This window comes from Leiobunum rupestre, chromosome 3, assembly GCF_980474605.1.
Source record: "Leiobunum rupestre chromosome 3, qqLeiRupe1.1.hap1, whole genome shotgun sequence".
Classification (NCBI taxonomy): Eukaryota; Metazoa; Arthropoda; class Arachnida; order Opiliones; family Sclerosomatidae; genus Leiobunum; species Leiobunum rupestre.
The window spans coordinates 47,807,174-47,951,352 of record NC_143386.1 but is presented as its reverse complement, the minus strand read 5'-3'; the positions used below and the strand labels follow the sequence as shown (position 1 = coordinate 47,951,352).

General features: G+C 35.7%; 4 protein-coding genes across 18 annotated transcripts; 1 reads left to right on the top strand and 3 right to left on the bottom strand.

Moving 5' to 3' along the window:
- Positions 1-7,745: 7,745 nt before the first annotated feature.
- On the bottom strand, positions 7,746-14,506 carry LeuRS-m (Leucyl-tRNA synthetase, mitochondrial). 2 transcript variants are annotated; one of them, XM_090168523.1, is made up of 15 exons: positions 14,368-14,506; positions 14,151-14,240; positions 13,868-14,088; positions 13,752-13,812; positions 13,602-13,691; positions 12,856-13,533; positions 12,668-12,789; positions 12,430-12,593; positions 12,100-12,365; positions 11,950-12,040; positions 11,363-11,523; positions 11,224-11,301; positions 11,006-11,158; positions 10,874-10,942; positions 7,746-8,245 (listed from the first exon to the last, which is right to left on the bottom strand). In XM_090168523.1, exons 1-15 carry the CDS (start codon positions 14,449-14,451, stop codon positions 8,045-8,047), a joined length of 2,529 nt encoding a protein of 842 aa, XP_090024649.1. In that variant the 5' UTR covers positions 14,452-14,506; the 3' UTR covers positions 7,746-8,044. The 2 variants fall into 2 exon arrangements, with proteins under 2 accessions (XP_090024649.1, XP_090024650.1); XM_090168524.1 differs by lacking the exons at positions 14,151-14,240; positions 14,368-14,506 and having other exon boundaries at positions 13,602-13,634; positions 13,705-13,812; positions 13,868-13,956.
- A 5,550-nt stretch (positions 14,507-20,056) lies between these two features.
- Positions 20,057-31,295, bottom strand: LOC149952425 (uncharacterized). 12 transcript variants are annotated; one of them, XM_090168519.1, is made up of 8 exons: positions 25,398-26,235; positions 25,060-25,325; positions 24,815-24,974; positions 24,593-24,714; positions 24,346-24,529; positions 23,508-24,281; positions 20,469-20,605; positions 20,057-20,399 (listed from the first exon to the last, which is right to left on the bottom strand). In XM_090168519.1, exons 3-6 carry the CDS (start codon positions 24,864-24,866, stop codon positions 24,067-24,069), a joined length of 573 nt encoding a protein of 190 aa, XP_090024645.1. In that variant the 5' UTR covers positions 24,867-24,974; positions 25,060-25,325; positions 25,398-26,235; the 3' UTR covers positions 20,057-20,399; positions 20,469-20,605; positions 23,508-24,066. The 12 variants fall into 12 exon arrangements, with proteins under 12 accessions (XP_090024645.1, XP_090024643.1, XP_090024647.1 ...); XM_090168517.1 differs by having other exon boundaries at positions 20,057-20,605; positions 23,508-23,579; positions 23,638-24,281; XM_090168521.1 differs by having other exon boundaries at positions 20,057-20,605; positions 23,508-23,579; positions 24,078-24,281.
- Positions 31,296-37,143: 5,848 nt separating this feature from the next.
- On the top strand, positions 37,144-39,712 carry LOC149952424 (1-acylglycerol-3-phosphate O-acyltransferase ABHD5-like). Of its 3 annotated transcripts, none has more exons than XM_090168508.1 (8): positions 37,144-37,323; positions 37,453-37,651; positions 37,777-37,940; positions 38,013-38,303; positions 38,364-38,624; positions 38,725-38,839; positions 38,910-39,096; positions 39,185-39,712. In XM_090168508.1, the coding sequence occupies exons 2-8, from the start codon at positions 37,602-37,604 to the stop codon at positions 39,428-39,430; spliced, it is 1,314 nt and encodes a 437-aa protein (XP_090024634.1). In that variant the 5' UTR covers positions 37,144-37,323; positions 37,453-37,601; the 3' UTR covers positions 39,431-39,712. The 3 variants fall into 3 exon arrangements, with proteins under 3 accessions (XP_090024634.1, XP_090024635.1, XP_090024636.1); XM_090168509.1 differs by having other exon boundaries at positions 37,144-37,385; XM_090168510.1 differs by having other exon boundaries at positions 37,145-37,323; positions 37,864-37,940.
- A 12,236-nt stretch (positions 39,713-51,948) lies between these two features.
- Positions 51,949-137,602, bottom strand: LOC149952423 (sodium/hydrogen exchanger 1-like). Its single transcript, XM_090168507.1, has 13 exons — positions 136,914-137,602; positions 70,772-71,004; positions 70,314-70,541; positions 65,145-65,407; positions 64,856-65,073; positions 64,586-64,788; positions 64,418-64,507; positions 64,282-64,355; positions 64,003-64,221; positions 62,355-62,529; positions 55,716-55,902; positions 55,395-55,646; positions 51,949-53,995 (listed from the first exon to the last, which is right to left on the bottom strand). Exons 1-13 carry the CDS (start codon positions 137,239-137,241, stop codon positions 53,385-53,387), a joined length of 3,081 nt encoding a protein of 1,026 aa, XP_090024633.1. The 5' UTR covers positions 137,242-137,602; the 3' UTR covers positions 51,949-53,384.
- Between the last annotated feature and the right edge of the window lie 6,577 nt (positions 137,603-144,179).

Genomic DNA, 144,179 nt, shown 5'->3' with positions numbered 1-144,179 from the left:
AATAAATTAGGGGGAGATGATTTTGGCCCCGCCAACTAAATTGTTAATAGCTCCGAATTAATTATGGAGCAAATTTAAATTTTAGCGTATTATTACAGCAAAACGAGGCCAACGTAGTAGGGATTTTAGTTTTCATCGCGATGTAGTTTGTGGGGGCTAATCGTGATTCGAGCCCGGCCAGTTAATTGATGAGTTTTAGAATAATATCTTAGAATTAAGTATGGAGCAATTTGATATCTTATCGGAATATTGCGGAGCAAAATGAGACTAACATAATGGGTATTTTAGTTTCTCTTCGCGATGTAGTTTGTGGGGGCTGACCGTGATTCTGGCCCCTCCAATTAATGAGTTTTTTTCCTAATATCTTAGAATTTAATATGGAGCAATTTGATATCTTATCGGAATATTGCGGAGCAAAATGAGATTAACATAATGGGTATTTTAGTTTTTCTTCGCGATCTAGTTTGTGGGGGCTGACCGTGTTTCTGGCCCCGCCAGGTAATTGATAAGTTTTAGAATAATATCTTCGAATTAAGTATGGAGCAATTTGATATCTTATCGGAATATTGCGGAGCAAAATGAGATTAACATAATGGGTATTTTAGTTTTTCTTCGCGATCTAGTTTGTGGGGGCTGACCGTGTTTCTGGCCCCGCCAGGTAATTGATAAGTTTTAGAATAATATCTTAGAATTAAGTATGGAGCAATTTGATATCTTATCGGAATATTGCGGAGCAAAATGAGATTAACATAATGGGTATTTTAGTTTCTCTTCGCGATGTAGTTTGTGGGGGCTGACCGTGATTCTGGCCCCTCCAATTAATGAGTTTTTTTCCTAATATCTTAGAATTAAGTATGGAGCAATTTGATATCTTCTCGGAATATTGCGGAGCAAAATGAGATTAACATAATGGGTATTTTAGTTTCTCTTCGCGATGTAGTTTGTGGGGGCTGACCGTGATTCTGGCCCCTCCAATTAATGAGTTTTTTTCCTAATATCTTAGAATTTAATATGGAGCAATTTGATATCTTATCGGAATATTGCGGAGCAAAATGAGATTAACATAATGGGTATTTTAGTTTCTCTTCGCGATGTAGTTTGTGGGGGCTGACCGTGATTCTGGCCCCTCCAATTAATGAGTTTTTTTCCTAATATCTTAGAATTTAATATGGAGCAATTTGATATCTTATCGGAATATTGCGGAGCAAAATGAGATTAACATAATGGGTATTTTAGTTTCTCTTCGCGATGTAGTTTGTGGGGGCTGACCGTGATTCTGGCCCCTCCAGTTAATGAGTTTTTGCCTAATATCTTAGAATATCTCGTCGGAATATTTCGTAGCAAATTAATGTGCAGTTGAGTTTTTCATCACGAAGTGGCTTATGGGTTAGGCAGAACGTGATTCGGATCCCACCAATTAAAAATTAAATTACACAGAATTAAGAAAGGATTTTATAATAAACGCTTTAAATTTACCTAGAATTGTAAAAAAACTAATCTTTTATGCACTTCTTTTAACACGTTCGTATCATTTTTATAGATAAACTGTTGAACATTGTAGAATGTAATTAATATTAAATTAATCAGAATTAAGAATGGAGTTTAAAATTAAACGCTTTCAATTTCATTAGAATTTTAAGTTATTTGTCAGTGAAAAAAGTCTTGTTTTAACCTTTTTTTATAACGTTTGTATAGATGAACTGTTATTACATTGTAAAATGAAGCAATTCGTTTAAAACGTTTTTGATAAAATTATTAGGGAACATATTTACAATTAAAGGTTCGAAAATAATAAGTAATATCCAATAATTTACTCTGAAAACATTAAGTGACTTTACCAAAAATAACTATCACATTAGGTGATTTTATAGGTTCGAAAATATTAAGTAATATCGATTAATTTACTCTGAAAAAATTACCTGACTTTACCAAAAATAACTATCAAATTAAGTAATTTTATAGAAAAATTAATTTATCGTTATCGTATATATAAATTAAGAGATTATTCTTTAACACTTTATTATTTTTATTGGTTGGTTCAAATTAACCGTTAGCCTCTACAGAGACCCCACCCATAATAAACACTTTCCAGATGAATTCAATCTAATTTAAATTTTCGGCGAAATATTACGAAGCAAAGTAAATTTTTTAATTAATAATTACCAATAAATTTGGGTCGAACGTAATTTTTGAAAAATTAAATGGTTTATATCTCCGGATTAATTGTGGAGCAAATGAAATTTTTTATAAAATACTGTGGAGCAAAATAATGCCGAAATAATGGCTATTTGCGTTTCGAATTGCGAAGATATTTGGGGGGGGGGGCGACCGTGACTTTGGCCCCGCCAATTAAAATTTGAATAACTTCAGTTTTAAAATGGAGCAAATGTTTTGGAATTAAGCGGTCATCGGAGCAAGATGAGAAGTTAAAGAATTCACATTTTGATATTAATCGGAACAGGTGGGGGGGCCAAATGTTAACTTGGCCCCCGAATTAAAATGCAATTAACTCCCTATTGCATATGGAGCAAAAGTTCTAACTAAGTGCAATCGTTAGAGCATTAGAGCGAAAAATTATATTCTAAGTTTAAAAGAGATCGGTGAACTGGGGGGGGAAGCGTTAACTTAGCCCCCCCAATTAGAAATTAGTTATCTCGATTAGCAATGTGGAGCAAAATTTGATTTTTGTGGAGCATAATGGAGCAAAACAAAGCCAATTTAATTATCTATTTAATCGTTGTTTTATCATAAGTGAGGGGGCCTATTGTAAACTTAGCCCCCCCAATTAAAATGTTAATAAGTAATTAATGGAGACGGAGCAAAATGGTTACGACACGGAGCGTAATAGAGCAAAATGAGAGCAAAATGATGGATTAAGTAAATTTTGATTATGGGGTTTGGAGGGGCCAAGTTTACGGAGCCATCAAAAACTCGCTATAGTACGTCTGACAACGCTGCCCTATGTAGCGATTTCGCGCAAACCCATTGAGAAACCAAAGGAGATCGGAGGAGAACTAGCAGAGACTAGAAGGAGTTCCAAACAAAAGATAAACAATAGTCGAAAACTACTCAACAGTCCGAAACAGTTTCTATTCTCTGAAAAAAAATTATCGAACCGTTCTAACGCCAACTATTCGCCAGCTGGAGCCCAAGGCTGAGCTCTCTTAAATTCGTCAGTAATAGCAGGGTTTGTGGAGAGATGGTTGATAGACTCCGATTTTTTCCCATAGTATAGCTTTTTTTTTTCAAAAATAATAAACTTTATTTTGGTGCACATGACAACTAGGTCTTCGCACCATACACACCCTGATACAGACACTCAAAAACAAAAACAAAAGAAAAAGAAAAAATATATATACAGAAAGATAAAAGTTGGCAGTCCTTTCTACTGTTTTCTCTTCTGTGTTTTTAACAAAACAAAAAAAATGACTATTTATGTCTGCTTTGTGTTCTACTTGCGCTTTAAAAAATACTGGCCGCGCAAAAGATAGCACAGATATCAGAAATGATTGCCATGTCTCCGTTTTGGACCGCGGTTTTCACCCCTTGTAGATTTGTATCATATCTGCCTGTGTTTAGGGCATGAAAAAGTCTTGGCCTAACTGGTTGACCACGAACACAGGAGAACAGAATATGCTCCACTGTCTGGACCTCCTGAGTGTTACAACTAGTACAAGCATTCGACTGTTTTAAGTTGATAAGGAATAGTCTTTCATTGGTAGGTAAGCGATCACAGTTCAGTCTGGCCAGGAGAGAGTCCTTCCAACGGGGAAAATATAGCCATTGGAAAATATAGATGGCGCTGTCATCGCTATGTAGCCCCTTTGAAATGTCGACCACTTCTCTGCAGCACATAGAAGTATAGCGGTGAAGCTCATTCGCTATCTTATTTCCAAAACCACGTATCTTTGCACAATTTTTTTAAAAGATACGTTCTTTTGGAAATAAAGTAGCGCGCTGATGTTTTGTAGCTATAATTGCGAGTTTACAGATTAGATTTTTAAAGTGAAATTAGAATATTGATTTGAATTTATGGAAAAAAGTTATGTAAGAAAACTTTAAAAAAAAACTTATTTGAAATTTCCGATGTCATTTTACCACTATCTAAAGACAACTAAATTAAAAAACGAAAGCACAGCACCGATAAAAATCATTGTTCATAAATCTATATTTACCGCCCGCAAATTCGTAAAATTTATAAAAAGTATCGCCTACTGATAAAATGGAGTAGAGTCGAAGACGCAAAAAATCTTTCTTGATATGACGAAAGCAGAGAGTTGATGACGAGCCCCTAAACTCTGGCGCAGACTAAGAATATTAAAGAGTACAAAAATCGGAGTCTATCAACCATCTCTCCACCAACCATGGTAGTAGTTCTTTAAACTAGTCAATACGTGTTTTTAAGATGGAATTTCAGACACTAAATATCTCTGTAACCGTGAGCGTTAGCTTTCCATCACGGGCGCAGAGTGGCCAGGGATCAAAACCAGCAAGCTGACTCCAGTTTAAAATATATATATATTTACTCGTTGCTAGCACCATCTCTAATGCGGTCTCGGCATTAGATTACTAATACTATAAATATTACTAATACAACAACTACTACTACTACTACTACATTTTGGTCATAGTATCACTCGATATGTAGTAGTAGTTGTTGTTTTAGTGGAACTATAAATATATGATATCCATTACCTTAGAATAAAAACATCGTATTTTATAAAGAATTTAGTCCACAAAATTTATTTTTGGGTAAAAAACTTCATAATAAAAGTAATAAAACGAGATTTTAAAATTAAAAATTTCTCAAAACTTGATTTTCAAAATTACTTAAGATGCTTTTATTTTCAAACAAAATCACTAAAACTACCTGCATATTTGGTACAATCATATGTAACATAATTATGTTACATATGGTACAATCTATAACCTTCGAGGAGGGAAGCATTCTGGAGTGGAAAATCCCATAGCGGTAATAAGAACGTCCTTTCCCGCCTATTGCTGTTAGAATTACCCAGACTACCCCGGTTTTTGGTCGGACGTCAGCTTTATCTGCCATCATTCTGGCTTGATGACGTCCGACCAAAAAGAGCATGATGGGAATTTTACAAAGCCGCATGTGTCGCCCGACTTTTCCACTCCAGAATACTTTTCTCCTCCAAGCTATAACTATAAGCATAAGCCTATCATAAGGTCCCCATAAGCCAAGGTCTACCACAGGGGCCCATGTTAACGGCGTTGTCCTGGAGATAAGAAAATGAACGTACGACCAGCCTTGGAAATAAGGTATTTTATTTAACTGGTCCTTATGACCAGTGACCCCTTAGATTATGATTTATTAAACTGGTCATTATGACTAGTGTCCCCCTAGCTTATGAATTATTAAACTGGTCTCATATAAAATGTTCTAATGACATTTAATAAGCCTAAAAAAACCTATACATGTTTAGAAGTTAGATTATGTCGGTAACATTAATTTTAAACGTATTCAAAATAGTTAGGCCTAGAAGACCCTCGGGTAAGCGAGACTTGAGGATTGCAAGTTTGAGGCTTTGAGGCCAGAGGGGGCTTCGACAGTTTGACTCATTCAAGGGATGCGAGCGAAGTACTCTGCAATGCCTCGACGTGCGACGGTAGTACGCGGTACATAGAAATCCGGTGAATAGGGAAATCAAAATTGATAGAAACTTTGAATTAATAAACTGGTCATCTCCTATTATTTGATATTATTTCGAATGAATAAACTGGACACGGTGACCAGTGACCCCCAAATTTTTAATAAATAAACTGGTCTTTGACCAGCTGACCACCGTTATTTCCAAGGCTGCGTACGACTATAGGGCAGTAGCGCCATCTTCGTTTTCAAAATTTCTACATCTAAAATATTATCTTACTTGGTAGAGCAGCCACGCTCGGGTTGATAAATGCCACACAAAACGCGCCTAAATCTCTGATTTTAAAACTAAATACTTTCAGAAACACAATTCTTATTTCTAATAGCCAGATTTAGGTTCTGATGAATCATTTTGCAACGATAAGTGTTAATTTTAAGTTTGAAAGTGATAAAACTGTGAATAAGCCTTGGCTACGGTGCTAAGGGCTAGCGGCAGAGATTTTCAGATTTCTCAAACGACCCACGTGGTTCTAAGTTTATAAATGTTCGCGCACGTCTTCTGCGCATTCATCATGCAATTCGCGAAATTCATTTGGGGAAATGCCTAGTTGAGAACATAACCACTATGAGGTGCAGATTTTGAATACCTACCTCTTAATAACGGGTATGTGATCGTCAAAAATCTGACCTAGACCTTTGCTTATGGGGATAAGGTCCCCATAAGCAAAGGTCTAGGCGTATGCTATAAGTCTTAAAGTTTGTTATTTTATTTATTTGTATGTCATGTTTCTAAAAACTCAAGAACGGTTAGCTCTCGAGCTTTGAAATTTTAACTCAATGTTCAGGACCTGATTTCCAACTAAACGTGCCTAATTTCAAATACGTGACATGGTTAATAATCTAATTCAATTTTACTCATCATTAAATTTTATTTTACTCGACTTTGGACTTTCGCCCTTTGCTTCCCTTATCTATTATTCCGGCTGGTCTCGGCTTTCAATTAGCTGGGCCAGTTTAAAAATGAAATGCTTGGGGTGTTAGTGGCCCTGGTGATCACTTAATTAATTCAAAGTTTTTTCCTTTCAAGATTTTAGTTTATTAAAAAAATACTATATTAATCCCTAAAATTGTTTGGTCTTTGCTTCTATGCTGTGTGCTTGGCCTTGTGTCAATTGTGTGTATGGGCTATGGGTGGGTGACTGGGTGTCGTGAGTCTGTCACTCAACACACAGTATAGAAGAAGCGAATTTAGCAGTTAGCAAAAAGAAATATAAACAGTCTCTCTCTCAGTAGGCTTGTTCGGGTCGGGTCTATAGCACATATTGTCAAGAATACATTATTTGACCATAAAGTATGAAAGCCTGAAGGTTAAAAATGGTAAGTGACCAGTGGCCAGTTTTTTAATTAAACCACCTAGGCTCTACTGGCCACAGGTCCAGTTTAAAAAAAAATCCTTGAACGCTTTTTTAGTTTTTACGATTGTTGTAATTTTTATAAAATATCGTCTGTTGTGTCGTCCTCAGCTAGCCTTCCCACGTGCTGTGACGTCGCGATTCCGTTTAACAACGAAGAAACCGGCTGGAAGAGCCGGTTCAAATGTTTCAGCAACGCTACATCACACCGGAAATGGAAAAAAGCGTACAGTAGAAAACCGGTTCCGAAATCCTGCAACGTTTAACTTGTTGCAAGCTACTGAACGTAGCCAGTGTGAAAGAAGGGACTTCGTAGCAGTTCGTAGAAGGGGAGGTTTAGTTCAGGACTTTTTGCTACGCGTGTTACGTTTTTGCTACAGCGTACAAATCAGATCTAATTCATTAAAACTAAGACTCTGGGCGAAGCCGGGTATTAAAGCTAGTTTCTAACTAGGACGTCTCAAAACCCAGAGCCGGCATTCTCGACAAAGACTAGAGTGGAGCGTGGGCGCTACGATAATCGTGAATTACGGAGTTGTCCAAGAGTTGTATAACTTTAGTAATGTCGTATTTATGTTAATTGAACATTAATACCAAAAGAAAACTAAACGAATTTTATTAAGCTACAAACAGTTTATTAGTACAAATAGTCCACTCTTTATTTTTCGCTTAAATTATATCCTGAATGGCAGTGCCTTGTCCCCCCCCCCCTCTCCCGCGGCGAAGGTCTCCCTCTCTTCCGGACATTACCGCGAATTTCCCTCTCTCTTCTCCGTCTCGTTCAGAGTCCCTTTCTCTTCTCCCCCAAGTGTGACACACACACATACCCACATACACACGCACAGCCAACTTTCCCATTGAAGTCAAAACAGTGAGAGCTACACTCACTCGCTTCGCTTCGCTCAATACATTTCCCTGAATTTGAAAACATGATCAAGGTAATCTAAAATAGTTTATGGTTATTCACAAATCATTTTTACATAATTTATGATAAAAGTAAACAATTTTCTAAACAATGCTACGTAATTTTCGTAACTGAAAATTTTAGTTGATACTCAAGACCAGGATAATGTTGATGGTCGATGCTTTTAATTTTTTTAGTTTTTAATACTTCCTTAATTACTTCTTGACTATACGCTAAACTGATTGCCTCATCTTGGGTTAAAATATCAAATTGATGTCTAGGAATTTTAATCGTGGCTTTATCGTCATCGTTAACCTAATAAAAAAAATTTATCAAATTTATTATTCCTAAGGTTGGAAATGAGAGAGATTGAGCACGAAATTTTACAAGAGGAGCAATTAGGCTTTTCAGATTTTGTAGAGGCCTGTGCAGCCAACTAAAGCGGTTTGTTAGTTGCTGGATTTACCCTTTTTGAAACAACTGTTGGCTCAATCATTGCCACCTGTATTATGATAAGGCCCTTATTATTAGAGATGGCAATAAATATATCCTTTTCTTTGAAAAAACAACTTTTCAGGAGAGCGTGGTGCCATCTATTAATGGCACAGGAAGCTAAAATTCCAATTTCCAAATAGCGAAACCATAACGAAACGTCGTCAGAGAACCAATTATAATTAGAAAACTTATATTCTATTTACGACGTTAGTGGACTTTAACGATTATTATACAGGGTGTCACTTAAAAACGATCCAGGGCGAATGTATCAGAAACCGTTTTCTCTAAGAATTTAATTTTTTTTATGTTACGTAGCTCGTGCAGGGGGTCAAAGATGAATGATAACCTCGATGACCTTGAACCATGTCTTCAAGGCCATCCAAAAACTATCTCGAGAAACTTAAGTGTTAGAAAGTTGATTCCAATTAGAAAAGTGTTCCCCGTCACATTTTATGCCTACATCGCGTGAACATGATCGGATTCGAACAACAGTAAGTTGAGAAAAAAGTTACTAAATTCACAAAGGTCGTAAAAGGAAAAATTGCAAGACAGCGCTAAAAACGCCAAAATACGTCGTGCTACATTACCGAAATTTGCTAGACAATCGCATCATGGTAGGAGATTTTAATATTCAGAAAATTTTATGACCTTGAACCATGTCTTCAAGGTCATACTAAAATTATCTCGAGAACCATTAGGTTTAGAGCAAAAATTCCAATTAGTAATTATAATTTCAAAACTTATTTCAAGTTATCAGGGCCCCCAGAGGTCCTATAATTCCTATAAAATCCTATATTTTCAAAAATGTCCTATAACATCCTATATTTTTAGTAAAATCCCCCAAAAGTCCTATAAAATCCTATAATTTTCATATTTTGCCCATTTCAAATCCAACCACTCAGAAGTTAAATTGCTATTTTAGCTATAGGATAAATTCCTATACCAAGTCATTCTAGTCTATACTTTCGTTATTGTTAGCATGGTTAGCTACTAGTATATATTTTTAATAAAATCGTTAAATAGTTCCTATTTTTTAAGTGAAAATCGGAGATTTATTTCACTAAATATAGATTTAGTTTTTAAATGCATAAAGTTAGTAAATTAAATAGCATATATAGTCCTATATAAAATCCTATAATTTTGTAAAAATAGTCCTATAAAGTCCTATATTTTTAGAAATCTAATCCTATTTTTCCTATAAAAAAATTGAAGATTTGAGTGGGGGCCCTGAGTTATTAATACATAAAAAATGTGAAGAACAACAACTTTCTTCTTGGAAATTTTGTTAAGGAGTTATTAGTGCTTTCCCTTTTACGACCTTTGTGATTTTGGTAAATTTTTCTCGACTTTCTATTGGTCACATCTGATTGGGTCTTCGCTATTGAGACCTAAAATGTGATGAGGAACACTTTTCTAATTGGAACCAACTTTCTAACACTTACGGTTCTCGAGATAGTTTTTGGATGACCTTGAAGACATGATTCAAGGTGATCGAGGTTATCATTCTTCTTTGGCCATCTGCACGAGCTATGTAACATAAAAATTTTATATTCCTAGAGAAAACGGTTTCATATATATTCGCCCTGGATCGTTTTATAGTGGACACCCTGTATATCCCATATCAAATATATTGTAAAAATTTACTATAAGTTATTGTCCAATTTAAAAACGAGTCAATCAATGGGAGGGGTACTTTTATGTCCCGCCTTTTACGTCGAAATGTAGCTTGATGATTTCGACGCTAGCGACATCTGTTGAAAAAAGAGCTAGTACACGTCGAGCCGACACTTGCTTTGAAACAAAGAGTCTGCTACAGTAGCATAGCTAGAAAAATTGGGTCCCAAGGCAAAATAGGAAAATGCCCTACAGGCAGTAAACTTGTGGACTCGTGGCAGACGGATTAGCTCGTGGGCTCTATTAAGTAATGCAGGCTCCATTGGCTTAGTTACACCAAGAGACATATAAGAAAAGGAGTCTGCCTCGACGCGGCCTTCATGTGCCATGAAAATTTCCAACTTCTCCGTCATGTTTTGCCCCTCGCGAATGATTACATTTGACGATCGTAGCACTTCGAAAATGCGTTATTCCTGAATTCGCCGGAATTACTACTAGGGTCGCTAGTGTCGCTGGTACTACTAAAAAAAACACTATTTGAATTTGAACAATATGATTGGCTCGCTAGTATAGGGAGTAAGAGGGAGGTTGGAAGTTTTCAGGAAACCTGTGGTGGAAGCTAGGGGAGGGCTCTCTAGGCAGACTCATTTTCTTCTATGTCTAATGGTTACACCACTGTTCTGTTTGGAAGATGAAAATCAAGTAACGATGAGTTTCTCGCGTTGGCCACTATTTGGTCTATTTTCTCTAAATTCAGAAACTGCGTTACTGTAACCTGGACTAAAATATCTTTAAAAATTACTTGTCCATCAAACTTAAAGAATTTAATCATACCTTAATTTTCAAATCAAGATTGTAGTTCAGGTCCACCTCTGGCCAATTTTGTTCGGTTAAGGGTTTACTCTAAAATATTTAAATATAATATGAATATTTTTTTTTACACAAATACTCCGAACATTAACCTACAATATCATAAGAATCACTCGAAGCCGCAACACTTCTAAATCCCTCCCACAATTCTGCTGAGAAATGGGGCATGATAGGTAAGAGCATTATGATTAGAGCCGATAAAGTCTTTTCAAATTCGACATTTCCACACCATAGTATCTTTGGCACACTCTTAAAAAATATTTTACATTAATACCTAAGCAAAAAAAAATTACAAAAGAAAAGATTTCATTTACCAGTAACCTTGAGCTTAGTGCTTGTATTTTGGAAATGGCAACACTTATTTGATTACGGAATATGTACTGACTAGTTGCCTGTAAAAAAATCCTAAATCAAATCTTATTGATGGAAATTAAAAAAAGATTCAAATATTACCCCTTTGAGATAGTAATTCCTATTATCAAAAAGAAATTCTTCATGTTTCATGATTTCTTCGAGAGGAATTTCTTTGGGCTTGTATTGACCCATTTTATGATCACGATAATCCGACACTGTCACCCATAGTTTCCTCATAAATTTTACAAGACTGTCAAATCCTAGATTATAACAGTATTAAATCAAGAGCCAGTTTAGCAGAATCTAATTGCACTTTCCATGTGATTGCTCAAGATTCAGTCCGAATCTATCCCCGAAGTCATTGCTCTCACATTGATTGAGAAAGATATAGACAGTGCTCGAAATGGACTTATTCTTGAACCAGAACGTGTTTCCTTTCAAAGCTTCCGATTATTCTGAAAAACCGGAGCTGCGCAATTAAAAATAATCTTTACAAACTTGAACGATATGAGGAAAAACTTTTACAAAAGGGAACAGCGTTCCAGTCCATTTCGAGCACTGGATATGGAACATATTTCCAACATTCTAGCGCTTCACTGCCAAGCACACAAATTAAATATGAAATGTTGATCGGATGATCCTTAGTGCTTGAGAAGTCAAATGGAAATTGCTATAAATTAATTTACTATCAGAATTCCATTTTCTCGGGGAGTTTGGCGCTACATCAGCTAAAATAAATAATCTAAGCGCATCTACACCATATTCATCAATAATTTTCTGAAATGTATTGGAAAATTAATGCACTTTCAACAACACCATTTGAAGATGTTTATTACTTGGGGATCGATGCCATTGTGTTTTGATTTACTCATTTTTTCCCACTCAATAACAACTGGAAGACCCGTAGATTTCTCAATAGTCTCTTTTCCCTTGGCATCAACTTCTTCGGGTTTTAAATATTTGCCCGATGATTTTGATTTGTAAGTTTGGCCAAGAACCATTCCTTGTACTAAAAGCGAGGAAAAAGGTTCGGGATTGTTCAATATACCAATGGAAAAACAAAATTGGCTTATGAAACGGGCGTAATAAAGATGCATTATTGCTAAAACAGTAAAAAAACAAAAAATAAGTTACAAATCACTTTTTCGGTTAAAAATAATAAATACCATGTTCTTTGCCACCAATATAAACATCAACAGGTAATAAATTATTTTTTTCTCCAGACATGATTTCATTTGAGTTTCCAGTATCCAAATATCTCATATAATACCAAGAACTATCGACAAATGTGTCCATCGTGTCAGTTTCTCTTTGAGATTTTTCCCCACATCTACAATATTAAATAGAGAAAATTTTTGTATTTTTAAAAAAACGTTTATACTAAAAATAATAAGAATAAAATACTTTGGACAATCAACACTTATCCACTCCGTTGCTTTTGCAAGTGGTGAAATACCTGTTGTTACGCTGAGATCATCCAATTTTGGTAAAACTAGGGGTAAATCACTGCATTTTACTGGTACAATCTATTTAAAGTTGAAAAATTAACTTAAACACCAGGAATATATTGTAAGATGGAAAATGGAACATACTCCGCAAGTATCGCAATGAACAATAGGTATCGGAGTCCCCCAATAACGTTGCCGCGAAATTAACCAGTCCCTGAGCTTTTGACTTGATGGGTAAACCATCACACTAAGTTCACGCAATTTATCATAAATTTTTTGATTTTTTTCATTACAGACTTGATCTTCCACTTCGGTGGCTAAGGTTTCAAAGCACAATTTAGAGTCCGTACATTCAGGCTGCGCCTCTTGGCTAACAACTATTGGCAATTTCTCATTTGACAGTGGATTTATTGCATTAAGCGTAATTAGATTGCCTACACTACTCCGATATTTTTCGCTGTTTAGATAATGTTCAGTGGATATTGAAACAAATTTGGCATTATGCAGATTATAAAGCTGATCAGTCCAAACTGGTAATTTATGGGCAATTTTTTGATCTCCATCTAGAAGTTCAATGTCTAATGTGTGACCATTGCAGTCTCCGATCCAATGACGCTGAAGTTTGACTATGTCTCTCCACTGCTTCATTTCAGGTAGATTTAAGCGATCGTAAAGGGCTTTGGAGTAACTTGTAGATCGAATGAACCACTGCTTCAGTTTTTTCTTTTCAGCTTTAGCACCTGATCGCCACGAATAACCATTTTCGTCTACTTGCTCATCAGCCAATACTGTATTATCAACTGGATCCCAGTTTACCACTGCCTTTAAAAATATTACTTTAGCAGAATTCAAAAAATTTTAAAACTGAAAAACATTAAAAAGTCTTGTACCTCTTTACGATAGGCAAGCCCCTTTTCATAAAGCTTAAGAAATATATATTGAGTCCATTTATAATAGCTAGGATCGCATGTTGCTAATTCCTATAAATTTTACTTTGTCATTGAAATTTATGGAACCAAAAGGGAACATCAATCACGTACTCGCTCCCAATCAAAACTGATACCAAGCTCAACCAATTGCTTTTTCATTGTTTCTATATTGCTGTTGTTGAATATTAATCAGACAGTGTTAATAAAAACTTGGTGCATTAATATACTTTCTTGTCCATATCTCTGGTTTTTCTCTTCTTTCAATTGCAGCATTTTCAGCGGGAAGACCAAAGGCATCCCAGCCCATGGGATGAATCACAGTTTTGCCATTTAACCTCTGGAACCACGCTATGGCATCACTAATGGCGTAAACTCTGACGTGACCCATGTGCAGTTTTCCCGAAGGATAGGGAAACATTGAGAGAACATAAAACTTTTCCTTATTTTTCTGAAAATCCAAAAACGAACAATGTTACTTGCAGTAGTTGTTAGATTGAAGTTGTTTCATACTGTGATAACTTTTCCTTTATTTTTGATAATATTTTGAAGCATCCAATACTTTTCAGTTTCTTTTCTTATGTCACAATTGGCTTCTTTAGGCTACAATATAACAGGAAAAATGTAAGAAATTGGTAAGAGCTTGTTCAAAAAAAGCGATTATTCTTAAGACTTGGTATTTCAACCCTTAAATAGTTTAATTTATCGTAAAAAAAACCTAATAACATACCCATACTCCATCCTGACTAAATATGCATCTAATCTGAATTTTATATTTGATGAAATTACTTAAATTTCGACAATATTTCGTCATTTTTGTCAAAAATATTTCTGGAAACCTGAGACGGCGAAATATTACACAATGCGAAATGGCTTTAGCAAAATTAGCAGACTACAAATTACGCAATCGAGCCGTAGTTTTTGTCCAGGCAGTGTCTATTCTCACGTCCCCCGTGAAAATAGTCATCAGGCTATTCTCACGGGGGGCGTGAAAATAGTCATCAGGCTATTCTCACGGGGGGCGTGAAAATAGTCATCAGGCTATTCTCACGGGGGACGTGAGAATAGTTAACAGACTATTCTCACGCCCCCACGTGATCAGCGTTAAACTCGTATAACCCCGTAGCGGCATTCTGGTCAATAAAGAGGTGAGTAACCACATTTTTCTTCCTATTCTTTAGGCCAAATTTGGTTATATTTCGTATTCTTTAGGCCAATTTAAATAAACATATATGTATTTTTTAAATAAAGCTTGATAATTTAAATGATTTTCTATAGGGGCGCCTGCTCTACAATATATTCTTAGTGGTTTTTCTTCACTAAGCCTAGGTCTTCGTAGTTATACTTCACTAAGCCTAAGCTTAGGTCATGGTAGCATGGAGTAGACTGACTTGCCTCTGACCTATATCAGATAAGTAATAGCTATGTGTAAAGTGTTTTCACTTGATTATTGAAATTATTTTCTTTGGTTTTTAGATCATGGCATAAATCAGGTAAGTAGTTGCCATGAGTCCAGCTATTTATGAGTTTTTAAGTTTCCTTATTTCCTTTATAGATTTCCTTGGTCTGATCCGGAGATTTGGTTCGTTTTAGTACTGTGAATTCGGTGAGTTTTGTAGTTTGAGTAATTTTTGGGCAATATTTTAGTAAGATGTCTAAATCTCGTCCAATCTTCGGCCCCCGTGTTGCACCTCAATGCTTGGCTCCTGGAAGAAATCCTCTAAAGGTTCCTTCTGGCGGTAGCCCTTTTTGTATATTGGGAGCCCGAAGCATTGGAACAAGATGAGGCATCGGGGTTCTTTAGCTCTTTGTCTAAAGAGTTTCGGAGGGATTTTTCTTTGACCCCTTGCTGTTCCCCGTTGAGTAGCGTATGGGGGTTCTTACTCCTATTCCTACGGGAGAGTGGTGCATGAAGCTGACTCGTGCTGGCCACCGGTTCTTCTCTCACTGAAGAAATTTGCTGAGGGTAAAACTGGTGTTGCGTTCAATGCAGCGGTTGTGAATCTCTACCGTAATGGTGAAGATTCTGTGGCATGGCATTCTGACAGTGAGAAATGTGTTCATAGCACCATTGCTTCGCTCTCTTTTGGGACAAGCCGAAATTTCCAACTTCGCTCCATTGGCTCGCAGGGCATCGGGGATTGTATTGATGTTTCCCTTACCAATGGCTCCCTACTTGTAATGGAAGGGTCATGCCAGCGGTATTGGCAACATTAAGTGACGATAGCGAAATTTGTCCGACACCCACGGATAAATATCACTTTTCGGTAAATGGGTCCAGCAGTTTCTGGACCAATTCTTTGAAATCCCACCCTGCGTTGCTTGCCAGGCCCCCAGGCTCCTTCTGGGCCATTTGCGTTTGCGGCACCTTTTGTTCCATCTTCCCCCTCTCCTTGGGCTTTGGTGGCTCCTCCTCCGGGCTTTAGTGCTAGGGGATTTTTTTCCCAGCTGAGAAGGCTTCCTCTGGGGAGTCTTCAAAGCTATCCTCTTCTCCTGCTTTTGGGAATTCCTTTCTGGCCAAGAAACATTCCTCCGGGAAGGTTTTGGAGCCATCCCTTGGTTTTTCTTTTCTTGAGAGTGATTTTCCTCTTCTTTTGTCCAGGTCATCACTGGCTATTCTTGCTTTGCTAGCGCCTGCCCCTGGTCTCGTCCCTGTGGCTTCTCGCAAGCCTGCATCTGGTCTCGTCCCCGTGGCTTCCAACTTATAACTAATTTTAACTGGTAAAGAATATTTATTGTCTAACATAATATACTAATTTATTTTAGCATGAAAATTCCCTGTTTTAAGAGGAACTTTTTACCGCCAAAAGTTTTTATAAATATAAATTTCAGTTAACTGTTTATTTAGGGACATTATTCGAGGTTATAAAATGATTTAATATGCAAAAATATAAGTTTATTATTTATAATTTTTGGTTATGGATAAAAACAAATAACTGATTTCTTCCCCAAACACCAAGCTGTTCATACTTATCTAATTTTAATATTAAAAAAGTCCGTCCCCTTAAGATATTAATTTATTTAGGCTTACTAAAAAATCCCTACTGTACTAATTTTAGTATAGTAGGGATTTTTATCCTAATTAATTAAATTATCAATTTAATGTGGGTTTTTTCTTTTTGCTCTCCTTAAATGCAGCCTCCACGTGGCGAGAGTGGTAACACTTACTTCTTTAGTTAGGTTGGCACAGTTACAATGAAAGTGGTTTTGATTTGGCAGGACTTAGTAAAATAAAAACACTTTAATAATCTGTGAAATCAAACCTAGTTTTTGAATAAGTGGCTAATGGCATTTAAAATTTTCGAAAACATTACTTGTAAATATTAATTTGATTATTTCTAATTCAAAAATAAAGTTGCAAGAAAAGAAAATATCCACTAGCACTGAAATCTCAAAGAGCCTTTCTAGCAGTACTTATTAAAGCATAGTTATACTTCAAATCATCTTTGAAATGAGAGGTTTTTAATGTTGGTAACACTTATTTTTGTACATATGTAATAAATGTTTGCCTTTACAAATTTTGTTTCCTTTTTTTGGTCAATTTAAACAAAGAAGACGCGTTATTAATATTTTATTAAAATACGAGTACATTTGAACAAGATAAAAAACGATTAATGGAATTCCAGTTAAAAGGTTAAATAGATATTTGAATAAATTACAAATATTAGTGTAGGTTTCGTAATTATAGATAATTTTTTGTGTTCCAAAAACAGCTTGGTTACTGTGTGGGATTGTTCTTCAAAATTAAAAAGAAATTTTCTATGAGACTTTTGTATTATTTGAATGTCTTCACTCCCTATGCAAGCAGCTATTCAATGTGATGACACACAAAGCCAAAAGCAACACGGCTCTTTTAGTGGACTAATGATTATTTATTTTAAAGAAGTTACTTCAATTAAATAGTTTTTGACATCAGTATTTTATGGGGTAAATTTATAATTTATCAAGCATATTTTACTTTTTTATAGGGAAAGTGTCAGTAAATGCAATCAAATAAACAATATAGGGTCCAGTAATTAAATACATAGGGCCGTTTAATTATATGCCATTTACGATGATTCTGGCTACATACCCCTATCATTTTCTTACTTCTTTAAAAATCATGTGTCGCTTATTTTCATCCACAAATCTTGAACAATTCTAAGTCCACCAACTCCTTATTTGCTATAACTACCAAAGGATTAAAGTACCATCGTAATTGGTTGCATTTAGCTTCAGGTAACAAATTTGGTATAATAATCTAAACTTTTAAATTTTCCTAATATAATCACATTATTTAGTTAAAAAATAAGCAACGAATAAGATTAAATACATAAAAATAATTCAAAAGTTAAAACTTTTTTAAAATCAATAATATTGAATGTAAAACTAAATAAATCACATTGTTTAATTGTTTGAAATGAAACTATTACTGAAATTTTAAAAATCTGGTTAAAAGCCTAAAACGGAAAAAAAAATATTTTTGGAGGATCCAACAGATTTATTTGTAAAACGTTTATAAAACTTCTGTCGTTTTTAGAAGTTCAAAATACGAGTTCGGGTTTAGTCTAATTTTTAACAACACAGACTACTTTCCTCTGAATGCTGGAAACTGGATAAGCGGCAAATCGATTGACAATTTAATGTTTCTTCAAATTTTTCAAAATATTGCAGTTTTTTTCGATTTTAACTTAGGTTTGAGTGTAATTTAGATAAATAGCTAAAAATTAGCCAATTTCACTCGTTAATCCTAGTTTTAAAACAAATTAAACTTCCCGCCAACAATTCAAATTATAGGATCGCGCTCAAACTTAATTTGACGATTAAATGCTTTTATTTGTATATAAATTGAACTACTTCAACAATGCCCTTTACAATTTCGTTTATGAAGGCTAAGCTAAGAGAATTTAGGGCTTATTTCACATTTAGGAAAATCTACAATATTGAACGATTTGGCGGGAATTTGAAATACCTTATTTGTTGACAAGCTAGCAGTAATTTTTATTTTCAAATTTGGATCTGTTGAGTCACTTTTAGAAACCAAAATAAATTATTATAACATTATTATATCTTTATGCTTAAAGTTTAACTATTTCATGAGGAAATAATTTTTATTAAAATTTTAAAAAATATTGGGAAAAATAAAAGAACTAAGACTTTGGAATAGAAAAATTCCAACACCAACGAAAGAAATAAGGAATGGGTGGCTTTCACTATTGTGTCAAAGGACTTGGTCAAAAGCTCAGGAACCTCTGAAGAAAAATGAATTTTCCAAAACCAATTTCTCAAACTAATTATATTATTTGGGTAAATTCGAATAACAGTCGGTTAAAATAAGTAATATTAGATAAATTTAACTATTTGGGTAAACTGGTATAATTTTGGCTATAGATGGGTTTGACTGGACGAAATCAAATTATTTGCATAAACTACAATTATTTTGGGGGCAAAACCAATCATCATAACTCGATATTTAAGCCAGAAAATCCAATAGTTGACCGGTTGCGACCTTTAGGAGCTCAAGTTCAAACTCAAATATTTTATTGTGAAGTCAATATTGATTTAAGGTATTCGAGGGCCAAGTCTTCATGCGACTTATACTCATTAGTACTGTGTAGGATTTCTGGCTTCAACTTCAAGAATTTAACCAACTCCATGAAAAAAACTGTAAACGTTTAGTCATTGAAATTTGCTATCATCCTCCAAATGGGAGCTATGCAAGTTGTCACCTAGATTTTAAATTTCAACTTCAAATATTGGTAGATGAACTGGGAAGTAATGAAATTATATATCTTGGACATTTCAACTCAAACCTACTTGGAACCATAGACTCACAACTCTCGCATACACGTAGCTTGAAGTCAGCTACATATGAGTTTCACCAGTTGATATCAGATGCAACCAGAATCAAGAAGAAAACTAGTTCTCTAATTGATCATATTTATACTAACATACACTCAAGAATAAAGAAATTAATTAACGTTCCATTGGGGATTTCAGAACACAACCTAAATGTATGTACTTCTAAAAGGAATATCCCGAAAATTGGGAAAAAGCTTGTGAAAGTCTGAGATTACAGGAAAGCAGTGGCAGTCTTTTGTTAAAGACATGCAAGTCAATCTTAACCAGACATCAAAGACGCTGACAACAGAGTCATTACACTTAACTCCATAATAAAAAATACCTTGAATATACATGCACCTTTTGTGAGTAGAAAAATAAATGCATCTAACCCACCATGGCTAAGTAGAGAAGTCCAACATTTAATGCACTTACGAGATGTCTATCGCAGGAAAAGTAGAATTCCAGGTCAAAGATAATTTGAGGCTCAATTCAAAGCCTATAGGAATCAAGTGACGGAGAAAATCCGAAGAGATAAGTGAAAATACTTTCAAATTAATATCCATGTTGGAAATAATGGAACAAGTGATGTCTGGAAAACTCTAAAGCCTTTTTTAAAGGCTAAAAAGACAAATTAGAGATGCACCGATATATTGGCCTATTTTTCTAATATCGGAATCTGTGAATATTGGCCGATACCGGTATTAGAAAAATATATTTAGAAAATTCTCTATTAACTAATGATCATATTTTATTGGATTAGCCGCACCACTTCAGAAGCTAGATCATACCTTTTTTTAGACAGCTTTGAGATAGAAAATATGTATCACGTAAAATCAGAAGTAAATGAACCGAAGTTATCAGACTGCTATACTCCCCATGTTGGAGGTGTTTTCCTTATGAAGTTACATTTTGACCTCGAATTTAAAGTTTTGCACGCTCCTACGCCAAAAAAAAAAAGGTTTTTGTTTTATGAAACCATTTTTTATACATAGAAATAGCTATACCCACAATTCTCAAGTGCAATTTATCGCTTTAAAAGACGGAGATGGAAATTAGCTTTTTTTGACTCGATTTTCTCATCATTTTCATAAGGAAAACGCCTTCCGATTCTTGGTGATATTTTGATAACTTTGGTTCATTTACTTCTGGTAAAATTAAAAGAAACATTCGGATAAAATGGTATGAAAGTGTATTGAACTGTCGTTTACAAAGATTTTATCACATACACTAAAGTTATGATGGATAACTTTGTTAATATTGGACAATATATCGTCCGATAGTACCACCGATATAGCTGATATATCAGCTATACCCTTATCAGTGTACCCCTAGTATAATTACAATAGAATCACGAGGAAATATCTTAACCACTCCCAAAGAAATTGCCAAGGAATTCAGCAAATTCTTTGCAATGACAGAAACAAAAATAGAATCAGAAGAGTTCCAGCACAGTATAAACCAAGGCGAATCTAGAAAAATATTTGACTTTCAACCTGTTACCTAGTATTCTGAAAATTTCCTACTGAATCAAACAAGCATGGGAATATTTATACAAGTTTCGGTGTTACCTTGCCTTTCCAAGTTTTTGGAACCAAGGGTGAAATTGTTTGGATCACGGATGGCTCCAAGACTCACTCAGGGGTGGGTGCTGGAATTTATTGTCAGACTAAGAAGTTTGGCTTCTCTGAGAGCCTTGGCGTTGTTAGACTGAGATTTCGGCCATCTGCTTCTGTGTTGACTTCTGTCTTAAGAAGAAGTATCGGGGCAAAACAGTCAGGCTGCCCTTAAGGCTCTTAATCAGTTTAGTAATACTTCTAAGCTCATTCTTAGCTGTCTGGATCTCCTTTCAGAACTGGGCACCCATAATAGGGTTCATCTATATAGGGTGCCTGGTCATAAGGGGCATCATGGCAATGAGATAGCCTTCTAAGAAAAGAGCATTTGAGTTGCTCTCGCTCCCTAAGAGTAGTATCAGGGTGGTTTTACGTTACTGCCAGCTTAATAGACATCTGCATCTGATTGATATCAGTGAGAGTCCTATGTGCAGGGCATGCCTTGCAGAGGAGGAAACTTCGTCTCATTGATTCTTATGCGGCTCAAAGGTTTGAGCATCTTGGTATGCATAGGCTGGAAACGAGCGATCTTTCCCGCCGAAGCAAATCGTGCGCTTAGTTTCAGAGACTCTGCTTTCCCATCTTTAAAAGGCTGGGCCTGCACAATGGTCGAAGTGCTAGATTGGGTCTAACCCAACTCTTACTTACTACCTTGTCTCTAATCCAATAGAGCATTTCTTGTTTGCAGCTTGTACAAACACATTTTTTTCCAGACAAATAACCACCTATATAGACTGCAGTCAGGCTTCAAACCAGGCTATTCTACCTTCTGGAAACCAAAATAAGTCGACTTACAAGGGCTGCGTTCATCAACAAAAAGCTCAGCGCTGATCTCAACGGTCAGCGGTTTTTTTACTTCCGGTTTTGACGTCACGTTGATCATCGGAGACTCAGCAGAAACATCGGCTGAGCAAGATGGTTTTGCCGTTGCTCATCGGTGTCATGACGTCATTTGACAAAGTTAAAGGAGGGGCAGCAGACGATATTTTGTTCGTTAAGTCAGCGAACCATAAAATTGTACAACAACTTTTAGATTTTTGTGATTAAAAGAACTCAACGATAACTCAACGGTTTTTCTCTGTTGATAGTTGTTGAACGCAGCCAAGGAGACGACCCAAGGTGTAACCCACCGATTTTGTTTAACGTAACTTCAAAATTCCCAAAGGGAAAAGTTCCGCTGGGCTTTCGTTTTGCCATGGCAACCGAAAAGGTTTTTGACAACACCAAATCCAAATTTCTCTATTTGATTTAACATGGGAAAATCACATATTTCACAAAAAAAATTCAAAAAATATGTAAATTGGGAAAATTTTTGTATTTTTGGGTAAGAGAGACTATTTTTGGGTGTACCAATTCACCCAGAGGTGGGCAAACATTGTGAGCGTTCATTTTTGAAAATCCTCTCAAAACGAGTGAGCACTTCAAATACGAAGGTCGGTTGCTCTTCTTAAGCGAGAAAGAGAAATTGAGCCAGCTCAGGGTGATCGCCGATTAGTTCGCTCAGTCAGTGATTTTTCACGGCGCAGTGAGCGAGATTGGCCGATTGAGGCGCTGGCCTGCTCAATTTTAAGCACCGCTTCCCCTAGCGGCGAGATAATTCGTTCACTAGAAAGCGCTGACGGCGGGCTGAGTGAGATCGCGCCGACAGAAGCACTAGTTTTTTAACATTGGAATTTCTCATCCCACTGAACGACGGGGTAGACTGTTTCCCGGAATTCGCTCAAAGTGCTGTGAGAAAAAAGTTTTATTTCTTATAAATTATTTCATAAAAAAGTACATTGAATAAAAAAAATCGTCAATTATTTGTATAATATTTTCTCACCGCGCTGTGAGCGAATTCCAGAAGAAAGACTATACCGTCGCTCAGTGGGTTGAGAAATTCCGATGTTAAAAAACTGCCGCTTCTCTCGGCACGATCTCACTCAGCCCGCCGTCAATGCTTTCTAGTGAACGAATTATCCCACCGCTGGAGGACGTGGCGCTTCAAATTGAGCAGGCTAGCGTTTCGATTTCGCTCAACGCACCGTGAACGATCAGTGACTGAGAGAATCTCACGGCTTTCGGCCTGAGCTGGTTCAGTTTAAGAGAGAGAAAATAGCATCGCCAGTATTGAGCACTAGCTTACTTGATCACTCAAATTAAAAAGGTCTGAGCGTTCATTTCAGAATTCGCTCACAATTTTCGCCCACCTCTAATTCACCCAAAAATACAAAAAGTTTCCCAATTTAAATATTTTTTGAAATATTAATTTTTTGAAATTTCTTTGTTTTTTTCCCATGGTAAATCACATAGAGAAATTTGGATTTGGTGTTGTCAAAAACGTTTTCGGTTGCCATGGCAAAACAAAAGCCCAACGTAACTTTTCACTTTGGGAATTTTTAAGTTACGTTAAGGTCTACTAATTCACCAAGTTTAAGCAAAATGGGTGATTTACCCCTCGGATCGTTTCCTTGTCTTCATTGTACGCCTTCAAAGGCATTTGTTGAGCTTGAGAAAACATTTTATCCTGTGAAAGAAAATTAATTAAATTATTAGATATTTAAAAAATTATAAGAATAATTTACTTCATTCAATCTTTCCAATGCATGCAAAGTTGAATTCCATCTAGTAACGCAAACCACTTTTAAATCTATACTAGGCATGTGTAAGTCCGGATTTTTGGTTTTCGAGTCAAGTTAGAGTTTAAAAATTTTTAATTTAGAGTTTCGAGTCGAGTTTCAATTTTATTGCTAGTTTTCGAGTAATTAGGCTTAACTTAAAAGGAGGTTTAGAGTACTCAATGATTTAGGTTTAGGTTTCGAGTGCTCGAAAATTTAGTCTTACTTTGAAGTACTCGATTCTCTACACTATCAAAATTCTTTCATTGAGACTTATTTACTCAAAGTAAACAAAATAAAATAATTTTTCGATAACACTGGTTCCAAAATTTCCTCGTGAAAAGAATACTCGAAACTCGAACGAGTACTCGACCAAAATCGAGTGCTCGCACATGCCTAATCTTTACCTGTTTTAGCAACCAATTGGCCCGTATAATAGTTTTTTCTGAAAAAAATTATGATTGTGGTGGAATATTCAATCAGCTTAGTATCGTTTCCATCTTGGTTCAAACCGTCCTTGACTGTTAACTGTAAAGTATGAGCTAGGCATCGTACTTGATCCCAATTCATAGCAATCATTGCCAATTCCTCTTCGGGAAGACCTAACTCACCTAGTAAGAAAAATCCAGATATTGAATGAGTTTACATTCAAATTGATCAATAAAATTCGCTTACTGTAAGAATCTTTCAATCCATCTCCATATAGTATTTCCTCATCCGAATCATCTTTAGACATTTCAAGGTCATCTGTTGGTTCATTTTTTCTTTGTTTAACTGCAGTCCAATCAAAGCCTATTTCTTCCACAATGTTAAAAGCTGAAGTAATATTAGAAGCGTTATCCGCTATGACTTTGCCAACCTGAAAAAAGAAAAAGAAAAATGGTAATTTCCATTGATAAAATTAAGTATAAATATATTTTACCTTTAGGGGATCAATATTCCATTCTTTTAGCACTTGAACAACTTTATCTCCTATATTTTCCCCGGTATGTCTTTCTCCAAAAGATTTAAATCCTAAAGTTAACGATTTCAGCTCCCAAGAGTCTAAGTTCGTAACATAAATAATAGTTAATAGTTCCAGTTCTTATTTAAAAAATGGATAATTGCATACCAGAATGAAAGTGGCATTTAACACCAATAATACCTTTTCTTGTACGTGAGGTCCAAATACCATGAAAGGTGTACGGTTCCTTCATCTAAGGTTATTGCAGGAACAACTTCATTTTCCACTGCGTTCTTGAGATCTCTAGAAATTGTTCTCCTAGACCAAGTATTAATAGCAGGATTCAATTCGTGCATGAATTCTTGAAATGCAGGGGATTAACAAAATTTTTAAAATATAAAAATAAAATAAAATAAAAAAATTTCTATTAAAATTGGTATAGTTACTTTCTGTTAAGACTAGAGGCATTCCTGATGTGGTTGGTTATATAATTCAAAACTGCTCTCCAGTATTTTTTTGGAATCCAAGCATCATTATTTGTTGAAATTTTTTATGATGGTCTTTTCACAGCCTTGTTTTCCAAACCAAGGTCTAAAAGTGTATTAGGGAAATGCTGAGTGCAAATTAAAGAACTTGGAGGGCTGTCAATGTCATTAGATACATTTGAAGGCTTTGCAGGTGTCTCGTTTGATATTTTAAATGCACGGAGTCTCTGTAATTTAATAAGAAGTAGAGGAAGTTATTTTTAAGTTGAAAATTTTAACCAGAAAAATTTAAAACTTACTTCAAGATGTCTTGTGAATTTAAAAGTTGCGTTACCGACATTTCCATATATAGTTTTATCACAATACACACATTTCAAGACTAAATTTGAATAGGTATTTGTTTTTTCGCTGAATGAATGTCCTTCATATGTGAAATATTTTTTGAAAGTTGTCTCCCAGCACTTGTAAGTTCAAAGACCAACCCATTTTTTCTTTTGATTAAACGAGTAGCCGTCTCATTCCCTTCACTTTCATATTCAAATTCCGATAAAGAAGTTACAATTTCATTTTCCAATGAATCGTACAAATTAGCGGTTTCTTCTGTGACACTATCTTTCTCTAAGTCTTCAACGTGAGTAATCAAACTTAATGGGGTACTTTAGCTAAGTAAGCTGGTACTGTTGCTTACACCTACACTAGAATCTGTAACTGGAACTAACACTTCTTTTTTTGCTTACTTTGCTTTTGATCTTAGAGTTACTTCCACGCAGATGTAACATCAAGTACTGTAAAGATTTTTACGTCCATGTTAGTTACTGAAGATTTCTTGACATGTGGGCATTTTGGTATGTTCTCTTTTCAATGCTTGATTCAAATTTCTAGGATCCAAACCGAGTCGGATGGACCCATCAGGTTTAGGAACAATTACTATGGGATGAACCCAATCCGTTGGTTCTGTGATGGGTTTAATTATATTTAACTTAACCATCTTTTCCAGTTTGTGTTTTAATGGTTGTCTAAAGGCCTGAGGAATGATCTTGGTGCCGCTATTTCCTGGATTGCATTAGCTTTCAATTTTAATTCATGATAACCTGGAAGGCATCCAACCGCTCCAAAGCAATCTTTGAATTCTTCTATTTAAGTATTTGGTGTGACAGTTGAATTGTAAAATCCCTTCAAATTACAGGTATTTAGTCTAGGTATTTCTTCCAAGATATCAAGGCCTTTGACAAGGTTTAGTCGAACTGAATCTTTCTCACCAATAATAGCAACTGTCTTGAGCGTTGTCACGTAGAATTGTAAAACCATCGACACTTTTGTAGACTTACATAAGATGTTGGCAATGCCCAACATTGGAACTTGAATCTGGTTATAAGCCATCACTTGACGTTGTGGTCGTATTAATTTAGGTGGGTTTTTCAGTTGTTGATACGTGGATGCTGGGATGACATTGACCTGTGACCCTGTGTAGATTTTCAAAGTGGTACGCAGTTATTGTAGATGCAATGGGGTCAGCCATACATCATGTGTTGTACCTTTATTGGCTCTAAGTGTTAATAGATTTTTGTAAAATGGGTCTATATCATAATGGTTGTCAGCACCGTGTTCATCATATTGTTCCTCTTGCAAGTTATACAATAGCTGATCTTCATCACTGGTATTATCATCTTGATGCATTAATTCATCCTCTTCGTACATCATATAAGCTGATTGGCAACGCTGTGAAAAATGATTACGTCCTTTGCATCTTGGACTGGTAGTACTGTAAGCTGGACAAGTGCGATAAGGATGTGTGGTACCACATCCATTACATACTGGAGTGTAGTCGTTATTCCGTTGTCCGTATCTTGAAGCTGATGCTGATCGTGTATGTTGTTGATGATGTTGATATTGTCTATTATTGTTATGTATTGGTGATGAGTCCTCCATTGGCTGCCTCTTCCAGTAGTATTTGTTTGTTGTGCTCTCCTGGATTTTTTACGTAATACATCCACTGAAATAGGTTCTTGCCTTTCAGGTATATTAGTAGCATTAGTAGTCGTATGTGGCATCATTACTGTGGAGATCACCAAGAGTAGTATGACAATGTAAATAGACTATCAATGGAAATGGATAATCATTTCGTAGTTATTAAAGGTTTTTATTATGATAGTACGACTTATAAATAAACATACAACATGGTGTCAGAAGTGGAGTGAATGTAAGGAAAAGGAAACTTCATTCAAAGGGAACTAACAGTCATTAAGCCACTTTTAAGCCTCGTGTCCCGTTAGCCTTGGCGTATCTCTCTTTCAACACAAAGTCGCCAGCAAGATGGATGAAGGCAGACAGCCTAGCGTTATTGCAGTAATGCTACCTAAAGCAATGCTAGTGACAGGAAACTTAGCAGATCATTTCGTTTCGTTTAGAGAAAGCTTTGATGATTATGCTTTAGTGACAGAGTTGGCTGCAAAACCATCTGCAGTACAAGTTGCTTACTTGCATTTGCTCATGGGAAATGAGTGTAAGAAAGTTATGAAAAGCCTAACGCTAAAGGTGGAAGGAGTAGCCACAACGGAAGGGATATTGGATGCCTTATCTAAGCATTTTAAACCAAAAGTGAATGTATTATATGAAAGGTCAGTGTGTCAGATGGAAAATGAATCAGTAGATGAGTTCTATGTACGAGTCAGGGCGTTGATCAAAGAGTGCAACTACGGGCGGTTGGCAGAAGAAATGATACGGGATAAATTGGTCATGGGCTGTCGAGATAAGGAAATTTGAAATCTGTTCCAGTTGCCAAAGCACTTACTGCGTTACGAACTTGCGAACATGCCAAGTCTCAATTATCGCAACTAGATGCTAAACATAAGGAGTATAAAGTTGAAGAGACAGATACAGTTCATGCATTCCAGAACAGAGGCCTTAGGGGTAATCAACAAGGTGGCAGAGTACACAGGCAGGGCCAATTTCGAAATATACAGGGGCAAGGTAGAGTAGAGGATGTCAGACCAGAGACTCGACTTAGACCTTGCTATTACTGTGGAGGGGCACACGATCATAGTCAAAACCAAGAGCAGTGTCCAGCTTATGACAAAAAACGCAATTTTTGCAAGGCGTTCGTATCATATTAAAAGAGCGTGTCAAAAATGGAAAAGAAGTCAACCCGGGCAGTCATCTCAGCAACGACCAGGTCAGTCATCACAGCAACGATTCTTGCAGACACAGGATATTCAACATGCTGAGCTAGTGGCAGAAGAGGAAGAATTAGAAGATATAATTATAATGGAGGACATAACTGTGGTGAAGAGTTCAAGAAATAGACCTACAAAATATTTTGGGAAAGTACAATTTCAAGATGACAATTGGCGAGTAATATTCTTGGACTGTCAAATAGATATAGGGGCAGCGTGCAATATCATTCCTATTACAGATCTGACTAGGATCAAAAGAATAGATGCACCAGTGTTACCACCCAAGTCGGTGTTGAGGTTATATGATGGATCAGAAATACATCCATTAGGAGAATTCAAACTGATATTTAAGGTGGTCAGTGGAAACCAACATCCATTGCCCTCAGCGTTAGCATCTATTGATCTGGGGTTGGTCACAATTCATGTGCAAGAGAAATTCAACATACACCATTCAGAAGGTGTTAAAGACTCGAGTTGTCAGGAAATAATGCAAATGTCAGCGACTCATCGACGTCGGCATTGGACATAATAAAAGCACTTCCTCAAGCGTTCATTGGCCTAGGTGGTTTACCTGGCGAGTACAAGATAGAGATAGATCCAGCTGCAGTTTCAGTACAAGAAGAGTGTCAGTGGCTTTGCTGGAACTATTGAAGAAGCTAATTATAGCGCCAGTTACGGAGCATACTCCATTGGTTAATAGCATTGTAATAGTGCACCGAAATGGAAAGTTGAGGTTATGCTTAGATCCCAAACCTCTCGTTTTATACACATGCATGTTAAGAGAGGGCGCTGATAGTACAAGGAGAAAGAGGGATAGGGAGGGGAGCGGAAAATGGAGGAGATGGAAAAACCATGTATGTCCGAAGTCAGAACAATCTTGTCTCACTCTTTTAGAAATATGATTAAGGCTCCCCTACATTAATTAAATACAAACACAACAAATGGAGACGAAGATGGGATTGGATTAAAATAGATTCTAGAAGAGCTTTAAATAATTCAACAAGGATCCTCAAGAAAAAAAAACGAGACAAGAGGAGGTACACACCAGGAGGTGAACTAAGCCTAAGAGAGTCAACTTTAAGCTATCAATCCTCCACACAAAGGTGGCAAGCTACGCCTAACTTATTTTTTTTTCAACTCGGAATTTTACCAGATATTAGAATATGCCTTCCATTAGCAAATTAACTCCTTTCAACGCAACAGAATCTTGGTCTCAATACTCTGTACGATTAAAAGCATATTTCCACATCCATGATATAACGGATGATCTAAAGAAAGCATCTTTCCTGATGAATTGGCTCTTCTAACTAATCTTGTACTACCAGCGGAGATAGAAACTGTGCCCTATGAAACTCTCATTGCAAAATTATATGAACACTTCAACCCCACACCATCCAAATATGTGGAGATTCAAATTTTCAATCAGAATAAGGAAACCAGAAGAATTCTGAGCTTCGTTGACTAAAAAGATATTGTGAATTAATACGAACTCAAATGGGGGAGAGGCTATTGGAACAATTAATCAAAGGTATAGCCAATGATGAAATGCAGCAGAAACTCTTTTCTGAATGTAACGAAGATAAAAACATCACTTTAGACCAAGCAATAAAATCTATTCAAGCTATAGAAAGTGAAAGTAGTTAAAACTTAACTTGGTCAAACAAGAGACCAGAGTCCTAAAGTGAATGCCATATCGAACGCTCACAATAAAGGTAAAAATAAACCAAGAAACAGTTTTATAGAAAAGGCCAAACAATCTTCAGTTCAAAGTCGGAAAATTTATACCTAAGAAAAATCACTGCATTAGATGCACAAAATCTGGGCATAAAAATGCCGACTGTCATCACATCAACTCAACCTCCATAAGTCATTCATTGCACCGTCAACAATATCAAAATTCCATTTGACTTAGAAAATGGATCAGGTCATGCCATGATCACAAAACATTGGTTTAACAAGCTGAAGTACAGCTATACTGGCCTTTCTTTAGACGTAATTGGATTTAATATGGTTAGTAACATATAAAACAACAACAGCACACGTTACCTGTACTCATAGTCAAGGTGTAGTGTACATTTATCAGAAGAGAAAGTTTGCCAAATAAAAGATCTACAGGTTCCAGCACCTGCAAAGTAAATGGATTTCATATGAATTTTGAAATTGGCACAGGCTCCGGACACACCTTGATAACAAAGGACTCCTATCAGCGTATCCCCTACGAAAACTCAATAGAACCTGCAGGAGTCAACTTACGATCTTACTCAGGAAACAAGCTGGGCATACTGGGAAAATTGACAGTACGAGTGGAACATGAAGGAAGAACAACATAGCTCTCAGTCTTAATCGTTGATGGAACTGGCCTTAATTTATGTGGCCGAAAATTGATTTATTCAGACCTCAACATTCTTCCTCGGCCGAACCACGTGACTGATCAACGCTATTCAACAATGGCTGCAACAACAGAACCAGCACATCCGAGGCAACGTGACTCTTGAAACAATACTTGAGAAAAATAAAGACGTTTTTGCTCCAGGAGTGGGAAAACTAAAAGGGATTCAGGTTCGCCTACACATAAAAGAAGATGCGATTCCAGTTTTCTGCAAGGCAAGGAGCATTCCCTATTCAAGAGCTGAAGCAGTGGAAGAGGAAATTAGACGAATGCAAAGAGAGGGAATTATCGAAGAGATACAATACTCGGAATGGGCATCACCTATTGTTCCGGTAAGGAAACCAGATGGCAGCATTGGCCTATGGGGAAATTTCAAGAGCACACTCAACAAGCAACTTAATGTGGACAAATATCCAACTCGCGGGTTGCCGCTTTTTCTCCAAATTGGATTTACGAGAGGCATATAATCAAATTGAATTGGACGAAAACTCACGTGAATATGTGGTCGTCAACACACCATGTGGGTTGCTCCGATTCACCCGCCTCACACAGGGGGTAGCCTCATCATCTGCCATTTTCCAACGTACTATGGAATCTCTTTTACGACCACTCAAGAACGTCCTGCCTTTTCAGGATGACATTCTCATAGGCGGAAAAACAACAAGAGAACAATTGCTACAGCTGGACAGAACACTGACGACTTTAAGAGACAACAATTTGAAATTAAAAAAGGAAAAATGTAAATTCTTTGAGACAAGAGTCGACTTTCTCGGACATACTCTGGACGCAGAAGGGTTGCATCCGCAGAATGTCAAGATGGAAGCAATCACCAAAGCACCAGCTCCAAAAGACTTGGAAACACTTCGATCTTTTTTTGGCCTTCTAAATTATTATGGAAAATTTGCTTGAACACCACACAAGGGTATAGGACCAAACCTATGTGGAAGAAAGTCGTTATTTTCTACTTTAAACATTTAAATTCAAGGGTAAATCAGACCAGGATGGAAGCCCCACCAGCAAAAACACTTGCTCAAGTACTGGACAACAACAAGGAACTTTTCTCTCCCAGATAAGGAACTCTAAGGAGTAAAAGTACACCTCTACCTTAAGCCGAATGCTATTCCTAAATATTGCAATGCTAGGACAATACCTTAAGCAATGAAAGACCAAGTAGAGGAGGCAATCCAAGGTATGGTAGATGTGGGTATACTGGAACCAGTATCATTCTCTGACTTTGCATCACCAATAGTACCAGTGCAAATCAGGCAAAGGCTCCATGACAGTAAATGCCAATCTGGACATTGAAATGTACCCATTACCACAACAAGAGTGCATTTTCGCAAAGCTTGCAGGAAGTAAATATTTTTCAAGACTAGACCTCAAAGACGCATACAATCAGATAAAACTAGATTACGAATTAAAAAGTTTCATTGTAATTAACACATCAAAAGGATTATTAAGATAAAAAAGATTACCCCATGGTATATTGCTCCTTCCATGGGTTGCTAAATTATTACACACACTTTTTGCCCAACAATGCCACAACACTTGCCCCATTGAACGACCTACTTCGTAAGGACAACAAATGGAACTGGTCAACGAAGAAAAATGCTTTTCAAATAGCAAAAGCTAAAATGAAATCTTCAAAACTGCTTGTGCATTATGATGTCACGAAAGAGCAAAATTTAGCCACCGATGCCTCACCAGTTGCATTGGGTGTGCCAATTTATCATGTCATAAACGGAATCGAACGACCAATAGCATAGCCTCACTACTGCAGAGCGCAACTATTCGCAATTGGAAAAAGAAGGTTTGGTACTCATCTTTGAAGTGACTAAATTTCGAGATTATACTTATGGAAATAAATTTATTTTGTATACCAATCACCAACCATTAGTCACTCTATTAGCTCATAACAAGCCGGTACCTCCTATGGTAGCTGCTAGAATTCCAAGATGGTCTCTTTTACTGTCAGCATTCACGTATGAACTCAAATTCCGAAAAGGGAAATCCAACTGCAATGTAGATGCACTTAGCAGACTGCCGATATCAGGTGCAGCAGATGTAACGCCAGTGCCTATGGAATACGTGTTACTATTGACAGCTATTGATGAAGGCTCAATCACCGTGCACAAAATGATAAATTTTACGACAGCAGACGAAACACTAAAAACACTTGCTTGTTACATGCGCGAAGGATGGCTGCATAAAGTCTCTTCGGAACTCAAACCTTATCATACGAGTTCAAAATTGTCTATCAAACATTGATAATATTCTACGTAGCAACAGTCATAGTTCCACAAGTTTGCAAGATCACGGATTTGGTGGCCAAACATTGATTTAGATATTGAGAACAAAGTGAAGCAATGCACGATTTGTCAACAAGCTTCAACGATGCCTCGCACTAAATATGTTCCATGGCCCATACCTGCATCACCTGGAGAGACAGTTCATGCTGATTTTGCAGGCCAGTCAAAAACATATACATTTTGATAATTGTGGATGCACATACCAAATAGATTGAATTAGAAGTAACACAAACCACATACACTGACGCTGTAATTCACTCACTTCGCCAATATATCGAACGTTTTGGTATAATGACAACGCTGGTTACAGACAATGGAATTTGTTTTACAAGGAAATCATTCCAAGATTTTACATCCCAAAATGGAATTACACATCTCCGGACAGCACCCTATCACCGAGAAAGCAACGGTCAAGCGGAAAGAACTGTCCGTACTGTCAAAACTACCCGTAAGAAATTGGTAATGGAACCACTGAAAGCATCGATTTTTTAAATCATGGGTTAAACATTTTCAAAACAGGAGATATCGACACACGTCTAACATGAGTTTTACTAAATCATCACTGAACACAAAACCATACAGGAAAATCCCCGGCTGAAATAATGCTTGGTAGGAAAATCAAAATTCGACTTGATTTATGTATTCCACAATGGTTACAGGAAACTACAAAGCCACCACATTCAGATAAACTGACAGCGATCCCGAATTCCCCCAATACAAATGATCAACCCACCTCCAAACAGCAATACCAAATATCTGACCCAGTATATGCCAGAAATTTTGGCATTGGAAATAAATGGTATGAAGGCTACATAATAAGGAAATTGGGGACAACTATGTTCGAAATAGCAAGACCACAGGGAAATATCCAACGTCATTTTAACCAAGTCAGAAGACGCAAGATGGAATCTGAATCTAATCACAAACAAGACTGTGATCAGGCCCGGACTGGCCCGGGCGGCTAACCGGCGATTGCCGGTCAGATCGGGGCCAACTCAAATTGGGGGCCAAAGAGGAAAAATTTGGCATTAATGGGAAATGGGGCCCAGACGATTGCATAGCCGGTGGGGCCAACTACTAGCCAGTCCGGTCCTGACTGTGATAAACCAAAACCTGAATTTACAAGCAACACATCACACGGTTCAATTAAACCCTTCACAAAGCCAACTGCAACTACCTGTAGTTCCACAAACGCCAATACAGCAGAGTACAATCCAGTCTCGTCTCAATTTCATGCCATCAACAGTATCTAGAGCTTACAAAAAGACCCAAACAGAACCAAAGTACATGCCGCAAGTACCTCAACCACTTTTCAACCAGTACGAATCCAACCAGCCGAACAGAAAAGAAACCATCACGTTATATACACATGCATGTTAAGAGAGGAGAAAGAGGAATAGGGAGGGGAATGGACAATAGAGGAGATGGAATGCAGAACAATCTTGTCTCACTCTTTTAGAAATACGAATACATGTTGTTTAATATGATTAGGGCTCCTCTACATTAAAAACAAACACAACACCTGTAAATAAAAGGATCTGGAAGAGTAACTTACAGATGCCAACGTTTGATACGATCTCCGATAAATTACGAGGAGCAATGATTTTTCAATTTTGGACGCGAAGGATGGTTTTCACCAAGTCAAATTAGCAAAAGAAAGTCAACACTTAACCACGTTTGGTAATCCTTTTGGCAGGTATTTTTATAAGTGAGTGCCCTTCGGAATTTCTTTGACTCCAGAGGAGTTTCAACGTCGAATTTGGGGGGTGTTGTAAGGTCTTCCCGGGGTTGCAGATGATTAAGTAGTCATTGGTCATGGCGCGACACCAGAAGAATATCACAATGCGAACTTGAAGAAACTGCTAGAGAAGGCAGAACACGCACATTTGGTTCTGAATGAACGTAAAATACGGCTGGCAGTATCAGAAGTAACTTATTTGGGCCAAATTATAAAAGCAACAGGGATCAAATCAGATCCAGCGAAAGTACAAGCCATAACAGAGATGTGTCGACCGAAGGATAAAAAAGAGTTCCAGTTTCCTGGGATGCGTAAATTATTTGGCACAGATTTTGCCTGCAATGTCCACAGTTAGCGAACTGTTACGGAAATTATTAGAAAAGAAGTCAGTTTGGGAAGACGGTCAAGACAAAGCTTTTACAACGCTAAAGGAATTGTTGACTAAAGCTCCGGTCTTGGCATATTACGACGTAAACAAAGAGGTCTCAATATAGTGTGATATCCCGGAAAATGGACTGGAATTTCCCCCCATAGCTTGGTAGGTTCTTTCGGTTCAAGCTACAAAGTGAAAAATAATATAAACACAGTAACCATACGAGTAATAGCAAAATTCATACTTTGTAGGTCATCAATATGAGTTCAGGTTTGATGGCAACATTAGAGGAAACATGATAACAATCGGCAGCCCTGGAAAAAAAAAGATAAATTAACATTTGAGCAGCTTTGTCAAAGCTTTTACAACGCTAAAGAATTGTTGACTAAAGCTCCGGTCTTGGCATATTACGACGTAAACAAAGAGGTCTCAATATAGTGTGATATCCCGGAAAATGGACTGGGATTTCCCCCCATAGCTTGGTAGGTCCTTTTGGTTCAAGCTGCAAAGTGAAAAATAATATAAACACAGTAACCATAGGAGTAATTGCAAAAATCATACTTTGTAGGTCAATATGAGTTCAGGTTTGATGGCAACATTTGAGAACACATGATAACAATCGGCAGCCCTGGAAAAAAAAAGATAAATTAACATTTGAGCAACTTCGTCAAGCGAGCGTGCACTAGAAGTACTTTGGCAGTTTGACTTTCTAGCAAACGGGATTGCTTTCACAAGCCAGGCGCTAAATTTGAATACTACACCATCAAAATCCAAATTTGCACCACTATAATAATAATAATAATAATAAAAGCATGCCTGAATTACATAAGTACTCAAAATAATATTAAGGTTTGATAATGGTAGGGATGGTTTTACCCAATTTCGGAATCTATCGTTAAACTTTAATGGGGATGTTGAATGGAACACCCAACTTTAAATGGTCCTTCTAGGGGTCCAGTTTTTAATGAAAGTAACACTAAATTAGAACGAAAAAATATTTTTAAGCTGTAGAATTGCATATTTATATATTTATATTGAAATGATAGGGGTGTGAAAATAACAACAACGGAATAAGCATCAGAAATCTAGTCCTAGCTGCTTGGCAGCTCATTTGATACACATTCTTTACAATATTCTAACAATTTAACTAGCCAAAACGTATTTTTTAATGAAAGTAGAAACATTAAATTATAAGAATAAAATATTTTCAAGCTGTAGAATTGTATATTTATATTGAAATGATAGGGGTGTGAAAATAACAACACGGGAATAAGCATCAGAAATCTAGTCCTAGCTGCTTGGCAGCTCATTTGATACTCATTCTTTACAATATTCTAACAGTTTTAACTAGCCAAAACGTATTTTTTAATGAAAGTAGAAACATTAAATTATAAGAATAAAATATTTTCAAGCTGTAGAATTGTATATTTATATTGAAATGATAGGGGTGTGAAAATAACAACACGGGAATAAGCATCAGAAATCTAGTCCTAGCTGCTTGGCAGCTCATTTGATACTCATTCTTTACAATATTCTAACAGTTTTAACTAGCCAAAACGTATTTTTTAATGAAAGTAGAAACATTAAATTATAAGAATAAAATATTTTCAAGCTGTAGAATTCTATATTTATATTGAAATGATAGGGGTGTGAAAATAACAACCATGGAATAAACATCTGAAAACTACTACAACAGATTGGCATTATCTTCTGCAATATTCTAGTGAATTTTAAACTGCGCAATTATATTTTTATATGATAGTATGAGCATTCACGTAACATAATTTAATAATATTTGTTTGTATGGGGTACTTTAATCTATGTTATAATACATAATTACTTACCCCTTAATTCGAACATGACCGTTTGAAATTGAACGATATTTTAAAAAGTATACTTCTAATACTTTGTTCTGATTGGTTGGCTCTGCTTGTCACGTGGGGACGTGAAAATAGCCTAATGACTATTTTCACGCCCCCCGTGAGAATAGTCATTTTGCTATTTCCACGGGGGGCGTGAGAATAGCCACGGCCTTTTGTCCATTCGCAAATCGCGATTGGTCCTCCAATCATTATTCTGCAATTACGCAATACATTGCATAGCTAGCTGCAGGTATTTTATAGAGGTATTTTCCTGAAGTATTTTACAAAAGATGAACGTGTATTTATTGGAAAACTGTCGAAATTATACATAATACAATTATTATTAAAGTAAAAAGTATCGATTTCAGGAGAAATTTTTTTGTAAATAAATTTTTTTTATGATATCCAATTCATGTATATTATCTATTTCACATGAAATCAAGGTTATCCTGTTATCTTATGTAATGTACTTAACTTTTTCATGGTCCTTTACTATTGTCTCCAAAACAGGTTTATAAAGTCATCATTATAAAGTTATTACGGCGAACGCACGTGTAATTATCAGGAGAGGGTCCCACGGGCTATATCCTAGACTGAGTGTTGTGCATCATCGCCAAAGACCCATTATTCGAAACTACCCAACTCTTGCTACACGAACCATGTCAGCAACCGACTCAGCAGTTTGCCAGACACAGACTTCGTTTAGAAGGTAAAAAAAATTGAATCTCACTTGTGGAATTTTTCATCTTTAACACCTTGATATGTTTGTTTGGGGAGTGCCCCTAGATTAAAATGCATGCTTGTTTCCTATCGTTATTTTGTGAATTTTTGTAGGCTATTAGGTTTGATTTTGTTAACCACATATACGGGCCAGTGTTTGTTCAACCTATTCAAATGGCTAGCGGGCTTTCTACTTCCTAGTTGGCTAATCTCATGGTTCCGATGGATCCCTACTTCAACAACTGATTTGGAGATCGCTGAAGAGAAGGTTTTATCCTGTTAGTATCACTTCATATTAAATACATAAGCTAGGATCTATACTATCATTAAATGTATTTATGCAATTTCAGTCCTTAAAATACCATATCAAACTCAAATGGTGAATGTTGGAAAAGGAACAAATTGGGATGAAGATAATTACATGCAAACGTTAACAATGAACACTAAAACCAACAACGAAGGGAGAATGCCTTTGGTGTTAATTCATGGATTTTGTTCAGGAATTGGACTATGGGCTTTGAATTTAGACGCCTTCGCTAGTAAACGAGCTGTATACGCTTTTGATCTACTTGGTTTTGGAAGAAGCTCACGTCCCTCATTTAGTAGCGTTGCTCTGGAAACGGAACATCAATTTGTGCAAAGTATAAAATGCTATATTAATTAATTTGTAAGTTTTTTAAATTTCTTATTCTTTATTGTAGGTATTGAAGCTTGGCGTGAAAAAATGGGACTGGAACGTTTTATTCTGTTAGGTCATAGTATGGGTGGATTCTTAGCAGCATCTTACGCCTTGCAACATCCACAAAGAGTTGCCCATCTAATTCTAGCAGACCCCTGGGGTTTTCCTGAAAAACCACTTTCTTTAACACATAATTACGAAATGCCAATATGGGTTAAAGTAGTGTCTACCCTTTTGCAACCATTCAATCCATTAGCGGGCCTCAGGGCAGCTGGTCCTTTAGGTAAGAGATAAAAAATTGTACAAATAAGAAAGTGTTTCTTTTTTTCCACTTATGACTGAGTCACAATTTTGATATTTATTTTAATCTGTTATTTACACAGGTCCAAGCTTGGTAGATCGTATCAGACCTGACCTTAGGAAAAAGTTTGAGCCCCTTATTTTAGATAATGTTGCCATTCCTCATTACATTTATCATTGCAACGCGCAAAACCCAAGGTTAGTATAGATAAGCTAAACAAATGTAAGTGTTATCAACTTTAATCAATAATATTGCCTTATCTTACAGCGGTGAAGTTGCTTTCAAAACTATGACAGCCCAGTTTGGTTGGGCTAAACATCCATTAGTAAATCGTATGCCTGATTTGAGAGATGACGTACCAATCACGTTCATTTACGGATCAAGATCTTGGATCGATAGAGAACCCGGAATTACAATTAAATATATGAGACCCAATTCTTTCGTAGATGTGCAGGTGAATGCCTTTTATCTTTGTATTAAAGTTGCGATTTTTACTATATTTGAATGTATGACTTTTATATGGTCATTATTACTATTTATAGGTTATTCAGGGTGCTGGACATCATGTATATGCGGACCGAGGCGATCAGTTCAATAATATAGTTAAATCAGTTTGCCATCGTGCAGATATTGTAGAGTTGCAAAAATCTAACCAAATAATGCCAAAAAATGGAAGAAATTCACCTGTATCCCCAAGTTCTATTCATATTTCTAATGAATCTACAGATGACGAAGAAGAATCAAGCCCAAAATTAGATATGCCCGAACCTCCGAAACAACAACTATAAACTTAACTTTGTATAGTTATTTTAGAATTTGTAGTTAAATGTAAAAAAATACCAAAACTTATTTATGATATTGCGAAATTAAATTTTGCAAAAATGTTTATAGCCAAAATTTTAAAACTTAACTCTCTACAAGCAATAGAAAGTTAATGTTTTTTATAATATTTAATATAATCTAATCTTTGTATTTTATATTACGTTGTTAAGTTTAAAATATTGTTAATCTTTGCCAAATGAAAATATATTTGTCGCATATTTTTAATTAAAATTTATTTTAATTTATAATTTATTCAAATTATTGTAGTTATATTGGTAGCCTGTAAATTTAAAATAGCAGACAGTGGCGACATGCGTTTGTTATCAATCTTATAGAGTAATTTCACCTCGTAGCTTTGGCTATGGCTGCCATTTTGTGCGGGTTTTTTTATCTATATGAAAAAGCATGGATGACGTCGCGTCACTTGAGACTGAAATCACTGGATAGGACCAGGGAAAGGCTTTGAATATGTTATAGGAAAAATAGCAATTTTAGAAGCGAATAATAGGAAAATAAAGGAAATAAAATAGGCGAATCATAGAAAGATATAGGAAAAAATAATAACGTAATTATTGCATATCGGCATACTTTGACTCAAATCACGGAAAATATTGAGAATTATTTGTACACTGCTTTCTTGCATCATTGGAACACTGAGTGGATTGACAAAGCCCATAAATTTCAAGATTTTGTTCGAAAGTGGCAGTGTTTTCACTAGATATGTTCTATGACACGTACAAAAAAGTTCTTTCATTTTCAAAAGACCGTCAAACTATAGGAAAATAAAGGAATTCGTAGGAAAATAGGTGATAATAAAGGAATTCGTAGGAAAATAGGCGAAAATAAAGGAATTTATAGGAAAATAGGCGAAAATAAAGGAATTTATAGGAACATAGGCGAAAATAAAGGAATTTATATTAAAATAAGTGAAAATAAAGGAATTCATAGGAAAATAGGTGAAAATTAAGGAATTTATAGAAAAATAGGTGAAAATAAAGGAATTTATATGAAAATAGGTGAAAATAAAGGAATTTATAGGATAATAGGTGAAAATAAAGGAATTTATAGGAAGACATTATGGTCTTATCTTCCTGAAGTTCCTGTACACCCCAAAAACGTAGTTAGGCTTAAGAATTATTATAATTTGGACGCTGCAGATGGCAAAATTAGTTTAAGATTTACCATTTTCAATGACTTCTTTATACCAGAAATTTACCTTAAGCACTTTAAAACTGTAATTAACTTTGAATATCCATTAAATTTAGAAAATATTAAAAGCTGGTACAGCTCCATGCAAGTAGCATTTTTTAAATATTGTACAAATAATTTCTAGCCAGTGTTGCCAGTCTGATTAAATAATCTTATCACATTTTAGTCAAATTCGTCGAACGATGATTGAAAAACACACGACACAAGTATAATTAGAAAATTTATAGATATGCAATTTATTAGCAAATTAAGTAATTTTCACTTTCCCCTTGTACATACTCATTTCTCGCTCATTTGCTCTTTGTGAACTCCCACTACCCTGGAAAGAGGCCCACATAACCCCCATCCATAAAAAAGGTTCTAGATCTGACCCCACAACTTACCGCCCAATTAGCAATCTCAATCAGGTTCCAAAATTTTCCGAACACCTAGTCCATGACCAAGTTACTTCTTTTCTGTACAGTACAAATTTTTTATCCCCCTCCCAGCACGGTTTTCTTTCCAAGCGGTCTTGCCTGACGAACCTGCTACTTGCCACTAATACCTGGTCTCGTTGGCTTGATGAGGGCTATGGTGTAGACGTTATTTTCCTTGATTTTTCCAAGGCCTTCGATTCGATTTCACACAACATTCTACTCGAGGCGCTTCAGGTGGCAGGTATTGAGGGTGCCGCCTTTTGTTGGTTAGAGAATTACCTCGTGGACCGTAAGCAAAGGGTTGTCCTGCAAGGTCAGGCTTCAGCTTGGAGTACTGTGAACCAGGGTGTCCCTCAAGGGTCGGTCTTGGGTCCCCTGCTCTTTAACATTTTAATTAATTCCCTGCCTGCTGTTGTGTGTGTTGCCTTGGTTTTACTATTCGCTGATGACACAAAACTGTCTCACAAAGTTAAACTACACTCCGACAATTTGGCACTCCAGGCTGACCTCGACGCGGTAGTTACCTGGGCTAACTCTCATGGCTGGTCATTCAACACAGTGAAGTGTTCGGTGCTACATCTCGGTCGTAAAAACCCAAACTATGTTTACACTATCATGGGCTCCGCTATTTCATCGACTCTTTCAGAACGTGACCTCGGTATCACTTTGGATCCCAGTCTTAAATTTTCGACTCATACCCACAAAATTACTAAGCGCATATGCTCCATTGCTGGTCTTATTCGACGCAACTTAAATTTTCGATCTCCACCCCTTATTAAACAATTATATAACTCCCTGGCTTTACCACTTATAGATTATTGTTCCCCGATTTGGACTCCACACCTAGTTACTGATCTCTCTTCTTTGCAGAAAGCTCAAAATAAATTCTCAAAGTTAGTCACTTGTTTGGAAAAAAACCCTGCCCCTTCCAGGTTGAAAACCCTAGGGTTTCAACCCATCTCTACTAGGCACAAATTCAATAATTTGTGCCTACTCCATAAGTTTTTCTATAACGGTCTCGATCTACATTTCTCCGACTTTTTCACCCTCAATTCTAAATCCACTACTCGAGGTCATACCCTAAAGCTGTCCAAACCTAGGGCCAATGTAACAACCCGGCAAAACCATTTTTCCCACAGCGTCATTAATGACTGGAATAGCCTGCCAGATGATATGGTCACGCAAAAATCTTACCCTGTTTTTAAAAATATGTTACGGACCTACCTAGCTAAGTAAACCTAGTGTCTCCCTGTCTGTATTAGTGTATTTCGTTGTATTTTAATTTTTTCTTCGTATTCTAGTTATTTTTGTATCTCTCTTTTGTAGTGTCATTATATTATTGTTGGTTTTGTTCCTACTCCCTGTATTCCGAAGCTTGGGCATAAGCCCCTGAGGCTTTCCAAGTAAATAAATAAATAATGCTGCCGTTCGATTTCTGATTGTCTCGTTTATAATTACAATAAAAATTTTATAGGCTTAGCCTGGTTAGGTGACATTTATTTTCGAATATAAAATGGAGAAATAAAGAGAGATTAAAGAACATATAAATTTAAACGAGGGGGGGTCGAAAAAAGGGGGAGAGTCCTGGACTCGTCGAAAAAATGGATCGGCGGAGGGGTCCGGGTCCAGTGGACTCTCTTAAAAATATACACTATTTACAAGTCTGTAATAACACACGTCCACTGGTCCAAAACCGGTTTATTAATTTCTTTGACCAGTTTTTTAATTAAAATACTGAGGTCACTGGTCCGTAGGACCAGTTTAATAATTCACTGGTTTTAAATTTTTAATATGGGAATTGAGGCGGCACCGGTTTAAAAATTCAAGCTTACTTCCAATTTCTACTCCGACTTTTTTCTTTTAAATACAATAAACGTCACTCTAGAGAGTCTAGACTAACTTGTAAGAAGTTACCAGCAACCTTTAGTAGTGGTATTAAGTTACAATTAATAATGAAGTAAAACACCATGCAGCGCGATAGACTCTGTGTAACTTGCCGCATTTAGCGGTCTTTTGGCTTGAGTCACCAGGCATTGCTTATTTTTAACGTTTCCAACAAAACGGTCTAGGGCTTCGGCGTAGAATTGTAAGAGATTCAGAGAAGATAATTTATAATATATATATTTTTTCTAAGCCTAACTTTTATAAATTGATAAATATGAACGAATTTTAAAAAGAGCGCGAGAAAAATTAATGCGACTGCAGCGCGTGATCTATGGCCAACTTTGATCTCTCGGCCATCTCATTCGTTGACGTTTCTGTGTTAACCTATGAGCAAAAGATGTGTATAACGTGAGCGCCCCTAGCGGATTATTATTTTTAGAATAGTTTTTACATTGAAGCCAATATAAAAACCGAGCGTGGCGCTGAACTCCTACACGTTATAGTACAGTTTATAAGGGGAAAATCCTTGCTCGCGGAATTTCGACGAATGTGTTGGCTGCTGTAGCGCGAAGAGCGCATGATCAAAGTTGGCCGTGCTAATCCTAAGGACTAGTTTTAAAAAATTCCTTATTTCCAAGACTGGTCACTAGAGAATTATAGACGCTTCAATAAAACATCTTCAAAGAAATTGCCAAGAAGTAATATTTCCGAGAGCCAAGAGCTGCAAGTTACTGTCTATATAGTGCTTGTTGAAATAATGGAAACTTTTCATTTGAATAGTATGCAACAAGTGTTTCCTTTTAACCAGACAGAGGTTTTTTTTTACGTATTAAGGCTTAGAAAAAACACGACGTTCTATTTTCAGGTGAAAAGTTTCCATTGTTTTAACAAGCACCAAATAAACAGTGACACTTCATATTTTTGACATGCAAAAATTTTACTGAGAGCTATTTTACGGGCTTTGACAGCGCCTCTCTAGGGGAAGATTTTCAATATTATAGACTTATGGTAAAATGTATCATTATTTTCTACTACACGACGTTTTGCGTTTCCTGACGTCATAATGCCCATCAGAAAACGCATGTGACGTCACACCATAAAAACCATCTTCTAGCAGCAGCTCCTATATTTCTTAAATAAACTTATCAAAATATAAGCAAACGATGCAAACATTATATTAAAATGCAAGTATCATTATTTATAGTCAAATTTACGAATAACGACGAGGAAAAACTAATAGCGTCTGCTTTAGCGGCTACCTATCTAGATTTCAATAGAGAATCAAAGGGGGCGTAGCGATAGTTTTCGGTCACAAATAGCGTTTTCCATTTGACCAGAAGTAAATGAACCTAATTTTACTCCTCGAGATTTTCTCGGAATCCGTCACTGACGCAATTAATCTCACTCTGATCAAAGATAATATAAAGCTTGTACCCTAGATTTGAATTCTTATATCTGAGGGCTTTCCGATTGACGGTTTTGTAACGAAGCATTTACCCACTTCCGGCACCAGACCTCAGAAATATCGGCATCCACCGGTCGCAGCCATTGAGTTGGGAATATAATATTTCTAGAGCCACAATTTTAATCTGCTGTGGCTGGAGTCTGGAGGAACACTTTCTTGAAATCATGAACCGACGCTCAGATGTATCATAAGTCGGTGGCGTCACTTATCTTTTAAAGAAAATGTGTATTTTTAAATATCCTCCTCCTTGGAAGCCAGTAAACGCCTCGTTTAACTTTGACTGACTTACTGGTCTCAAACGAGACCTAACAGAACAGTCAGATGAAGAACTTTTCCAGACTATTAATTCGAAGTGGCGAATATGATTATTTACGATGTTCATATACAAGTCCTCAAGGCTTCATATGAACAGCTTATTGTGGAATACATAAATAAAAATACTGAGGTCACACGATTATAAATACGGATGGTTCCGTAAGGGATGATATCCGTTGTGCCGGAGCCGGATTCTGCATTCCTCAACATGGGGCCCCCTCTTGCCCACCAATTTTTAGTATATTTACTTCAACCATAAGTAACATAATACACCTAAGTATGACAATACCTATTTACCTAATGCATTTTTTTAATAATGGTCTGTTTCGGCATTGACAACGTAAATTATGAAATTTTTCAGCAATTTCTCTATTAATTCGGCTACGAAAAATCTACCAATATGAAAAAATAGGGCCCCCTTTTTTAATAAAATTGGGGCCCCCCTAGTTTTCCACATAGGCACGTGCCTACTCGTGCCTATTGCTGGCGGCGCCACTGGGTAGAGTGACCACTTATCGTGGACCCCGGTCACCCGATTAGAACCGTGGAGATGTTCGCTATCTATTCGCGACCGAAAACTAGATCGCTACGCCCCCTAGATAGGTGGCGGACTAAGGACTAGTCCTATGGGCCCCCACCACTGATAAAATCAATGGATTATTCACTGATTCGGTTTAAGAGAAAAACATATCAGGCTTGTTGCTTGATTATTTGAAAAATAATTATTATTGTGACATAAACTCAGCTTCGGGACACGCGAGTTTTGCGTTTTATGCTTGCCTTACATAGGCCCCCACCAAAATCTGTCTAGGGCCCCACTTCAGTAAATCCAGTAGTGGATAGCGGTTAAATAAGACACTATTAGTTTTTCCTCATCGTTATTCGTAAATGCAGGGCTCTCCTACGCATTGTAACCCGGCCACCTGAATTAAGGGCTTCAAAAGTCGCATGATGACTTAGGCCTAAGGTGGTGCCTTGGGTATTAGCCTAGCTGATTTATTTAATTTGACTTAATAAATAATGATACTTGCATTTTAATATAATTTTTGCATCGTTTGCTTATATTTTGATAATTTTATTAAATATAACTTTTGAATTTGTCGGTAGCAGACATTACACTAGATGGCGCCATGATACGGGTGTACGACCTCCGGAAAAACTTGCGTATCTCCCTTAGCGCCAGCTCTATAAGATCTCTGTTTATTGATCGGATCACATATGAACACACAATGAGAGCAGTTGGATGGAAAACGTTATAAGAAAATAAATCGATGAGCTCCGTGCCGGATGAAGTTACTAAACGATTTGTTTCTTACCGTAGGGTCATTTGTTGTATTTTCAGATATAGAAGATTGCGGAAAATGTTAACTTTAACTAATTTATGAACTTGCTAACGATGATTTCATGGAATTAAACGGTAATAATAAAGTCAGCTAGCGACGTTTAATGGGTTTAATTCAAGTGGCTGTGTTAAATTGTGTAGGAGGGCGGCGGCCATAGAAATCTTATAAGTAGGAGTATAAGATTTCTATGGCGGCGGCAAGCCCGTCATGCCACGCGAGCCAGCAGCTCCCTACACTTACTAATAGCATAAGTGGATAATAACCATAAGTATGACACTTCCTATTCACCCAATGCAAATTTTTTAATGATAGTCTGTTTCGCCAATGACAACGTAAACCATTACGTACCGACGGACTGACAACTCTCCGCGGACTGCTCCTAGTATTTGGAGGAAGCCCTGAAAATCGCTGATGGTCCGCCGGTAGCCTTTTCGATGGACCAGCCAAAGCCTATTGAAAATTGAAATGCTTTCAAAAGTGTAAATAACGCTTACTTTTCGATAATAATGATGAACTATTGAATCGGAAAATAAAAATAACTATTATAGACAGTGGCTCAATTTCAGAAGTTAGTTTTTTTCGAATTTCAAACCTAAACGCGTGTACGGCTGTACGCTCGTATTTCTCATCATCGAACTAACCAACTATTTTGCCAACGAAAAGAGTAGGAAGGGACCAGTTTCCTGTTCGGAATCTTCCTACTTCGCAATCACTCCACGACAGACTATCATTACCCGAATTCGTTCCGTGCCATACTTATGTTTATTATCAACTTATGCTTATAGCGTTAACCTCGACAAAAACGGAAAGGTACATTAAACAAGTTCGCCAAGAGCGATAATATTATTTCGTTGCCGTTGTTTAAAAAACGTAATAAGTGAATCCATACCTCTCAATAACAATGCTCAGAGATAATTCTTAAAGTTAATGCCGAAATAAAATACCCTAAAGGTTAAAAATTATCCAGGCTTTACTAAAGCCATACGCCACTGAAAGTGGGATGACCCACCAAAAGCGCGAGGAGATATTCTCTTTGATATAAACTCATAGCTTATTTTCAAATATACAAATAGATTTATGATATGATAAATATGATTATCTGTAGTCAGCACTATAATGTGGACCAAAAGCCAAATCTATTTGAGTACCATGATCACTAAAAAACATCCCTTTTAAATTCGACAAAATTTCTATACCATATCGCAAAAAAACAGAATTGTAATATTTTCGTCAAACAGCGGATTCAAATCTGCAAAAACAACTGACAGGCTGGAAACCGGTGACTTGTAAACTGAAACTTTATTTACCTGATCACCGTCGAATGTACACTCAAACCAGATTCTTTCAAACCGCGACCTACGGTTAACACTCCCATAATGGTGGAGGACATGCCTAGAGAATTTAAATAGGCGAAATTATAAAGTAAATTTGGTCTTAACCAACATGTTAAAATGAGAAAAGCACGTGACTACCATATCACAGCCAACTTCGATTCGGTAACTCATGTTCATAGTTGGCCGTGCGACGATAAATTAAAAATATTCCTTCCAGATACTGCAGACAGCTAATTAACTTCTACCTTTCTATTACAAGATGTTTTAAATAATAATAAGTAGATAATTCAGATGAATCGATCAATATTTAAGCCGCCATTAGCAAAATAAAATGAATAATTGTTCGTATTTCTTAGGATAGATGGCGCTGCAGTCACGTGTCCCTAGCTGAAGAAGCAGAATCTTGATTTCTGGCAGCCTAGCTTTCCCTGTATTTAATTATTTTCTTTTCTCTACGGTCAATTTTACCTAAATCGGCCATTTTTAAACTTACCCAAAACCTTTCGCAACCAATCAAAATGCAACAATCCATCGTAAATGAAATGTATCCAAAGCATGCAATTCAATACTTAACCTAATTAAATAAAAAACTTGAACAACCTGAGGCTCCAAAGTAGGGAGTGGTACTTTAGAGGATAAATTCTTAAACCAAAAGGAATATTGCTGGGCATCATGAGAAACACATAAAAATTATACTTTTTTGTTAGGCTATTACCCTAGGCACTTTTATGAAGCACTTCTCAATAAATTGAATTGACTGGACGTTAATGTAATGAAACAATCCGATTTATCAATGTCGTTTTTTAAAAGCAAATTGAATAAAACGGAACACTGTAATGTTTATTTTCAAACCTTTTAGCCACGTAAAACACATTTGAAACGGCAAAAGAAATCTAAACTTTCACTCTCGAAATCTCGAATCAACAGATAAAAGAGCGAAGTAGTTTAGAATGAAGTGACCATCCCCTACAATCCCCCCTTCGGTTCTACCCACGAAGAGAGAGAGAGATATATATATATATATATATATATATATAAATGTATGCGTGATAGCAGCTAGGAGCAACAAACACAGCACCCCACACAAGGCGAACGCAACCCGTCAAAAGTCGTGCATTTTCTCGCGTACATTTTTCATTGGTTAGACCATGGGCCAAATAATGATAAATCCAGGACATGACTCTGGTACCTTCACGCGTACTAAATCGGCCGTCCATTAAAAGACACAGGCGGCCATTTTAGTAGGGGGGAAAAGGAGGAAAAATAAAAAAAAATTGGGGGCAAAATCAAGCAAGTTTCCGGTTTCCCGAATGCCATCTAGTGATGACTGAGTCGGAATTCGAAAATAAGTGGCGGTTGTAATTCGAAAATCCTGCCATATTTGGCCCCTCATTTTTTGATAAATTTTAACGATTCTAGGAAAGTATATGTTTAATATTAAATAATTATATACATGTATATTATACTAATTATGGACTTAGTACGTATAAAAATAAGTACTTACTTTAATAACCACACTATATATGATAACTGTGAATAAATATTCCAGGATATTTACTACGACGACCACGTGTATTATTTTTGAAAACTGTCCCTAAAACATTTGCCCCCAAAATGACGTAGGTCCGCGATCGCGCGTTGTTCCCAATAGGGGGCAATAGTGATCGGGTGTTAGCGCTGTTGGACGGGTTTTTCGCATAGAGTCATGTCCTGGATTTATCATTATTTGGCCCATGGTTAGACGCATTATCGCCTGCTACCGTTGGAAGGGGAAAATTCGGAAATTGTCTTCCCCCTTCCATAAAACGTTCAGCGTAAAGGTTCGTCCAATGAAATTGGTACACAATGGCTGTTTAAAGGCTAGCTGCGTTCTCCTTGTGTTTGTTGCTCTAAGGATCCTATATGTTAGAAGGATATGAGGCGAGGGACGAAAAATGGCAGCGCCGTCGGTGGGTCATGCGCGATAGAGAATCCGTCTTTAGATTCCGTCAAAAACAAAACACGGAGGAAGCACCGCCAAAATTTGTCCTTGAGGGAATAGAAACAAGACGTCCCACGTTTAGAGGCTCTCCTAATATCGACGGCGCTGCCGGCGTTTTGAAAACACGGGCTGGCCGGAGGGCAACCCATCCTTCTAACATATAGGATCCTTGGTTGCGCCTAGATAGCAGAGTTGCCAGGTCACTTTTAAGAATGTCGCCCAAAGTAAATTTCAAAGTAGCCCAATTTATCGCCCAAAATAAATTCCGACGTTCTCAAGTAGCCTAACTTATCGCCCAAAATAAAGCAATAAAAATTGAGTTTAAAATACTTCTCTTAAAGAGCCACACTGATGATTCATCAATTAGTAAAACAAAATTAGTATTTATATTTAAAGAGCGTTTTAACCAAAATACTATATGATTTTGTTTTTACAATTTGTAACTTTTACAAATATAAAGTATAATATTTACCTTTTAACCACGACTCTTTTTATCTAATTTTTATATGTCGCCCATTTACCCGTAGCAAATCACGACAAACAATTTAGAAGAAGCCCAAATTTCGCTCAATAGGCCTTTCTATAAAATAAGTTATGCTTGCTGAACTTGTTTGAATGTAACTCATTCGTCACGAAATACGTAGAAGTTCAGTTTAGGCTTAAAACAGGGTGCCTCGTAGAAATTGCGCTTATGTCCCTGGCTTTTCGTAGTAAATCGTCATCGATACGTCACCCGTGACGCAGCAACATCAAAACAAGAAGGCCAATGTTACTTTAGAGAAAGACATATACACTCTTTTTCGCGCCTTTATTTGACCCCTCTTAACATGCCTTCCGCTCGTCGGCCATTGCCTTTGCCCTCAGCGGGGAGTCTAGCATCCACTCTTTGGGTATCCGTAATGGAGAATGGGGCTGAAAGGGGGAAAACCAAACATGGACGCGCCCAGGAAAATACCGCGAAAAAAAGTGTATTTTCAACCCTTTTCCACAACTACGAGGTGATGCCCGAAACCCTCAATAGTCCTTTCAATAAACGTTCTTCATGGAAATCGCCAAAGAAGTAATATATCCGGGAACCAGGACCTGCAAGTTACTGTTTATTTGGTGCTTGTTGAAATAATGGTAACTTTTCACCTAAGTTACTAAACCTTAATATGTCAAAAAAACCCTATCTGGTTAAAGGAAAATTGTTGCATATCGTACAGGTGAATAGTTTCCATTATTTCAACAAACACTATATAAATTGTAACTTGCAGGTCCTTGTTCTCGGAAACATTAATTCTTGGCGATTTCCTTGAAGATGTTTTATTGAAGGGCCTATTCCTTTCCCCAATTCTCCTCGTAAACCGTCCGTAGAGGTAACCCTACAGCGCTCTGAGCCAATTTTCAGCCTGGAGTACTCCTTTGCGACTACTACGAAGTGATTCCCGCCATATGTAGTTCTCCACGTTACCAAAGGTTACCCCACAGCCGTTTTGCTGACTCCCGAAACGAAACTACGCCTTTGCGGCCACTATGAGATAACTTACTCGGTTTTCCTCCTCGCCGTTTCATTCCGACCGGTTACCATACAGCGCCCTGTCCAACCCACGGTTCGCTTCAGCACCTTAGCGAGCACTACGAGGTAACCCTATTCTTAACACTCCTTTAGGGTCCTATTATAATTTCATTTACCCCCCTAAGGGAAGGCAACGAAATAAAAAAAAACTACGGATACCGCAATTACCACTATATTGTAAAATAACACTAGGCCAAGTTCAGTATTTACCCCTTTTTGTCAGCCCCGGAATCTAGGGTAAAATGCATCTTAGTTGACTTGGGTATGGATTGTAGTTGGCTTCTTGGGCTATATAGATGAATATGGTAACCAACCAAACGGAAATATTTCATTCAGTGTTCCCCTTTTCGACACGCAGGGGGTGGGGCTTCTATTGAAATTATTCGTCTACTTCCACGGCGTACATTATAATATGCTATTTTCGATAATTCGGGCTGAGCGTAGGGTAGTCGGACTTGATAGAAAACAGGTGGAAACTACAACGTTTTAACATGATATTTTTGTTTTCGAAATTCATTTAATACAAAATTTAAATTTTTGAAGTTTAATGTGAATATTCCCACAAAATTCAAATTTATATTTTCAGTCGTTCGATAATTTTTTTTAATCGAAATTCAGTTTTCTGGACCTGGCAACGCTGTTCATTTGGATTATATTCAACTGATAACTAAGAAATGGTTAATTTTCTCGAATTTTCTTTATTTATGAACGATGTTGCGTTTTTCTTGATATCTGGTTACAATATTTTACAGTTTATGTGCACACCTTATTTTTTTCTGTTTTAATATATGTATATTTTTCACCTTGTCTACGAAATATTATTTTATAAAAAGTGCAGGAAAGGCACCTAAAATGTTTATATTTGTCATTTTTTTTCTTCTCGGAGGCATTGTACAAATATTTACAGCTGATAAAGTACCATTTCTCAGAAACCTATTCGTTTTAGTTATTTTTTCTCTATGTACAAATTTATCTACACTTTTTGTAAGCGTGATAGACATTATTTGGCAGAAGCTTAATCTAGGCTTTATATATTTTTAACTCGTGCGGTAAATTTTTAAACCACTAAAAGCCTTGTTTTATAAACATTTTTAATAAAATTTATAGAACTTAACCTTCTCTCTTTAAAAAGAATACAGTTATTCCTCTATCAATTCTGTACAAGTACACATTTTATTTTAGAAAAATATCGCTCTTTGAACCATCACAATAGTATCCGATCCATTCTTCTCGTTATACGTAACAAAAAAATCATTCTTTCGTAGAAAGCTGAAAACGTGAAGGAACTAAATAACGCCTAAATTTAGGCCTTTGTCTAAAAAATAGCGTCTTTCTCGCAGAAACGACAAAAATAATCTAACAAATAACCCTTACAAAAGTTAACTCTTTTGCAACTACTCAAAATTTGTGCAGAATTTATCATTGAAAATTATAAAGGCACTTTTTTTAACAGTATTTCACCTTTTTTTTTCAGTGTGAAGCCTAAAATTTTCCAATTATAGTGTAGAAACGTGCGTGCATGGCCGAATGCGTTTCAAATTTAGCGCGCTTCTCTGAGCCGAGGCTTAACTAATAATAGCCTTTGCACCAGATTTATTTTATATTTTCTCTTGGAAGAAATTTACGAAAATGAAGGTGTTAAATTGCAATAGTTTAAGTAGGCCTAATCTATATATATAACTGGAAAATTATTCGATGGTTATATTTATAGTTATTATAATAAATATACTATAAATTAACGATATTAATGAAAATCTGAATTCTATTAAAACGAAAACGTTATAGAGTATTTCGCTGAGTATTTAAATAACTATAGCGGCTAATTTAAAAAGACAAAACTAATTAAAATATAAACTAATAAGAACCTAATTAACTAATAAAAAAGTGCGATAAAAATAAATTAAAAGGATAGAAAATTATTGAGATGTAGAAAAAATGCTGGTCCCAACTATTATTGCTGCCATTTGGTTTTCTTTAGGGATAATACGGTGCTCTGCATAAATAAAAACTAACCCAAATGGATCATTACTTTAAATATCTTTGATCATACCTTCTATCGCATTATCTGAAATTATAATTCTAGAGATAAAACTGAAGTCGACGGAAAAAGAAAATAATTATAAATAAATCGAACTATAAGAAACAAAAAATTGGAATTCTTCAACATGTTAAAATTCGAAAGTGAGAAATTGATTTTAAAAACAAATTTAAACTCGAAATATACGAATATTTGTCTCGAAATATTCCATCCTCTAAATATGATTGGGTTCAATCTTCGAAATTTTATCCAGTATGTTTCTCACTGATTTTTTTTACGAGTCCGCGATACCCGCAAAAAAAGTTTGTTTTAATATCTGGCACATAGGAAAGAAAAGTCTTTTTCGTGAAACGTTCGCGTATATAAACCTTGAACGTCTATAATTTGGTGCCTTGACTGGTATTGCTACCTCGCCGTCTCCTCTCGTTCAAGTCAATCACAGTGTCGTGTTCGCAAGCGCGATTTTCTATTCCGCTTAAATTAGCGCTAGCCGCGCTGTGGTCATCGTCCGAAGCGATGGTCACTACGGTGGAGTCCGAAGGGGGAGAGCTACTGGTCTTGGATAACCTTCTGGCCACCGCGGCCACTAGGGAGGGGTACAGCCCCCCTTGAGAACCCCCGAACCTCTCTTCGTTCTTGGCTTCGACGAGGTGCTGTCTTTTGCCGTCGGTGCCGCTGCTGCTGCTGTCATCCTCGTCAGTTTCGCCGAAAATGACCTCTTCGTCCTCCCGCTGGACTTCCGGGATTTTGCAAGCTTCGAAAATTTCGAAAACGGGGGTCAGATTTCGCGTTGGGCCTCCCAATTTGCCCAAAAACGTGTTGGTGGGAGAAATATAGGCCAAATAGTCTTTATTTTCGATCCAAGAAGGGAATTCGTTCTGTTGCCGGACGTTGCGTCCGTCCGTCGTGTCTTCGTCCCGTTTCCAGGGCAACGTTGTCTCCGTCACCGTTCTCGTGGCGGGCGGTGACGTCGGGGGTGATCCAGATGCTGCGATAGATGAGAGGGAGGGGAAAAAAGAGGGATTTTGTTATCAAAAAACGGAGTCACGTGATATTAGCCTTCTCTCTATTTCCCCCCGTTTTTAATCAAAACTCAATAACGGTTACACAGAGGCTTGTATTCTTTTCTCTTTTGCTTCTTCCGACGATATTTTCCGTTATTTTCTTTGCGCGTTGTTCGTTCGTTATCCCCAATTTTGTATCTTTATTAAGTTTACGCGACCTCGGGTAAAGGAAAATCGAGCGCAGTTACTTTATGGTTTCGAGAAATATTGAGTTTTGGTCTATTTTTGATCTACTAGCGCCTGTAGAAGTGTTCTATCCGCAATGCATCGATGTTCTTTGTTAAACTAGCTACCAGGGTCTGGTCTATTACCGCCATCTCTACGGAACGCCTGTAGAAGTGTTCTATCCGCAAGGCTGCTATGTTCAGGGTTAAGCGAGCTACCAGGGTCTGGTCTATTACCGCCATCTCTACGGAACGCCTGTAGAAGTGTTCTACGCGCAATACATCAAAAGCGACTAAGTGTTAATTTGATAAGCTAATTTCTACTAAAGAGTACTACGCAATAATTTTTGTACATTTTTACATCATTAGGGGGAGTATTAAGCGTGGTAAATTTTGTATAAATCTGCGGTTTGCCGGTAAAATGGCTCCTAGAGAACGCAAAGTTGCATGTTTCAATTTATTGGCCTAGCTGGATACTTCTACATCATAATAATCAGCTAGGCTAATACCCAAGGCACCACCCTACGCCCAAGTGGCCGGGTTACAATGCGTAGGAGGGTGGTGGCGAGCCCTTCATGCCACGCGAGCAAACAGCTCCCTACACTTACCGTTAACCTCTAAAGTTTTAGTGGAAAGGGGAAACTGAAGAGCTTGGGGTATAAACCCTCTTACCAGTGGGGAGAGAACTTGCAGGCTCAACGCGGAAGGAGGGGTTCAGAGTTTTTAACCAGTGCCATCTAGGAGCAACAAACACAGCACCCCACACAAGGAGAACGCAACCCGTCAAAGGTCGTGCATTTTATTGCATACAGTTTTCATTGGCTAGACGCTTTAGCGCCTGCTGCCGTCGGAAGGGGAAATTTCGGAAATTGTCTTCCCCCCGCCCGTAAAACGTTTATCGTAAAGGCTCGTCCAATGAAATTTGTACACAACACTGCGTTAGCGTGTTTAAAGGCTAGCCGCGTTCTCCTTGTGTTTGTTGCTCCTAGGTGCCACAAACTGGGATCGAACCTCGCTCTTCTTTGCGGCGAGTCGAAAGTGCTAACCTTTCCGCCACCCAACTTCTTCGAACATTATACGAGGCTGAAGATTTGATTTCTCTCGATGGTAGGCTTTACAATCCGACGCGAAGTAAATCAACGTTGGTGGATGTACTTACTGGTATCGTAGCTCTCCATATCGGTGTTCGTGTTGGTGTTGTCATCTGACCTGGCGACGAAAATGATACCTTCGTCCTCGTGGCTGTCGGTGGAGGGCACCTTGTAGAGAGAACCGGACGGCGAGAGCATGTTGTTCGGGGACAAGGGCTTCAGCTCCTTCGACGGACTGTTGTTGGTGCTGGTGCCGTTGGACGACGAACTGGTCGGTGTCCGGTCTGGAAGGTCGAAGCGAAGGGTGGGATTCTGCTGACCTGCGACCATTTCAAGGATTGGAAGGTTATTATCGCTTCCGATTCGAGGTAAAATAATTGAGAGTTTACCTTGGGGAGTCTTGTGTTTGCAACCGGTCTTGTGGCCATTGGGTCCATAACCGTTCTGGACGCGACTCTTTTTTCGATGTCTGACGTTGTTGTCTCCGGCCATTTGGCGAATCTGCATCCTCATTTGATGATGGAACGGAGGATGAGTCTTATTCTCGAAGATAAAGTTGCGACTATAGCGCCGGAACTACGTGTGGCGGAGGAAATCGCAATTAAAACGGGTCCAAGGAGCAAAATCGTATGACAACAAAGAGTTTAGTTGGCGTGAATAATGTATTAAGGCTAACAGATAATATGCTATAACCACTATTTTCACGATTCAAGTACCGAACCCATTCGGGAATTGGGATCGTCCTTATACCGTGGGAAAAGTCGTATGTTTTGAGAATATTTATTACCGTCGATTTCCGTTCTAACCCGCGTTATTCTGGTTAGATACGAAATATTTAAGTAGTACGCATTGTAACCCGGCCACCTGAATTAAGGGCTTCAAAAGTCGCATGATGACTTAGGCCTAAGGTGGTGCCTTGGGTATTAGCCTAGCTGATTATTATTTTTATTTATTATTATTTGTCATTTCGACGAGCCGATACATATTACACTATTTAGAAGTTTGCCGAGTTAAATATTCAGATTATTAACTTGGCCTGCTGAGCACGTTCGCACCTTCTAAATGGAGATATGTCGATACACTAGTTTTAACAGCAAGAGTAATCCCAACTACGTCTACATGGAGAGAAATAAGAGAGCCTGCCATGGTAAAAGAGGAAAGCGCGTGGTTTGCAGAAAGGGAAATCTTACGAGAGAAAACGGGCGTGGTTTGCAGAAAGGGAAATCTTACAAGAGAAAACGGGCGTGGTTTGCAGAAAGGGAAATCTTACAAGAGAAAACGGGCGTGGTTTGCAGAAAGGGAAACTTTACAAGAGGAAACGGGCGTGATTTGCAGAAAGGGAAACTTTACTAGAGGAAACGGGCGTGGTTTGCAGAAAGGGAAACTTTACAAGAGGAAACGGGCGTGGTTTGCAGAAAGGGAAATCTTACAAGAGGAAACGGGCGTGGTTTGCAGAAAGGGAAACTTTACAAGAGGAAACGGGCGTGGTTTGCAGAAAGGGAAACTTTACAAGAGGAAACGGGCGTGGTTTGCAGAAAGGGAAATCTTACAAGAGGAAACGGGCGTGGTTTGCAGAAAGGGAAATCTTACAAGAGAAAACGCGCGTGGTTTGCAGAAAGGGAAATCTTACAAGAGGAAACGGGCGTGGTTTACAGAAAGGGAAACTTTACAAGAGGAAACGTGCGTGATTTGCAGAAAGGGAAACTTTACTAGAGGAAACGGGCGTGGTTTGCAGAAAGGGAAATCTTACAAGAGGAAACGGGCGTGGTTTGCAGAAAGGGAAATCTTACAAGAGAAAACGGGCGTGGTTTGCAGAAAGGGAAATCTTACAAGAGGAAACGGGTGTGGTTTGCAGAAAGGGAAACTTTACAAGAGGAAACGGGCGTGATTTTCAGAAAGGGAAACTTTACTAGAGGAAACGGGCGTGGTTTGCAGAAAGGGAAACTTTACAAGAGGAAACGTGCGTGGTTTGCAGAAAGAGAAACTTTACAAGAGGAAACGGGCGTGGTTTGCAGAAAGGGAAATCTTACAAGAGGAAACGGGCGTGGTTTGCAGAAAGGGAAATCTTACAAGAGAAAACGGGCGTGGTTTGCAGAAAGGGAAATCTTACAAGAGGAAACGGGCGTGATTTTCAGAAAGGGAAACTTTACTAGAGGAAACGGGCGTGGTTTGCAGAAAGGGAAACTTTACAAGAGGAAACGTGCGTGGTTTGCAGAAAGGGAAACTTTACTAGAGGAAACGGGCGTGGTTTGCAGAAAGGGAAATCTTACAAGAGGAAACGGGCGTGGTTTGCAGAAAGGGAAATCTTACAAGAGAAAACGGGCGTGGTTTGCAGAAAGGGAAATCTTACAAGAGGAAACGGGTGTGGTTTGCAGAAAGGGAAACTTTACAAGAGGAAACGGGCGTGATTTTCAGAAAGGGAAACTTTACTAGAGGAAACGGGCGTGGTTTGCAGAAAGGGAAACTTTACAAGAGGAAACGTGCGTGGTTTGCAGAAAGAGAAACTTTACAAGAGGAAACGGGCGTGGTTTGCAGAAAGGGAAATCTTACAAGAGGAAACGGGCGTGGTTTGCAGAAAGGGAAATCTTACAAGAGAAAACGGGCGTGGTTTGCAGAAAGGGAAATCTTACAAGAGGAAACGGGCGTGGTTTGCAGAAAGGGAAATCTTACAAGAGAAAACGGGCGTGGTTTGCAGAAAGGGAAATCTTACAAGAGGAAACGGGCGTGGTTTGCAGAAAGGGAAACTTTACAAGAGGAAACGGGCGTGATTTGCAGAAAGGGAAACTTTACTAGAGGAAACGGGCGTGGTTTGCAGAAAGGGAAACTTTACTAGAGGAAACGGGCGTGGTTTGCAGAAAGGGAAACTTTACAAGAGGAAACGGGCGTGATTTGCAGAAAGGGAAACTTTACAAGAGGAAACGGGCGTGATTTGCAGAAAGGGAAACTTTACTAGAGGAAACGGGCGTGGTTTGCAGAAAGAGAAACTTTACAAGAGGAAACGGGCGTGGTTTGCAGAAAGGGAAATCTTACAAGAGGAAACGGGCGTGGTTTGCAGAAAGGGAAACTTTACAAGAGGAAACGGGCGTGATTTGCAGAAAGGGAAACTTTACAAGAGGAAACGGGCGTGATTTGCAGAAAGAGAAACTTTACAAGAGGAAACGGGCGTGGTTTGCAGAAAGAGAAACTTTACAAGAGGAAACGGGCGTGGTTTGCAGAAAGGGAAATCTTACAAGAGGAAACGGGCGTGGTTTGCAGAAAGAGAAACTTTACAAGAGGAAACGGGCGTGGTTTGCAGAAAGGGAAATCTTACAAGAGGAAACGGGCGTGGTTTGCAGAAAGGGAAATCTTACAAGAGGAAACGGGCGTGGTTTGCAGAAAGGGAAACTTTACAAGAGGAAACGGGCGTGATTTGCAGAAAGGGAAACTTTACAAGAGGAAACGGGCGTGGTTTGCAGAAAGAGAAACTTTACAAGAGGAAACGGGCGTGGTTTGCAGAAAGAGAAACTTTACAAGAGGAAACGGGCGTGGTTTGCAGAAAGAGAAACTTTACAAGAGGAAACGGGCGTGGTTTGCAGAAAGAGAAACTTTACAAGAGGAAACGGGCGTGGTTTGCAGAAAGGGAAATCTTACAAGAGGAAACGGGCGTGGTTTGCAGAAAGAGAAACTTTACAAGAGGAAACGGGCGTGGTTTGCAGAAAGGGAAATCTTACAAGAGGAAACGGGCGTGGTTTGCAGAAAGGGAAATCTTACAAGAGGAAACGGGCGTGGTTTGCAGAAAGGGAAACTTTACTAGAGGAAACGGGCGTGGTTTGCAGAAAGAGAAACTTTACAAGAGGAAACGGGCGTGGTTTGCAGAAAGAGAAACTTTACAAGAGGAAACGGGCGTGGTTTGCAGAAAGGGAAATCTTACAAGAGGAAACGGGCGTGGTTTGCAGAAAGGGAAATCTTACAAGAGAAAACGGGCGTGGTTTGCAGAAAGGGAAATCTTACAAGAGGAAACGGGCGTGGTTTGCAGAAAGGGAAATCTTACAAGAGAAAACGGGCGTGGTTTGCAGAAAGGGAAATCTTACAAGAGGAAACGGGCGTGGTTTGCAGAAAGGGAAACTTTACAAGAGGAAACGGGCGTGATTTGCAGAAAGGGAAACTTTACTAGAGGAAACGGGCGTGGTTTGCAGAAAGGGAAACTTTACAAGAGGAAACGGGCGTGATTTGCAGAAAGGGAAACTTTACTAGAGGAAACGGGCGTGGTTTGCAGAAAGGGAAACTTTACTAGAGGAAACGGGCGTGGTTTGCAGAAAGAGAAACTTTACAAGAGGAAACGGGCGTGGTTTGCAGAAAGAGAAACTTTACAAGAGGAAACGGGCGTGGTTTGCAGAAAGAGAAACTTTACAAGAGGAAACGGGCGTGGTTTGCAGAAAGAGAAACTTTACAAGAGGAAACGGGCGTGGTTTGCAGAAAGGGAAACTTTACAAGAGGAAACGGGCGTGGTTTGCAGAAAGGGAAATCTTACAAGAGAAAACGGGCGTGGTTTGCAGAAAGGGAAATCTTACAAGAGGAAACGGGCGTGGTTTGCAGAAAGGGAAATCTTACAAGAGAAAACGGGCGTGGTTTGCAGAAAGGGAAATCTTACAAGAGGAAACGGGCGTGGTTTGCAGAAAGGGAAACTTTACTAGAGGAAACGGGCGTGGTTTGCAGAAAGAGAAACTTTACAAGAGGAAACGGGCGTGGTTTGCAGAAAGAGAAACTTTACAAGAGGAAACGGGCGTGGTTTGCAGAAAGGGAAACTTTACAAGAGGAAACGGGCGTGGTTTGCAGAAAGGGAAATCTTACAAGAGGAAACGGGCGTGGTTTGCAGAAAGGGAAATCTTACAAGAGAAAACGGGCGTGGTTTGCAGAAAGGGAAATCTTACAAGAGAAAACGGGCGTGGTTTGCAGAAAGGGAAACTTTACTAGAGGAAACGGGCGTGGTTTGCAGAAAGAGAAACTTTACAAGAGGAAACGGGCGTGGTTTGCAGAAAGAGAAACTTTACAAGAGGAAACGGGCGTGGTTTGCAGAAAGGGAAATCTTACAAGAGGAAACGGGCGTGGTTTGCAGAAAGGGAAATCTTACAAGAGGAAACGGGCGTGGTTTGCAGAAAGGGAAATCTTACAAGAGAAAACGGGCGTGGTTTGCAGAAAGGGAAATCTTACAAGAGAAAACGGGCGTGGTTTGCAGAAAGGGAAATCTTACAAGAGAAAACGGGCGTGGCTTGCAGAAAGGGAAATCTTACAAGAGAAAACGGGCGTGGTTTGCAGAAAGGGAAATCTTACAAGAGGAAACGGGCGTGGTTTGCAGAAAGGGAAATCTTACAAGAGAAAACGGGCGTGGTTTGCAGAAAGGGAAATCTTACAAAAGGAAACGGGCGTGATTTGCAGAAAGGGAAACTTTACAAGAGGAAACGGGCGTGGTTTGCAGAAAGGGAAATCTTACAAGAGAAAACGGGCGTTGTTTGCAGAAAGGGAAATCTTACAAGAGGAAACGGGCGTGGTTTGCAGAAAGGGAAATCTTACAAGAGAAAACGGGCGTGGTTTGCAGAAAGGGAAATCTTACAAGAGGAAACGGGCGTGGTTTGCAGAAAGGGAAATCTTACAAGAGGAAACGGGCGTGGTTTGCAGAAAGGGAAATCTTACAAGAGGAAACGGGCGTGGTTTGCAGAAAGGGAAATCTTACAAGAGAAAACGGGCGTGGTTTGCAGAAAGGGAAATCTTACAAGAGAAAACGGGCGTGGTTTGCAGAAAGGGAAATCTTACAAGAGAAAACGGGCGTGGCTTGCAGAAAGGGAAATCTTACAAGAGAAAACGGGCGTGGTTTGCAGAAAGGGAAATCTTACAAGAGGAAACGGGCGTGGTTTGCAGAAAGGGAAATCTTACAAGAGAAAACGGGCGTGGTTTGCAGAAAGGGAAATCTTACAAAAGGAAACGGGCGTGATTTGCAGAAAGGGAAACTTTACAAGAGGAAACGGGCGTGGTTTGCAGAAAGGGAAATCTTACAAGAGGAAACGGGCGTGGTTTGCAGAAAGGGAAATCTTACAAGAGAAAACGGGCGTGGTTTGCAGAAAGGGAAATCTTACAAAAGGAAACGGGCGTGATTTGCAGAAAGGGAAACTTTACAAGAGGAAACGGGCGTGGTTTGCAGAAAGGGAAATCTTACAAGAGAAAACGGGCGTTGTTTGCAGAAAGGGAAATCTTACAAGAGGAAACGGGCGTGGTTTGCAGAAAGGGAAATCTTACAAGAGAAAACGGGCGTGGTTTGCAGAAAGGGAAATCTTACAAGAGGAAACGGGCGTGGTTTGCAGAAAGGGAAATCTTACAAGAGAAAACGGGCGTGGTTTTCGTAAAGGGAAATCTTACAAGAGGAAACGGGCGTGGTTTGCAGAAAGGGAAATCTTACAAGAGAAAACGGGCGTGGTTTGCAGAAAGGGAAATCTTACAAGAGAAGACGGGCGTGGTTTTCGTAAAGGGAAACAATAATAATAATAATAATAATAATAATAATCAGCTAGGCTAATACCCAATGCACCACCTTAGGCCTAAGTCATCAAGTGACTTTTAAAGCCTTTAATTCAGGGTTACAATGCGTAGGAGGGTGGTGACAAGAGGAAAGGGCGTGGTTTTTTATTTGTTAACTTGAATACATACTTGTTGATGTATATAGAATACCATCCTAAATAAATTATATAAAAATGTAACCGAGTACTTAACGCAAATCATTACTAAAAGTAGACTGAACTGGCCAGAAGTCAATAATCTTAATAAAGAGTCCTCCATTCATCTTGAGAAAAAATACGTTTAACCTCAACTAATAATGACATATGACGACCCGGCAGTAAACGAGGACATATTTAGTCATTAGGCACACGTGTCCAACGTATGAACTCTCAAGCTCCTTAAGACCTCATCATTACCACCCTTTTTGCAACATCCGCGCTAATGTAGTAACCCTCCCTAATGAGCGAGACCCTAATAAGAGATAATAAAGACCATCTTACCTTTCTCGGCGGTTTGAACATTGCGTCCGAGAGAATATGGTGAATTTCGGCGTCAGCCAAATCCTTGCTACTGGGGCAATACTCCAGCTCGCCCATGTCAAAGTTCAACAGTCCGGAGCTGTTGTGAGGGATGGTCAGCTCGTTGACCGTCTCTCCGCTTCCGCCGTTGGGGAAACTAACAAACCGGAAGTGGAACAACATCATCAGCCGCTGATTAAATCAACCATTCCCGTCGGCCCACACGCAATCATCTAATTCTCATTTAGCAACGGGCAAGCCAGGCGACAACCTAAAGCGACGCGTTTACACACATTTCCCCCCAGTTCGTGCAGCTACTCGGAAGACTATACTACAAACGAGTCGAGAAAACGTCCCAGTTGGAGCTTGGGATAAGGTAAAGTCTACCTTCCTTTCGACCCGAGTGAGGGACTGGTTTTCGAGACTCATCTAAGTTGCGCGGCAGACTCATTAGGATCTACGAGGAGGGTAACTAATGGGGTTTCCAAGATTCGAGGTTGAGACATTCTTACGCTCATTTCATTCAACGATTTTAAATTAAAAGCGGAATTGCATTATCGTTCAATTACACCCGTTACGTCATCAGGGTTCAGCGAACTTCCAAAATTAATTCGCGCAAGTTCTGTTTTCTACGCAGGCCAAAAAGCTCTTAGTTTTCAGACGTTTCATTTTCTTTCCAAAAACAAAGATATTTTACTCACAGAAGTAACTCGTGGCGAGGCGGCCAGTTTTTTAAAAAAATTGTTGATAATCAAAATTACTTTCCCATTATAACTTATATATAAATTAGTGTATTTTAAATCGATATTATTTATTTCAAATTAAATGTTTAGAGGTTTGTAGATCAAAGTTGGTGGAGATTAAAGGTCCACGGAATAATTTGAATTTCAGGTAGATCCTCCCGCTTTTCGAAACACCTGACTTTGTAGCCCCACCCTCAAAATTCAAACGATTCCGTGGTTCTTTACTAAAGTTCAATAATTTATTCCTTATATCGGAAGTAACATAAAAACGATAAGTATGACAATTAGCAAAAATCATGACGCACTGATTTTTAGAGTTATTGCGCAATCAAGGCACAGAGCCCCCTAGTGTATAAAATATGCCCGAGTCAAAATATACTATTACTAAGGACGAGAAAGGTTCAGTAAAAAAATTAGAGTAACATCCACAGTGTCATACTTGTGGCTATTATGTTACTTATGTTTATATCACCGTTTATATACGGTTTATCTTTCAAGACCACCGACAACTTTGATTTAGACGACATTAATCTTAAAAGGTAACTGCCTTTAAAATAAAAAAGGGCTCATTAAAGGGAATATAACCTCAGGTAGTTGGTATGGAACACCAACGTTTGCAGCTCTGGCCGCTCTTGCCATTGGCTTTAAAAATGTTTGGAAAAATACAATGGATCTTCCATAAAGATTGCTTTGCATGGTATATTCCCTTTAAGAATACCTTTAACAATAACTAAAAATTAGATTTTGGTTTATAGTAAATATGTGAATTAAACCTTAATATTTTTGAAAATTTCAACCATCGATTTAAGCACACAAATTATAACCGCGCCAGATTAATTAATTAATTAATAAATTTTTAATAAGTGTTAAAATAATGGTAAACTTACGATTTATGAAAGTTGGCTTGAGTGTAGGACCTGAATAAGGTACTTAGAGAGATACTGTTGTCGGGACCCATGACGGGAACCAAATTGCCGTTGGACTTGACTAAATTCATGGCGTCTGCCAAATTTAATCTAGAGTAAGTTTCGAAGATTTTGGGCTCTCTGACGGCGTGATCTCGCGTCAGAAAGGGTCGCAAGTACTTGTTATTGTAATACTTGAACCTAAGTAATTAAGTAATTAGATAGGGTTAATAATAGAGCGGGTAAGGTCTGAAGGCTTACTTGTCACGTAGGTGGTAATTGCCCATCATTTGACCGGCGATGTCTTCGATTCCAGCCATTAGATGATCCATTAACTAAGAATAGAAGATTAATTAATGACACCATTTAATTTGAAGGAATTTTAATAAGGGCTTACTCTGACGTGAATCCTTTCGTTCATAGAGGGCTTAATTTTGTTGGCAGTAGGTACATTTAGGAGCCTGACTAACGGGCCTATCGTCATACCCTAATAAGGAACACGGAAAATTGATTACACTTTGTGGTTTCAAGGTATGAAAGGACTGTCTATAATCGGCCAACGTACCTGGACGAAAACAGTGAAGTAAACGACGGCGATGACCGTGGTGACCATCATGTTTTTGGTCGGAATGACCTTCTCTTCGATGACCAATACTAAGGCAAAGGCCACAGCCCCGCGCAAACCTCCGTACGCTATGATAAACTGGTCTACTTTGTTGAAGCGATGCAGCCTGAAACGGTTCGCTAATGCCGATAACATTATCACACCTGCGAAAGGAACTAAATTATTGATTGAGCCGTAAGAATACGAAGACAGGAGACGAGAGGTAATTACCGAGTGCCCTGTAGATGGTACAGAAGAAGATGGTCAGCATGACGAACCAGGTATTCCAGTTGTGCTGGTCATTGACGGTGGACACGCCCAGGAACATAAATATAATGGTTTCGGAAGAACTGGCCAACATCTTCATCGTGTATTTGACCGTCACGTGAGATTTGTAAGAGATGTTCTCTTCGACGTAATTTTTCATCGTCAGTCCGGCGAAGGTTAAACTGGGGTGAAGACAAGGTCAAAGGTTAAGACGGCTCTCCCAGTTAGATAGCGAAGCTTGTCCGAGACTCACGCTAGGATACCGGAGAGATGGAAGAGTTCGGCGGTGAGGTAGGCCAGGTAGGCCATGATGAACACGAAAAGAGGCTCGATGACCCGGACGTGGTGGGTGAACCGCGAGATAAAAGCGGCCACCAGACCCCAAATGATCCCGACGATGGTGCCACCCAGGGCTACCACGAAGAAAGAAGCCACCCCGGCCACGTAGTCCGCCGGTATCATGGGGATGTGGTCGTGTTGCATGTTCGTGTAACCCTCGAACATGTGGTAGAGCACCTGAAAGTCGCAACCATCAATTAATACCATTCGACTCCCAAGTCTTTAGGACACGAGGAATATATCTAAAACAGTTTTACTTGTTCTATCCTTACGCTAACAGATTATAAGATTATTAAATAGATATAACAACGAATTATTGGCGTAAGTTAAAAAAAAACATTATTGCATAATTAAAATATTCGTACAAAAAAGCAGTTGACTAGTTTCGGAAATGTTAGTGCCATTGTAAAGACTGAACATTTTTTTTCAGTTTTTTTCCGGCACTAACACTGCTTTTATTGTATTAATATTTTAATTATATAATAAAAAGTTTTTTTTCAACTTACGCATAATTCATATCTCTATTTAATAATCTTATAATATATTGTGAAATTTAAGAAGAGTTGCTCAGGGAGAACCAAGTTACAAAATTATGTTTTACTTAGAACATAAAAGTGTTTCTAGAATATTTTTATGGAGAGGTCAGAGAACTGTCGGTTTTTGCGAAACCGAGAACAAATCTCAATGTTCTGTTTTGCGCCATCTGTACTGGTACCCCACACTATTTATATAAGATAATATCTGAAAAATATTCTAGTACGAATATAATTATTTTAACTTAATCATTTGTAGTAATATCATAATATTTAAATAAAAATTACATATAATTTAATGTATAATTCAATAGTTGGCGCGTCTACCTTAATTTACGTGCTTAAAACCATTAGTTCTACCAGCGGTCGTTAGATGGCACGACAAGACACAGGGATATTTCCCCCTCTATGTACTTCCTTTCCCCGACCAGGAGCAGACCCAGCTTCTGAACGGATTGCACGGCAAATATAGATGGACCTTGCCATAAAAAGATTTTGATAGCAGCATTTGAAAACAAAACATTTTAATGACTCTGGCTTTGAAATTATAAATTCTAAACTTTCACATTTAATTATAGTGTTTATAGATCATAAAAATGTGGGCTTAATTTTTCCATTACTAAAACAAGATTGAATATATTTGACCTTGAAATCTCCATAAAGGCTATATTTTCCACAAAATGAGATCAATATCTATCCAAGAAAATTTCCCTTTTAGGTAAAATCATTAGAGTAATAAATAATAAATCATTCGAGGAAATTGGAGTAAAGTCTTAAAGCGTTCACCGGAATAAATTCCAGGGGAAAACGTACTCAAGTTGACAAGCGGAATTTGGTCCTTCTCGATTAAGCTCCCATTAAAATATTGCGCCATAATATACAACGCAGATTTCACTCCGAGCCAGAACTTGGTAGGCGCTACGTACTAAGTCTGACATCGACTATAAGTAATTACTTCTGGGTAAAGTCTCCTACATTTTACGCCGAAGAAGGGTTAAAGTCAAGTCTAATTAGAGGTTCCAGAAATGATTTAAGAGAGACGAAGAACAATTACTGATCACTAGGAAAAGATTGTCGCAATAATACGCAATTAAAGAATTATTTTAATTTTTGAGAAAGGGGCAGGTGAACTACCGAATAATGTGGCAAACTTGACGTTTAGTCGTCTCTTTGGCGGTTATCTAAAAATTACTAAGAATCCACTAAAGCCAGTTTCTTCCACTTTTCAGCTAATTTGAAATTCAATAATTCGTCAGAGTTTTTACGACATATTTCGGTGACATAAAGAATTTAAAGGGTGCTAATGGTTTTTAAGTTACTGTAACAAAGGATTCCTAAAAACGTTTCATTTTAAGAATATGTTGAAATTTCCAAGTAATTTTTGTAAACCACTATCTGGTTACCCTATTTTTGCGGGCTCAGCCTATCCTAGCAAGTACTAATATACTAATACAGAGTTGCCTGAAATCCAGGTATTCCGGTGATTTTCCCACTTAAAATTGCCAAATATTGGCATAAAATAAGTTATATTTTAGTTAAGGTTTTTTTTATTTGCAACCCAAAACTAAATGGCTTGACATTTTACCTGACATATTCTAATTTTTAAAATTCAGACATTTCCTCGACTTTTAGACCCATATCCAAAATCCCGAAATTTTCCACGAATTTCAGGTATGTCATTTGGTGGGACAAGGGGGGGGGTCACATACCCCCATCCCTACCTAAGTTTATATGATCTAAAAAGGTTCATGAATAGAACAAAACATATATAATATCTTGAGAAAATGTTTTGTTCGGTCTATTATCCTGAATTAACTATTTTGATTTAAAATCCGAAAAATATTAAATTTGACGCGTTTCTGCCCTTCAAAAAAATTTCCCCTTCCTGAATTTTTTTGAAATGACGCCCCTGGTGGCAACACTGTAATAAATTGTGAAATGTGCTCTCAAACCCTGTATTTTCCATTTATCCATTATTAAGTAGAACGACGATTTCATTAAGAACAATATCAAATTTGTAATAAAATAATTAAAAACAAACAAAAAATTGGGCAGTATTTAGTAGTATTTTTAAAGGAGTATCCATCCAAATTGAACTACCCTATATTTTTGCTGGTCCATGTTACCCTAGCATTTACTTATAAATTGTCGAAGATTTATCAATTTATATTATGTAGAACGAAAATTTAATTAAGAACAATATTAAATTTGGATTGAAAATAATGGTAGTGGAACGTAAGAATTAAAATGGAAGTATCTTAATATTAAACACCTTAATCGTCCCTGATTTATCGTTCTACATACGTGTCAGCATTATCCAAAAATAATAAAAAACCGCCCATTAAATTTGATATAGAAGTATAATATTAATAAACTAATGCCCGGCAGGATTTCGACAGGTTTGCGTGGAATATTTTGGCGGGAATGTTTCCCCGTGGCTCAAACCGGAAAACAACCGAAAGAGATGGAGTTATTTTCTTTCTTCTCAAAAGACACCTCGTAATCATTAAAGGAACCTGATGAAATAGCTACTATCCGTAGTCGTAGACCTGAAGATGATCAATCAGATCGGGTTTATCCTTGATATTTCACTCACAAAGGAATCTAATCTTTAATTGTATCAGATTCATTAACTTAAATAACAAATCTGAACTGATCTGAAATAATTAATCTCACCACATTCAGTCATCTGAACAGTTATTTAAATTAAACATTTAGTGAAAAGCAAATAAATTTTAATTACGGATAATTTTGAAGGGATATCGGGGGATATGTCAATTCAGATAATTTTGACACGCGGTATCCGATTGCCATTCTGACACGCGGTATCCGATTGCCATTCTAACACGCGGTATCCGATTGCCATTCTGACACGCGGTATCCGATTGCCATTCTGACACGCGGTATCCGATTGGCATTCTGACACGCGGTATCCGATTGGCATTCTGACACGCGGTACCCGATTGCATTCTGACACCCGGTACCCGATTGCCATTCTGACGCATATCAACTGATCTGAGACAATATCAGAACGTAATTGTGGATAATCTGATACTTTATCTATGGCAATAGGCTATCTGAGAATCGGTTGGAAGCGCGAACCGGTACAGTCCACTATTCAATATGGTGAAACCCATATTACCTGTCGCGGCCATCTTGTTTTTCGTTATCAAGAGGGTATTCCCTGTAAAAACCGGCCCAACTAGACAGACACAATTAGGTTCGCCCCCTTCGAAATAGAGGTTAAATTGAACCGTTAAAATTCCTTTGTTTAAAATACATCCTTTTTCGTATAAGCTTAGATTGTAGAAACGTGGGAATGACCAATTTCATTTCATTTTTGTATTCAAGGTGTCTCCATTTAGTTTTCTGTTCGATTGTGAGCTCGCGTTTTAACACGTTCAGATTAGCTATCTCACGAAATCCCGCTTTAGAAAAGTATGAATGTATATTACAATGGTATCGTTTATCTTAAAAGGGTTTAATAATTTTAACCTTAAGATTGGGGACGATGGGGACCGGATACACCGTAAAGCTATAAATTAAAAAAAAGTTATCCTTGATCAAATCGCGATTCGAGGCTAATTACGATCTAATTAAGTGAATAGATGATTTGAAGTTTTATACTGATTATTCTTCAAGCAGACACACCTATTTTTTAAAGGTAATAATACAGGATCTAAATTTTCGTGATTTCTTGATTTCATTATTTTACTAAGCAAGGAATCGATTTCTAGATAGTGCAATGCTGCCATACGGCTAATCAAAGGTATGCGCATGCAGTGTTACCAGTAGAAAATGAACCGAAGTTATCAGATTGCTATACTCAACATGTTGGAGGCGTTTTCCTTATGAAGTTACATTTTCACCTCGAATTTGAAATTTTGCGTTTGTTTTTATGAAACCATTTTTTTATACATAGAAATAGCTATACCCACAATTCCCAAGTGCAATTTATCACGTCGAAATACAGGGATGGAAATTAGCTTTTAATTGACTCGATTTTCTCATTTTCATCAGGAAAACGCCCTCCGATTCTGAGCGCTATTTCGATAACTTCGGTTCATTTACTTCTGGTGTTACCCGATGATCTATATTTCCTCACAAAAATAAATGTTAATTTTATGTTTTTTTTTTCAGATTTAAATAACTTATTTTACAAAAACAGTTTATGTAGCATTACCAATTAATACCGCACTAAATTAGAAGTATATAGTAACTAAAATTAATTCAGATTAATTTAAATTTTAGCTAACATTACCGCTATACGCAAATTAATAATCGAATATTCGAAAACAATTCCATGTATCGTAGGCATTTAAGACATAGCTAAGAGTTCCAAGCCTTTAATAATCAGCTAGGCTAATACCCAAGGCACCACCTTAGGCCTAAGTCATCAAGCGACTTTTGAAGCCTTTAATTCAGGTGGCCGGGTTACAATGCGTAGGAGGGTGGTGGCAAGCCCTGCATGAGACACGATCGAGCAAACAACTCCCTACACTAACTATTACCGTTAACCTCATGTGGGTTCTGAAATATTTTCTACTCACCACTGTGACAGCATCGTTTAGGAGCGACTCTCCAAAGACTAGTATATAAAGAACTTCATTGACTTGAATCTCTTCGAAGACGGCCAGCACGGCCACCGGGTCGACGGCGGACACGATGGAGCTGAACAGGAGCGTGTCGAGCAATGGCAGGTCAACTCCGTAAAGGCCCGTCAGACCAATACCCCACAGGGTCACGCCGATCATCATGGCGTTCCAGACAGTACCGATCTGCAAAGAACGAAATGTTTATTATAGACTTTTACCAAGTGCCTTAAAAGCCTAGGTTTGCTTCTGACGGTCCCCCTTAAATTAACTTGCCTGAGAAGCAAATACCCTGGTGGTAGGCCACCCGCTGAAAATGTTGGCCCACTACCAGGGTTTTTGCTTCGCAGGCAAGTGAATTTAAAGGGGAACAGGCAGAAGCAGACCTAGGCCTTTAAGCGTCGAGAGATACTGACCACAGCGAACATGAGGATTGAGACGAGGTTGTTGAAGAACTGCCTGTTGGGCATGAAGTAGCCAGCGTCCAGGACGATGGGAGGAAGCATGTACAGGAAGAAGATATTGGGCGTCAAGGGTCCCACGTGAGTGATCCCCGTGTAGAAGAGCAGCAGCCCTATGGCCACCCCCACCACTATCAAGAGGCAACTCTCCGGACATATTAATGACAATTTTGGCATCACATGAAAACCTGATAATTTAAAAAAAGAGTACTTTAATGACGATTTCTCAATTTCTTCCATTACTTATTTTAACTAAGCTAATTTCAATAATGACTGGCAAATGCGCAGTTGGGCGAAAAAGCAAACGGATGACGTTTCTTTGACGTCATACATAAGTGATCGATTATGACGTACCCTTTTTATGAAAGATAAGATCTTAAAGTAATTTTGGAAGACCACAGATGGCGGTGCGATTACCAACACTTGACAGTAGGATAAAAAATAAAATTTTAACCCAATAAACTTTGCCCGAAAAACTAGTATTGATTTAATATAACTTTATAAAAATTACCTTTTCAACTCAAAAACTAAAAAGAAAATTATTATAGTTTTATCGTAAGTTTATGAATATATTAACGTAAGTGTGAAGGTTAATATTTAGTGGGGAGCTATTTCTATAATGACAAAGGCCAACTTAAAATTTAGTCATTAGGTTTAATTCGTGATATGTTTTTAACTTGACCATTTTCCTCCCTAGAGGCGCTGATCTTTTTAGGTATGACGTAAATTCTCCAGAATATCTCTATCCGTTAGACTTATGGAATAAAATCTATAATTTTGATTTAAGCTATGGGACACTGAAATTGTAATATCCTTAATAATTGTAGGTTAAAATAAAAACTTCGTTATATTTGCATATATTTAAAAAACTTTTATTAAGGCTTAATATATGCAAATATAACGAAGTTTTTATTTTAACCTACAATTTAACAACGCATATAGCACCATTGAGTTGGGAATAAATAGAGGTACAACTAAATCTGACTGGCGCGGGACCAATTTCGTTCAATAAGGAGAGTCTAGGAGACTTATTCAACTTTATCGTTCTACCGTGGCGGCATCTGTCTCTAGTGGTGGCAACTACATTGCAATTGAATTTTTTCGCGAATCTGATGCGAAATTGAAATGTATGATTTATCGTAAGAAACAAACCTTTGAAGTTGTTTAAAAATAATTTTATTCTGTCAACACGATCCTTTTTAACTCAAGTAACGGTGAGTTAGCTAATAATTATTTATTTTTAGCCATGTTTAACTTTACAAAATATAGATGGCGCTACCGCCTAATTATAAAGATGAATTTCGTACAGTCTTATCAGAACAGGTCCCGCGTAACCATGGCAACCGAAATCGTAATTGTAATTCTAGCAGTATTATTCCCAATTCAATGTATAGCACTACTAACCTAACTATTAATTAATGTTATCCTTAATAATATTTTTCCTTTTTTTTTATAAATCGCGGATGAAAAGTGTTTCTATGTTATAAATCAGGGCATTGAAGTTTTTCAATCCTGTTTTTTTCCCCCACTAGTGATAAATAGATGATAAAGAGAGTCAAGGTATGGGTTGGTTTATTACACTATTCGCTGTATTGAATAGCATCCGGAGCGAGTATCAAAGAAATAGAGTGTGGTTTCCGATACGTATTAGATCGACGTTTTTCAAACGATGGGTGTGGTTCCCGCAAACTATATCGCCTAATTCCAAAATTTCCAAAGTTCTCCAAAAAGAAAATCAACTAAGCCTCACTTCTAAAAAAACTAACAATTTACAACGGTGAAAGCTATAATGACGGTGACGTCATTGTCATATTTAAAATATATTCCAAGGATGGATTAGTTACGGTGACGTTCAGAGCCAAGTACCTCTGAGATTTCTCAGAAATTGGCCAGGTATAATGTGGGTACCAAGTGCCATAAGTCGATATTATTGTTCAATTATTAAATGCTTTAAGACATTACGTATCTTAGTAAAGTGCTTGCATGCGAAATATACTGAAGGTCATACTATTTAATAATATTATAGACTTATGCAAGTAATTCGTTATTTGTGCAAGTAATTCGTTATTTGTGCAAGTAATTCGTTATTTGTGCAAGTAATTCGTTATTTGTGCAAGTAATTCGTTATTTGTGCAAGTAATTCGTTATTTGTGCAAGTAATTCGTTATTTGTGCAAGTAATTCGTTATTTGTGCAAGTAATTCGTTATTTGTGCAAGTAATTCGTTATTTGTGCAAGTAATTCGTTATTTGTGCAAGTAATTCGTTATTTGTGCAAGTAATTCGTTATTTGTGCAAGTAATTCGTTATTTGTGCAAGTAATTCGTTATTTGTGCAAGTAATTCGTTATTTGTGCAAGTAATTCGTTATTTGTGCAAGTAATTCGTTATTTGTGCAAGTAATTCGTTATTTGTGCAAGTAATTCGTTATTTGTGCAAGTAATTCGTTATTTGTACAAGTAATTCGTTATTTGTACAAGTAATTCGTTATTTGTACAAGTAATTCGTTATTTGTACAAGTAATTCGTTATTTGTGCAAGTAATTCGTTATTTGTGCAAGTAATTCGTTATTTGTGCAAGTAATTCGTTATTTGTGCAAGTAATTCGTTATTTGTGCAAGTAATTCGTTATTTGTGCAAGTAATTCGTTATTTGTGCAAGTAATTCGTTATTTGTGCAAGTAATTCGTTATTTGTGCAAGTAATTCGTTATTTGTGCAAGTAATTCGTTATTTGTGCAAGTAATTCGTTATTTGTGCAAGTAATTCGTTATTTGTGCAAGTAATTCGTTATTTATGCTACTAATTCGTTATGTATGCTACTAATTCGTTATGTATGCTACTAATTCGTTATGTATGCTAGTAATTCGTTATGTATGCTAGTAATTCGTTATGTATGCTAGTAATTCGTTATTTATGCTAGTAATTCGTTATTTATGCTAGTAATTCGTTATTTATGCTAGTAATTCGTTATTTATGCTAGTAATTCGTTATTTATGCTAGTAATTCGTTATTTATGCTAGTAATTCGTTATTTATGCTAGTAATTCGTTATTTATGCTAGTAATTCGTTATTTGCGCGAGTAATGTGTTATTTAATGAAATAAAGTATTGAAAAAGTATTAAGGTAGCAAATAATTTGAACTTAAAAGGATGAGCTAAAATCAGCACTATTCTTATGAATAAAAAATTTAAACACAACCCGTAAAACCTCTAATAGAAAATGTGTGGGAGGTCATAAATACATTTATCCCCATTACAACGATAAACACGTGTTCCTTCTTAAAAGATCGAATAGAAATAGGCGTTTCCATAAAAATAAACAAATAAACGTATAAAATGTTTTTCTCCGCCTCACGAGCTTAAGCTTTTTAGAACTTTATTGGCACGGGCGTTTTCGCGAGTGGAATTCAAATTCCAAAACCTTTATCGACTCTTCAATAACTATAGTTAGTGACGCAAAAAAAACATTAACACGTGACCTCCCGTATTTTATACAAACACCTATTGTCAATTTACACGGAGAACAGAGTGCTATTAGGTAACGAATCATCAATTACAATAGAAGACCAAACAGGGCTAAATTCGCCATCAATTTAATGTCAAATTATCCACGGTTTCATCACAGTCATATGACGCAAAAACATAATCTTTTCACGTCCATTATCATCTTAGCCCATCATGAATCGAGAATCCATGAATGCAAATCAGGTCAAGATTTAACCGGCAGTTCAAAGTCAACGGCTAAATTAAGGTCACGGTGAAAGCGTACGCTAACTCGGTCATCCCACGCTTCGTCTACCATCATCGAGGAACAGACTGAACCCTTGCTCAACCGCTTCCGACTAACTGTCCAGTAAGTAGCGTAATCTCTCAATTTCGTTATCAAGTTCCAATCGAAAGTCTTTTGTTCCTAAACCCCTACGCGAATAATTTGAGTAAAACGCGCGAAAGAGTCTAGTTTTTGGTACGCGTGACTACCCGTTTGTGAGCGCAGCAGTGAAGAAGATGAATTTTGAACTTGGTCGCCATAATGCCATTAAGTCGTTTTCAACCCCTCGTTGGAGTTTTAGGTCAAGTTTTGCTTTCAAGACAAGAGGATGTAACCATAGAGACCAGGCTTTTGTTTCTGGGCTGTTGCGAAGTTGCCCGAAGTTGCCCAAAATGAAAACTGGAGAATCTTCGTGAGAAAGGGAAAATGCGCGGTTGACCCATTTTAGACAGTTTCTTTTGTATATATGAGGATCGTGTGTCAATTCTTTCGCGTTTTCGAGACTATTAAACTTGAGACTTGGTCATATTTATTCCTAGGACTCCCAGAATTAATTTAACTGTTAAGGTGGGGTGGCGGTAGTGGTTAGCGCTTTCGCCTCGCAGCAAGAGGAGCCGGGTTCGATCCCAACGTGTGGCACTGGGTGAAAACTCGGAACTACTCCTGCGTTGAGTTCGCTGCTTAAAGGAGTTTTCCCCCGAACTCTGAACTAAAAAACGGTTCACGATTTTCATCGTTCAAAAATCTCACAAACCGATGAGAAATAAATAAAAGAATAATTTATATTATAGTTACCTAATTCAACCAAACCTGGCCCATAAATTAATATTTGGAAGTACAGATGACGTTTGCTAACTGAAAGCACATATCTAATGATGAAGCTTCTCCTAAAATGTTACTTTCACAGCATGAGTTTCATCATTGGTCAATTTTTGACATTTTATAATAAATTATTTTAAGTATTTTTATTTTATAACATTATTATTATTATTAATTTAATTAAAATAAATAAATAAATATTTTAAATATTATAATTATTTCTTACTTTATAATATTAAATTTTATTTTTTTATTATTTCAACTAGAATATTTAAAATATATATATTAAATATTTTTATTTTATAACATTTTTAATATTACTATTTTAGTTAAAAAAATATTAATTAAATATTCTAATTATTTCTTACTTTATAATATGAAATTAATAAAATTTCAATTAGTATTTTATCTTTTATTATTTCAATTAGTATTTTATTTTTATTATTTCAACTAGAATATTTAAAATACTATTTATATGAAATATTCTTACTTTATAATATTAAAATTTAAGGTTCATTAAAATATTAAGAATGACTTTTTATTAAGCAAAATAAATTATTAACTTATAATAGCCAATATTTTGTTTTATTGTGATATTTCTTTCAATAATAAGTTATCGGCTTAGTTGAGAACGTGATAGATGGAATTTTATTCTTACACGCTTTTACTTCAAGTAATTAGCGTATCGCCTCATCGACCATACCTATAACCAGCCAGCTCATAGAAATCATCAACAAGCCTATACCAGAAGTCAAATATTATCTTAAAGAATGTCACTTTTAAATCACGTGCTATTTAAGTAAGGGATACACTATATAATTCAAAAACCTTGCCAGTCAAAGACACCGACAACGCCCGGTAACGTACAAGGTTTTTCCTATACGCTGCACCAACCGCATAGCAACCTTAAGAGTTCGAAGTCAAGTACCAGTGCCCCCAAAACTACAGATCTTTCAAAGCCAGCCGCCAAATGAAAATCCTCAACGCGTATCGAATCGGTTAAGGAAATGCAATAACCGCCAAAGCCCAAAGCTAAAAATAGCTTATCTCATTAAGTAGACAATATTGTTATTAAAAATAAACGAACTGCGTGACAAATCAATTTGCCAAACCGGAAGCTACAGCGTCAGAAATGAAAATCTTTCTCTATAGGTACGAGTGAAACCAATTTTAATTCAATATATTAAAGTAAATGGTAATCAAGCCCCGAATAGACCAATTTACAAAATGTCCATGATCCGCTTAAATCCCCGCTCTCTACTAATGATTAGAAGACTAATTAGTGGTTTCGGGAGAGGGTAAAGTCAGGAGGCTTGGTGTCCTTGCTGACGCAACCGGCCATGGTAATAGGGTTTCTCAGCTGGATTAAGATATCGCGAAATTTCCGATAAAATACTTGATTTCCCTATTTGCAGGCGGAATAAAGTAATTATATTGTCGACCTTCGTTGCCTGTTTTAATGGATCGAAAACGGAGTCTGGCTATTATTTTATCATCGTATTTCTTTCGGAGACGTTTAAATATTTAAACGATAATGTTTGTTAGTTTAATTGATCAGGAAATATTAAACGATTTCGATACCTTTGTGGCAAAAATATATTTTTAATAACGTGCCCTCGAGTTTATTTGTACAGAAGGTACAAATTAAATTTAGTTCTGAAACCGAATTATATTTAATTATCAACGACCTTTTCATTCAAGCTCTAAATAAAATAATCTACACGTTAATTTACGGGAACAAATGAACTTAAGAGACGTTACATATTACCATAAGTAACATAACATTAAGTATGACATTCTTACCAAGCTATAATTTTTACTCGCATTCGAACAAAGTCGCGTCTTATGTTATTAGTATATTTCGCTCAGGGGGCTCTTAAACCTTGAATGCCCAATAGCTCTGAAAATCAGTTAACTGATAATTTATCCTAATTGCCATACTTATCGTTACGTTACTTATGATATTACTAACGGAAAAGATTTTCAATATATAGTCCTCAGTGCTTCAAATAACTATTCTAAAATAAGTTTGCAAATCGATGATTTTTGAATGTAAATTAATACGAAATTTTTATTTAACGAGCTTGAATGAAAAGTACGTAAATTGGGGTGTTATTTCTTAAAATAATTTAAAAAACATTTGGAGTAAATTCTTGGGCGTAGAATGATATTTAGTAACCACCAATTTTATTTTATCATTAGAATCTACATTCATTTAAAATTTAATACAAGTTTAACTGTAAAAATAATTTTTAGAACTTATAGATTTTTAGGTTCTATTTTGCTTGAACTAGTGTTGTAAGTCAGAAAAATTTTCCGCAAAAAATTGACGAAAACCTTTTTTTCGTAAAATTTTCCGCATTTTCCCGAAAATAAAAGTTTTCATTCCATGATTAGTCTAATATTATTTGGAAATTTAAATAAAGCGGCATTTTTGCCAATTTTTTTCATATCAAAAAGTAAAACTAAACCTCTAGACTATCTTTAAAGTTTAAACTGATTAACAATGTAACACTTAAAGTTTTGTAGTATGTTTACTGATATTAGACATTCTATATCGATAAAAAGTTAAAAATTAAAAGCCCTTAAAAAGTAATTTAAGTTTCAATTTTTTATTTTTCCGATTTGCGGAAAATTTTCCGCATTTTATTTTTCCGGAAAATTAACAACACTAGCTTGAACGGTCCTTAACTGTGTTTTCCCATTATTTTGGAAAATACGCGATGAAAACTGAAAGAATCTGTTCTATAAGCCGTAAAGCTCCGTTCTACGCAAAAATGTAAAAGAAATGACGAAACAATAGCGGCGTTGACAAGGGCTCAAAAGTTCTATTTCAAACGTTCTCGGAATTATGGAAATCCTTACATTTTGACTATGGATCTTTATTCTATTATTGCAATTTATGAAAAGAAGGATAGGTGTTCGTTTCAATTGGCCGCGAAGTTAATTGAGCGCGGCTAAAAAGCCAAAGTCTTTTGTAGTAGAGTGTACGATTCTTAAAGAGATGCGTTCCATTGTTATTTGGATGTTGGGTGGAATTCCAATGTCAGGAAACTACCCACCGTGAAAAAAATGTAGAAACACGATAGCTTTATTTATTCTTAGCTACTACAGCGAGTGGGATTCAGTTTCTTATTGAAGTTTTATTAAAATTGTTTATCAAATATTTGTGAAAAATACCAAATATATTTCGGAATTTCTCAATATTTATTTATTTTCCATATATGTATTATCTAATCGAACACAAACGGGCGTGTATTATCTAATCGAACACAAACGGGCGTGTATTTTCTAATCGAACACAAAACGGGCGTGTATTTTCTAATCGAACACAAAACGTGCCTGTATTTTCTAATCGAACACAAAACGGGCGTGTATTTTCTAATCGAACACAAAACGAGCGTGTATTTTCTAATCGAACACAAAACGGGCGTGTATTTTCTAATCGAACACAAAACGGGCGTGTATTTTCTAATCGAACACAAAACGGGCGTGTATTTTCTAATCGAACACAAAACGGGCGTGTATTTTCTAATCGAACACAAAACGTGCCTGTATTTTCTAATCGAACACAAAACGGGCGTGTATTTTCTAATCGAACACAAAACGGGCGTGTATTTTCTAATCGAACACAAAACGGGCGTGTATTTTCTAATCGAACACAAAACGTGCGTGTATTTTCTAATCGAACACAAAACGTGCGTGTATTTTCTAATCGAACACAAAACGGGCGTGTATTTTCTAATCGAACACAAAACGGGCGTGTATTTTCTAATCGAACACAAAACGTGCGTGTATTTTCTAATTGAACACAAAACGTGCGTGTATTTTCTAATCGAACACAAAACGTGCGTGTATTTTCTAAACGAACACAAAACGTGCGTGTATTTTCTAATCGAACACAAAACGTGCGTGTATTTTCTAATCGAACACAAAACGTGCGTGTATTTTCTAATCGAACACAAAACGGGCGTGTATTTTCTAATCGAACACAAAACGGGCGTGTATTTTCTAATCGAACACAAAACGGGCGTGTATTTTCTAATCGAACACAAAACGAGCGTGTATTTTCTAATCGAACACAAAACGAGCGTGTATTTTCTAATCGAACACAAAACGAGCGTGTATTTTCTAATCGAACACAAAACGAGCGTGTATTTTCTAATCGAACACAAAACGAGCGTGTATTTTCTAATCGAACACAAAACGGGCATGTATTTTGTAATCGAACACAAAACGAGCGTGTATTTTCTAATCGAACTCAAAACGAGCGTATATTTTCTAATCGAACTCAAAACAAGCGTATATTTTCTAATCGAACTCAAAACGAGCGTGTATTTTCTAATCGAACACAAAACGTGCGTGTATTTTCTAATTGAACACAAAACGTGCGTGTATTTTCTAATCGAACACAAAACGTGCGTGTATTTTCTAAACGAACACAAAACGTGCGTGTATTTTCTAATCGAACACAAAACGTGCGTGTATTTTCTAATCGAACACAAAACGTGCGTGTATTTTCTAATCGAACACAAAACGGGCGTGTATTTTCTAATCGAACACAAAACGGGCGTGTATTTTCTAATCGAACACAAAACGGGCGTGTATTTTCTAATCGAACACAAAACGAGCGTGTATTTTCTAATCGAACACAAAACGAGCGTGTATTTTCTAATCGAACACAAAACGAGCGTGTATTTTCTAATCGAACACAAAACGAGCGTGTATTTTCTAATCGAACACAAAACGAGCGTGTATTTTCTAATCGAACACAAAACGGGCATGTATTTTGTAATCGAACACAAAACGGGCATGTATTTTGTAATCGAACACAAAACGGGCGTGTATTTTCTAATCGAACACAAAACGAGCGTGTATTTTCTAATCGAACTCAAAACGAGCGTATATTTTCTAATCGAACTCAAAACAAGCGTATATTTTCTAATCGAACTCAAAACGAGCGTGTATTTTCTAATCGAACTCAAAACGAGCGTGTATATTCTAATCGAACACAAAACGAGCGTGTATTTTCTAATCAAACACAAAACGGGCGTGTAGTTTCCAATCTAAATAAATACAATTTGTAATATTACTACATAAATGAAATGCAAATTCTTCTATAAATCTTAAGCTTATTTACCATTAGGGAGAACGTTCATAATGGTTGAATTTCCCCCGGCACGAGATGGTTCGGAAGTACAAAGGTCAATTTTAAAAGTTACCCAACTGATTTGATGGTTTAAGTGGAAATAGCTTACTGTTAGACAGGAATCCATACCTCTACTTGGAATGCTTATCCCGACGTATCGCGTATGGTAAGATCACTGACGTCTTTGGCCCCGCCTACGAGATAAAAAATTCCCTCTGCGCGCGCTCCCCTCTCACGTTGTTGTTTGTTAAGTTAACATAGTGACGTCAAAAAAACCGTCAGCCACATCCAGACGAAAATCTGCCGCGATAAGCATTCCAAGTAGAAGTATGGATTCCTGTGTTAGAGGATTAGGGGGGTTGAGGGCTACGCTAAAACTCGTCCCGAACATAGTATAAATAAATACTTTCTACATTTAAATAATAATAAAAATTGTACAATTCACCGTACAAATATACGTTACATCTTCACGAACTGTGATTATTTACGCTAATTTATATTTATAACCGCCAAAATCTTTGGCAAAAACTAGTCTAGCATCTCGGCGCACGCGGGAAATTTAGATTGAAAATAGCTCGGGCCCAATGATAATAACGGGGTCTGAACCAGTTTCTCAAAATAAACCGCGAAACAAACGAAATTTCGTGTTTACAAACTCCCCGCGAGCTTCAAGGAAAACGAAAGTTTCGAGATTGAAAGAAAATTACGCTTAAATTCCGTTCAAAATAACCGAAGCATCGAAGGCTGCGCGCACCCGCGTTGCAAAATATAAACAACAGATTTTCACTTCTATCTTTTATCGGACAACTGTTTAAGGGAAAAACTGCAGTCAACCAGATATCGAAAAAAAATCAGTAATATTTCAAGGATTTGCATAATGAGGGCCCTGAAATATGGTCGAAAATCACGACCATTATGTTTCAAAATATTAACCGGACCGGTCATATCTCAGAATACAATTTATTTTACGAGAACTTTAACAGATATTTGAAAAAATGTAATTGCAATAACTGTTATTTATAAAATATTATAATTATCCAGTGTCAAATGTGTGGTAATATTACGTTAAATTAATAGATTATATCCCAAATAAAAATTAGTTCAAAATTAAAATGTATTAAATTAAAATATAAAATTTTAATAAATAGGCAATATTCGAATCTAAATTAAATTAATACGTACAAACTTAAATCTAATATTAAATTAATACGTACAAACTTAAAATCTAATATTAAATTATTACGTACTATTAAAATCTCGTATTAAATTAATACGTACTATTAAAATCTCGTATTAAATTAATACGTACTATTAAAATCTCGTATTAAATTAATACGTACTATTAAAATTAAATTTATTTTATTAAATTAATAGGTATAAAAATTAAATCATTTTTATTAAATTAATAGGTATAAAAATTAAATCATTTTTATTAAATTATTACGTACAAAATTAAATCATTTTTATTAAATTAATAGGTACAAAATTAAAAATCTTTTTTATTAAATTAATAGGTACAAAATTAAAAATCTTTTTTATTAAATTAATAGGTACCAAATTAAAAATATTTTTTATTAAATTATTACGTACAAAATTAAAAATCTTTTTTATTAAATTATTACGTACAAAATTAAAAATCTTTTTTATTAAATTAATAGGTATAAAATTAAAAATAATTTTATTAAAATAATAGGTATAAAATTAAAAATCTTTTTATTAAATAGGTATAATATTCAAAATCATTAATAAATTAATACGTACAAAATTCATATCTTTTTATTAAATTATTACGTACAAAATTAAAAATCTTTTTATTAAATTAAAAGGTATAAAATTCAAATATATGCAATTAATACACAATACATTTTAATAAACACTTTGGGTACCATATAGCGGCTTCAAATAAGTATTAATTTTTGGGGCATAGAAATACACGTCTTCACCCAGCAGATCAGATGTTTTACCAGACATTTTAATACCCCACTTATGTAAGATTGCGAAAAAATCGCGATATTTCGAACGTTTCCTGCTTCTTGGCATGATGAAAAGATAACCGAATAAAAAAAAAGCGCTGTGGCGACGGCAGAAGATGAACGAGATATATGCCCGTTAATTATTACACTACTTGTATCAGACTATATAACTTTTAAGTCGGACGCGAGACGTTGAGAAAAGGGGAAATATTTTCCTCATTTCAAAAAAAACTGTTCCGCGAGTTGGTTTATTGCGTCGGTAAGAAAAAGGAACACTTTCGTAATAGTTTTTTGCTCTCCCTCCCTTCAAAATAAGGTGTTTTTTGATTCTCGGAATTCAAGAATGTAATCTGTTAAATTACATTCGATCGGTGATTACAAGATGAGTGACTAGGCTTAAAATAAATTTATAGATTGTTGCAGGGTTGCCACAAAATTTTCAGGTTCAAATTCCCTGACTATTCCGTTTTCCCTGACCATTTCAAGAGATTTTCCCTGACTTATTAAGGCCAAAGTTTTTCCTTTATATTTTACTTTTATCAGAAGTTAATAAGTTTAGATGGACTTATAATTCAGTAAAAAGGTTATTGAAATGTTGAAAAAATTAGCACATTCAAGGAAATATATATATATATATATATATATATATATTTGTCATAGATCTAGAGTTAAATTACCTTCAAAAAGTGCCAAGATAAAAGTGAATTCCCTGACTTTTCCCTGAATTTTCACCAATTCTTAAAATTCCCTGACATTTCCCTGACTTTTTAGGCCCATTTTTAAATTCCGACTTTTCCCTGATTTCCCTGACGTGTGGCAACCTTGTTAAAGGATATATTTTTTATCACCTGAAAGCAGAAGTAAATGAACTGAAGTAATCGAAATAGCGCTAAGAATCGGAAGGCGTTTTTTCCTTATGAAAATGATAATGAGATCTCGCGGTCTGTAATCTCCGACTGCAGCGGAGGTTTATTTCTGTTGTAGCCTGACCACTAAAGTATACATCCCAAAAAATATCTAATATTTATATCGTATTTGATACGTATAGTAATGAATTTCTAATACACACACGTTACTAATCTAATATGTAAATATTGAACAATATTTGCAAAACATTTTCTCTAGATAAAGATTTAATATTAAAATTCTGACTTCTGTTCATTTCAGTTAATATAATCAGAAGTAAATGAACCGAAGTTATTGAAATAGCGCTAAGAATCGGAAGGCATTTTCCTTATGAAAATGATAAGAAAATCGAGTCAAATAAAAGCTAATTTCCATCTCCGTCTTTTGACGCGATAAATTGCACTTGGGATTTGTTGGTACAACTATTTATATGTATAAAATACGGTTTCATAAAAAAGGAATTTTTTTTGGCCTACGAACGCGCAAAATTTTGAATTCGAGGTCAAAATGTAACTTCATAAGGAAAACGCCTCCAACATGGTGAGTATAGCAGTCTAATAACTTCGGTTAATTTACTTCTGATTAAAGGCAAAAGCGCTTTTAGTATTTCATCGGTTCCAATAACGTATGGCTTTTGACATTTTCAATTGTTTGTTGTGGAAATCGTTAAGAGATTACCGTAAATTACATGTTGGAAATTTCCCTTTAAATAAACCAAGATTTCGAAATATTAAAATATTGGAGATTTAAATTTTAAAGGAAATTTAATCTCAAAGATTTCGAAATATTAAAATATTAGATAATTTAAATTTTAAAGGAAATTTAATCTCAAAGATTTCGAAATATTAAAATATTAGATAATTTAAATTTTAAAAGAAATTTAATCTCCCAAGGGAATTAAGCGTTTTTGCCCCCTCCCTATTCCAAAAATTAAATTCCGCCGATGGACGGTGCTTGGTACGTCCTTGAATGAACCCCAACAATATTAAATAAGCATATCATTAAATATGCAAAGTAATAGCCAGTGGGTGTGTAAGAACCAGCCAAGCTACCTACCAAAAAAATTTGAGATAAACTCGAAAGAGAGTCTAAATAATTCCGCTTAATTTGGCATTATAAACGTGGGTGGAACTCGATTAAATCTCCAATTAGAATTTGAAAAAAGTCACGATTTGATAAATATTTTATTTCGAGTTTATCCAGACCCTTTCACGCTAAACACTATAAAAGCGACAATGACCTGGTTTGTACATTCACGGTGCAGTCCTTTTTTAAGGGATATATTAAAGGATTGGTGAAGCTAACATTTAAAATGAAAATCCCTTCCGGTAGTCAAGAATTAAAAAAAAACCAGCTGGCCATGACAAAATAAGGGTTTTCGATGATTATGTATACTCTTGATTTCAACGCGGTTCTGGTCTGGAAGTGTCATTGTTGCTAATGTCCACGCGTGCCCTTTTGTTCATCATTCCGTCGTTACGACACCGTTAATTCACATTTAAATGGCCAATCTGCGCCTTGTTCAAGTACAGGCCTTTCGTAGAATTGCAGCCTTGGATTGCAAGAGTATTCTTTCTGGGGCGATTATTAAAGCGCCCGCTTTTTAGTATTTATCGCGGTCAAATCAAGGTGGAAATTCAAAGCCTTGAATTATAATCATTAATGAAAAACGGGCATTCCCTTATACTACCGTTTCAAAACTATATTATTATCATTATTATTATTATTAATTATAATAAAAATACCTAATTTCACTATAAATTTGTTTAAAAAATACGGATTAATAGCATTAATATTAATATTTTTAATATTGATGTTAAGATTATTTAATTAATATTACTGTTATTGTGATGAAGATTAATTAATATTACTGTTATTGTGATGAAGATTAATTAATATTACTATTATTGAGACGAAGATTAATTAATATTACTATTATTGAGACGAAGATTAATTAATATTACTATTATTGTGACGAAGATTAATTAATATTACTATTATTGTGATGAAGATTAATTAATATTACTATTATTGAGATGAAGATTAATTAAGGTTAATATTAATATTAATTAAGATTAATATTGCTATGAATATTAATTAATTAAGATTAATATTACTATGAAGATGATTCAATTAAGATTAATATTATTAATATTACTATGAAGATGATTCAATTAAGATTAATATTATCAATATTGATGTGAAGATGATTCAATTAAGATTAATATTATCAATATTGATGTGAAGATTAAATAAAATTAATATTGCTATGAAGATTAATTCAGGTTAATATAATTGATATGAAGATTATTTAATTCAGATTATTATTAATATTGAGATGAAGATTAAGACAATATTATTTGAATTTAAATAGAGTTTTAATGTGCATCACAGCACAATACATACGTATCAGCAAAATGAATAAAAAATTTAAAAGTTACCAAATACAAACATTTACGTGATATTTAATTTACTACTTGGAATTTTCTTTTAACTACTAGTAAAGTACAGTATAATTAAATCCTTTTCAAATAGCCTGATTAATCTTAAAAATATTAACCATAAAGGACTTATAGGTAAAATGTTATTTTTTTGGAATTAAAATGAAATATTAATATTTTGGTAAAATTAATATTGATTATAAATTTAATTATAATAATAATAATAATAATAATAAAAACGGTACTACTAATCCGTATATTTTGAACCAATACATAGTTCAAATAATAGTGACAATTTATAAAATTTAACTTTGAAATTTAATCGTAAAAATAGGTTTCTGAAATCCCCTTCACAGACTAGGTCACTTTTTCTATTATTATATCGATCGAGTCTGCATGTTAAAAACGCAATACCACCAACCTATTCGAATTTATACAATTTAACTTTTATTTACATAAATGGAGGAAAACTTGAGAAACGCGTTGCCAATGTCAAGCCATACAAAAATAAACTCCATCTAAATGTAATATGGTCCACACTCTTCAATTTTTTCTCCGCGACTGGAGCCGATAAGTCGCCGAAATTTTGGACAGTTTTGGGGAAAATATTGGACTCTCAGTTTTATAAATTGAAATATGATGGCGCAAAAGGCGGCACAAACGCAAAAGAAAAGTATTTTTGGCTTGGGATCAAAATTCCCCACCTATATAGAGAGGATTTTTAGCCGATGACCTTGACAATATTGATTCTTTTCAATAGAAAGAAAAAGTAGACTTTTTCTGACCTTTTCCGGCTTAGTAACTTCTTATTTCGTTAAGGGTGAAAATACACGGAGACAATTTAGGAGAAAAGAGTATTTATTTGGAAAATCGATATTAACGATATTTGGGAGAGCCGCGATCCCCGGGAAACTACGATAACGTCACTAACTGCGTCATTGTAACGACAAATGTTTTTAATGGATATACGCTGGCTAATAAGCCTTGGTTGGTAAAAATATACCTAAGATTTAATCTACTGTTAATTCCTGTTGTAGGAAACGACATTTGGTAATTACACTACCGCCTACTCAAGATTCTTTGCAGACGGTTTATAGAATTCGAAGGTTTTTGCTAATTAATATAGTTTAGCAATGAATCGATGGATAGCGCCACCTTTGCTGCGGTCAAGCGTTAGTCGCCATGACAGAGTGGTATCGGCTTGTTCGGCTAAAGCAATACAAAATTGCTTAAATAAATATATTTCTTTTGAATATATTGAAATTTAAATTGATCAAAAAGTATTATTTATCATAGACAATGAAGTTCTATATAGTGTTATTAAATTTATTCAACAAATATTCTTTAAAAATATTAAATAGGTAGTTTATCATAGAAATGTTTTTATTATATTCAATTATATTTTTTATATCATAATCTTTCCCAAAACTTAAAATTATAACACGAAAACTTTATGTAATTTTTTTTACTGTTGATCTTTATTATACTCTGAATTAAAATGAAGAAATTATTATTAAGAAATAATTAACGTAACTAACGAACTTTATTCTCTCACCTCGAGAACTCCCTCAAAGTCTTCAATCACGCAAAAATTAAATTTTTCCATAAAATAACCACTTAAGGGGTAAGAATACAGTAAAAGCCTCTTTTTCGTTCAAGCTGAACGTTTCTATTTTAACAATTACATAATTGAATTATATTTTTCTTATTAGGCTGAACCTTCCTCTAGTGCTTAAAATGATTTTGATAATTCTAATATTAATAGTTAAGGAGATATAAGGTCCTAACTAAAGGGTAGTTTGGGCGCTTGCCCAACTTGTTTAACTCCGGGGGTTCGAATTAAAACGTAATAACTTAATTAATTTTAAATTTTAAATTGTCAAAATTTATATTAAGCACTAAACAAGAGGCTGTTCCACGCTTAAATATTAATCTTATAAGTTAAAACACAAAAACCAAAGAGTTCAGCTTGAAATAGCGCGAAAGTAGACAATGGCCACTGTAGTCTTCCCCCTTAACCGATAACACCAAAACACTTCGCCGCAATAGTATCGCGTACCCAACGACATACATATTTCAACCCCCCCAATACACGCCTCGTAGACAGTCAAACGGGGCTAATCGGAAAAATAAGACCCCCCACTCTAACCCTTGAAAACATATCGTGAGAAGTTGATTTTTTTAATATACCATTAATTAAGAGCGTCGAAGTTACGCAACTTAAGGTGGTCTTTCCTACAGACATTGACCTTATTTTAGATAATAAATCCGAGCCTCAAAATCGTGTCGAAGACGAGATGGCTCGGGGCTAGCATAAAACGTCCCCTTCAATATCACTCGTCAACCATTCATAATAAATAATATCTCCCATATTTTACGTAATAATGAAACGTTACACTTTTAACGTTCGCTAGTTTTGTTTCAATGGAAAGTTTATTTTCCCGCGCGCTATGACTGGGATAGCCGTTATGATTGGTATAATTAAACCGCTCTTTGAAGTGTGAAAACGTCAGGAGGGAAAATCCGGAAGTCAAAATTCAACGAGATTTTCTCCTACATCACCCCACTCCGTTGAGTTTTAGGAATTTGCTTTCCCTGACAAAGTGACAGACCGAGGGAACTAATATCCCAACTGGGGAATTTCTTCAATTGGAAATTTGGTGGCCGGTGTTTGAATTGGGCCGTCTACGTCACCTCGCCAGAAATGGAACTCCACCCATCGCGGTGAGAGTGTGAAAATGACCTACTTTTGACCCTTATAATGCCACTCGTTTCGCCGAATCGCCTGCCTTTTCCTAACTGAATTAACAATTTACGTTGCTTTTCAGGCAGATAGAGATAGAGGGAAATAGGGGGAAATAGGGGGAAATAGGGGGAAGTGTTGAACGGAATTTTACGAATAACTTCGCGCGTTCTTTTGAAGGGTAAAGAAAGCGGGCTTCTCCGTAGGGACTTTCGGGAGGCGCGTGTTAGGCCCCCAAGTTTCCGGCTGCTTTTGACTAAGAATCGATACTGAATAGAAGCGCTCGAGACACAAGGCAAAGCGGCTTAAAGCCGTCGTGTTCCGTCTACTCGCTAGCACGCCCTCTGGCGAATAGGAAACGGACTAACAAAAGAGGATGGAGAGGAAACGCGTCTCTCTCTCTACTAAATATCAAAGGTTAAGGAGGAATTTTCTAGTCGCTCTAATCTCCTCAAAACAAAACTTGACAAAAGTCCCGAAAAGGACGGAGCGGGTTTACATGAGTACGTTATTCGGTACGCAAAGTTCCCTATTAAAATCTCGAGGATCAATTTGCATAAATTCCAATCTGACGCTCGTATGTTGGACAAAGTTTAGATAAAAGGCAATGGTTTTAAGTGATCCACGAACTACACATTTCGGCCACCAGGGTTAACAGAGGCTAGTTCACAAGTTGTAGCGCGTGTTAACGGCAGAGGTTAGCACTTTCGCCTCGCCGCAATAGGAGCCGGGTTCGACCACAGCGTGTGGCACTGGGTGAAAACTCGGAACCACTCCCGCGTTGAGTTTGCAAGTTCTCTCCCCACTTGTTAAAGGGGTTTTTTCCCCGAGTTCTTCGGTTTTCCCTTCTATAAAAACTTACTGAGGTTAACGGTAATAGTAGGTGTAGGGATCTGTTGGCTCGCGTGGCACGAAAGGCTTGCCACCACCCTCCTACGCGTTGTAACTCGGCCCCCTTAATTATAGCAGGGTTGCCACAGTTTTTTCACATTCAAAATTCTGACTTTTCCAGGTTTTCCCTGATCATCTCCGGACAGTTTCCCTTATTTTGTGCGAAAATTTGGTATTTTTTACCCGGAATTTTAGTAAAGGTTTTCTATTTGCCACCTAAATTAAGTTCCGACATTTCCCTGATTTTCAGACTAATTTTTAAAATTCCCCGTTTTTTCCCTGATTTTCAGACAATTTTTAAAATTCCCCGTTTTTTCCCTGATTTTCAGACTAATTTTTAAAATTCCCCGTTTTTTCCCTGATTTTCAGACAATTTTTAAAATTCCCCGTTTTTTCCCTGATTTTCAGACTAATTTTTAAAATTCCCCGTTTCTTCCCTGATTTTCAGACTAATTTTTAAAATTCCCCGTTTTTTCCCTGATTTTCAGACTAATTTTTAAAATTCCCCGTTTATTCCCTGATTTTCAGACTAATTTTTAAAATTCCCCGTTTTTTCCCTGATTTTCAGACTAATTTTTAAAATTCCGTTTTTTCCCTGATTTTCAGACTAATTTTTAAAATTCCGTTTTTTCCCTGATTTTCAGACTAATTTTTAAAATTCCGTTTTTTCCCTGATTTTCAGACTAATTTTTAAAATTCCCCGTTTTTTCCCTGATTTTCAGACTAATTTTTAAAATTCCCCGTTTTTTCCCTGATTTTCAGACTAATTTTTAAAATTCCCCGTTTTTTCCCTGATTTTCAGACTAATTTTTAAAATTCCCCGTTTTTTCCCTGATTTTTAGACCTATATTCAAATTTCCTGACTTTTCCAATTTATCTTACTCGTAATTGTAGTGCTCGCTCGTTTCGAGATGATTTTCATAAAAGAGCGCTCTCAATTTTGCCCACCTCTGGATATCGGACGATTTATCTACTTCCCTTTAAAGGGAGTAAATAGTAGGACTTTCGATCAAACAGTTTCTAGTTTTTGCCGCTAGAAGCGCTGTTGATTGGCTTATGGGGTTTAAAAGTCCTACCTTACGCGAAATTAGTAAGAAACCGCCTTTCCCACGGGCGTTCCTACTAGCTTAGTAAAGGACGATTCGGCTAAGCCAATCACCGGATAAACTTGGAAGGAAAACTATCATACTATACCCCCAATTTTCAAAAAACTTAATTATGGATTCAGATAAAAATGACGGTTTTAAAAATTGTTGATCAAAGGAACAGCGGGGGTTTAACCGTGTCTATTTGTGTACATGATTCATGAGTTTCGCCATGATAGATTTAAACTAGGCACGAAATGTCGATAAAAGGGAGATAGAACGCTGTCACAAACTAATCGTTCAAAGCACGCCATTTTTGTAAAAAATAATCGATGAAGTATTGGGTGAAAAATGGAATTAAGGCTTCCCACCTACATCGCGTTTCATTCCCATTGTATAATTACATTAAAAACACTAGTAGGTCAATAAAAAAATATACGGGACAATTCATACAATAAAAACAATTTTGCCAAGGGTGGAAAAAACTAGATTTTTCCGCAGTTTTTTCCACCTATTGTTTTCCTGTTCAAAACCGTGTGGAAAATCGTACTTCCATGGTTTTTTCCACCTCTAGTGGCAAAAGTCAATAAAAAATAAATAATAAAAGCAGTATATTCCTCTATTCACTCTTCTTCTGGCCTTTTTTCATCTCTCCTATTTGCAATGACCAAATTAGTCACTTAATAGATATATCAATGATTAATTTAGCACGAAAAGAGTTTTTTCCACTTTTTCCGGTTTTTACCAGTTTTTCCCACATGCCAACCCTGTGTAAAAGGAATAAGCAATCCAGGGTAATTTCAAAAATGATTTTCATTGACTTTTAAAATAATCTACATTGTCAATCAGTTAACTTTCCATATTTTCTTTAAAAAAAACCGCTAATACCGACCTAATTGCATTGACCCAATACTTTTCAAAACACCCAAAAACAGAAATTTTATACTAAGAGTAAAAATGTTTCAGAAAAATATATGTGAGGAAAATAAAATTGAACGTGTCAATTTCTCAATTTTGCGTGTAATTCTTTTTCATCTCCTACACATAAATCTTTTGAAGAAAAACCGTTGAATAGAAAGTTAATTTCACCGACTGACAATCAAATTCAAGGTGCAGCTTATAAGAGAACGTTATAATTGCCATTTCGTAATCTGTACGTAAATTCAGAAATGGACCACTAATACCGTTTGTGGAAAAATATATGAAAATTTATTATTTTTAAAAGGGAGAGTCTATCGGTGTGATGTGAAAGAGCTTTTCTTCCTCTCGTTCAAAGGCTAAGCCCCTGTTTGAAATTACGTAACTTTGGATGTTTGTTTTGAGAAGTAACATTGATAGGACGTTGGAGTCTCAAGGGTGACCCGCTTTTGCAGAAACGTTTCATGATGAACGACTTTCCTTCGAATCAATCATTCCATCAAAAAGGAGCCAACAAACGCTTCCTCCTCTTCCCTCAAAGTTACGCGAATTTTCACAAAATATACAAAGCGCATTTTTCTGCCAAATATGCGCGTGTTATTGTAATGTTATGTGGAATTCGTGGGATATTCTTATGGAAATTAAGACAAGCAGAATCTTTAAAGGATCGTAAATCAAATGTGACTACAATGCCATTAAACCAGCCACCAGCTTAATAATAAAACACGTGTATAAATGGTTTATAATAAAATATTTAAATTAAAATTTGCCAAAAACCTGTTGAATTAATTTGGTACCCTACAAGGGGGTAGTCACTCGTAAAATCTTTGTACATCTGATTACTGGTTTTCGAAAACCATTGGTTGATTTTCCACTGATTTATCGGTGATTTGCAGTTATTTTCGCTTTCTTAATTCCGAGCATTTTCATGTTATCCAATATCTTAAATGCCTTAGACTTTCGAAAATTTAATATTTTTTTCAAGAATGGCTCATTCAATTACAATATACGAGTACTGAATTTAATAAAAGGTTAAATTCCAATTTAAGGGTATAAAGTTCTTTACTCCACAAAACCATAGTTTATCTATCCCTCAAAACCAAACCCCATCATTTTTCCGAGCAGAAACCAACAACAATGATATATACCGTTACCTTTTTTTCTATGGCTCAAAAAAAACTCCAAAAAAAGGCAACGAAAATGAGTTTCCTAGCGAAAATAAAAGGAACAAAGACAACAACGGTCCATCCATTCCGGAAGTAGATCTATACGTACACCCTCTAGTAAAAATCGAACGCGCAAAAACATCCACCAATTTTTCTCTTTCGCCAATACAGGGCCGATAAAACGCGGTCTCCTTGTATCCAAACAAAAGTATCACAAAAGGATTCCTCCTAAAAAACCAGTCTATCGAAATAATTGAGAATTAGAAGCTCCAACCATTTCCAATCCCCCGAAAGCGATATAAAAGCGAACGGGTCATCGTCCCTCCGTACCGAGTCACCTTTCACCGAGTAAAAGCCACAATTAAACGGGCTGCTGTCAAAAGGACCGCGGACAAGTTATCATGTTGGGATTCAACAAAAAATAGTAACGGAAAATGCCGAGGTAACGAACAAGAACGGAAGTGTGAACTGTATTCAAAAAATTGGATTTTACAAACGAAAAATTTCATGTTGAACTATAGACATTAGTAAAATATTTAACGACCCAAGTACGACCATACTACGATATTGGGTAGATGGGAAATTGCGTAATGAAACTGTTCAGTTCCTACTGATAAATTTAGCTTACTTTACGCAACGTAGTGAGTTAGTAGGTGCCGATTAATACGAGCTAAAATTTAAAAATTAACTGAGCGTTTCTAATAACCAATTTTACGTTCCGAATCAGTAATTTAATATTATTTTACCACAATAAGCGTTATTTTTGGAATCATTTAAAATGATGCTTTTAACCGATCTGTAAAAAAGCGATTTCTAAGATCTTAGACGTATTTTATTTTTAATATTACGTTTTGAAATGAGACTACGAAGAATAAAAAATATACATTACTAAGGATAATACTAACTTTAAAATTGCAAGCGATAGTTAACAATCTAATTTCAGTAGCCTCGAATTTCTGCAAGAATTCGGTAGCCATATAATTTTTGGGTACAGTCTCAAATTTCATTTCTCAGTTATTTAATATTTCGTTTGGAGCCCGAAAACGGACGATACGCTTATAAAAAACACTTCAGTTTTTGACATTGAAGACTGGATTAGATTATTTAATTGACGATGACGGCTCTTGACAAGTTGTTGAGTTTCCAAAGATTGGCGCGGAAAATCGCATTTTATCCGCATAAGACCGTCACCGTAGAATTATCAACAAAATTGAGCTGTTAACTGTCGCTCTAATGCAAACGAAATTTCGTGAGGTATTAGAACGATATCAGTCGAAGTTTGTTTATATTTAATAAATTATTTGATAAATTGTCTCCCAGCAAGAACCAAGTGTCTCTCGGAATATTAAATTCAAATAAAATTTTTCCCATAGAATATTGGCGTTCCACATTTTATAATAGTAAACACGTTATAAAAATTGTCGAACAAATATAAAATTTGCAATATTGTAATGCGTCTTAATTTCACAAATATTAAAATTTTTTCGAAAATATTCCTGTATCATCAGATTAATTTCAGTTCTAATTTTAAAAGACCTATACTAGGTGGTTTCTTTTCAGATTAAACAGATTAATTCTGGCTAGCAGACTATAAAAATTCGATTTACTCTTTTCCGAAGGAGTAAAAAGAGTAGCCCTAATACTCCGGAACAAGCGAATAGTGTTACTCACCGATTTTGTTCAAACTCGGGGCATTCGTAGACCTTCATGTAACTTGGAAAATCCTAAAGGGATTTTATTCAATGGGCAACGGGTTTGCCATGGCAACGAAAAATGTATATGACAACAACAAATGGAAATTTTCCCATTGAAAATAACATGGGATTTTGACCGATTCCTAGGGGGGAACAAATTTCAAAATTTCTAATAGGCCAAAAAAATAAAAAATAAATAAAAATTGACAATAAAAACATCAAAATTTATCAACTTTTGATCAATTTGAAACATTTTACAAAATTGAAAAAAAATTAAAATACCAAAATAAAAAAAAATTGATAAAAATTGACGAAAAAATCAGAATTGGTCACATTTTGATAAATTTTTTTTCACAGGGAAATCGGTCAAAATCTCATGTTATTTTATGTTGTCAAAAACATTTTTCGTTGCCCATTGAATAAATTCTCTTTAGTATTTTCAAGTTACATGAAGGTTTCCCAATCCCCCGAGTTTGAACAAAATCGGTGCGTAACACCTTGGGTCATCTCCTTGTTAGTTCGAGAACAGGCGAAAAGAAACCACCTACAGTAAAGCAAGACTGCATGCATGTTAACAGAAAACACGTTCGTCTCATGATTTCGGGAAGAAAAACCAAGCCTCTTCGATTAACGTTCCCCATTTCACGTGGTTAGTGGGGAAACAAAGTCTATACATTATTGACTTAGCTATGCTAAAAGTGTTACGAATTAGAAGAAGTATTCTCATTAACTCTAGCAAAAACTACTTGCTACCCTGAATATTTAATCACCCCAAAACAAGAGACAGAAACGTAGCTACAACCGCCCCTGGACGCCAATAAAAAACCCCGCAACCAAAAACCTATTAATCAATGTAATTGAGGGAATCCTTTCATTAGTAGCCGAATTAATTGCGGACAAAATGGGAGAAGGAAAAATGGAAAACGAAAACAGTCCGTTCTCCGGCTCACGTAAGGAGGTAAAACCCTCCTCTTCATTTGGCTTTAAGGCGAACCGAATAACACCATTCGTACGATGTCTAAGCCCGGGAAAAACCTCCAAGATATACGCCAGCTACTTCGTGTCCGATATAAACGAGAGAATGTTAATAACGAAGAACTGTAAAAATAACTGCCAGGAGACTAAATTTATTCGGAATTAGGATCGGACGCTTTGCGCGCCCTGGAAACATCGATCGAAGCGATTTCCTTCTCCTGGAAAACCGGGATCCAGATCATTTTATTGTTTAAAGAAGCCTTCTCGAGTTAGCGCAAGCTCCAATGACTTCGATTACTTTTGACCTAGACCATTCTTAATTTCTTGGCATTCTCGACTACACTAACTACGCCTAATTACATTCTCGACTACACTAACTACGCCTAATTACATTCTCGACCTGCTGGACTACGCCTAATTACATTCTCGACCTTCTGGACTACGCCTAATTACATTCTCGACCTTCTGGACTACGCCTAATTATATTCTCGCTAAATATTTTAAAAATGTAATTTCGTTTGGAAATTGTGATATTTTTAAGTGATTTTTGGTATCTAATTTTTAAAATAAACATTTTCCAAATAAATATTAATATTTCATATTTTTTTTTCTTTTTCCATCGTCCCCAAGTAAAATAATAATTTTGTTAATAATAATAATCTGATCTAGTGGCCTTCTGAATGTGATTTTTGCCAACTTTTAAATTGACTGGTTTTGGCTGGAAAATGTTTTCGTTTTGTTGTTATGTCTTTAATTATTCATATTCAATGTACGTAGCCAAATATCCAACTGCAAAAACGATAACATAGCTCAGGTTCTGTAGAATTTATCTGGATATAATGGTGTTTACAGGCGTTGTAATTACGTGACTAACATTTTAATTTATAAGATATACATAAGCCAAATAAGCATGACAATTAGTAAAAAAATATGTTTAATTCGGAACAAATTCATTATTTTAAATGTTTAAATATCGAAGGGTTCCTCATTCGCAAGGCCACCCCCCACTCAAATATTCAATTTTGTTATAGGAAAAATAGGATAATTTTTCTAAAAATATAGGACTTTATAAGTCATTTTTCAAAATTGTAGTATTTTATAGGACTATATATGCTAATTAATTTACGAACTTTATGCATTTAAAAACAAAATCTATATTTAGTAAAACAAATCTTTGATTTTCACTTAAAAAATAGAAACTATTTAACCATTTTATCACAAAGATATACTAGAAGCTAACCATGTTAACAATAACAAAAGTATAGACTAGAATGACTTGGTATAGAAATTTACCCTATAGCTAAATCTAGCAATTTAACTGAGTGGCTGGATTTGAAATGGGCAAAATATCAAAATTATAGGATTTTATAGGACTTTTGGGGGATTTTGCTAAAAATATAGGATGTTATAGAACCTTTTTGAAAATATAGGATTTTATAGTAATTAATGAATCTGTCTCGAGAACGTGGTGCCATCTATTATTGGCGCAGAAAGCTAAAATTCAAAAAAGCGATACAATAACGTCGTCAGAGAACCAATTATAATTATTATAATTAGAAAACTTATACTCTACTTAGTTGACCTTAACCTTTATCATATATCACATATAAAATATATTGTTAAAAATTACTATAATTTAAAAACGAGCCAATCAACGCGATGGGTACTTTTATGTCCCGTGTTTTGCATCAAAATGTAGCTTAAGCATCTTGTTTTGATTTCGACGCTAGCGACATCTGTTGAAAAGAGCCTTTACACGTCGAGCCGACACTTGCCAGGGTTGCCACAGTTTTTTCTCAATCGAATTCCTTGACTTTTCCTGACCATCTCCGGAGATTTTCCCTCGACTTATTTTGTGCCCAAGATTGTATTTTTTAACCTAAATTTTAGAAAAAGTTTCCTATTTGCAACCGAAAATAAATTCCCTGACATTTCCCTGATTTTTAGACTAATTTTTAAAATTCCCTGACTTTTCCAGGTTTTCCCTGACCATCTCCGGACATTTTCTGACTTATTTTATGCGAAAATGTTGCATTTTTTACGCAAAATTTTTGTAAAGGTTTTCTATTGCCAACCCAAATTAAGTTCCCTGACTTTTAGACTAATTTTTAAAATTCCCTGACTATTCCCTGATTTTTCCCTGATTTTTATACCCATATTCAAATTCCCTGACTTCTCCAGGAATTCGAGGTTTTCCAGGTTCCGTGGCAACCCTGTTTGCTTTAAAACAATCGGAAATGGCATACTTATTGTAAAAACGTTACTTATGATATTGATATCACTGTCTTACAAGTTTTCGACGGATCACGTACATATGTAGCATTTCCCGCGTCAGATCGATGAGCAAAAGTAACTTGAATAATTAAAGCGACACCCGATTTTCTATCCGCCCTGTAGTTTTTTATGATTATTTTCGTAGCGCTGGCCGTCGAGATAAGGTCTGCGGGGTTTTGTCCTTGGCTCGATTCGAGTGGCTGGTGTAGAAAAGGAGTTCGTAGAAGGCGTTTCCCTCTATTTTGGTCGCGCGACTACCGCGTATAGGTAGCCCGGCTGAAGGAGTTACCCCCGAAAATCAATGCTGAAAAGCCGCACAGCTGTCGTACTAATACACAAGATTTCCTTCGGGATGCAGACTCCGACAGAAAGAGGAAAAAAACATCGCTATAATTGCCAATCAACGTATTTGGAAAATACTTGATTTCTTATGCTAATAGGAATGGTAGCGTTACCACAATATTTTCATATTCATATTCCCTGACCTTTTAAAACACAAACTTTAAAAAATAAATTTTATATTTTACTTCATCATAAATTATGAAAATTAATTCAACTTATAAATGTTATGTTTTAACCAAAAAAAACCTTTTTATTGCTACGTTTAAAAAATGACCAAATCTTTTAAGGCATTAAATAATTACAGATTTTATCAAAGAGCTACAGTAAAATAAATTTCATAAAATATTTTATAAAACTAATTCCCTGACTGTTTTCAAATTGCCCGACTTTCCCCGATATTTTAGGCATATTTTCAAATTGCCCGACTTTCCCCGATATTTTAGGCATTTTTTCAAATTGCCCGACTTCCCCTGATATTTTAGGCATTTTTTCAAATTGCCCGACTTTCCCCGATATTTTAGATATTTTTTCAAATTGCCCGACTTTCCCCGATATTTTAGACATATTTTCAAATTGCCCGACTTTCCCCGATATTTTAGGCATATTTTCAAATTGCCCGACTTTCCCCGATATTTTAGGCATATTTTCAAATTGCCCGACTTGTGGCAACATTAAATGGACTTATTTAAAATGTATTGGGTATAGCTGATAGAGAATAATTTTAATTTAATAAAATATAAATAATTATCTCGATGGCATTAGAAATAATTTAAATAATATTGTTTAATAAAAAATCCGAATAACAATGATATCTCGTAGTGGTCCTTTAAACAGTTGACTTATAACTTTTACTTAAAACTTTAAACGTTTTGCAATAGAAGAGCGCATTTAAATTACTAATTGTTTTTCAGATTTTCCTTCTTGAATTAAAAACAAATGAATTGTGATATTTCGCAACCATGACTCATTTTATTACCAAAACATTTTAAGTGTCGTGTTATTAAAATTATCATCTCGTATATGAGTAGGATTTAATTACGGTATTTTTACGTGAAGTGACTTAGTCATTTAATTCCCTTGTCAAATCATTAAAATGACCTCAGATTTGATGTGATGTTTATATTCTGATAGATGGTAGAATTTGCCTATCACGTATAAGCGAGTCATTTAGGATTACAACCGGGGAAAAATTGCTTAATTGGCGAGTGTGACGAAAATGGATAAATTTGACATCGGTGTTCTGTCTTCGGTGTCTCGTTAAAATTAGAAGTGACTCAAAAATCAATTTTGACGCATACAGACAATTCCCGCCGGCGTTTATGTCAAACTCATTTAATTATTAAATTTTGTAGTATTTGATCCAAAGTAGATACTCCCTTATTGAAATATTTCGCGAATTAAAGTTCATAAATGAAACGTTTAGATTTCACGAAAACTTTGAATGGTGACATAAATCAGATTGTGACATCTTTTATAAGCTTATATATACAAACACTTAACCTAAAACGTGCAAAATAGGATACGACGTCGCGGTTCGATGATTACTGGGCGCTACTAGCAAGGTTCCTGGGGAGAGTATAGTTTACGTGGCAACGTCTCCGTGATAAATATCAGATTGCCAAGTAACCCGAGACCCGTTACATCGACTGATTTATTGGCGTAGATACAAAAGTTTAAATGTTAAACATCTCGCCGCCAGCATTGAAAAAACTTGAACCTGACTCTGAAAATTTCCACAGTTTTGGGGTATTTTTTTTTAAACTAATTTCATTGCCGTGAAAATGTTTACGTTTTCGGTTTCTCGGGTTCAAGGTTACGGGAGACGTCTTCTTGATTATTTCAGTTTAGCAAAACGAGTTTAAAGGATTTCGGGGAATGGATCGGTCTTAAGTCCTGCCACGGGACATTAATTTTCACCTTTTTTATAGGAGTATTCAAAAGGAACTGGTTCGTCACGTTGGAGACACCAAAAAAAGACAAATTTATTGTTAAATAAATTAACTGGGGGAAAAAGGGGAACATTATAACGACTTTTTTTGTAGAATGTCACGATTTAAATTTAATGTTTTCGAAACGCTGATTGTTCTTTTACTTTTAAAATTAATATGCTTTGTACGCAGGAAATTTTTAATTTTTTTAAATACTCGACTTTTGTCTTTGGGGCATTCAAAAATCTGGTAATACATCAAATATTTTAATGCTATTACTATGATTTTAAATTCTTATTGCTATTATAATGATTTTATATTCTTATTGCTATTATAATGATTTTAAATTCTTATTGCTATTATAATGATTTTAAAATATTGCAATTATAATGATTTTAAAATATTGCAATTATTATGATTTTAAAATACTATTGCTATTATTATGATTTTAAAATACTATTGCTATTATTATGATTTCAAATTATTATTGCTATTATTATGATTTCAAATTATTATTGCTATTATTATGATTTCAAATTATTATTGCTATTATTATGATTTCAAATTATTATTGCTATTATGATTTTAAAATACTATTGCTATTATGATTTTAAAATACTATTGCTATTATGATTTTAAAATATTATTGCTATTATGATTTTAAAATATTATTGCTATTATGATTTTAAAATATTGCTATTATGATTTTAAAATACTATTGCTATTATTATGATTTTAAAATATTATTGCTATTATTATGATTTTAAAATATTATTGCTATTATTATGATTTTAAAATATTATTGCTATTATGATTTTAAAATACTATTGCTATTATTATGATTTTAAAATATTATTGCTATTATTATGATTTTAAAATATTGCTATTATTATTTTAAAATATTGCTATTATTATTTTAAAATATTGCTATTATTATGATTTTAAAATATTGCTATTATTATGATTTTAAAATATTGCAATTATTATGATTTTAAATTATTTCTATTATTATGATTTTAAATTATTTCTATTATTATGATTTTAAATTATTTCTATTATTATGATTTTAAATTATTATTGCTATTATTATGATTTTAAAATATTGCAATTATTATGATTTTAAATTATTATTTCTATTATTATGATTTTAAATTATTATTGCTATTATTATGATTTTAAAGTTGCAATAGAATTTTTATAATTTTAATTTTAATGCTATTATAATTATTCTAAAATTTTAATGCTATTATAATTATTCTAAAATTTTAATGCTATTATAATTATTCTAAAATTTTAATGCTATTATAATTATTCTAAAATTTTAATGCTATTATAATTATTCTAAAATTTTAATGCTATTATAATTATTCTAAAATTTTAATGCTATTATAATTATTCTAAAATTGTAATGCTATTATAATTATTCTAAAATTTTAATGCTATTATAATTATTCTAAAATTTTAATGCTATTATAATTATTCTAAAATTTTAATGCTATTATAATTATTCTAAAATTTTAATGCTATTATAATTATTCTAAAATTTTAATGCTATTATAATTCTAAAATTTTAATGCTATTATAATTATTCTAAAATTTTAATGCTATTATAATTCTAAAATTTTAATGCTATTATAATTATTCTAAAATTTTAATGCTATTATAATTATTCTAAAATTTTAATGCTATTATAATTATTCTAAAATTTTAATGCTATTATAATTATTCTAAAATTTTAATGCTATTATAATTATTCTAAAATTTTAATGCTATTATAATTATTCTAAAATTTTAATGCTATTATAATTATTCTAAAATTTTAATGCTATTATAATTATTCTAAAATTTTAATGCTATTATAATTATTCTAAAATTTTAATGCTATTATAATTATAATAATAATAATTATCAGCTAGGCTAATACCCAAGGCACCACCTTAGGCCTAAGTCATCGAGCGACTTTTAAAGCCATTAGTTCAGGTGGCCGGGTTGCAATGCGTAGGAGGGTGGTGGCAGGCCCTACACTCACTATTACCGTTAACCTCTACAAGTTTTTATGGAAGGGGAAACCGAATAACTCGGGGAAACCAATTAAACCAGTGGGGAAAACTAGCAAACTCAACGCAGAAGGGGGTTATGGAATACAATTTTATTGAAAATTTAGCGCTGATTAGGATAGGAGCTGATTTCACATAAGATTTCCAATGAAATATGGTTTCGATATGGACTTGAATGGCCGAAAATTTTAGCGTTACCCTGAAGATATTTAATGTTAAAAATGTTCATATTACCAGAGGTATATGATATGAGTCTTAGAGATAACTGTTAACATTCCTATACTGGCAATGTATCCGCTTGAACCATGTACCTTGAGATGCTCCCTCTCAAAAACCATTTCTCAAAAAAATAATAGAGTAAGAAGAAAATTATTTTATTGATTTTCTTAAACTACTCCATCGTAAATATGGTTTATAAATAGCAGTGTAGTCTTTCACATTTTACATTGTCATGCGGATCTATACTGGTGATTTATGATGCGGTGTTTTGAAAAATCACTCCCTTTGAAATATGCCTGCATTCTGCAAAGGTGTACGTTTCATTTTTACATCCCAAACTTAATAACCACCATAAGTATGACACTTATTATTGTTTCAATGTTAATTTTACTAAGAAACCTTTTTTTCGACCGATTCCGAGTCCCAAGTCGCAACTGGTCGAAAAAAGTTTTCTTGAGAAAATTAACATTAAAACAATAGGAAATGTCATATGTGAAATCTTCAACGGTTTTTTGGGGAATTTCCATTTCCGTTATATTGTAACTTGCTGTTGTCCTATTCTGGATAGAAGCTTTCTACGCTGGACTCGGTGGCGGCATAACGGGGTAAAACCTTAATCCTGATAGACAGGTAGATAAAAGCATTGGTCAGCGTCGCCGAGGGTCAGCGAGAGAGGGGGAAACCAGGGTAGGACCAAGCTTTCTTGCATGGAAGCGTTGCTTTTTATAAGCAGTTGGAAAGTGAAATTCGTGGCTACCACTAGGGTAACAATTTAGGCTCTATGAAAAGGAGAGCGTTAGAAACATAGTCAAATAAAATAATAGTAGTGAAATTTCCGTCTCCTCATTTAAGAAAAATAAATTAAGTACTAACAGTCTTATAATTAGTCTATACCACAAGTTCCAAAAACGCGTAAACAAAACGCAAGAGCTCACTAGGAGACTCAACATCATACTTATGGTTTTGTTATTAAGTTTATTCTATATATACTTGGGACTCTGAACCGAATCGACCTTTGACATATTTAGACACTAGGGGCTCTGTACTTTACTAAATCAGGCCTGGACTGGCTTCTTTCAGGGCCCTGGTCTAGAGACTGAAGAAGGGCCCTCTTACCCAGCAGTGTGGGGGTATGGAATCTAAATTGTTTTTATAGGACAACAAATCACGTTTAAAGTGTACTTAATTCTACGTCCACATTAATTTGGTAAGGGATCTTTAGGAAAAAATTATTACAAGCAAATTGGGGTCCCCTTGAGCCGGGGGCCCTCGGCGATCGCCAACCAGCCAAACTGGCCAGTCCGGACCTGAACTAAATGTTAATTTCTTAATAACTCTAAATTAATTTGGTGATAAGTTTTGCTAAATATCATATGTATTATCAATAATGATAATAATAACAATAATAGTCAGCTAGGCTAATACACAAGGCACCAACTTAGGCCTAAGTCATCAAGCGACTTTTTGAAGCCATTAATTCAGGTGGCCGGTAATGTTATTAGTTTTATTACGTTACTTATGGGATATTTTTAAAAACTATACGCGTAAAGTAATTACTTGGCTTCTTAATAACGGCGTACTTATAACAAAAGTTAAACAAATACGGAATTATTATGGTATCCTATATTCATACTCAGACGTTATAATTGCCTTTGTTTCATCCCAACAAAAACCGAGGAGAGAATTTGTAACGCAGAGGCACAACGCATTTACGAGGATGCTCATAAAAATAGCTGAAACCCAGAGAACGGGGAAAATAATAAACGCGAAAAAGAGGATAAGAATCAACCCTAAGAAGCCTTTTAGTAGCGACATAATGGGAAAAAGCGGCCGCATTGGCAGGATGTCGTGGCCAGCAATTTATTAGTGCGCTTGCCATTTCATACGGAGCCATAGAAAGAAGACAACGTAAGGCATTCTCTCGAGGGATACGATAGTTATTAATACTTGGGATGGAACCATAAATTACGTAGAGCCCGGAGAAAAGGCAGATGCGGTGACGGTGTAGTACGGCGAAGAAGCCTTTCGAGAAGAGAATCGAGGTTACTGCCGTCTATTATGACAAGAATGGGCCCTCCCCGCTTCAACCCCACTTGGTCAGGAAGGAAGAACGGTGTTGGGAATTAAGGACGACGATTTTTATACGCCATTGTAAGTGGACGATAACGGCGGGTCAGTCATGGAAGAGGTAATAGAAACGAAATAATAAGGTCGTTGCTTACGGAACTGAATATACGTCCGATCGGATGACTGTTGCGGGTCAAAGGTTACTATTAAGCCTTGCGGGACTGAAGAACGGTCAGCTTGAGCCCAAGATAAAATTAATTGGTACATTGGGGCTAATTCTAAGCCAAATCATATAGTTGATTCTTGGATGATTTTTCCGCGATTGGTCACTACTAGATGGCGTTGTATAGCGATGTCTTAGATACAACTTAAATAAGAGCAGTCACAAAGAAACACTGTCTTAATTGGAGTGCATGAAGATTTTTGGATGATTTTTCCGCGATTGGTCACTACTAGATGGCGTTATTGGTATAACGTGGTCTTGGATACACTTTAAATAAGAGCTATCACAAAGAAACACTGCCTTTGTTGGAGTGCATGAAGATTTTTTTATGATTTTTCCGCGATTGGTCACTACTAGATGGCGTTATTAGTATAACGTCGTCTTAGATACACTAATTTTAAATAAGAGCAACCACACACGATCTCGCAACTTATGGACTTGGCACTCAAGCTCTCAAAGAAGAATATAGTTGTTAATTTGCATAGAAAAATGCAAGTGTTTTCAGTCCAATCGTTAGTCTTTGGTACGTACCATATCCAAGTTATTTAAAGTAAAAACTGTATTAGAGATAGCCACTACGTTACTTTGAATTTGAAAATATTCGATGTTGATTTGAATTTTTAGTTAAAAATGTTTTAAAATAAATTAAAGATGGAAATATATTCTACTGTTAGAGAGAAGCTATTTAACTGTAGTCTAAAGCTACTTCTCAGCTCGCACTTTCTCTATCTGACTATTTCCCCAGGAAGTCGAAACATCCCGCCTTTAGCAGTGACCTTGGGTAACAGTTATTTATCTGAACTTTAGATTTTCGGTTTGTTTTCATAACGAGTATTTACGATTGAACGTGAAAATCCGGTGTTTACTTAAATGCTAGGAAGACTTTGGAAGGTTTGCTCTAGGCATCACTCGCCCAATTCAGAGTAGATTGCGGTTCCTAAAATAGATTACGAAGAAACAATTTAAATAATATACAAAAGTATACAAGACTGGATTATATAAAATAGCAAACTTATTCCTTGGTATTAAATAATTTAAAGTTACGAAAACAGGATTTAGAACTTGAAACGTGCGGTGATATTTGAATTGCAATAACAGAAAGATGTTAGACACTGTGACAAGTGTTCCAGCAATAGGTATAAACAATTTTTTTCATTACAATTCACAAATTTCTTACAGGGTAAACATATTTAGAGTGAAGTAGACTCAAGTAGTTCGATTTTAATTTAATTTATAATAGATGGCGCAAATTTAAACGTTTTGGTGGGAAGTTAATAAATATTCACTAAAAACACCGCATAATATAATGTTAGACTAAAACTATATTAGGTAGTTCAAAATTTTTTTTAAATAAATAGTCAAAAAGAAACATTAAAAAATCAAATTGTGTTTTTAGGTAATATAAAATTTCTACGTTGCAGATTGTTGGCGCCATCTGGTAAGATTCGTGTTTTTAAAAATAGGCCTCTAATGGCGTAACTCCTGTGAAAGGATCCCTCTCTAAAATGTCGCTATTAGCTGACAAACAGACCAACGGAGTTTGGCTTACCAATTCATTCTCGCAGATACAGGAATAAATAGTAATTTAATTAATTGAAAATTTTCGTCGGTCGATTTAAATTAATAATCGCAATAGGAAAAAGGTTACCGATGACACGTTTACAAAAACGCTCAATTTCGATCGATTAATAATCAATAAAAAGAGAATACGGTTGGCGGTAAGTAGGCCTGGGTTGCAAACATTATTTGCCTAGAAGCCAAGGACATATCGCGGACGAGGAAAGAAATCAATACGCAAACAGAAGTAGAAATATCGATACAGAATTGAAATATATTAATACAAAAAAAAGCTTCAAACGCATGCAAAATATTGGGTCAGGAAGACCAAAACATTCTGAGAATCAAGGATCTCTGTTAGTGCTAGCGCACCCGGCACACTTCTTTCGCAACTTCAAAGAATGCCATATGTAACGTTGGTCACAGCCAAGAGTTAGAAGAACTTATATGTTCAGGCAAATTATAGTTCCGTTGGAGCTTAAGAAATCCTAATTTAACCCAACACCGAAAATAATAGAACCAAAGCTATAGAAGAACAAAACATGCTCGGGCAAGAGCTATAGAAGAACAAAACATGTTCGGGTCGGGCAAGAGCTATAGAAGAACAAAACATGTTCGGGTCGGGCAAGAGCTATAGAAGAACAAAACATGTTCGGGTCGGGCAAGAGCTATAGAAGAACAAAACATGTTCGGGTCGGGCAAGAGCTATAGAAGAACAAAACATGTTCGGGTCGGGCAAGAGCTATAGAAGAACAAAACATGTTCGGGTCGGGCAAGAGCTATAGAAGAACAAAACATGTTCGGGTCGGGCAAGAGCTATAGAAGAACAAAACATGTTCGGGTCGGGCAAGAGCTATAGAAGAACAAAACATGTTCGGGTCGGGCAAGAGCTATAGAAGAACAAAACATGTTCGGGTCGGGCAAGAGCTATAGAAGAACAAAACATGTTCGGGCAAAAGCTATAGAAGAACAAAACATGTTCGGGCAAAAGCTATAGAAGAACAAACCATGTTTTGGGCAAGAGCTAGAAGAACCAAAATAATTATTAAGAAACTTATTCAATGCGAACAACCGGTACATAAATTGCACAAAATATAATTATGGATATGCTTAATTAAAAGGCAACAACTGATTTACGTAAAATCGGAATATTTCTTTTTGGACGGAAAAGAGAAATTACATCACAGAGCCCTTCTCCATCCAAAACACTCGAGATGAGATAATCTCGAGAGAAAATCCGTTCCTTGACGCATCTAAGCTGCTGACGTAGTGTTTGGGTGACGTCATAATAAATAATGACGCCTCGCAGCCGTCAAAACAGAGTCCCCGAGCGCCAACCGGAATCCCGGAGCGTGGCAAGGACCAAAATAGCCATCGCGGCGCGTGCCCCAAAGCTGTTGCGCACACATCAATGCCCGCTCTGCTCTCGAGAATGCCAAGGCGCCTGTACCAGAAGTTAGTACTATATCCGTTACGAGATAAGTACATGCCCGTATATGGGGGGGGGGTGCCAGAGGATGCACAGCGCCCCCAAATTAATACTTCTGCATCCCCAAATCCGACGGACCCAAAAAAAATCGATTGCTCTACTACCAACTGATATCATATAACATCGGTTACCGGTATTTTTAATAAAATATATATGAAATTCATAATTTAAAAATTACAAAATTAAGCCTACTTCGGTATATTTACTAATTTCAGGAGTAGGAGTTAAAAAATTACGATTTTTAGTATCAAGGCATTGGCGCCCCCCCTAAAACTTTGAGTACCCCCGAGTCTTGGCAGCTGGTTTCGGGCTTGGGTCAGTAGCAGTGGTATTTACAGTCGGGCATACAATGTTTGCATTTGTACCCTCCAAAATTGTTCTAAACATTTTATCAAACCCTTTTTTAGTAAGAATTTAGTTACAGGTGGAAACATGTAAATCAGCAGGATGGAATTTATACGATTTTCATTATTTTGTAGTAACGCAGGATACACGGCGAAAACATTTTATCGGTGCTTCTGTACAGCACCAAATATTTTTCTTCCGTCGCCACTGGTAATGATACACGTTCCTTCCGTTGCCAGGGTGTTTCGAATTCGGTGCCAAGTCCTTGAATTTGTGAAAAGCACTTTAAACAAGAAAATTTACCTGTGGTATCAAACATTTTTTGGTCCTCCTTTTGAGGTACCGGGTGCAAAATTTACGGAAATTACGAAAAATATTTAAAAACCACTGCCTATATATATTTAATTATTTATTTATAAATCATTTTCTCCGGAAATATTGTTGGAAAATCACTATTCGCGACCGAAAACTATCGCAGCGCCCCCTTTGGTTTGCCATTGAAACCTAGATAGGTAGCCGCTAAAGCAGACGCTATTAGTTTTTCCTCATTGTTATTCGTAAATTTGACTTCATAAATAAAGATTAAAAAGATGACTGATACTTCATGGAATTTTTTATTAAAAACAGTTAATTTTATTTACAAAAAAACCGGTGAAACATGTAAATAAATAAAATTAACTGTTTTCAATAAAAATACCATGAAGTATTAGTCATGTTTTAACCATTTTATTAATTTAGTATTTAAACCATGGTAACAAAAAGTTTCCCCTTATACGATAAATAATGATACTTGCATTTTAATATAATATATAAATCGCTACCTTATATTTCGATAAGTTTATTAAAAAAAAACACTAGATAATAGGCGCTACCTCTGAGAAACTAGCACCGTTACGCCACCTAGACTCGTTTCGGTCACGAATTGTTTATTCCTTCCAAATCGTATTTTGAAAACAGAGGAAGCCTACGAAGGTAATAGACCCATGATGAAAGTGGGGGGGCCGAAAATTAACATTTTTACCTGGCAACTCAGCATTTGGACGGAACATCCGTTTCCTTACTTCCGCCTGTATATTTCAATGGCGGTCACGTGGTTCAAAACGTCACAAACAGCATGTTCCGTCCAGAGGTCTCACTTAAGCCTCGTCTTTTGTTATGGGTCTATTGTTTCAAGAAAATAACAGTAGCAGTATAAGGAAATACATACTTCTACGATAAAATGTGATTTTATATACTTTTGGTATGACAAAATATGTTTTCCTTATTTTCTACGATATATTGATTGAATCTCGAGAATTTCGGTCTGTAAATACTGTTGCTGACGGGAATTTTGACCAAAGGGAAAGTAAGATGGCGCGTTTATCGGCAAAACCCATCCCCGAATTTAGGGAAAATCGTTAGAGGAGCCTGGTCCCAGCGAAGAGTTAAAAAGTGACGGAATTTGGTATACGACAGAATGCGTGAAGGCTGTGAAAACGGCGAAGAGGTCGATAACATGACATGCCGGGTATTTCCATTACTTCTATTTGTCGCTTTGCCGGGTATTTCCTCAAGTAAGATACTGTCGAACACCGCGTTAGCCAGATTTCGCCGCCTCACGTTTCAAAATAAAGCCTATCAATGTAAAATTTAACCGAAAATGAAACATTTCTTAAATATAAATCATATTTTTCTAACGGAATAGTTTTATAAATTCGCCATAATTTCAAATTATCCCTGCACTATTTTCTTCCGAAACGTATTTCGAAAAATCAGAGCGAGCCTTAGTATTAGTAGTATAGAATACTGTTTTATTTGCTACCATCAGCAGGGTTGCCACAGTTTTTTCTCATTCAAATTCTCCAACTTTTCTGGGTTTTCCCTGACTGTCTCCGGAGATTTTCGCCGACTTATTTTGTGGCAAAATTTTTTGTTTACCCTAAATTTTCTATATTTGTAAACGAAAATAAATTCCCTGATTTTTAGACTAATTCTTAAAATTCCCAGACTTTTCCCTGATATTTAAACCCATATTCAAATTCCCTGACTTTTCCAGGAATTCCAGGTACCATGGCAACCCTGATAAAATACTAAAAAACAACGGAATAACTTCCAAATTAAAAACAAAATTTAATCCTGGATAATAGCTAACGATGTAATAATTAATAACTACCTCCTGTAAACCATAAATATTCTATATTTTGTTTGTCTTGAATAACTTTCACATAAAGCCGATTACTACATGTAAACGAATTTGGTAACCCTACCTACTAGCTTTTGCTTATGCAGAGGCCCTACTTTATTTGGCTAAATGAAATGTAGTTAAATTTGTATTATTGGAAGAAAAAAAATAATATTACTACTATCTCTTTAAATATATATTATATACTTCTGTTAAAAGTTTTAAATTTAGGCTTCGTTTTTCACATAAAAATCATAAAATATGTGAAGTGATAAACAAAGTAAGAATGCTTTTAGAACCGAGGACATCTTGTCGACCATAAACTACACTAGACGAAATTGAAAAAGTCTAAGACGATTTACGGCTTTAGTTATAAGTTAAGCGTTTCTAAAGAGACATTTCTTAGAAAATCATAATGGGCGAATTAAAATTTTCAGTGGGCAACAACGCACGAGAATTTGCTTTTTATTTTAACGCTATATTGTCAAGAGTCGAATGAAAACTACTACTACGTGTATAGCATAGATTTCACTCAAATTTGGCCAAAACTAACGTTTTAGTGTGGCCAAGGATGTATGCAGCTGGAAGTGTAGTCTCCATTTTAACCTAGGAGCAACAAACACAGCACCCCACACCAGGAGAACACTACCCGTCAAAAGTCGTGCATTTTCTTTTGTACATTTTTCATTGGTTAGACGCTTTAGCGCCTGCTGCCGTCGGAAGGGGAAAATACCGAAATTGTATCCCCCCTTTCCGTTAAACGTTCAGCGTGAAGGTTCGTCCAATGAAATTTGTACGCGACACTGCGTTAGCGTGTTTAAAGGCTAGCTGCGTTCTCCTGGTGTTTGTTACTCCAAAGTTTTCACAATTCTCCTACACGGAGAGATACCATGTGAGGGCAAAGGAGAACAAGGGAATATTAAACGACAAAAGGACGAGGGGCTGGGTTAATATTGTTGTAATCATGAGTCGAACATATCATGTTACCTAGTCATAGACTGTTATATGTTATTATATTCCCTTTAAACCCGTATAATAGGGATATTCCGGTTTAGCCAAAAACGGGAAACCTACTCAGATAATAGATTCAAAAGTAGGGACACCTGGCGTTTAGTTTTCGAACTAATTATCGGGTGCAACACGAAAGTAGATATATTAACGGGTGGTGTAATTACGTCGAATAAAGTTTGCCCCGTTTTTCGCGCATGCGCAAACGTTGTTACGCCTATCTTTCCCGACAGAGCGCTATTAGCACTATTTACTTGAGGGAAATTTCCGCGAGACAGGAATATCCCAGCGCGCACTGACGAGAGCGTGACCTTCCCAACTAGGGTTATATTCCCTTTAAGCTCCGGGGGTCCGAATTAAAACGTAATAACTTAATTACTTTTAAATTTAAAATTGTCAAAATTATTTTAATCACTAAACAAGAGGCTGTTCTACACATAAACATTAATTTTATAAGTTAAAATACAAAATTAAAAGAGTTCAGCTCGAAATAGCGCGAAAGTAGACAATGGCCACTGTAGTCTTCCCCCTTAAACCCGTATAACACATGTTTTAACTCAAAATTTGGCTCACTTGGCAAAAGGAAAACTAACGCTGAAAGAGACACAGAGTGACTTTTAATTTTCTTATTTTATTTTTCATTCTGGCGCAGTGCGTCGAACTAGAGGCGCGTTTCCAATCGGGTTAGACACGCTTATCCGTCCGTATCAACATTTGTCGGCTTAAGCCCCGTACCTCGTATTGTAACACTTCCTTCGGTTTTTGATATCAAAGCTACACACTCATTAAAATCGTGGCGTTAAACAGTCTGGCGAATTTGATTGTGTTAATTCGCAAAAAATGGAAAAACATATTTTAGTTCTCTCAATTGTACGAACGCGGAACTGTACCTGACAACAGCGCCAAAGAGTAACACCAGGAAACCAGAAGGAGCCGAGGCGTCGAGACTGGATTGTATCAATTTTGAAAAGTGAAAAGTTGCGAGGGAACGCGGTGGGCTTTTTATTATCGTGCCAGTTGTGGAGCACTGCCAAAATTTAGCCAAAAGGGTAAAGCGTGTTGTGCAGTAAATACAGTTCGCAGCCGACCTCTTGGAGGCTTAACCTAATTGGAAACTAAACCAGACGTCTGAGAAAAAAGCCATGCCCTCTTTCATTAAACGGACTATAAATTACCTCGCAACTATCACGGGTGCTTCTCTTACTGGCATAAACCTGTATTTAAAATGTTATATTCTAAGGGCATACGTATCCGCAAACTTATTTCTAAGGGCATACGTATCCGCAAACTTATTTCTAAGGGCATACGTATCCGCAAACTTATTTCTAAGGGCATATAGACCCGCAAACTTATTTCTAAGGGCATATAGATCCGCAAACTTATTTCTAAGGGCATATAGACCCGCGAACTTATTTCTAAGGGCATATAGACCCGCAAACTTATTTCTAAGGGCATATAGACCCGCAAACTTATTTCTAAGGGCATATAGACCCGCAAACTTATTTCTAAGGGCATATAGATCCGCAAACCTATTTCTAAGGGCATATAGATCCGCAAACCTATTTCTAAGGGCATATAGATCCGCAAACCTATTTCTAAGGGCATATAGATCCGCAAACCTATTTCTAAGGGCATATAGATCCGCAAACCTATTTCTAAGGGCATATAGATCCGCAAACCTATTTCTAAGGGCATATAGATCCGCAAACCTATTTCTAAGGGCATATAGATCCGCAAACCTATTTCTAAGGGCATATAGATCCGCAAACCTATTTCTAAGGGCATATAGATCCGCAAACCTATTTCTAAGGGCATATAGATCCGCAAACCTATTTCTAAGGGCATACGTATCGGCAAACCTATTTCTAAGGGCATACGTATCGGCAAACCTATTTCTAAGGGCATACGTATCGGCAAACCTATTTCTAAGGGCATACGTATCGGCAAACCTATTTCTAAGGGCATACGTATCGGCAAACCTATTTCTAAGGGCATACGTATCGGCAAACCTATTTCTAAGGGCATACGTAACGGCAAACCTATTTCTAAGGGCATACGTATCGGCAAACCTATTTCTAAGGGCATACGTATCGGCAAACTTATTTCTAAGGGCATACGTATCGGCAAACTTATTTCTAAGGGCATACGTATCGGCAAACTTATTTCTAAGGGCATACGTATCGGCAAACTTATTTCTAAGGGCATACGTATCGGCAAACTTATTTCTAAGGGCATACGTATCGGCAAACTTATTTCTAAGGGCATACGTATCGGCAAACTTATTTCTAAGGGCATACGTATCGGCAAACTTATTTCTAAGGGCATACGTATCGGCAAACTTATTTCTAAGGGCATACGTATCGGCAAACTTATTTCTAAGGGCATACGTATCGGCAAACTTATTTCTAAGGGCATACGTATCGGCAAACTTATTTCTAAGGGCATACGTATCGGCAAACTTATTTCTAAGGGCATACGTATCGGCAAACTTATTTCTAAGGGCATACGTATCGGCAAACTTATTTCTAAGGGCATATGTATCGGCAAACTTATTTCTAAGGGCATATGTATCGGCAAACTTATTTCTAGGGGCATACATATCCCCAAACTTATTTCTAGGGGCATACATATCCCCAAACTTATTTCTAGGGGCATATAGACCCGCAAACTATTTCTAGGGGCATATATACATATGTATTTTTCTCTGGAGTTATAATCAAGTTTTTCCTCGAGACATATCTCAATGCATATACGCAAATTTATTTCAAATTTACTTCATTGTTGAGCATTAGGCGTCCAAACCAGAACACCCACAATTTCTGTACATTAACGACAAACCACAAGGTCTATATCAAAACTGAACTTTTTTGCTCCTTACAATGGAGAGAAAAATAAATTATACAACCGAAAATTGAAAAGAAACGTTCCTAAGAGAGAGAAGGTAAATTCAGGTCCTCGATTGACGAAATACACGGGAGCTAAGTTTATCCAAAGCGCTCGCAACCGCCGCTTGTTACACCTGGCTGATTTCAGTATGGGCGGTCTACCATGAGTACTAAAATAAACATTGATATTAACCAAGAGAGTGAAAAAAGGACCCCTTTGAAGGGCTTAGACTAGTTGATGAAAAGGTCTTTTCGTAGAAGTTATTCCTAATAGTACACGCTACGTTTAAACTTGAAAAGGTACAGACATAAGCGGCTATTGAAAAAATAGGAATAAAAACACTACTGCAAATATTAATTTTAGTTTGGGACCCCGATTCTATAGAGATAAAATGTCTTTCAAACTTTAAATACACAAAGTCAAATAAACAACTACTGAAATGATTTATAAGTCATTGTTATAAGATAGGACCATGATGTATTAATTTAAAGGTCACGAAACTATCTTGGTTCCAAAATGAAGTATCTGAAAAAAATTAAATTTGAGTAAAAACTATTTGATGTTTTTTACTGTAAGTTAAAGTTTAAATTATCTTTCTTAAAAATTATTTGATGTTTTTTACTGTAAGTTAAAGTTTAAATTATCTTTCTTAAAAACTATTTGATGTTTTTTACTGTAAGTTAAAGTTTAAATTATCTTTCTTAAAAACTAATTTTTGACTATATATGAAAGTTTAAATTATCTTTCTTAAAAATTATTTGATGTTTTTTACTGTAAGTTAAAGTTTAAATTATCTTTCTTAAAAACTATTTGATGTTTTTTACTGTAAGTTAAAGTTTAAATTATCTTTCTTAAAAACTATTATGTTTTTTACTGTAAGTTAAAGTTTAAATTATCTTTCTTAAAAACTAATTTTTGACTATATATGAAAGTTTAAATTATCTTTCTTAAATACTAATTTTTGACTATATATGAAAATTTAAATTATCTTTTCTAAACACGACCATATTTTTTACTATGTATGAAAGTAGAAAATATCTTTTCTAAAAACGACCATATTTTTCATAATTTCGACTAAATATGAAAGTGAAAATTATCTTTTCTAAACACGACCATATTTTTAACTATGTATGAAAGTAGAGATTATCTTTTCTAAAAACGACCATATTTTTCATAATTTCGACTAAATATGAAAGTGAAAATTATCTTTTCTAAACACGACCATATTTTTGACTATGTATGAAAGTTGAAATTATCTTTTCTAAAAACGACCATATTTTTCAAAATTTCGACTAAATATGAAAGTGAAAATTATCTTTTCTAAACACGACCATATTTTTGACTATGTATGAAAGTTGAAATTATCTTTTCTAAAAACGACCATATTTTTGACTATGTATGAAAGTTGAAATTATCTTTTCTAAAAACGACCATATTTTTCATAATTTCGACTAAATATGAAAGTCAAAATTATCTTTTCTAAACACGACCGTATTTTTGACTATGTATGAAAGTTGAAATTATCTTTTCTAAAAACGACCATATTTTTCATAATTTCGACTAAATATGAAAGTGAAAATTATCTTTTCTAAAAACGACCATATTTTTGACTATGTATGAAAGTTGAAATTATCTTTTCTAAAAACGACCATATTTTTCATAATATCGACTAAATATGAAAGTGAAAATTATCTTTTCTAAACACGACCATATTTTTGACTATGTATGAAAGTTGAAATTATCTTTTCTAAAAACGACCATATTTTTCATAATTTCGACTAAATATGAAAGTGAAAATTATCTTTTCTAAACACGACCATATTTTTGTCTATGTATGAAAGTTGAAATTATCTTTTCTAAAAACGACCATATTTTTCATAATTTCGACTAAATATGAAAGTGAAAATTATCTTTTCTAAACACGACCATATTTTTGACTATGTATGAAAGTTGAAATTATCTTTTCTAAAAACGACCATATTTTTCATAATTTCGACTAAATATGAAAGTGAAAATTATCTTTTCTAAACACGACCATATTTTTGACTATGTATGAAAGTTGAAATTATCTTTTCTAAACACGACCATATTTTTCATAATTTCGACTAAATATGAAAGTGAAAATTATCTTTTCTAAACACGACCATATTTTTGACTATGTATGAAAGTTGAAATTATCTTTTCTAAAAACGACCATATTTTTCAAAATTTCGACTAAATATGAAAGTGAAAATTATCTTTTCTAAACACGACCATATTTTTGACTATGTATGAAAGTTGAAATTATCTTTTCTAAAAACGACCATATTTTTCATAATTTCGACTATGTATGAAAGTAGAAATTATCTTTTCTAAAAACGACCATATTTTTCATAATTTCGACTAAATATGAAAGTGAAAATTATCTTTTCTAAACACGACCATATTTTTGACTATGTATGAAAGTTGAAATTATCTTTTCTAAAAACGACCATATTTTTCAAAATTTCGACTAAATATGAAAGTGAAAATTATCTTTTCTAAACACGACCATATTTTTGACTATGTATGAAAGTTGAAATTATCTTTTCTAAAAACGACCATATTTTTGACTATGTATGAAAGTTGAAATTATCTTTTCTAAAAACGACCATATTTTTGACTATGTATGAAAGTTGAAATTATCTTTTCTAAAAACGACCATATTTTTCATAATTTCGACTAAATATGAAAGTCAAAATTATCTTTTCTAAACACGACCGTATTTTTGACTATGTATGAAAGTTGAAATTATCTTTTCTAAAAACGACCATATTTTTCATAATTTCGACTAAATATGAAAGTGAAAATTATCTTTTCTAAAAACGACCATATTTTTGACTATGTATGAAAGTTGAAATTATCTTTTCTAAAAACGACCATATTTTTCATAATATCGACTAAATATGAAAGTGAAAATTATCTTTTCTAAACACGACCATATTTTTGACTATGTATGAAAGTTGAAATTATCTTTTCTAAAAACGACCATATTTTTCATAATTTCGACTAAATATGAAAGTGAAAATTATCTTTTCTAAACACGACCATATTTTTGTCTATGTATGAAAGTTGAAATTATCTTTTCTAAAAACGACCATATTTTTCATAATTTCGACTAAATATGAAAGTGAAAATTATCTTTTCTAAACACGACCATATTTTTGACTATGTATGAAAGTTGAAATTATCTTTTCTAAAAACGACCATATTTTTGACTATGTATGAAAGTTGAAATTATCTTTTCTAAAAACGACCATATTTTTCATAATTTCGACTAAATATGAAAGTGAAAATTATCTTTTCTAAACACGACCATATTTTTGACTATGTATGAAAGTTGAAATTATCTTTTCTAAAAACGACCATATTTTTCATAATTTCGACTAAATATGAAAGTGAAAATTATCTTTTCTAAACACGACCATATTTTTGACTATGTATGAAAGTTGAAATTATCTTTTCTAAAAACGACCATATTTTTCAAAATTTCGACTAAATATGAAAGTGAAAATTATCTTTTCTAAACACGACCATATTTTTGACTATGTATGAAAGTTGAAATTATCTTTTCTAAAAACGACCATATTTTTCATAATTTCGACTATGTATGAAAGTAGAAATTATCTTTTCTAAAAACGACCATATTTTTCATAATTTCGACTAAATATGAAAGTGAAAATTATCTTTTCTAAACACGACCATATTTTTGACTATATGAAAGTTTAAATTATCTTTCTTAAAAACTAATTTTTGACTATATGAAAGTTTAAATTATCTTTCTTAAAAATTATTTGATGTTTTTTACTGTAAGTTAAAGTTTAAATTATCTTTCTTAAAAACTATTTGATGTTTTTTACTGTAAGTTAAAGTTTAAATTATCTTTCTTAAAAACTATTATGTTTTTTACTGTAAGTTAAAGTTTAAATTATCTTTCTTAAAAACTAATTTTTGACTATATATGAAAGTTTAAATTATCTTTCTTAAATACTAATTTTTGACTATATATGAAAATTTAAATTATCTTTTCTAAACACGACCATATTTTTTACTATGTATGAAAGTAGAAAATATCTTTTCTAAAAACGACCATATTTTTCATAATTTCGACTAAATATGAAAGTGAAAATTATCTTTTCTAAACACGACCATATTTTTAACTATGTATGAAAGTAGAGATTATCTTTTCTAAAAACGACCATATTTTTCATAATTTCGACTAAATATGAAAGTGAAAATTATCTTTTCTAAACACGACCATATTTTTGACTATGTATGAAAGTTGAAATTATCTTTTCTAAAAACGACCATATTTTTCAAAATTTCGACTAAATATGAAAGTGAAAATTATCTTTTCTAAACACGACCATATTTTTGACTATGTATGAAAGTTGAAATTATCTTTTCTAAAAACGACCATATTTTTGACTATGTATGAAAGTTGAAATTATCTTTTCTAAAAACGACCATATTTTTCATAATTTCGACTAAATATGAAAGTCAAAATTATCTTTTCTAAACACGACCGTATTTTTGACTATGTATGAAAGTTGAAATTATCTTTTCTAAAAACGACCATATTTTTCATAATTTCGACTAAATATGAAAGTGAAAATTATCTTTTCTAAAAACGACCATATTTTTGACTATGTATGAAAGTTGAAATTATCTTTTCTAAAAACGACCATATTTTTCATAATATCGACTAAATATGAAAGTGAAAATTATCTTTTCTAAACACGACCATATTTTTGACTATGTATGAAAGTTAAAATTATCTTTTCTAAAAACGACCATATTTTTCATAATTTCGACTAAATATGAAAGTGAAAATTATCTTTTCTAAACACGACCATATTTTTGTCTATGTATGAAAGTTGAAATTATCTTTTCTAAAAACGACCATATTTTTCATAATTTCGACTAAATATGAAAGTGAAAATTATCTTTTCTAAACACGACCATATTTTTGACTATGTATGAAAGTTGAAATTATCTTTTCTAAAAACGACCATATTTTTCATAATTTCGACTATGTATGAAAGTAGAAATTATCTTTTCTAAAAACCGACCATATTTTTCATATTTTTTACTATATATGAAAGTGGAAAAAAATACAACAAAAAAGCAATTTCGCTTAAGTCGAGTTAGCTGGTTTTGGTACTTAAGTAAAAGCAACGACGGGCACGTGTATATTTTAAATTTAAAAAAAGACGAAATTGTAGAGCTATATTTAGATATATTATATTTAAAATTTTCGCCAAATTGGTTTATTTATATGAGGGTCATTTTAGATATTGTCAAAACGTGTTCTTAGAACCCAAAGAGAGCAAAACATGTACGAGTCATAAAGACATAAAAATATATTCAGCCAAAAGGCCTAGACAAAAAATAAAAGAAACCAAATCTGACTACGTACTGGAAACCATTAGGCACGGCCGATTTAATAGGCTCGCGTAACTTTTTGGAAAAAGTACGTTTTACGTCGAAACGTAGCCTTTACGCTGGAGAACCGCCCCAATACAGACTACACCGTCTTTCCGCTTTATTCGGAAGTATTAGTTAACCCTTTATTTAAATAAAAATAATATACTTCTAATAAGATCATTAGGAATAGGTACACACGCCTGTGCTAAATATTCCGCCCGAAACAAACGAAAAAAATATAACAGACTTAACAAACGTGGTTCTGAAGTATTAACGCTATTAATATGATTATGGCTGAACAAACTAAGTGCAAGTAACTCTTACGTCAACTACCCATTCTAATACGCAATAACAGAAGTTGATAATATTTATCTTGAGAGAGAAGTATTCCATTCTCCTTAAGCTACAAACATGTATCTTCAAGGGCTCCCCTTTCATTTTTCTAGAAACGTTAATAATAATAATAATAATAATAATAATAATAATAATAATAATAATAATCAGCAAGGCACCACCTAAGTGATCAAGCGACTTGTAAAGCCATTAATTCAGGTGGCCGGGTTACAATGCGTAGGAGGGTGGTGGCAAGCCCTGCAGGCCACGCGAGCCAACAGCTCCCTACACTCACTATTGCCATTAACCTCAACAAGTTTCTATGGAAGGGGAAACCGAAGAGCTCGGGGAAAAACCCCTTAGACCAGTGGGAAGAGAACTTGCAAACTCAACGCAAAAGAAGTTGTTCCGAGTTATCACCCAGTGCCACAAGCTGGGATCGAACCCGGCTCCTCTTGCCGCGAGGCGAAAAGGCTATAACCACTCCGCCACCCCACTCTCGAAGGAAACTGTGAAGCAGTGGCGTAGAAACGGGGTGGTACAGGGTTACAGAGGTATAATGTACCCCCTTTAAAATTGGAAAAGGCGCCAAATTGGTATGTTTCGAGATATCAAATAGTGCGAGCGAAATATATCAAAGACTGTTCAGGAAAATGAATTTATAAATCAGTAAATTTATTGGCGTAGATGGAAACTTATCACTTATGAGATATATAATTAGCTTCTGCCATTACGTTTTAAGCTTATTTGTAGAATATCATTACTTCTATATCTCTACATAGATAATTGCGATAGAAAAGCATCTTCAATCAAACAACGAAATATTCCTCACTTGCAGGTGCCACAAATTATACGCGGCTTACTGAAGATAAAAACCGAACTTATCGTATAAGCCTTCAAATCCAATTTCAAATATTTCAAATCCAGTAAATAGACTTAACGATATATAATCAAATTTCAATTTTTCCCGATAATTTTCCGAAAATGCTTCGTAAATCCTGCGTATTAGCGCTATTTTTAGCTATTTAGAATTGTTTAAATTACAATATTTTATTTTTAAAAAGTACTCAAAATAACTAACAAACCTTACTCTACCATAAACACAATGATATCATATTTCTAACCAATGTCAAGCAGAATATAATATTGGGTGCTTGCTCATAGTGTCGTAAGCATACGTCGTAGCTAAGCCCCGCCTTAAAAAGGCAGCCATGACACAATTTCACGTGGCATGTCACGAACAAAACGCAACCCGATCCTGCGAAATTATCACGTGGAAAGTCATGGCCGACCTAAACGAGTTACCATGGTAACGAACACAGGCCACACCCCCAAGTAAGCTAAGAATCGGTTACCATTTAAAAAGTACTAAATAAATAACAAAAACACAATGATATCATATTTATAACCAATGTAAAGTAGAATACCCTAGTGACTACCATTTAAAAAGTACTAAATAAATAACAAAAACACAATGATATCATATTTATAACCAATGTAAAGTAGAATACCCTAGTGACTACCATTTAAAAAGTACTAAATAAATAACAAAAACACAATGATAACATATTTATAACCAATGTAAAGTAGAATACCCTAGTGACTACCATTTAAAAAGTACTAAATAAATAACAAAAACACAATGATAACATATGTATAACCAATGTAAAGTAGAATACCCTAGTGACTACCATTTAAAAAGTACTAAATAAATAACAAAAACACAATGATAACATATTTATAACCAATGTAAAGTAGAATACCCTAGTGACTACCATTTAAAAAGTACTAAATAAATAACAAAAACACAATGATAACATATGTATAACCAATGTAAAGTAGAATACCCTAGTGACTACCATTTAAAAAGTACCCTAAACCATAATAAAAATATTCCCCCTTACCATAAAAACAGGATAATATCATACTTGTAAGCAATAATGAATTCACGTGAACTGAGTATATTTAAATGGTACGCAAATGTGATAACCGTGACAGCGAATATTACAATATTTACAGAAAGAAAGCATCGATACATAAAACATTTCCCTTTTCAAGCTTTCGAAATATCAACGATTCAGCCCGAAGAGTAAAGGTGGATGAAAAACCCTTCTTGTTGGTGAAGAACCCCTTTGGATCGATTGGAATTTCAACAGAATTCGGCAAAGAATGGACGAAGACCCCATTAAGAAACGATTGGAATAATGTAAAGTTTTAATTATTCACGCGCTCAAAAGAGTCCATTATGACGGTTTAAATGACCGAATCACGATTGACATTGCTACCACTTTACAAAAGTTCAATTACTTCAATTGGTGTAACCAGAAAAAAAAAACCAGGATAAATGGAGAAGATGGGATTTTTCATATTTAGGTTTCTAGACAATGATTTTCCTTCGTCGCAGGAATGCCTCGAAAGCGCGTATTAGCCCAGTAGCCCGGATTCAAAACGTGTGCATTTTTTCTTCCCATGCAGCTCCTTTTCTCAATATTTCCGTCGGTCGATATATACGGTGACACGCAAACAATGGAATCTACCCCCCTTAAGATATTTCACGTAAACGTTTCCACTATAGAAATAGGATAGCTTTTACCCGCTTCTTGGATACAAGGATATTCGGGAATCGATTTGGTTACGGATCATCCGATTGTTAGATGGGCTAGTGGTATCCCCCCCATTTTAGAAGAAAAATATATAAATTCTGGGAAAAATAAAATTGTCCACCGCGTTGTGTTTGCCCGTAGTTACAGCTGTCATTATACTTTTTCAGTATGACCAGAAGTAGGTTGAAGGATATTCGGGTGATATTGCTATTGACACAACTGCGAGATGGTTTTTTTTTCGTAAAAATACGTGTAATAAACACCGTGAACGTAGTATAATTTTAAGTTAAATAACTAGACGTAAACGAATTCCAACTATGCTCTAAAAAGAACTGATTCAAGGTTCAAAAAAACTGAAAACATTAAGTCTATTGTTCTCTCTAGAAGGCTTCGTAATAAACTAATATTTGAATTACTAATTTCATATCGTAATTAGGAACTGCGAAAATCACTAACACTAAACGTTCCATATATCAAATCAGAAATAGTGTAAAATAAAATTGAAAATCTTTGCAATGTAAAGAAGCTACATGTGAGGAACTTAAGCTATGCTATGCTATTTTTGGAACCCCCACTATTACAATCATCCAAAAATACGCATTTGTTTTGAATATAACACGTTTAAGAAATTAAAAATTGTTTTTGAATTTAAAATTAAGATTTCTAACAAAAAACGGACTCGTTATACCTTAGATGAAAAGGTTGTAACTCCAGATTTAACGCAGCCCAAGAAGTGAAGACTAAAATTAAGTATTGAAATTATTTATGGTTTATTGCCGATTTTGTTCAAAGTCGGGCGTATAGCAGACCTATATAAGATATGAAATTTCCCATAAGGAGACGTGGCACTACCCATTCGATTTGCCATGGCAACCGAAAATGTTTTTGATTACTTAAAACAAATAATTTTATTCCTTATTTTACCCAAAAATTGTTACAATTTTACCCCAAAACTGTTACAATTTACCCAAACTTAATGAAGTTTACCTAAATGAGGTCCAAATGACTATTTCGTGATTTTCAATTTTTTTTAAATTTTCGTACAGTGAAACTGAGTAAATCCAATGCTTTTTTAAATGGCGATTTTCTGGTTTTAAGTGGTCAAAAAAATTTTCGGTAGCCATGGTAAATCGAATGGCCCTTGAAACTTTTCCTTTTAGAAGCTTTCAAGGTACATGAAGGTCTAATTAACCACCGACTTGGAACAAAATCGTCAATAAACACCTCGGGTATTCTCCTTGTGAATGGCTCCGTACCCATAGATTGTTTCACAAATAGCCGGGACACAAAGATAAAATATCTTCTTAATGAAGACACGCGTGTAATAAAATACCGCGTAAAGACCGAAGACGAACGAGGGGCCAATCCCGCCCATCGAGTTCAGCCAAATGACAAGGGGCCAACGCAATTAGCGCGTGACAGAGACTCACTAACGATGGACACAGTCCCGGCGCGTCGCCTATTCTGGGAAACAGGCGCGTCGTATCCTTGAACTCTTCCTCGCCAAAACGGACCAAAAGCAAAACGGTCGTTAAGCCCGCCGTAACCGTTCCATACGAATTAAGATTCAAGGATTTCAACAAAAACAAGAGAGAGAAAAAGAATCTTATAGAAAAACGCTGATCCTTGGCCTGGCCACGACCGTCGACGAAATCAGTGGCGACTCTCTGGCGTCCAACGATGGTCGATTGATACGAAGATAGCCTCTATCAGGATGGAAAAACCTCCCTCTAGTTGAGGAATAGCCTCTATCAGGATGAAGAAACAGGGGGGGTAGGAATGGGTTACTACGCAGCGAAGCTCCCAGTTCCGGGGTTACACGGCGCGTGGCTTTATTGACCTTTCAGGCCCAGAAAATCCATCCTTGTTTATAGGGTTCCAAACGCGCCTATTTCGTCCGACGCCTGCCTGATTTTATTTTCAGAATTATACGGAGCGGAAGCAGCCTGTCATTTTCACGCGACAACATTTCAACGGGGTTACGCCGATAAATTTTATACCATTTTTACGTTTCAAAAGGGGGTAAAAAGGCCGTGGTATTTTTATTTACGCTTTACGACGAGTGACACGTTGGCGACCATCATATGGAAACTGTTCTCGTTTACCGAATATAGACGATAATATTTGTCGCGTTTATCCGCGCAGCTTCGTGGGTTTTTAGATATTTGAATACGCCGTTTCACTAGCGACCCCGTTTCACAAATGAGAACGCGTAAAGCGGGTTAATTTGACTACACGAATTAGTTAAAATAAGATTAATTTATCGTTATAAGGCCTATTCACACTAGCTTGACCCAACTTTGTTGGGTAACTAAGTTTCTAAAAATATTTTCGTTCGTATTGCTTATAAAAATTAATAAAATTATTAATAAAAAAATTTTGTTCATACCATTCATAACAATTCTCTAATTTGTATAAAAATAACTGTTCCAAATTTATGAAGGTGTGTAATATTCATATTATACCTTATATTTCTTAAATTTATGAAATTAACATTAAAATTAATCCGTTTAAATATTCGGTGCTAAGCCTTAGTCTCAAAACCAGCCCTATTTTTTTAAAAGACGGGCAACAACGAGGCTCACGAACCCAAAAAATTGTAGAATTGCAACTCTGCTTGCTAGCCGTGATGGTCAATTATTTTTAAAAATGTTGACCTTTGCACGTCATGACCTAATATAATAAATCCTATTTCATTTCTAATTAAAAATTAGGGACAGCTACACGATATGCTACGAGCTTAAACCCTGTCAATTTCATTGTTTTAAGATATTGACACAGGACAATTAACGTCAACAATTAAAGTTTAGATATTACATTTTAATAGAAGCAACTTCATAACCAAATGTATATCTATATCAAATATGCTTTTATTTTCGTTTTTAACCCGGCGTGAATATAAAATATCCAAAACAAAAACAGCATTTTATCTATTTTTAGAATAATAATGGTTTTTTCCGAATTCGAAATTAAAAGATGTTGACGAGAAGCTAGATAAATTTTTTTGAGATCCGGAAAATATTATCTTTTTCACTTCCCGGAAAGAGTACATTATCAACTGACAAAAAAAGGTTACAAAAATCTCGTACTTCGGAGGGAAAAATTATAAAGTGTTCAACGTTTCCGTCTACAGCTAGAACGTACTTTCGCATTGATTGCAAGTTGAACGAACCAACTAAAGCCTGTATATGCTAATTGAGTTACAGACTTAGAGGTGAGGAGACTATGAATATTCAGATGACGTCAGTCAACGACGCAGTACTGCCGGTTACAAGAAATTAAATCTTAATGCGAACAAATTACACGTTGACATTAAATTTCCGGATAAAAATACTATTAAAATATTTAATTTATATTCATATCGAGGTAATCACTTGATGACAAACGCCAGTAACTTTTAAAACGTAAGTTAAACATATGGGAAGCAATGTATAATCTTCCACGGTGTTTTATAGACGTTCCAAGATTGAGCTTAACTTCTATTTACTCGGGGAACAATACGTGTATACTATGTCATTACGATATATACCAAAAGTGTGACCTTGAATATTTTCTAAAACGGAGACACCCCAACCACTTACAATATTTACACCTTTATTAACGCCCATAAACCAGAAAACGACGGATCCAAGCTGACTTGAGATAAATTTCTAAGGCGGACGTACGTAGACAACAACGTCATCAGTTCTATCAAGTGAGGTGTCGTTTAAACCACCTATAATATCTGACAAATTAGTAAATATTTCATTTACATGAAAAATTAACGGATTAAAATTTGGGTTAATGATGTGGAGGCGGCATTTCATGAATACGTCTTCGAATTAATTTGAATATTAATCAAGCGTTAAGAAATAAATTTGTACAAAATAGTCGCCGGATTTGAAGTTTTTAAATGCGGGTATCAAATAACAGGAAGTCTCGAAATAAATTATAAGCCGGATGATTTACCTTCGTTAAAAAGTTCGAGAAATATTAAAAAAATACTAGCAAAATAGCGAGGGTAGTTCTCAAGAAATCGAAAAAATAATCTTCAATTTAATCCCTGAAAGTGGGCCGCCCGCAAAGCGCACCGGTTTCGCTAATTGGATTTTTAAGGGGCAATTTCACCGACATTATACTATAGCGTTTTATAATAAGGCGAAACCCCACCTTACAATTTTTAGTGTCATGGTTGAATTTATACCGTTTTGATTTAAATGGTCTACGATTAGTACAAAATTATCTGTCATACTTGTCACGTTGTTTATGATATTATCAGGGATCCTGGGTATTAAATATATTTTTAAATATAGGTTTTTTTAAATGCCTATCGACTCATATATATAAAATAAGCAATCCTATAAAACTGTTTATTTAATAAAGATTATTGAAATATCAATTTATATAATTATTAGCTAAGAATAATAACGGCAATCTTTATGATTTAATCGATAATTGCGTAAAAATCGACAAAGACAATCTTAGATGTTAGGACAAAGCAACGTTATCAGTAATAGTTGTCTTGGTATTGACCCAGCTGCAAGGTGCGCTAGACCGAAAGGGGAGAAATTATTTCGGTTACAGCCCAGTTACCAGTTAGGCCAACCGTAAGCTGAAGTTTGCCGTACTGTTAAACTTGGCCTTAACCGATGGAGGTGAGGGGGTAGCCAACCAAGTAGCGACTCCACCCCCCTTATTTAAAGACGAAAGCACGCGTTGCATGATAAAACATGTTTTTTTAAAAGTGTTATTTCATACTTTCTACTCCTACATATAAAAGGTATTATAGTCTAGTTAATATTTAGGACTGCTGGATATTATTTTGTCTTTTGTAATATTAAGTTGTCGGATAAAATTACGTTACAAAAATTGTGTAATATATTTTTGGCATTTTTGCGTTGGGCTATTTTCTTAGTGAATGGGTAATTAGGTCTATGTTTAGGCCGGCATTTCCATCAGGATAGTTCCACGAATAGCTAGCGGAAAATCTTAGGTCGCGTTTTAACGAATGTGGCTTCTTGTAACCAATATTAATATTTGTACGCGTGATATCAGAAGCGTATAATATTTATTTGACGAAGTAAATATTCAATTAGCTTGTTAAAAATGAGCACGTATTCCATGCCACCCATGTAAACACACACTTTATCCACGGCTAATCATTTATACTGTTTAAAATTAGACTAACATTTTAATTATTTACCTATTTTTATGATTTTTTTACTTCCGATTTTGAAAAAGCAATTTGCAAAGTAAATGTTTCAAGGAAGACACTTCTTTCTAAGAAATATATGAACTTCTAACGCTGTATATATATTTTAAATTAACGTATATTAATCTCACTGAAAATTATTTTATAGATAATTAAAATAAACAAATATTTAATGAAAATTAAAACCATATCCGGTAAAAATGAAACATTTTTAATATAATATTAATTATTATATTAATTTATATAATTTAATATCTACAGAAATCTAAAGATAACTTGTATGTTAGTTTTAAAGAGCATCTTCCAGGAATTGAACCCATCAAGAGACTGAACAAAACGTGGATACGCGACGATGAAACGCGAAACCCTAGCAATTCTCCGAAAACACTTTGTCTTATCTGTTATTCAAATGGGGAACCTTTTAAAATAAAAGCGTGCGGGGGGAGGGAGGCCACGTGGGAGTTTTAATAATTACTGTACCGGTAACTCTAGCTATCAGGTTTATCCCAACGCGGGACCGGAAGACCATTAAATTAAAAAAAATAGAACTTTGCTATTTTAGAATGCTCATTTCTAGGAAATCTAACGGCATCGTTACACGCAGTTTTATTTTAAAAAAGAATAACAAAATCCCTAAAGAAAAATATATAAACTAGAATAGATTGGTTCTCAATATTTATCGTAAAACCTACAGGGTGCTTGATAATACGAACGTAAAGTTCAAGTTTGACAGTTCCCTGGTTACTTATATTAAATAGAAAAGTAATTTAACTCAACATAATTTGTTAACAAAGTCGGGATGAAGTAAAATTAATAGTACAATAATAATTTGGATGGTTTTGAACAAGTTTCTAGTTTTTGTTAAAATATATCACAGATTTTACTTGCAGACGACATTTCTAAATTATTTTACCGACATCTTTAGATTCATAGCTGGGCAATTATTTAGCGGGAGACAGGTTCTGAAATCACGAAAGCTTTTAAAGATGGCGTCCAAATCGCCATGATAGGGGGAGATAAGTTTAGTGTTGAAAATCAGATTTTATTTTTAATTCTGGGAACTCTTTGGGATACCAAGGATCAATTACTTCAAGTAATATTATTGCTTAGGGTGCACGATTGTCAATTACCAGAGTTGTTCAAAATGCATTTTGAAAATGCAAAATATAATTTTGCATTTTGAGTTACAAAACGTATTTTGCATTTTGAATTTCGAGTTTCTAGGAAACTATCTTGCATTTTACATTTTGAAATTTGTGGGTTTGATATATGGAAAAACCTTTTCAAAATGCTTTTCAAAACATTTTCAAAACGAATATTGTATTTTTATTTTTAGCTGCCAAATCCATTTTACATTTAGAAAACCAATTTTCAAAATGTATTTCGTATTTTTCATTTTGAATTATGGATAAAGAATTTTACACTTTGCATTTTGAGTTATGATACACTGATAAGAGAAATGTAAATTGAATTTAGATTTTAGAATCATTGTAAACAGAACGCCTGAAGAGGGGTTTCGACCCGAAAGCTAGCGTAAACCTTTAATTTTAATAAAATATTGAACCATGAAGTAATATTGCTTTGAGTGAGCACACTAGTCACACAGGTCTTTAAGTCTACGTAATCCACCCAAGATGAAGTCAGCAACCAAGAGTCCCACGATAATTTTACACCTATGGCCATTTCCCCTTTGCCTACCCCGTCAAGTAAATAGAGAACATCGATTGATCCAAAAAAATATAAGTGAAAAGATTTAAAAATCACCCTCTCCATTTGTGATAAAACAAGTCGTCGGAATTCAATAAATTCACGATATCAGGTCATCGCCTGAAGCTGCTAAACATAGTCGGTTTAATTATCATAATTATAAAAAATATCCCCGCTGAGCCATGACACATTTACCAATTGCACAGGAGGGGCTTTGGAGAGACAGAAAAAATAAGTGGCGAACAAACTTCAAAATATATTGTAATGTGACAATTCTACCCTTCCGCGAAACGTTTCTAAAACGTCTCGTATCTTCGATGGAATCGGTGATGGTCGAATACGCGAATGAGTAATTGAAGTACACTCGATTATATACTCTTAACCTTTTTTACTTCCCAAAAAAAAACCCGCAGGTGGTCCAACCCGAAAAAATATTTGGGTCTAGGTCCAAGGCGTTGAAGTCTTTACGCAGTTTAACATTGTTTATTTAGCAAAACCCCCCTTTTTTACCGTGAAAATTATAGTCGAGTCGGGAAATTTAATTAGTAGGCCCTACCCCGAGTTAGAAGAAAAACGGAGAAAGATATTTTTATTGAGGTTAGTAGGTATCTTTTCCATTAAGAACTTTGGAAGATTAAGAGAAAAATGAAAAGCGATTTTTTTTTTAAAAGGGAATTTAATATTTGATGAGTTAAGGAGTAAACGTTGTCGGAAATGTATTTATGAACTTACGTAAGATTATGTCGAAATGGAGGTTTTTCGCCGATATTGTGTCGGATAATCAAGTAGAGAGTTTCTTTAAAGGACGGGTGTTTCCTTTTATGGGTAATCAACCGTTCAAGGGTATTTAATTTTTACATTTTTTTCGGGGGTGTTGTAATTTAGGTAATTAGTCGCGACTTTCCAAAGTCATTTTTGAGTAGCAAGACTTTCTTTTGTTTAAAATCGATGCTGTAACCAATCAATACATAGATAATCTATGAATGCTAGGACTTGGGTATCAAGATTGAATTAACCAATAAATTACTATATTTTATTGTATTAACACCAATTTTTGCCGTTATCCCTCCCCCCCCCCCGCTTCAGAAAATATACGGTACAGTATTCGGAAATAATTGTCATAAAACATAAAGGAACGATGGGTTATTTGATAATCAATTTATCGTAAAATTCGTCCTCGAAATCTAAACGTATTTCGAACCAAAAATGGAAATTACATTCGACACAAATTCTAACGCCTTTTTGGACTAATTTTGAAAAATGGACCATGGTTTTACACCTACAGAACCAAACCAGACACGAATATTTAGCCATTTAATAAACGAATATTTAGCCATTTAATAAACGAATATTTAGCCATTTAATAAACGAATATTTAGCCATTTAATAAACGAATATTTAGCCATTTAATAAACGAATATTTAGCCATTTAATAAACGAATATTTAGCCATTTAACAAACGATGATTTTGCTATTTAATAAACATTTGACATTTAATTTCACAACTGTAATAGTGAAACTGGAAGCCAATCCATAGTAGAATAAATGTCAATATTACATAATCCCTTTGACCCTTACCATGCACGAGTCATTTGTTTTATTTTAGGTCATACCCGTTTTATCGAAGTATACCAACGTACACGAATGTCAATTTTTATTTTGGAAAATTTATGTGTGTGTGACATACTTAAACGCGTGTAAATGTATACTGACCGTGGATTCAAACCTCAATAAGGTGTCAACTGAAATATATTCATGTTATACGCATTTCTGCTTTAAAATGTTTTATAGCAATGGGGTTTTTCTAAGATGATTTACGAAATGAAATCAGGTTCAAAAGTGCAGAATTGTGCGATTACTTTATTGAGTCAAACGAAATTTTTCTCTGGTTTTCGACTACTGCTAAATTGCTGATATTTCAAAATTGCATTGCTACCTTTACTATTTATATACGATAAAAATTTTGTAACTACGTTTTACAGATTTTGATAAAATTTCTTAAAACTTCATTTATAATTTTCTAAAACCATCTAATAACGAAATAGTAATTTCATAAATTGATATTTAAAATTACATTGCTACTTTTAATAAAAATTTCAAAACTACGTCATAATTTTGAAAAAAAAACGCTTTTGTCAAATAAAAATTCTAAATTGCTGAAATTTCAAATCTACATTGCTACTTTTTCTTTATACCCTAAAAATTTTAAAACTACCTTTTCTAATTTTTGAGAAAACTAATTCCAAGCAGTTTCACATTGATACCTTTGAAATAGCATCTAACAACAACAAAATATTTAATCAAATTGGCAATTTGGAATTGTTTCATTTAAAAAAAAGTCTTAACTATTATTATACCCTTAAAATATTTCAAAACTAACTTTTATAGTTTGAGAAAATAATGCTCGAGCTAACTGGCCCATTAATGGAACTCTTATTAAAATATAGCCCCGGGCTAAAGAGTACTTAAGAAGCGTCATTGTATAAGCAGAGCACCTAGATTATCATCCATCTAAACGTAGGTTATTGAGAAACTTCTGAAGAGGCGAGGTGGAGCAATATCTGGAGAGCCTCTTCTCAGCGTAACATTTTGGGTTTTATGAAAGAGGGCAATACAGATTGCGCTCGCCTATTATTGGGTTAAGCTAACCCGGCCAATTTTGAAGGATCACCTGAACCCCTCGCGATCTATCGGGTTACAAGTAGGGGCGAGGGAAACGTAGATCAGTTGCCGTGGTAACGACATATTACCGGGACCGTATATATGACCTTGGCTTTCTCGGGGATCTGGAGAGCCAGAGGAGAGCGGCTTTTAGCGATCTGATATCTTTCGTTTTCTACTCGCACCGAGTGCTTTCTATAACAATATCAATAAAATCCAGGCTGCTCTCCTAGAAATAGAACAAGGCTTTTAAAAGCATTAAGATTTTAGTACTTCTAAGATCTAAGAGGGTGGTGGACCAGGAGGTTTTTAAATTGGAAGCTTATTCAATTTAAACTTTCATATTTTATGATGACCTTTCGGTTAATGGTTCTGTTCTCATTTGAGGAGTTCTAAAGGTCTAGTTTTTTAAATATAAGTTCTCATTTTCGTTTAATTAGAACAAGAATTTTAAAGGCTTGAAATATTAGTTCTTTAAGAGGGTGTGCACTCTAAGCAGTGGCGTAAATAATGCCGCCGCAATGCAGGAGGGACACAGGGCTTCAGGGGGCCCCTAAATTCCTATCAAATTATATGCTAGATTCCAACAAATACCCAGAAAAGAGTTTCGCGGTTGGCCTAGGTTGTCTTAGCTATGCCACTGACTAAGGTTAAAGTTCAGTTTATAATAATAATATTATTATAATAATTATCAGCTAGGCTAATACCCAAGGCACCACCTTCGGCCTAAGTCATCAAACGACTTTTAAAGCCAATAATTCAGGCGGCCGGGTTACAATGCGTAGGAGGGTCGTGGCATTCCCTTCATGCCACTCGAGCCAACCGCTCCCTACACTAACTATTAACGTTAACCTCAATTTAAATGTTAATATTTTACGACCTTGCTTTAAAGATGCCAATACGGAAATGTAGTGCAAAATGTGTGGTTTGATCCACTTTCTTTGGAGGGAGTAGACGGAATTGAATCTACACGTATAAAGAAAAGTATGGAGAATTGCCAATGCTGGGACAGTTAAAATTTAGGGGCGGGCGAGGGTGCCTCGCAACTGGCACGTGTCAATATAGAAATCTCATTTGGGACAGCGTGCGTGGTACTATTGAAGCGTACACGTTGCAGTTGAAACGTCAGTCGCTTAACCTCTTGACAATATCAGAGACAATATTTACAAGTGTTGGGCATTTTCGTCAAAGTGCCGCTCAGCTCACTCACCGTTCGCACTCGTTAGCCTAATATCCGCTCACGCATATTTGAGTGGGGAAATTAGCGCTCCTCTCTTTTAGCTCTTTTGTGAGCGGTAAAATAAGCGCCGCCTCTCTTTGCTCTTTTTTTGAGCGGTAAAATAAGCGCTCCTCCCATTTCCGTTTCGAGCTCTTTTAAAAATACATTTGGCCGCTCAATTTCGCTCATGATAACAAAAGCGCTCACAATGAGAGGAGCGGTGCCCATCACCGATATTTTCTGGAGCGTAGCGCAAACAAATCCTGTAATAAATTATAAGCTTCTGATTAAATTCAAGGAAGCCAAAATTAACAAATAGATTAAAGGTCCTAGGTTAACTATTATAATCAAAACAGTACATTTATAACGAATAATTCCTTATAATAATAGTTGTGTAGTATAAAATATTCAGTTAATAATTAGTAATTTATCTTTCCAAAATCGAAAAACCAGTATGTAAATGAGCCTTCGACCAATAAGGAACGGTAAATTCAATCGGTAAGAAATGTTAGCCTAGAGCAACGTTCGACGACCGCGCCGTGGTGGCGGAATTCAGAAACTTGACTACTCAAATAAAACTACGTGGCAAATCTTCAAGATGTCTAAGATGATCACGTGACGCAAGAGTAGATAAATTTCAAAATTCTGTCACCAGAGGACACGTGACGCCTTGTCAACTGTAGTTAAGTGTACCCGTCCCTTATTTATATATCCTTAAATCCTTGTACTACCTAGAGGTCGGGGATGGTTAACTTTTATTCAATAGATAAAGCTCTCAAAATTATTGGATCAAGTAATTTATATTTCTGTATTATCCGATTAATTTTTTGATAAATTTGTAATTAATCATTTTCCGAAATATTAACCGGTAAATTTCTTTGTTTACATTTTTTTCCCGAAAAAAATTAATTTACACATGGATAATGATTAACCGTTACCGACCTCTATATGCGTTCCGAATATAACTGCATACCATACCAATATTTCCCGCCAAATTTTGCCAATTATATATTCGAAACTTTGAAAAATAAGTAAAAAATATATGCGGCCAACTTGATTTACGACCCGTAATTTCAGAGCGCCAAAGGTTCCGCTAAAGTGTTTATTTTTCTTGGCATTTTCTCACGGCTACAGAGAATAGTTTCGATAGTACATCTACGGAAACGGCACTTAAGTAAATGACAAAGATCCCTAACTAAAAGCCTGAAACTACTTTTAGGGGTAAAGGTACCCATTTTACTTGTGAAAAAGATACAAAATAAGAAGCTCTTCTTACTAGTACGCGAATAGAAACGTAAAAATACGTTAAGGAAATCACTTTTGAATGGTTAAAAGAAAGTTCCATTTACACAAAAGACTGACAGAGTTTCCCGCGGATTTTGGGAGGTAAATTTTGTTAGAATTTTCTGTATATCAGCGTCAGGATCCGCAACCAGGTGACCGCCGAAAATCTCACTCGTTTTCAATACTATTCCCTCCATCCCTACCAACTTCTATTCATTCTTTCGTAGGGAAAGTGTACCAATAAATAGGCCGTAAACAGCTCCCCGGGGGGCCAAGATAATAGTATTCTACCAAGGGGTAGTACCGTAGTATTCGGGGTGTAACTTTATCTCCCATTGCATTCGAAGAGCGATGAAACACGGTGGTTCTCATCTATCAATGGAAAGTTGTTATTAAAGGCGGCATTTTTATCAATGGAATAGAATAAGTAACCATAAACGCCAGTGTACGTCGTAAAGATAAGCATCTTTGCATTGTAACGACAGGCAGGAAGCGGCGCCTTTACTAACCTTTCACTAACCTTTCACGTATAGCTTCCGTTTCATTGCCAACAAAAACGAGTTGTTCGTTGGCTACGAAAACGTGCTAAGATGGTTACGGACGCAAACTTAACCCTATTCGCACATGTAAACCAAACTGTCGACTAAAACGTGAAAAATAGAACGTTACAGTAGAGAATACCTTACTAAATTCGAACTGAAATTATCTCGACCGCGCCTTCCAACGCGGTGCCAAGCGACATTGTCGGAACCGGTTTAAAGCCAGGCTATGCTAATGCGCGCGCGTGATGCGGTATAATTAAAAACCTTAGCATTAAAGAGACCGCCCTTCTGCTAGCGAAGCGCTACAGGAGATTAACGCCTTTAATCCGTTCGCTAATCCCGACCCAATATAACGAAGACACGGTAAACCTTTTGGATAACGATAAGGGGTACTCCCTATCAATAAAAGAAAAATAACTTCACCCACTAATCTCAAGACCAATATTTCGGAAATATAGGTACACTTCAAAGCCGTCAAAAACCAGTTGGAATTGCCCGGAACAACTTCAACACTCAAGGTTCCCAATAACCTTTTCTGGTACGAAGTTTTTAAAAAAAAAACCAACCAAGTTTATTTCGGATATTAAGCGCAAACCGCAAACGCCTAAGAAAGACTTGTAGAGATTTTAAACGCCACTAGAAGCGTCACTTAACTTATATTAACACTCGCAATGTCCTTTTTATAACTTAACACTCGTCCTTATATTATAGATATTTAAATAAATTTTGCTTTTAATATAAAATGTCAAGATATTTATCTACACGTTATACCGTACATGCTTAATCCCTTTATTTAAATAGTAATTTTGGAATATTTTACAAAAACAAGTCCGTCGAGAACGGTACTTTATTGACGCCCTACAGATAAACCGGTTTAATTATTTATAGCAAAATATCCGCAGTCATTGTTAAATTACATTTTCGGTGAACTAGGGTGGCATTTTACGAAATCTTGGGAAATTAGCTTTATTGAGAATTTGAAGGGTATTTTTAATTTAAATTACTATCAAATCTAATTTTAGTAACTGATTGAGTGCCTCAATTATCATAACGTTCAATTTCGAAGCGAATTTTAATATTCTATTTCAACCGTATCTTGAGCACATAAAGGATTGTAAGAAGGTATTTATCTTTAAATCTTATCTGAAACGCACTAAATTAGGCGGTCTTTCAATTCTAAACTTGGCGCCAATATTTAGCTAGTTGGGAGATATTGTCGTGCTTACAGAGATAAAAAAATTAAGGAGCGTGATGTATTGATAAATATCAAGGAAATTTGTCATCGGTATATCAAATATTATACCCTTTTAACCGCCATTTTTTTTAAAGGAAAAAATTTAAAATATCGTAGCTCAAAATTAATAAATAGAAACGTCACCAAAAACTGTACTCATTTCCAAATAAAATTTAAATTTCGCGAAAGGGCATGTTATGAGAAAAAAAATCCAAATAAACATCAGCGAAACGCTAAAATAAACAGTCAAACATGTATTTCACCTAGTTCAACCGCGATTTAAATATATAAAAAAAATACAGACCCCAAAAACCTGCCAAAAATACATAAAAAATCGGGCCTAAGATATTCACAGTTTAAGATTTTTTATCCCGTCTGGTTGGAAAAATATATTATCTAAAAACAGCTCTAGAAATGTTCACCGGGAACATAAAACGTGCTTTTCTCATACAAAAAAACGCGCCACTTCGCGGAACTTTAATTTTCCGCCGTCAAAAATCAATTTTTGGAACATTTTTTCATTAACGTTATACAAGCAATCTAGTCTCCCCCCCTCCCCCCTCTTCGCGTAAGTAGGAAGGAATTCTACATGACGAAAATTTAACACCTAATTATGCGTGTTAATTGATCAATGTCCGATTTGATTGAATGCCTCTTTGGGGTAATTACATAATCATTAGGCATAAGTATGAAGCGAATTAGACAACATCGATTGATCAATAGACACGCGTTTAAAATTTATTAATTTAAATGGTTTGTAATTAATAATTAATAATAATAAATAAATGAAAACTCACCAATTTTCGCCAATCCCGCAATAATAATCCATAGAGAAATTATGAATGGTGTAGAGACGTGATGGAAGTCTACGAAAGCGATTTGGAATCGTGACGACTTTTCACCGTGATGTCCGTGATCGGGGTTGACCGTGGTCCGAACATGGTCAATGGGGGTCCGGGACACGTCATCGTCCGTGGCGTGAGTGTCCGTATCCTGCGGCACCACTTCCTGATGACCGTGAGCGACACTGTCCTCGATGACCGCTCGGGCTTCATCGCACTTGACCACCGTCCGAGGAACTAACAACAACAACAACACCCAAGTCGTCAAACAGTACCAATTCATACCGAACGCGTACTAATTTTTCCGCCTAATTACTTTTTTAAAAACACTTTTAAACTAAATACGCGATAATCATTAAGGTGCTATCCGAGAATGCCGGCTTCATATTTAAATATTCCGTTTAAATTAAAATTAAAAGGCACGTAATGAAGCTAAATTACGTTTTGGGGATAAAAGCACCATAAATCTATCTTTATTAATTCGTTTCCCCGAAGCGAGATCTACGAGACACTTGATTATTTCGCTAATATCTTAACAAAATTAACGCGTCGTTTTAGTATGGCTACACTCCCGGTTGGCGGAGCGACGGTCGCGAGCGTGCTTTCGCTGCAGTGCCTGGAGCTCGAATGGCAAACGGGGAAACTCGACAACATTGACTCACTGCGGCGGTCGACACCGGCGGCAGCTCAAGCGTACGTCTCTATCCCCCCCTCTCTACGGGCACTTTACTCCCCCCTTCTCTCTCGCGCGCTCCCCCCCCCCCCTTTCCAACCCTTTACCACACTGAAAATAAAAATATGGATCGACTGGTTTCGTCCGCATCCCGAGCGAGGGCGCTGTTTTCCGTTTCATTCTCCGAACACGTGCCAGGGGCGCGCACGTGAACCCCAGCGCGCGCCAGGCCCAGATTAGACCAGAAGTCACGACGTCGGCCGTACATGTCGCAAAAAGATGAAATATGACGATCTCTTTTTTAAATAGTTTTTTATTTCACGTTTTTGTAATATCATAAGTAACCTAATATCCATAAGCATGAATTTTGAGGGTGGGGTTTTGCAAAGCGGGAAAGTATGTCCAAGAATAAATAGATCAATTCTTGGTATGTCTGTGTCATGTGACGTAAATTCGACACTAATTTTTCAAATGATCCTGTGCACCTTTAACGTCTCAAATTCAAGACTTGCTTCTGTTTATAATAATTATTTTTATGTTCAGTAAATTATTAGGGGTAAGTGTGAACCTGGCTTTATAGTGTAGGGAGCTGTTGGCTCGCGTGGCTTGAAGGGCTTGCCACCACCCTCCTACGCATTGTAACCTGGCCACCTGAATGAATGGCTTTAAAGGTCGCTTGGTGCCTTGGCTATTAGCCTAACTGATTATTATTATTATTATTATTATTATTATTATTATTATAATACTTATGTAAATTAACATGTTTTAAAGTTGAATTTGTTTCTTTATTTTGACACCATTTTGGTCAGTCCATCGTCAATAAAACTTGACCGAGCATTGTGACAAACAAACGGAGTAGAGAAAAAAGCATCGTGTTATAAAACCCCACTATATTTAATAATTGCTTAACGCCTAACCTTCAGTTCAGTTTCAGTTTAGATTATGATATTTTTATGAGAAATTTTACAATTTCATTTTTCTGTGGACACGATACCCACAGTAAAAAACAAACAAACGTAGATTGAATGTATATATCGCAATTATTCCATTTCACGATTTTAGTCCCAACATTTATTTGAAAAGAAGTAGGACAACGAATTACGGAATTTCCGTTGTCTGACAAAAACACGAAAAAATTCCCCTTCATGATATAAAAAGTCAAACGTGAGAGGCATATCAATAAAAATAACTGCCCAGGACAAAGCGAACCAAATACGTCCTTAACTTCGCGCATGTTTTAGAGCATACCCAAAATATCTTCAATGTTTCCGACAGGGGAATTCCAGGCCTGAAATTTAAAAGGAACAAGATGTCACGGACATTTAAGTACACACAATTACCACGATGGATCAACTATATTTTAAATATTAAATTTAAATTTGAACAAATTTACAATCAACTTGTACATTAACTTAACAAACCCAAGAGGAATTTTATCGAAAATGAATTATCTGGTTTTTCGAATAAAGTAGCGAAACGCAAACACGTTTATTTAAATTAATTTCTATACAAACTGAAATTTTCGAGTCACCTAATTTTGGAAATGAAGTAACGAAACGCGAATACTTTAATTTAAATTAATTTTTAGACAAACCGAATTTTTCGAGTTACCAGTTTTGTAAATAAAGTAGCGAAACGCAAACATGTTAATTTAAATTAATTTTTAGACGGACTGAATTTTCTGAGATACCAGGTTTTGAAAAAGAGGTAGCGACAAGCGAACGATTTTTTTTGGAGTTAGATGGCACCTGTATCAATTGGTACCAAATTCAAATATGACAATAGTGCGTACGTGGGTTGTGGGGTCCCGCGAATTGGCCAGAAATCTCACTTAAAATTAAAATTTGTTAACGCAACCGAAAACGTAGTTCAGAAATAATCAGTACTAACTAGAAATATAATTTACAACAAAGTCGGTCTTAATTTCAAAAAGTTACGCGCATTTTAAGTCGAAAATCGCTAGAAATTTAATCGCCAACAATGACTAAAATAGGCAAATGCCCCACTTTCGGGGCCCCGATCTCACAAATGTGAACAATGCCTGCGAGGGCGTGTTATTTGCGAGAAATCGTGCGTACACCGGCGGCGGCGGCGGACACCATACGTGAAACTAATACACACAAATCCCCGAGGATCGCGTGTTAAAAGAATTGGAGTCCCTGTTGGTGATGTGGGTAAAATTTGGAAAGGGCCCTTGGGCTAGTTTCGGGCGAGGACCACTTCGTGATGTAATCTGCATTATGTAGTTCGTAGTGGTAATTGCGTCTTGAATGAGTCTGCCAGACAGACGACCAGGGTCGACGACAGCCCTGTTCAATTTGAATGATTTGGGGCTAATTGGTTCCCTAATTGCAATCTCGATTATACTAAATGAGGCGATTGTACGGAGGGCTGTGGGTTTTATATTTATTTTAAGTGTGTTTGGATGTTGTTCTTATTAATGATTGATTGGTATTGAATATGTAGATTAATTTCAAAGAGTAGAAAAAGTTAATTAAGGCCAAATTTACTAAAGCATTTAAATATCATTCCAACTTTATTAGCTATAGTAAATACGTTTATGGTGGATATAAGAATTTCCCATTACTGCCACTAGGCTGAGTTGTTTGGCACTAGTTACGTTAAAAACAAGTCGTAGCGCGTGTTTGTGACAATTTTTGGATTTAGTTTCTACTCCCTATAAGCATGTCCTTAATCCTAGGGCATCAAGCAGATCCGCGTTAGCAGTTTTTGTGTCCTAGACAAAGCCTTCATGGGCTTGCCACCACCCTCCTACGCATTTTAACCCAGCCACCTGAAATAATGGCTTTAAAAGTCGCTTGATGACTTAGGCCGAAGCTGGAGCCTTGGCTATTAGCCTAGCTGATTATTATTATTAGCCTAGCTGATTATTATTATTAGCCTAGCTGATTATTATTATTAGCCTAGCTGATTATTATTATTAGCCTAGCTGATTATTATTATTAGCCTAGCTGATTATTATTATTAGCCTAGCTGATTATTATTATTAGCCTAGCTGATTATTATTATTAGCCTAGCTGATTATTATTATTAGCCTAGCTGATTATTATTATTAGCCTAGCTTAGCTTCAAACCGATCCCAAATATTGCATTTTAATGATTTTTAAAATAGCTGTAAGTAAACTACATTTAGAAGTTACCTTTATTGCCTAGTCAGTATTTCCTTGGCATCAAGGCACCGTAATTCGATCTGCTAAATAGGTTAAAACCGTCCAGACCACTAGCTAAGTCTAGTTAGGTTATTATTTAAACGTTTACATGAGCCAAAAAAAATATTCAAAATCCTATTTGCTGAAACAAAGAACGTATAGATGTAAAAAATAATTTTTATCAACCGAATGCCTTCTGTACTGTGAAGCCTGAAAATTGTCAGCTTATATATAAACCATGTACGAGAGTCAAACTGTAAAATTATCTTTATTTATAAAAAAAATCTTATATATTTACCAGCTTCGAGGTGGCTTAAGGGCCTAGGTGTTCTTCTGCCTGTCACCCTTGAAATTTTCTTACCCTCAATGCTTCTCCTTTTATTTACGCTTCCCGCAAAGCTTGTTTTTGACAGCTAGGAGCAACAAACACAAGGAGACCGCAGCTAGCTTTAAACACGCTAATGCAGTGATGTGTACGAATTTCATTGGACGAGCGTTTACGTTCAGCGTTTTACGGGCGGGGGAGAAGACAATTTCCGAATTTCCCCCTTCCGACGGCAGTAGGCCAATGAAAAATGTACACTAGAAAATGTACGACTTTTGATGGGTTGCGTTCTCCTTGTGTTTGTTGCTCCTAGCTGCCACCTAGGAGCAACAAACACAAGGAGAACGTAGCTAGCCTTTAAAGTTTAAACACGCTAACGCAGTGTTGTGTACAAATTTCATTGGACGAGCCTTTACGGAAAGGGGGAAGACAATTTCGGAATTTTCCCCCTCCGACGGCAGCCGGTGCTAACCAATGAAAAATGTACACAATAAAATACACGACTTTTGACGGGTTGCGTTCTCCTTGTGTGGGGTGCTGTGTTTGTTGCTCCTAGCTGCCAGTTAGCATCCCACTGATTTTCGAAGAAGGATCTCCATCGCCTATTCTTCCGACTTGTCGCTCTCCGCCGGACACTTGACCATTGCAATACGACTGCCTTAGCGTTAGAGTCACGTGTAAATATCAACAGTATAAATTTTACATTTATTAGCTGGTGTCACTGCAGGGGCGTAGGAACGTTCTAGAAGTTGGAGGGGGCAAAGAGAAACGAAAAGTCGTCTGGAGAATGGTGTTGAGTTTTTAATGGAGTGTAGCTTCTTTGAATGCATGTGTACTTTTTACTACTGTGTAAATTGACGGGAAAAAACTGAAATTTCAACACAGTTAAGGTTCTACAAGCTTCATATGCTTTCAAAATGAGAATTTGAGCCTTTTGAAGATTTCATCTGACCAAAAATTTGGAGGGGGCAATAACATTAGTTGCCCCTCCCAGCAAAATTCTAGGGAGGGGCATTGACCCCCCTGCCCCTCCCGGTTCCTACGCCCCTGTGTCACTGACAAAACGTTTCTTACCTTCGCTTTCGCTACGAGGTTACAATATTCAGTAAGTAAGTAATTGGCTGGAGAAGAAAGCCCGCCATGTGGTGCAATTATAGGTCGTTTCTTTTCGCCTGTTCTTGGACTAAAAGTGTACTCTTTTTACCCTAAAACGTTTTATTCGCCTGTTCTGGGGATGAGAATTACTACTCCAGCCCATAAACTATTCGCTTGTTCCGGAGTATTAGGGCTACTCTTCTTACTCCTTCTGAAAAGGAGGTGTCAAGAGAGTAAATCAGATTTTGTCGTCTGCTAGCCAGAATTTATCTGCCATTTTGGAAAAACGTTTTTACTCCGACTCAAACTATTAACCAGCACAGAATCGGAGTAAAATGACGTCATAGCGTTACTCTTCTTACCCTACTCCGAAATCCCGGAACAAGCGAAAAGAAACCACCTAACAAGCGTCACCGGGGACTTTACCCCGCTCTTAACCCTTCGGTCAGAGGTCACTACTTTCGGAGAATTCCGTAGGTGGGCAACGCGAGCGATGATTGGTATTCTTGGCCTTCATCAGCAGCTTATAGGACACCCTCGTTTGATTAAATCATGATTAGATTAAAATTAAATCTGTATCTTTGGCTGTACAAAGATTAAAAATGATTAAATCATGGTTATTAGGACACCCTGTAACAAAGTGATCTGCCCCTCGAGCCTGCATTTGCGAGTGCAAAATTAAAGCATGGATACTGAAAATTTAAATTTAGCCTAGACGAGAATTTCTGTTATCCGCGTACTCGACCCTGCTATTTCCATTGCTGACAAATTTGATCTATCACCCGTCATTATCTACACATAATTTTCCAAGCTAATGTTTTCTTTCAAGGTAAGTGAAATTATAATAAATTATTTTCCTCGCCACATTCCTTTTAGAGATAGTCTAGGTTTTCGCAGTTTTCAATACAAGGCTCTCCTTATTATTATATAATTAACGTTATAAGAATTTAAAGGTCCGGTCTTTGAATAAATTAAATGAAGTACCAAAAATTACAAAATTATGCTCAACGAATTACGGTAGGTATTAATTTACAATAAAAATGGCTGAAAATTTAATTAGCTTGGCGAAAACAAATTAAATATTAATGAATATATTATTTCGAAATAAATTATGGCTCTTTACAAAATCATAAAGTAATTAATTTTCAACATTAGTAATTATTTTAGTAGCTAGTTATCATACGTCAAAATAGCCATTATAATTAACTCATTCCCGAGGAACTGCTTTACATTAAGCCAACGATTATTCCGATAATTAATTTTCAACCGATTTCAAAATACAAATAAAAACAGTGGAAGATCTTCGTGTGGGAATTTTGACATCCGCGCGAAATTTTCCCAGAGATGAGTTTTGGCAATATAAGAAGGCCTTGACCTTAATTGTACCAGCTTGAAATCCGATTTCATTATTTATCCGCCATTCCTGATTTGTCTACTTTCGGACGACCAGTTTGAATCGGAAAAGAAAAATTGGAAAAAGGGTTTTGGCAAAATTTAATACCGGCTTCAAAATAAAAATAAAATATCGCATGGCTCGAAACCCATATAATCGAATAATTATTTTTCGGGAAATTTAAAACCAAATTGCTCACAGCTTTGGAAAATAATTGATGTTGAGGACTGAAGTGTTTCGAGTTATTTGCCAACTCGCTCGTATCGGATTCAGTCAATACTGACTACTTTACTACGACATTAGAGTTTTATAAAGCCTAATTACACCCCGTTTTATTATGTACCTCAAGACGAAAACTTGATTTTATAGATCGATGCAATATTACGATAAGTTACTAGATAAAAGATGCTATATACTTTTATCGTAGCCAAACAAGGAAGAAGTTTATCAGTGTTGTATCTAGGCAATGCAGCCAATGCGTTACAAACGTTGCATTGGGGCCAGTGGCGTAACGCACCCTTTTCAGCGTATCGGGGCCCGTCTAATTCATAGGGGCGTATATATT

Coding starts and splice junctions, on each gene's coding strand:
- LeuRS-m (XM_090168523.1), bottom strand. CDS start 14,451: ATGACGAAATATTGTCGAAATTTAAGTAATTTCATCAAATATAAAATT. Junction 11,302..11,362: donor GGAATTACTATCTCAAAGGG/GTAATATTTGAA, acceptor ATTTTTTTACAG/GCAACTAGTCAGTACATATT. Junction 8,246..10,873: donor ATCTTGATTTGAAAATTAAG/GTATGATTAAAT, acceptor TTTTTTTATTAG/GTTAACGATGACGATAAAGC.
- LOC149952425 (XM_090168512.1), bottom strand. CDS start 27,027: ATGGAGGACTCATCACCAATACATAACAATAATAGACAATATCAACAT. Junction 26,562..26,633: donor AACACTTAGAGCCAATAAAG/GTACAACACATG, acceptor AAATCTACACAG/GGTCACAGGTCAATGTCATC.
- LOC149952424 (XM_090168508.1), top strand. CDS start 37,602: ATGTCAGCAACCGACTCAGCAGTTTGCCAGACACAGACTTCGTTTAGA. Junction 38,304..38,363: donor GGAACATCAATTTGTGCAAA/GTATAAAATGCT, acceptor TCTTTATTGTAG/GTATTGAAGCTTGGCGTGAA. Junction 39,097..39,184: donor ATTCTTTCGTAGATGTGCAG/GTGAATGCCTTT, acceptor TACTATTTATAG/GTTATTCAGGGTGCTGGACA.
- LOC149952423 (XM_090168507.1), bottom strand. CDS start 137,241: ATGAATTGGTACTGTTTGACGACTTGGGTGTTGTTGTTGTTGTTAGTT. Junction 64,356..64,417: donor ACGAAAGGATTCACGTCAGA/GTAAGCCCTTAT, acceptor TTCTATTCTTAG/TTAATGGATCATCTAATGGC. Junction 55,647..55,715: donor CAAACACAAGACTCCCCAAG/GTAAACTCTCAA, acceptor AAATGGTCGCAG/GTCAGCAGAATCCCACCCTT.